Raw genomic sequence first — 144,179 nt, 5'->3', positions numbered from 1 at the left:
TTACAGATTAAGAACACTTAGAAGAGGACTTGGAGCAAACCCCTTTACAACTAGGAGGTTCTAAAGTCAACACCCACGGGAGCACCGGAAGCTGGAAGCAGAGGGGACAGAGTCTGAGTCACTAGCCAGTGACCAGGAAGGCGATGAACAGATGCCCACCGATGTCGGGTGATGTCAGGTGAAGAAGGTGAAGCTTGACTCTTCATCCACGAGGACCAGGAGGCGTCGAGGACAACCAGGAGCTGGATTCGAGCTGTACCACAAAGGATGTTGAGTGCTGCAGAATCGGTTTCCGGATTAGACCCAACAATCCTTGGCAACAGCAACCCATGCAGAAAGCAAAGATTGGCTTCGGTGCAGACCACCAAGGTCTGAAGGACTCAGCCGTTGGAGGGGAGTCAGGGACCATCTGAAGAAACCAGGGAAGCCAAAGAAACAGAAGAGCTACCTTCCTGGGGACCAACCAGTCGAAGGACCAGGGATCGCGAAGGGGCCTCAAGCAGAAATGCTAGAAGCAGGCTCGTGGAAGACTTGTGGAGTGTAGACCTACAATCTTTGGTGCAAATGGTGCCCGGGGCTAGTCCAAGCAGTCCAATGCACTGCTTCTGGAAATCTTGGGAAGTTGATGCACTTGCAAATATGCACCGGTCCAGGAGTTCCAGTCCCACGTCACTCTTGAGGCCAGTGGGTCCCAGCTTTGCTGGGATCTCGTGTCAGCCTCTGAGAAGTCTGGAAGTCTATGTCCTGAGTCGCAAATCCATCGGGTTCTGGCAGGAGCCTTGGAAATGCAGACTGGCAAGATGCTTCTTTGGTGCCTGTGTGAACAGGGGAGTCACTCCTTGACCCCAAGGGAGATTTTTCCATCTTTTAGTCGATGTAGAATGTCAAAGTTCCAGGATATATGTTGCAGAGTTTTGTCCTAAGGACTGGGATCCCATACTTATACTAAGTTAGGGAGTTGGACATACTCTAGGGACCCAGCTATGGGAGGTTCCAGGGAGGGGGGTGGTTACACCCCTTTCCCTTTGTCCAGTTTCATGCCAGAGCATGGGCTGAGTGCCCCTACAACTGGTTTGAACTGGGGTATGCACAGGGACACCAAGTGTGCCCCAGCACTGTCTGAAAAGCATTCTATGAAGGCACCCACCCAGCCCCAATACACTAAAGCCTGTCTGGGAGGTGGTTACACCTCCCTGTGACAGGAAACCTATTGTTCAGGCCTCCCCTGCCGGAGTTTCGTCCAGCAGCAGGAGGTCAGACTTATGTCTGTGGCTGCAGCATCCATTTTGTGATGCTGGGGCTCTTTTAAACTATTACCGGTTAGGTAAGAGTATACGTGTCTTTTCCCTCCACACGATAGCCTGTCTGGGAGGTTATAATGCACTTAAGAGTATATGGTCTGGCTGCATCACAGAACAGCCTCAGAGAATAGATTCCGAAAGTTGCAGAGGGGTCCTGCTCATGCATGGGCACCCTCTCACACAAAACCAAGCACTCTGCCTTCAGGAATGATAAGGCCTGCCATAGGAGTGACTTATAGGTTTATATGTGTCAGTGATTAAAGGTAGATATAGGTAACCTATATCTTAGTAAGGGGTGCATGCACCACCTTACCCAGGCTGTAGTAGCAGACCTATGGTGCCATTTTGGAAGACTTCCCAGGGGTGGCATAATACATGCTTCAGCCCCTGGTGGCCTCTGGGGTACCTATGCCCTTGGTACCTAAGATACCATATACTCGGGACTCACAAGGGTAACCCAGTAACCAATCTGCAGTGTACCTAATGTACATGCAATCACTTTAGAGAGGAAGCTGCTAGGCTGGGGTCCTGGTTAGCAGGGCCTCAGCCAGACTAAATTAAAAAAAACTGTGAAACACCAGCAAAAAGTGGGGGTAACCATAGTGAGCATATCCTACTCTCCTACACTGTGTTGTTTTTGCACTGGTGTAAGTTATCACAATACAGCCCTCGATAACCTAAACAAGAACGTTCCCGTAGTTTAAATGCCAACCTTACGTGTAATAGTGACATCATTCATAGTTCCTTCAGTGGTGTTTGTTGGGGTAAATAAAATAATAAACACTGTAGGATGTAAGGATCACTAGCCTTGTTCCCATATTTACACTCTCGCGCCTCACCTCTCTTCGACTGATGCTTGTCTGAGTTTGTCATTACTCTTTTCTATATTTAGTGTCATTTATTAGAGCTTTGGGCAATGGGCGGGAATACTCCTTTTGTGTAAAGATAATGTTGATTTAAGTGCCAGACTGAAGCCCAGGCCACGTGAAAGCTGCTGTCCGCATTCAAGGTAATACAATATTTAGTTAAACGTGAAATGTAAACAGAACTGTCCCTGAAACTGATTACCTCAGGGGCAACACTGAACCACAGTCCCTGCCGGCCCATAGCATACTGGAGAAGGCTCTGGACTACTCCGGAGCTGTTACCCTATGCAAATGAATTAAACCATGTAAGAGAAGCCACCACATCTTGTAAAATTACATGGCTACACAAAATCAAGGGTACATTGGTGGACATGGGGTTCAGCCACTTGTGGGAGGATCCAGGAGGCAGCACATTTCCATAAAAAAAACCTTTAAGGAGATCTATAGGAATGTGGCTAAATTAAAGTGTATGTTACCCGTACAGAATACTTCCCTCTCGCAAACATTCTTGAAGCATAAGCATAGCACTCAGTTCAAGGCCTACTGGAACTTTAGGGTTGGCTTGCTTGCAATAAAACCATTTACTACAAAATGTCAAAACACAACGGATATTATATGTCCTTCATGTCAAATGACTGTTGAGTCAATCCCTCATATCCTGTTCACATGTCCAGCATACAAATGCCCTAGAGACAAATGGCTTAAGCCGATCTGCCAAAACCTGGGCAGTAGATCCAGCATACATGCTTTTCGTATTCTCAAGACCAACACGCATGAACACATAGTAATAGCTACAGGCATGTTCCTGAGCTGGTCGTGGGGGACACAATCAAACAATTTGAAGAAACAAGGTGCAATCACACATAACAGAAATGTTTTATGCATACAACTTATACCATTTTATGGTTATCTGTTGATGTGTAATAGGGATGTGTTCTATTTATTTATATATTTATTTATGAGCTTATAAAGCGCACTTATGCCCAAAGGCGTCCTGGTGCTGCCTACTGACTCCGGAGCTATAACGGGGGGGACTATTCCATAAATAACCAGGTCTTAAGCCCCTTTCGGAATGAAAGTTGCTCTGAGGCATTTCTGAGATGTCCCAGCAAGTTGTTCCAGGCTTTTGCAGCACTGAGGAGGAAACTGTTTCCTCCCCATCTGGCCTTTTTTACACGTGGCACCGCAACCAATCTGCCGTCGGCTGATTGAAGCGCTCTGCCCGGCACATACCATTTTATACCACTGCTCAAAAACTCTAGGCCTGTGCCCTGCAACACTTTAAAGACTGTGCACAGAGCCTTGAACTGAGCACGCCTTGGTACCGGCAGCCAGTGTAGTTGCCTAAGCCCCTCACGTACTGAAACATATCTGGGGATCCAGAGCAGAAGTCTTGCTGCCGCATTTTGAACCAACTGCAATCTGTATTCATGCTTCTTTCTCAAATTAAGATACAGACTATTACAGTAGTCCAAACGCGACAGTGTAAGGGCAGTGACAGCCGTCCTGAATTCCTCCACTGGAAAGAAGCATTTTCTTTTCTTTAATATCCTAAGGATATGAAAACAGGATGGCACTACTCCACTAACCTGGTCTCCATAGTCCAAATTTTAGTCAATAATCACACCCAGATTTCTGGCCTTCCCAGTAGGGATAGGTGGACTTCCCAGTGCCTCCGGTCACATATCAGGGGTCCAAATGTTGGGATTGTTTCTGAACAAAATAACCTCAGTCTTCCCGGCATTTAAATTAAGACAGTTGGAAGCCATCCATTCCGCCACGCACTTTAGACTGTCATGGCATCTCGCTGTCATATCCACTCGAGACCCTCGTTGTAGTGATAACACAATTTGAGTATCGTCTGCATACGATGTAAGTTGCAGACCGAAAGATCTTATCAAGGCCGCCAGAGGGCTGACATAAATATTAAAGAGCGTGGGGCTCAGGGAGGACCCCTGCAGCACACCACAGGGAAGGGCAAAAGGCTTTGATTTATCCACCCCCAGGTCTACTGTCTGAGTTCTGTCGGTCAAAAAGGACTTAAGGAGACTCCAAGCCCTGCCCCGCCAACCGGTCCATCAACACTCCATGATGGACCGTGTCGAAGGCTGCCGACAAATCCAACAGAATCAGCACAGCAGCCCCTCCCTGGTCCAGTGCTGCTCTGACCTTTTCCGTGGCCTTGATAAGGGCTAGTTCCGTGCTGTGACCTGCACGAAACCCAAATTGCGTAGGGTCTAGGGCATTGGTCTTCTGAAAGAACAAGCTAAGTTGTTGATTGATGGCCTTCTCTAGTATCTTAACCGTAAATGGAAGACGGGATATTGGTCTATAACTATTGGGAGCCTTAGCATCCAGGCTGGTTTTTTTAAAAGGGGGAGTATCGAAGCGGATTTCCACTTCCTGGGGTACTCACTCAAGTCCATGATCATGTTGAGCATGGGTGTAAGAGTGGAGGTGATAACCTCGGGGCAGATTTTAAGAACTGCAGGTGGACAAGGATCATTGGGAGAGCCAGACCGAACTGTACACAGTAGGTTTAAAACCTCTGAGCATTGTAAAGGAGTAAACCGATCTAGACTATCCTGGAGCTCCCTAGTTTTTTGTCCAATACTGGTTGCTGCTACCACCGCCTCTCCGTGGGTTTTGGAAAAGGAGGAGAAAATCCCTTCAACCTTATTCCTGAAGGACGAGGCCAGAGACTCACACAGAGCTGCACTGCTATGCGTGCAGGCCTTAGTTGGAATTGTCAGTCTGGTAATGGTCCTGAAGAGTTCTCTAGAAGAGGAATTCGCCCTCTCATTTGCTCAACAAAATAGGCCTTTTTGCCTCCAGAATCTGTTGCTTATAGAGAATAAGACTTCCTTTGTATTTTTCTTTGTTGGTTGGACAATAACCCCTTCTCCAGATCCTCTCAAGCCTCTTACACTCTGTTTTATGTTTTTGCAGAAGGTCGGAATACCAAGGTGCCAATGGCTACGCTCTCCTGGGAGTAAAATATTTTATCGGCGCAAATTTATCACAGGCGTTCTCAATCCACCTTGTGTATAATTCCTCTGCCTTATCAACATTTGCTGAAAATTTGGGCACATTTGATGTCAAGAACTTCCCCATCTCCTCCCCATTTATATTTTTCCAGACCCTGACAGCAATCTTTTCCCTTGGTAAAACTGCAGCAGGATTCCCGGATCCTAGGCGGAGAGAGAAAAGAATGGCCGCATGATCAGACCATGAGAGGGGTAGCACTTCCAGCATATCCAAACCGGCATTGTTGGAAAAGATGCCGTCTTCTAGTTCACTCAATCATGGAAATGAGCATTTGGAAATGTGTATCACCCAGGTCACTCACAATATATCCCTGTGGAAAAGTCTGTGACACACAACCATAATTAAAACATGTTTAATCTATCCTTTGTTACTGGTTTTAATATTTTAGCAATTTATGAACTTTAAAAAAGTACTTTTTAGCACTTTGCAAATATATTATATGCATTTGTGTAGGTTTGCACTGTACTGATTTGTTGTGTCTTTAATGAATGAAAAAATCGAAATAAAGACTGATTTGATTTGATTTGCATAGAGGCTAGCTCCAACAGCTGAAAGGAGATCTTCTCGATTGTCAAAGAATTCACCACCGCCGTGGTCATAGCCCACACCATCACAACATCAAAGAAATACTGCAACAACCATTTGAACTTCTTCTTCAGCAAAATAGAAAAGATCTACAGCAACTTTGAACAACAATCAGACCTCAAAGATCTCATTGTCAACCGGAACACCACCAACTGAGACAAACACCTGAATGAATGGAAAACAATCACTGAAGAAGATACCACAGCGATCATAAAAAAAGTACACTTAGGTGCCCCAACGGACCCATACTCCCATCACATCTACAGCGTGGGAGGAACCCCAATCATCAACACCCTCACCCACATCATCAACACCTCCATCAAATTGCCACCTTCCCAGAAGACTGGAAACATTGGGCAGCCAAGCCCTCCTCAAAAAACCATTGGCCAACTATCTTGAACTCCACGACCTACTGGACCACACCCAATCAGCATTCTGTAGCAACCACAGCACAGGAATGCCACTCATCATGGCTACAGGCCAGATTTGCATCACACTGGACAATGGAGTGACCACAGCCCTCATCTTACTCAACCCATCTGCTGCCTTTGATACAGTGTCCCACCATACCTTCATCAGAAAACCGCACAATGGAGGCAAAAATGACCGGCCCCCAACTGGATAAGCTCTTTCCTCACAAGAAAAATATAGTGGGTCAGACTACCACTCTACACATCAGAATCCAAGAACCTGATCTGCACCATCAGGGCTCATCCCTTAGCCCAACCCTGTTGAAAATCTACATGACACCACTCTCCAACATCATCAGATCACAAGGCATCTCCCTCATATCCTACACTGATGACACCCAACTCATCCTTTCTCTGACAGAAAAGTCCATCAGAGCCAACATCTCCTACTGCGTGATCAACGTAGCACACTAGGTGGCATCCAACTGCCTGAAACTCAACTGCGACAAGACGGAAGTGCTGAACTACTGAAACAAAAACTCTCCTTGAGACTCCACCTGGTACCCATCATAGCTCAGACCTGCACCAACCTACCACACCAGAAACTTGGGAATGTATCTGTACAACAAGCTCAACATGACAGCACATGCCAACACAGTCAGCTCCTTCTTCCTTATTCTCCACATGCTCCACAAGATCTCCAAATGGCCCTGCATACCAAACACACCGTCACGCAAGCCCTCATGACAAGCAGATTAGACTACAGCAATGCACTCTACACCAGGCTCTCTAACAATCTCCTCCACTGACTCTAGACTATCTAGAACACTGCAACAAGACTCATTATTGACCTCCCACGACACATCCACATTTCACCACATCTTGGAGGGCTCCACTGGCTCTCCAGCCGCATATGCAGTAATTTCAAACTTCTCATGCACGCATACAAGGCACTGCACAACACTAGACTAACATACCTGAACAACCACATTTATTTCCACCAAAACACCAGACACATATGCTTAGCATCACTCTAACTCACACACATACCCCACATCAACAAAAGCAGAACAGGAGGCCGAGCATTTTACTATATCGCATTCAGGATCTCCCTTAAAACATTAGGAGCTCCTTGAATTACACATGAAGCCTGACTCATCAACAAATTCTGTGGGCCGAACACCCAACACCATTAGTCTAATGCCTACATGCCTGCTCAAGCACCTGGAGACCCTCATGAGTGATTAGTTGCACCATACAAATCCACATACCATAACAGATTTTGCATGCAAACCTCTAGAAAGCATCCAATTGTGCAACTTTGTGAAGTTTTCTATTGACTTTCAAACAAATTGTGTGTGGAAAAGAAATTCTAGATTCCAGTAGGTGGAACAGCAAGCAAGGATGTGGTACAAAGGACTGAGGTTGAGACAACCAAGTTGTGCTTGCCGGCACCTCCTGACACAGTGATAGAGTGGGTCTATCAGTGATGCTGTTGATGTAAAACAAGGTCCTCATGTGGCAACGTGGGCCTCGGTGGTGAGAAAGAGGCTGAAATATGCTAAGTCACACAAAGTCAGGGAAGAGCTTGCTGATGCACATAGCACATACTATGTTTAATGGTGCATGCTATTATGAAAAACGTAGACCTGGGATCTTTGATTCGGGTTTAACCCACTAATCAACAATCCACTATGCTGAAGTAAAATGCTTTTTGTTTGTGTGGCATCCCATCAAAGAACAAAGCAGGAGCTACACATAGAGACAGTTTATAAAGTGCATCTGCTGCTCTTAGCCTTACTTGCTAGGGTAGTCCCTGCTCCCTGGAAATATCCAGTTGGGTGGATATGGCTACTGGTACCATGACTGGGGGTGAGCAAAAATGTAGCCAATTTGTGAACATAAGTATTCCACTTGTTCAGTCTGCCTGCTCAGAGAAAACGGTTTGAAAAACTTCTAAACTCCCCCAAAGGTGTCATAAAAAATCAGAGGAGTTCTTGCATGAAACCAGACCAGATAAATACCTGTCCTCAAGAGACTTAAACTTTACATTGTCGCACAGTAACACATATGCGACACTTATTGACCTAGTAATCAAACCAGAAGATTGAGTCTTGCAAACCACTTTACATTTCAAAAATTCAGGAATGTCTTACTTTACTGTCTCTCTTTCCATCCTTGGGCACTTGCAAAAATCTACCAGTGGGCCAATTTCTGTGGAATAGGAGTAATTTAAGTTCCTTGGAGTATGACACTTAATCTAAAAATATAAGTGAAAAACTGATTGACAGGATCTACCTAAGTAATGTTGTCAACCTTGAATTAAGAAGGAACTCGACAACCTTGAGTAAAAGCTCTTTCAGATTGCCAGCCATCCCATCAGTAAATGAACCAGGTAATTCAAGGGACCACTTTGATATGTAACGGCCACAGAAACTACATCTTGCAATCAATGTTCCCTCTAACTTTTTTCCTCTGTGTGTGGCACTGTAAGGTCTCTGTGTGCTGCAGAAAAGGCTATGTGCACCAGTAACCCAGCCTTAGCGCTGCTGGTGCCCCGTGTGACAATGTTTGTTGGCGCCCCGAATGGCAACCCTGCCAGTGATTCCCTCACAATTACTCCTTAACAGTGTCCCTCAAGGTCTTCATTACCACTCTCTCTGAGATGTATTTAATTTGATTTATAGCGCCTCTCATACCAGTGTAGGGTGTACTTTACATTGCACACATATTGAACAGAGACAATGAATCATAGGTCTCCAAATCAGTGTATAATAAATGTTACATATGACTGAGGACTGCCAGGTATAGGAGTAACATGTCATTCATACTCATAGGCAGCATAGTTTAAGAGTGCTTTGTCTGGAGAAGCACAAGCCCAGAATTTAAAATGTAACATCATGGTTAGGATTTCTCTTTAATAAGAATTGCTTTATACCCAAATTAACCCTATTTCCAACATTAGGATAATGAATGGCTGGAGAAAAAAAATCATAGCGCTATAATCTATACCTTGCAGTGTGCATGAAGTTCTTTGATGACAGTTAATAGTTTACTGTTCTATATAAGGATTTTAATGTATAAACTGCAAGTAACAAAATTACCTCTCTGACAAAAGTAGTAACCCGCTAACCAATTTTCATTCTATGCACTTTGTGATCTGCATGGTACACATTCTATGCAGCAGGCATATTACCCTTTGCGCCACCTTCAAACTTCCACTAGAGAAAATTCAGATCCCTCTAATACAACAAGTAACATTACACCTACAACAAGCCAGGACGTTTGACTTTGTCAATGGTTCTTATTTGCATATGATAAATAAGCACCAACTACACCTTCGTTGTAGATAACATTGCAAATGCTTCAGTTCTGACATCGTGACACTGAAAAAACAATAATGAGTCTACTTTTTACGAGCGGTGCCCCCAGCCACGATACATTCATGGTTTAGAAGTCAGGAGGCAGCAAGGGCGGCGAAGTAAAGTGAGGCGGTGTGGAGGGCGGTGCCCACAATTCATGGTGAAAGGAGCAGCTTGGTGGTGTAATCCTCAGTAAGACCAGTGTTGCGGTGCGAGATGCGGCAGTGCCTTCTGTAGTGCTTTAAGGACACGGAGCCAGCGATGGAGTGAGTTGCTTTTCCCTTCTCTGTGTCAACTGGTACAGAAGCGGTACCCCAAGGTCGGTGAAGTCTTTGCAGTCCCTGAGACTTCAGAACAGAAGGCAAGCTCTACTTCAAGCCCTTGGAGATACTGAGCACAAGTAAAGAAAGTTCTGTCCAGTCCTTTCACTGCCCAAGGCAGAGGCAGCAACTGCAGGCCAACCCAACAAAGCAACAACACTGCAAAGAGGCAGTACTCCTCATGGCAGCTCTTCCAGCTCTTCTTCCTGGCAGGCTCCTTGATTCCAGTGAGTTCTAAAGTCTGGGCCCCAGTATTTGTACTCAAAATTCCTTTGCTCTCTCAGGCAGAGAGTATCTGGGCCTAGTCCAAACCAGTTTGGTCCTCTCTGGCCCAGCTTCCCATCAGGAGGCGTAGACAGCATTGTCTAAAGCAGACCAGGCCCACTGAGGTGCAAGGGAATCTCTTCCCACTACTTTAAAAGCAGCCCAGGTCTATTCAGCCCAGCCCAAACTCATCCAGGAAAGGCAGGACACCCCTTGACTCCCCAGTAGCTGTCTGAAGAGAATGCACATCCCCAGCCCCTGTCACTCCAAAGCCAGACAGTCAATCCACTAACCCAGCAGAGGCACATATGATGGCTAAGCAAGAAAATACTTACTTTCTAAAAGTGGTAGTTTCAAACACAGAACATACAAATCTTTACTAAAAGATGTGTTTTTACACTCTGAGTCCAGGCATACTAAACTCCATTTCCCTATCTTTTCTTAATGGCAAGTTATGCTTATAGGATGTTATAAGTAAAACTCCCATTCTTTCCTATGGGACAGATAGCCTTGCAGCGGGGAAAAACGAAACACACTGTAATCCACCACCAGGACATGTCACACACACCAGTACATGTCCTACCTTTAACATACACAGCACCCTGCTCACAGGGGTACCTTGGGCCTACCTTAGGGGTGACATACATGTATGAAAAGGGAAGATTAGGTCCTGGCAAGTTGGTGCACTTGCCATGTCAACATATCAGTTAAAAACAGCGTGCAGACAACTGAGTGGCAGGTCTGAGACCCCCTTTCAGGGCTGCTTCGGTGGGTGGCACAATCAGTGCTGCAGGCCCACTAGCAGCATTTGATTTACAGGCCTTGGTACTCTTAGTACACTTTACTACGGACATACTAGTGAACAAAATATGCCAATCATGGAAACACCAATATATAACACATTTTACAACAGGAGCAATTGCACTTTAACACTGAACAGAATGGAGAAAGTGCCCAGAGACATAAAACCAGCAAAAACAGAGTCAAAACCGGGAGGTCAGAAAGCAAAAACCCTGGGGAAACACGCCAAAAGATGCAAGGTCTAACACAGTGAATTTTTGGATCTCTAGTTACCACAGCATCCAACCACAGTACAATATAATTATTAACCTACAGTGCACGATGCAAACTGAAGAATAGACTATCGGCTGGTGTTCATGGGCCTGATGTCCTAGATTGGGCACCCTTGCATTCCACGCAGATCCTTATCAGAAAACTCCCTAATTACAGGACTGTAAGCAAGGTACCTGACATACTGGAACATGGAGATCTAAACCAGAATTCTAATTAGATGTCTCTTTCAGAAATGAACAGCATAAAGCAATCACTGAACACTCGGACCTCAACCTGGTCTCTGTACTGCAGATAACTACATTTTGGTAGGCCTTTAAAGTGTATGTTGTAGGTAAGTGCTTAGCAAAAGAAGCGAAGACATTGAAATTGCTGTGATAATGATTAACATGACTTAAAAATTATCATAGGTAGCTGGAAAAGATTAAACACAGGATCATAATTATGCCACACTTAACTGATTGAATGAACCATTAAGCAATTACATGGAGGTTGCAGAGCACGAAAGGAGATTCTTAGCAAGCAAGCTGAGGAATCGTGTATTAATAAATAATTGTGCAATATTAACAATCTGGATAATCTTAATCAGCACTCAAATTTACACATTTACACTGACCTGATGCTATTGCATTTGAAACGATTTGATATGACCTGTTAGAGTGTGGCATCCGGGCTAACTAGGCCTCAATTGATTTTCAATACTAGCTTGCATTTATTCACAATGGTTACTGTTGTTCCAGTACCTAGTTTGTTCTGACACCTCCGGATGACAATAGGCAGGGTTAGGGAGTATTCATTATTCACATAGTAGGTTAGTGCTTAGGTAGTCAGGCTGTACGATGTTTTTAAAGCCTGTATTCTGATTTGTTGAACGTGTATTGTCTTCCTCGCACCATGATTCAGCAGTTTTCATACTGTTCCATGAGGCGATTTCATACATAAATGCCCGATTTTGGGGGTGAGTCAGAAGTCTTTCCTATGCTACTAGTGATGCTGTCTGAGTTCTTACTGATTTTCCTGCATATTTGGAACTTGTTCTTTTATGTATTTTGCCTATTACTATGTATTGTTCTATTAAAGAGAGCCTTCACTGCAATGACGTTAGGCATATAAATGAGATTAGCTGCATTTGAAAAGCATTCCCAATCCACACAATCAGTGGGAGTGTTTTTGTAGTGTAAGGTTTTAGGATACAGCACACTCCCAAAACTCAGGGCAATAGACTGGAGAAAGGTAGAACACCCAGTTGAGTGCTGGCAAAGTGTGAAACTGCAGTGTGATGGATGAAAGGTCCAACACCTACACCTACACCTAAAAAATGGAAACAAGACTTAAGTTATTGAAGTGATTTGATGGTCCTCTTTAAGGACTGATCCACCCAGTGGCAAGATTGTGGGACTTCAAGGACTCACTGAGAACATAACCTTTTTTTGTTTTTACAAATTTCTTTATTGGTCTTAGCACAAGTAGAAAAAGAAACAAAAAACCATAATGGTGACAATTCCAAAGTGCCACTCACAAACGATATCACATCAAACAAAATTAACAAATGTAAACTGTGGAGTCACAATAGCCTAAAGCAAACATAAGGAGATGATAGACTGAGCGCTGAACCTTTTCAGACACTCACTCCCAGTCACAGATCTGGGTTGAATCTATCATCGTTCTTTAGCTAACTTCGCCACCCCAGTTCCTACCACAAAACCAGTCCCAGGATGCTTGCTTCCGGTCCTGTTCTTGGCAGTTTGGGCTGGACTGTTCCCAGGAGGAACAGGGTCAAGACTGATTTGCACATGCCTGGGTCTGAACTGAGGTGGGAAAATGAGCTAAAGAACGATGATGAATTCAACCCAGATCTGTGACTGGGAGTGAGTGTCTGAAAATGTTCCATGCTCATTAGTCATTTCCTTGTGTTTGTCATAATAGCCTAGACATGTCACACCTCCAATCTCAGGTGTGGTAGCATGTCATAATGAAGAAGGCCCCTGTATTGACATGGGTGGCAGTATGGTGTATCGTGGCAATAGTCCCTGGGGGTACAACATGATTTGGAAGGACACCCAGGAACGTGTACGCGCCAGTACAGGATAATCCACACATGGAGATATAATATCCTGCAGGCCAGTGCCAGTGGTCACTCCGAGCCAGGACAACAATTCTGGGGGGCCTGAGAACCACACCCACGGTTGTAAGGGGCAGTGTTGGTGTGGCTGTATTACCTATGCGGAGTCCTTATAGGGGCATGGTCCCGCTATCTCATGTGCTGGCATGGCTCATCGTATGAGTTGTAGGATGGGACAGAAGGACCTAGGGTAGTGGTCAGGGTTCAGGGTGGACGTGCGTACTTTTTTGCCTCTAAGTTTCTGATATAGGTATCCCAGCACCCATCTCTAGAATCCCCCCTCCATGTCTACGTGCCAATGTAAGGACATCCAGGTCAGCTTTTGCCCATTTGAGCAATGTGGAGAGCCAACAGGGTGTATCGGTGGCTGTATGAGCCTTCCAGGACATGATGATTTGCCGTTTGAAGAGTATTATGGCTAGGTCAAGGAATCAATGAAAGTACTTATCTCTCTTAGTCTTGGGTCTAAGATCTAGTAGGCATGATTCCAGGATCAGCAGGACCAAGTGCTCTAGCAAAGTGGAAGTAATTCTGTGACTTCTCTCCAGGGACGCTCCATCACCCGGTGCTCCCAGACCATGTGGTCAAAAACCTTCCTCATCTGCTCTACATCTAGGGCATGCAGAGGATGCTACAGGAAACAGGTGCTTGATGCGTTTCGGTGTGAGGTGTCCCTGATGCAAATAGTTAAATTGTGTGTAATAGAAGTGTGGATTACGTGAAACCCCCTTTACATGTTGTAACACCTGGGTCCAGAGACTGTCTGTGAATTGCATCTCGAGGTCCGCCATTCATCGGTCTTTAGCCCTGTCATACGACTCACAATGGGACGAGTGCAATGCAACATTAAGGGCCATAATATTTTTCTTTGGGACAGGATTCGGTGCAGTGTTGGTGTAGTGTAGTGATCGCATGCTGTCTGCCATGATATATCAGGAAATGGCCTGCCACAATGCCATACGTGTCCATAATCTCTAAAAGGGGATTAGTGCAGTCACAATGAAAAAGTCACCCATTTGGTCAATCTCTGCCTCTCTCCAAGGCGACATGTTGTGGTGTTGTTGGGTCACCTCCTGGAGTGCCAACAACTGTCAAAGTGGGATCAGTGGGGAGTATGGAGGATGGGACCCGTTGCCTTGCTCGTATGCATGCCAGCACACATGGCCTATCTTTATTTGATGCGTCTCATGTGGTGGGCGAGCACTGGGGTCCAACAGCCACATATATATGTGTCCAACTAAGGAGCCTGTAAATAGTTGCTCTCTCCGGTCAAGGGGCTGTGCCCAGCCAGCACATCGGCCACTGCAGCTGACCTGCTGCATAGTACAACTCATAATTTAAACCACCCTCATGAAGCAGGCACTAGAGTATGAAGAGCACCACCTGTCTCCTGCCTGAGCTCCATATCAGCTCCAGCAGGAGACCATGGAGGTCCTGAATGAAGCGCTTGGTGAGGGAAAGTGGTAACGCTGCAAAGAATACAGGAGTCATGATAAGATAAGTATTTTGACGATTACCCGCCAGCCCAGCGGGGACAGCTGCAAGGGCAACCATAAGGGAGGGATTTACAGATGTAGTTTGGGACCCTACCCATGTTAACGTTACCCTCCACAAGTCATTATCCAAATGGTAGATCTGTACACCTAAGTACTTCAGCATGTCAAGGTGCTATTCCAGCCCAAACCGTAGCAGGGCCTTCCTGTTATACTCATGAACTGGAGAGAGGCGGAACAGGCAAGACTTAGACCAATGCAATCTTAAGCCTGATACTATTCCAAATTCCTCCAGGGTCTCCATGAGGGCTGTAAGTGTGACAGTGGCATCATACAGATAGATAGGGTCATCATGTGCTTATAAAGAGATGAGATGGTGCTTGTCACGTACTTGGAGACCCCAAAGCTGCACTTGCAAGCTCTAGCAGCAGGCCTGGGGCTCCATGGTCAGGATACAAATCAATCAACAGGGATAGGTGGCAACCCTCACTGGTGCAGCTATGTATGTCAAAGCTGTCAGATATCAACTGTACTATCGGGTTCTTATAGAGGGTGCATATCTAATTAAGGTACACCGACCTGAAGCCGATTTCCTCCAGAGTTGCCAGAAGGTAATCCCACCCCAGTATGTCATACTCCTTATCTAAGTCAAGCGACACCACCAACTATTCCCCCGTCTCACTTAAGGCAGATTTCATCAGATGAAGTGGTCATCGTATGTTGAGAAAAGAATTGCATTCTGGAATAAACCCACATTGATCTACTTACGCTAGGGTGTTAGAAACAGCCAATTAGCAAGGCCCTTCCCTAATATCTTATAGTCTACATTTAATAGGGAGAACGGCCAATATCAGGGGACTTCGGGGGGGGATCCTGGACTGGTTTTGACACTTCTATCACCACCTTACGGAGCGAGTCTGGGAGCTGACCCTTCTTTCTAGCTTATTCAAAAACTTCAAAGAGAATCTGGGATAGGTGTGCACTGAAGGTGGCATAATATTCTAGCTTAACTCCATCCGTACATAGAGTTTTATTTCATGCAATTTGGGTTATAGCCACCCGTATCATATAAATCTGAAGGGGTTCATCCAGTTCAGCTCATTAGAATGGAATCAATCAGGGTAACAGTAGCCCATGAAGAAACCCTTTCATTCGGTTAACGAGGGCTGTCTACAGCTGCATACAGGGAGTGATAGTACTTTGCAAAAGCGGCAATAATGGCCACTTGTGTATTAACCACCATGCCACCCCCCCCCCAACTTGATTGCTCCTACTGATGGGTATGCCTGGCACTCTTAACAAGCCATGCCAATAGCCTGTCCGAACGCTCCCTTTCGCATGGAGAAGGGCAATAGTCATGTTTCCCCTACTGCGCATCTAGATCCCTGTGACTCTTTCTCAGCTGCTTGTGTCTTTCCGTTCTATCGGCCCACCATGACACCTTGGTCTCAAGTAGTGTCAACTCCCGCTCCATGTCCAGAAGCTTCGTGTGCAGGGCCTTACGTACCCCCTGACGTAGTGGCAATGCATTGCCTTCTGATGACCACCTTGTGGAAATCCCACTTCAGCACCCTGGAGGGGGTGGTGCCTGTGTTAAGTTCGAAATATTGTGTAATTAGTATTGAAAGGGCCTCCCTGAAGAGGGCTTCTGAAGTACCTTGGTCTGGAATACCCAGAGCTGTAATGTCATCAGCAGTGGGCAGTGATCTGAGAGGGTGCGCACCAAGGACTCCATCACAGTTATCTTCGTGCCCAATGGTTCGTTGCAGAGAAAAAGATCAACTTTAGTTTGGAGGTCATGGACCAGGCAATAAAACAAGCCACTGGTGTCCAGATGGTGCAAGCGCCACATATCGAACACGCTCTAGTTAACCATCGAGTCCTCAAAGTATTGTGGCACTCTGACACACATAGTGCCGCTCAGCGAAGGGGTGGAGCAGCCCTGGGCAACATCTGGAACACAATTAAAGTTGCTGCCTGATGTGTTTGGATTGTGTGGGTCCTGGAAAATAGCTGGGGTGAAGAGCCCTAAAAAAGTAGAGTGAATAGTGTTGGGGCATAAACAACCACCAGCATGAGGGGAGCACCATCCATTTGTCCTTCCACCACCTACTACCTATCCTCAGTGTCAACTCTGTGCATGTCTTTCACAATTGGTACCCCCGGGGCAATCTATCTCATGAACCCCTTTGCGTATGGGATGCCGTAGTGCTATACACCTGCCCCATCCATTTTGCATGGACTTTTTATAAGTCTGCCTGTGTCGAATGCATCTCCGGCAAAAAGCTATATGTGTGCAACACCGCTTAAAATATGTATGCACCCAGTACATCTCTGTGGTAGTGGCCATGCCCTTCAGATTCCAGTTCAGCAAGATATAGTGTGCGGTCATATGGCCTGTAGGTGTGCCCATCGGGTATGGTGGTAAGTAGTTCTGCATCGTATTGCATGATTCCCATTTCCCACAACTCCAGTGTGCGGGTCCCGACAAATGCCCCATCAACAATCAGGAGACCAGTACAGTACAGGGCCATACCACTGAATTATATATAGGAAACTTCATCTCTGTGTCAAAAGAAAACACAAGATTTGTAACCCCACCTCCCTGACCAGGACTCCTCTGAGTGACCAGCCATAAACATTGAACGAATTAACAACAACCACAGAGAAATGTGTAATAAAATACATGTCCTCTTTGGAGAGTTCAGGGCTCCTGGACACATGGGCCGTCTCCAATGAGCTGGCTGCCCAACCCTCTCTCATGAGGCCCAAGGTGTTTCCAATAGTCACCAGTAAGCAGTGAGGTCTCTGATGCACACAGTCTGATGGTTTCAATATCTAAGACCAGATTCACAAAAGTTGCATCAAAAGGGAACTCAAAACAGCCACCACCCCATGCTGTTAATTCACAATTGCAGGCAATTGCTAAAGAAAGACAAAGATTGGTTCCCTGAGCGGTAACACAATATATATATATCTGTATTATACAGTCAAATTCCTGATCGTAAGTCCATGAGAAATTGAAATATTGAAACATTGATGATATCAAGTGGTATTCCGCAGTCATTATTCTTGTATACTGTTGTTCTCAAGAAGACTTGTTAACACACAAATTGTCAGAGAACGGAATTTGTGTGTAAACAAGTCTTCTTGAGCATAACAGAATACGAGAATAAAGACTGCAACACTTGATGTCATCAATTTTTAAATTTCTCATGGACTTACGATCCAGAGATATATATATATTGTGTTACTGCTCTGGGGACCAATCTTAGTCACCAGTGAGCAGTCCACACCACTTATCACACTGCAAAGAACAAACCTCCACCCCACAGAGAAGAACAAGACCCTACCCCTCATAGCAGATCATCCACCAGCCATGGCGTCAACTCAGGCTCCTGGGAGCCCGCCCCAGCAGAGGCCCTGGAGCCACTAGTATCCGACTGTCAGAGACACGGTTTGACTGCAACCCCTCAAAAGAGTTCTGCGACCCTTGATCCTCTGGTAGGTAGCTCCCCTCCCACTGCAGCTCCGCCGTTGTCTCCTGTGACCTCTGCTCTTGCCTGCGCTTCTCCGCGGGATTGCCTAATTGCCTGCCTGCCTACTCGTGACCAGCCCCTCTTCTCTTCTATATCCCTGACTGCTGTGTGACTGCCTGACCGCCTGCGGCCTTTTCCCCTGCCGTTCTGCCAGCTCCGCTTCCCCGGTGCTCCACCTCTCCTTTCCCCGCTGTCCCCCTCCCTCCCCGGCCTCCAGGCTTCCCGCCGCTGCTCCCCTGCGGCCCCGCCCCCCTGCTCCTCATTCGTCGCCCCTTACCTCCTCCCCTGCCTCCCAGCTGAGCCTCCCTCCCCACTGCGCCATATATGGCGGCTGCGCGCAGCTGGCGCGCCGCTGACGTGCCGAAAGCGCGCCTAAGGCAAGCCCGTCTGTGCCGTCCGCGCCTGGACCGCGCCCAGCGCCACGACCCCTGGATCACCCTCCAGCTGCCACAAGGCCACTCCCAAGCGCACCCATGGCCCCTTCACCTGTCAGAACTGCAGCTTCTCCTGCATCGTAGACGCCGAGACGACCGCCACAACGGAACCCAACCAGCTCCGCTGCATCCTGCTTAAAACACACTCCACTCGCAAACACGCCGTCGAGTTCTAGGACCTGCTCGACTCCACATAACCTGACATCGCCTTCCTGACCGAGACCTGGATGAACGAAGCCTCTGCCCCAGACATCGCAGTGGCCATCCCCGATGGATACAAGATCACCCGCAGAGACTGTACCAACGGAGTTGGCGGAGGAATCGCCATCCTCCACAAGAACGCCATCAGGGTCTCCACCAACACCGCCGAAACCCTCAATGCCGCCGAACACATGCACTTCCAGATCCACACGGACCCCAAGACCACCCTGAGAGGCACCCTCATCTATAGACCACCAGGACCCCGCCCCTAATTCTGCAACTCCATCGGTGACTTCATCAGCACGCACGCCCTGACCTCCACCGACTACATCCTTCTCGGCGACCTGAACTACCACCTGGAAAACAACAGCGACAGGAACTCCTCCACCCTGATTGACAACCTCACCACCCTCGGACTGACACAGATCGTCACGACACCTACCCACACCGCCGGCCACACGCTCGATGCTATCTTCTCCTCCAGTCCCCACATTGTCTTCAGCCACGCCTCCGAACTCACCTGGACCAACCACCGCTGTGTCCACTTCACCTTCCAGAAACCCGTCGCACATCACCGCACCCTACAGATCGGTGGGCACCGCTGGGGCAAAATCACCAAGGAACTACTGCAAACACACCTCGCACTCAACCCCCGACCAACCCCACCGACCTCGAGGAGGGAGCCCGCACCCTCAGACTCTGGATGGAAGACTGCGCCAACACCTTAGCCCCTACAAGACAACACGCCCACAGAGATAACAGACAGAGAGCCAGCTGGTTCACCCCGGAGCTCCTAGACTCCAAACGCACCTGTCGGAGACTGGAAAAAACCTGGCAAAACAAGAAAACTCCCGACAACCACGCAGTTCTCAAAACCGCCATCCGCAACCACCACCATCTCATCAGGACCACCAAGAAGGCCGCCTTCATGAACCGCCTCGACAACAACGCACACAACAGCAAGGAGCTCTTCAACATCGTGAAGGACCTCTCCAACCCCAGCTCCTGCACCAACGACATCCCCCCATCACAAGCACTGTGCGTCGCCATCGCTGCCTTCTTCCACCGCAAGATTACCGACATTCACGACAGCTTCAACCCTCAGACAAACCCCGCCAACCCCACCACGGCCCCATCGATACCCACTGACCACCACCGCCTCACCGCTTGGACCAGCGTCACTACTGAGGACACGATCAAAACAATGAGTACCATCCACTCAGGCGCCCCGACCAACCCTCTTCCCCACCACATCATCAACAAGGCCGACAGCTCCATCGCATCCCACTTGTGCAACATCATCAACCTCTCATTCAAGACCGTGACCTTCCCTGAGAGCTGGAAACACGCCGAGATTAACTCCCTACTGAAGAAACCCAAGGCGGACCCGAGCGACCTAAAGAACTTCCGGCCCATCTTCCTGCGAAGGTCATCGAAAAGATCGCCAACACCCAGCTCACCCGATACCTAGAAGACAACAACATCCTCGACCCCTCCCAGTCAGGCTTCCGCAAACACCGCAGCACCGAGACCGCCCTCATCGCCGCCACAGATGACATTAGACTCCTACTTGACAAAGATGAGACAGCAGCCCTCATCCTCCTGGACCTCTCCGCCGCCTTCAACACCGTCTGCCATCACACACTACACACATGCCTCTACGACGCAGGGACCCGCGACAAGGCCCTGGACTGTATCACCTCCTTCCTCTCCGACAGAACCCAAAGAGTCTGCCTCACTCCGTTCCAATCCAAAGTCACCAGGACGATCTGCGGTGTCCCACAAGGATCATCCCTCAGCCCGACGCTCTTCAACATCTACATGGCTCCACTTGCACGCATCGCCAGACTCCATGACCTCAACATCATCTACTACACCGACGACACCCAGCTGATCCTCTCTCTCACCAACGACCCCCTCACTGCCAAAGCTAACCTCCACCACGGTATGAAGGCAGTCGCCGACTGGATGGAAGAAAGCCAGCTCAAACTCAACACGGACAAGACAAAGATCCACATCCTAGGACCCAACCCCTCAGCCTGGGACAACTCCTGGTGGCCCACTTCCCTGGGCACCGCCCCTACACCAACCAACCACGCACGCAACCTGGGAGTCATCCTCGACTCGAAGCTCACCATGACGAACCAGATCAACGCAGTCTCCTCAACCTGCTTCCACACCCTCCGCATGCTCCGCAAGATCTACAGATGGATCCCCACCGACACATAAAAAACCATCACCCACGCCCTCATCAGCAGCAGGCTCGACTACGGCAACGCCCTCTACGCCGGAGCCCCATCTAAACTCCTCAGCAGACTCCAAAGAATCCAGAATGCCTCTGCACGCCTGATCCTCGACGTCCCCCGCCGAGGCCACATCACCCCCTACCTGAGAAACCTGCATTGGCTCCCCATCGACAGAAGAATCACCTTCAAGCTCCTGACCCACACACACAAGGCACTTCACAACACAGGCCCAGTATACCTCAACAACCGACTGTCATTCTACGCACCAACCAGGACACTCCGTTCCGCCAATCTCTCTCTAGCCACCGTCCCCCGCATCCACAGAACCACCTCCGGAGGCAGGTCCTTCTCCTACCGTGCCGCCAAGACATGGAATTCCCTCGGTCTCCTCCTACGGCAGACAGAAGATCCTCAGACCTTCAGAAGACTACTCAAGACCTGGCTCTTTGACAACTAGCTGCAGCCCCCCCAGACCCTCGCGGGTATGTAGCGCGCTTTATAAATTGCCTGATTGATTGATTGATTGATTAGCCATATTGCAGCACCACTTCCCCTGCCTGTGCTCTCTCCCTGGCTGCCTATGCCATGAAGGGGCAGCTCTGGGTTCCCCGCTCCTCCTATGCATCAGCTGCAACGTCAGCTATTTACCAGAGTTCCGGTCATCGGTTGTAGGTTTCACAATTCCCTTAGCATGCAACCAGGTATATGCATATCCAGGAGTCAAGAAAGAATGGGCTCACTCATCATCGATCACCTTAAGTTTATCAGGATAAAGAAGAGCATACTTCAGGCCTAGCTCCCAGAAGTGTTGCATGACCATCATATGTGAGTTGCAAAGATGCTGCAACTCCACAGTAAAATCTGGGTAAGCAGTGATGAGGCTGCCCTTAAAGTGTCAGTTACCTTTCATCCAAAACATAGGCAGCATCAAGTCTCTGTCCCTCTACTTAAGTAGTTTCGCAATTACAAGACTTGGCTGGGTCCCTGGTGGCGGCGACCTCCCAGGTTGACAATGTGCTTTCTACACAGACAAGAACGTGGGTATATTGCCTGTCAGCACTTTGGTCATCCACCACTTTTCAAGGATGAGTTCCATACTCAGGCTCTCCAAGCACTCCAGAAATCCCAAGAAGTGGACATTAGTATGCCTCGAGCAGCCCTCTGTATCCTCCGATGTAGAAAGGCCACCTCAGCCCTCATGTCCTTTAGTTGGGTTTGCATCATGTTTAATGTTGACATATCCACATAGTCCACCAGTTTCCTGTGATCCATACAGAGCAGGTTCACATCCAAGGAGACTGCATCGACCTTGGTTTTCAGAGCAGCTTATGTGTTCAGAATTGCGTGCAATATCTATTCAAATTGGACAGAGTGACTGTGGAGAATGGCTCAGAGTGCCACCTCCATCATCAGGGGGCGGCGGAAAGGTCCGCTGCATCCTCAATGCCTGGGCTGGGGATATTAGCAGTTTTGGGCTTCACAATCATGGTAGCATTGGTATCAACCCCAAGTGAACCGTCACCCCAGACTCTCTACAAGGTTCGGGCTGCTGGTGTGTGCAGTGCAGTGCTGGAGTTGCATGTGGTGTCGCCGGGCCCCCTCAAAGGAAATGAATGTGAAAGCTTGTGTAATGTTATCAATATTTTATTTAATTCTATAAACTGCTGTAGGAAAGTAGGATCTGCTTTCATGGCCACTCCCCTTTTTGCTGGTGTTCAACTGTTTCCTGACTAGTCTGACTGTGATCCAGGTAATCAGGACCCCAATCACTGTGCTATCTCCCCAAAATGGTTATGGTAAGTACCTCGGTACATCCCTATTTGGCTATTGGGCCACCCTTGTAAGTTCCTAGTATATGGTACTAAGGTGTCTTGGGCATGGGTACCCCAAAGGTCCCCTATGGGCTGCAGCATCTATTATGCCACCCAGAGGGGACCCTCCAAACCACCACTACAGGCCGGCCATTGCAGTCTGTGTGAGCTGGTGCATGCCCCACTCACGAGAGATGTAAGTTTCGTTATATCTCTAGCTCATTGCACTTGAGACCCATAAGTCACCCCTCTAGCAGGCATTTCAGTCCTAAGGGCAGGGTGCTTGGTTCTAAGTGTGAGGGTGCCCCGCATGAGCAGGACACCCCGGCGCCATATGGAGTCCATTCTCCCAGGTTGTAATTGCATATAACATATAGAGGGGCATTGCGTCATTGCGCAATGACCTTCTCTAAACTGGCTGGAACGAACCTGCCATGTTTGGTATCAAACAGGTTGGAATCATAGCCCAACACGGTAGTGTTGGAGGTATGATTACATCCACAGTAGGGCCCCTCCGGTAGGCCCTCTATTCTCCCAGGACTGATCTAACAGAGCCCGACAGCAACCTAGGGCTGCTGCCGACCACAGACATGATTCTGCCCTCCTGCTGAGGGGACACGGGAAGGTAGGACAATAGGTTTCCTGTTGCAGGGAGGTGTGACCACCTCCCAGACAGGACTTTGTGTATTGGGCCGGAGCGGAAGCTCTTGCCAGCGTCACATAGTCTGCTAGAAGGCAACATTTGGGGCCCTCCTTGCATACTCCAGTTCAAACAAGATCAAGCAACAGTTGGCTACTCGCTCTGGCGCAAAACTGGACAAAGGACATGGGAGTATCCTCCCCACTGCCTGACCCCTTCTTGGGGAGGGACTCTGAAATCATCCTAACCCTCACCTTAGGGTACTTAAGGGCTTACCTGTGTGAGGGCACCTAGATTCGTTGTGGGATTCGATTCAGATTCAAATCCACTTCTTCTTTGACCGTCTGGACATCTTGGCCGAGTCGTGCTGACTGTTCCGAACTGATCGCATTGTCCTTCTGCTTCCGGACAAAGATTGCAACGGAGAAGACTCTGTCAACTTCTGGCCTCATCATCCTGCTTAATCGCTACACCATCAGTGTCCGTGCTCCATACAGGTGCTGTCCTGGGCCTGTGGACATCTAAAGAGATCCAAAGGAATTTCCGAGGCACTGCATCAAGAACGTGGGCTCCCATGGACTCCAAGAGGCTCTACAACACAGGCGGTGATTCTGCATTCCCTCGAGGCCTGAGCTGTACGATCCGTCGAGTTGACACCAGTATCCTTCGTAGAACTTCCCGGAACCAAACCCCTGTGCACAGTGTTTCTACATCGCTTCAATCACCGGGTACCCTAACTGACTTGTGCCAAACAGAGTCGTACACATTGAGAGGTCCTGTTGACGATCTGTCCCCGCTATAAGTAACCCATGCTGACGCAGTTGGTTGGACGCTGTGGCTCAGTCAGAGCTATCGCTTCAGTGTACACAAGCTTGAAGCCTCTTCATTCACCTTTTGCTTTCTTGAACTCGAGTGGCCTTCTTCCGTGCCTTTTGGATGTCCCGGTGTGGCCTAGACTCTGTCCCCTATGCTTTCAGGTACTCTTTGTTTCGAACTAACTTCTGAGTTCCAACAGACTCTTTCGTCCTTTTGTGGTAAGACTGCAACCGCGACGTACGCTGATCAGTATAGAGTGTATGGTCAAGTATTCCTTCTTACCTGACCGTTGGGGGGGTTCCTCAACTCTCACCTGGGGTGGTTCCTTGGGTCCCTGACTCTTCTACGTCTCTTGGGTCCAGTCTCACCTTAGGTCGTGGTTCACTTCCCATTAATTTGATATATGGTCTGTCACCCTTCTGGGGTCCACTGTGTGTTGGTGCTAACTGCTATTCTATGTCCAAAGTATTGTGTGCATTAAATTCTTTGGGTGGGAGATAGTGTAACCTGTTAGTGAGTGATTTAATAAATATCTATTTTTATAAGTACACAGTGTGGTTCTTTTTCATTTAGCCTATACTAAACTATTAGATACTGGTGAGCCAAGCTGTGTTGCACTCCTCCTAGATTAAGCCTGAAGGCTGCTCTCCACAGCTACCACTTAGAGAGCTTTATATGGTTATCTAAACCCCTAAAATCAACATAAGGGTCGCCCAGGTTAGTGCAGGGTGCTACACTTACATTAGTGAGCACCATGTATTGACCCGGCTTCTCACAACTTTAGTTATTCAATGGCTAAAGAGTAATGGGATACAATATATGATTGCCCATGCAAAAGCTGCAATATTTGAAATCCCCATACTAACAGATGTTACAAAATTCAAGAAAGGGTGCTAGTTGGCAGAAAAATCCTGTACTCAACAGGCCAACATAAAACCCATGCCCAATTGAATCCTTGTAATTTATAACCCTAAAAACCTAGGGGATAACAAATATTATAGTCCGTATGGGCCATTATATCTACTATCCCCAAAGGAACCGGATGTGAAAGTTTGTGGAATGAAATTAAAAATGTGAAAAGAGATTTCAATCTGTATCACCCAAAAGGCAACTCCAGTTGGTCAATGGCTAAAAGGTAAGCCTTGAATATTAGGGGATACAAGATATTACAGCAATGTAGGAGCTTTAATATGTTGTATCCCCATAGCAACAGGTAGTTAGAAAACTCAAGGAAGGGTGCCAGTTGGCTTGAAAAATCTCAGTTATTCAATAGATAAAGGGTAACCCATAAAAAGTAGGGCATACAAATATTACAGCCTTGCATAAGCCATGATATTCAGTATCCTCATAGTAAGAGATGTTGGAAAACTCAAAGAAAGATGTCAGTTAGCAGAAAAATGCTGTGCTCACACGGCCAATATAAGACCATGTCAAAATGAATCTTGATATGTTCTAACCAGAGAAACATAGGGAATACCAAGTACTATAGTCTGTATAGGCCATCATATTTGGTATCCGTAAAGGAAACACATTTGAAAGATTGTGAAATGAAATCATGATTGCAAAAAGTGACTGCAATCTGGTATCAAATAAAAGGCAACTCCAGTTGGTCAATGGCTAAAAGGTAACCCTTGTTGGGGATACAAGATAATACAGCAACGCATATGCCGTAATCTGTGTATCCCAGAAGTAAAAGGTGTTGGAAAACTCAAGGAAGGGTGCCAGTTGGAAGAACAATACTGTGCTCACACATCCAACATCAGATTATGTCAAATTGAATCCTGGTAATTTCTAACTCCAGAAACACAGGGAATACAAAATATTATAGGTGGTAGAGGACATTATATTTGGTACCTCCCAAGGCTACCGGATGTAAAATCTTGTGCAATGATTTAAAATGTGAAAACATACTGTAGTCTGCTATCAAATAAAAGGCACCTTCAAAGGGGTCCGTGGCTATAGGCTAACCCATGAAACATAGGGGATGAAAGATATTACAGCAGTGCATGAACCATAATATTTGGTACCCCCATAATAAACTATGTTGGAAAGCAATAAGAAGGGTGATAGTTGGCAGAAAAATACTGTACTCACCAAGCGAAAATAAATCCCATGCCCAATTGAATCCTGGTAAGTTATAACCCTAGAAACCTAGGGGATACCAAATATTATAGGCCATATAGGCTATTACATTTGGTATCCCCTAAGAGTACAAGATGCAAAATCTTGTGGAATGATCTACAAAATGTGAAAAGATAGTGTAGTCTGCAATCAAACAAAAGGCATTTCAACTGGTCAATGGGTAGAGGGTAAAGGGTAACAAATGAAACATAGGGGATACGAGATATTACAGCAATGCAAGAGCCATAATATTTGGTATCCCCATAGTAAATGATGTTGGAAAGTAAAAGAAAGGGTTCTATTTTGTATAGAAATACTGTGGTACCGCATCTAACATAAGGCAAAGTCAAAATGAATCTTTGTAACTTCTAAGCCGAGAAACATTGGGGATACCAATTATTATAGGCCGTATAGGGTATTATAGTTGGTATCCCCTAAAGATACGGATGCAAAACCTTATGGAATGATGTACCAAATGTGAAAAGATACTGTAGTCTGCTATCAAAGAAAAGGCAATTTCAACTATTCAATGGCTCATGGGCAACCCATGAAATATAGGGGATGCGAGATATTACGGCAGTAAATGATGTTGGAAACCAAAAAGAAGGGTGCCATTTGGTATAGAAATACTGTGCTCTGCCATCCAACATAAGGCGATGTGAAATTGAATCATGGTAACTTCTAACCCGAGAAACGCCTGGAATACCAAGTATTATTGGCTGTATAGGCTATTATAAGTGGTATCACCTCAGGGTACCGTAGGCAAAATCTTGTGGAATGATGTACATATTGGGAAAAGATACTGTAGTCTGCTATCAAACTAAAGGCAATTTCAGTTAGTCAATAACTAAAGGGTAACCCATGAAACATAGGGGATACAAGATATTACAGCAATGCGTGAGCTATAATATTTTGTATCCCCATGGGAAACGATGTTGGAAAGCAAAATTAAGGGTGCTATTTGGTATACAAATACTGTGCTCCTCCATCCAACATAATGCGATGTCAAATTGAATCCTGGTAACTTCTAACCCAAGAAACGCTGGGGATACCAAATATTATAGGCCATAATAGCTATTATAATTGGTATCCCCTAAGGGTACCAGAGGCAAAATCTTGAAGAATGATGTACAAAATGTGAAAAGATACTATAGTCCGCTATCAAATAAAAGGCAAAGTCAATTGGTCAATTGCTAAAGGGTAACCTATGAAACATAGGGGATACAAGATATTACGGCAATGCGTGAGACATAATATTTGGTATCCCCTTAGTAAATGATGTTGGAAATCAAAAGGAAGAGTGCTATTTGGTATATAAATACTGTGCTCCTGCATCCAACATAAGGCGAAGTAAAATTGAATCCTGGTAACTTCTAACCTGGGAAACACTGGGGATACCAACTATTATAGGCCACACAAACTATTATAGTTAGTATCCCCTAAGGGTACAGATGCAAAATCTTGTGGAATTATGTACAAAATGTGAAAAGATACTGTAGTCTACTATCAAACAAAAGGCAAATTCAACTAGTCAATGGCTAAAGGGTAACCCATGAAATATAGGGGATACGAGATATTACAGCAATGCGTGAGCCGTAATATTTGGTATCCCCTAGTAAATGATGTTGGAAAGCAAAAGGAAGGGTGCCCTTTGGTATAGAAATACCTTGCTCTCGCATCCAACATAAGGTGAAGTAAAAGTGAATCCTGGTAACTTCTAACCTGGTAAACACTGGGGATACCAACTATTATAGGCCATACAAACTATTATAGTTAGTATCCCCTAAGGGTACAGATGCAAAATCTTGTGGAATTATGTACAAAATATGAAAAGATACTGTAGTCTGCTATCAAACAAAAGGCAAATTCAACTAGTCAATGGCTAAAGGGTAACCCATGAAATATAGGGGATACGAGATATTAGAGCAATGCGTGAGCCGTAATATTTGGTATCCCCTAGTAAATGATCTTGGAAAGCAAAAGGAAGGCTGCCGTTTGGTATACAAATACCTTGCTCTCGCATCCAACATAAGGTGAAGTAAAAGTGAATCCTGGTAACTTCTAACCTGGGAAACACTGGGGATACCAACTATTATAGGCCATACAAACTATTATAGTTAGTATCCCTTAAGGGTACGGATGCAAAACCTTGTGGAATTATGTACAAAATGTGAAAAGATACTGTAGTCTGCTATCAAACAAAAGGAAAATTAAACTAGTCAATGGCTAAAGGGTAACCCATGAAATATAGGGGATACGAGATATTACAGCAATGCGTGAGCTGTAATATTTGGTATCCCCTAGTAAATGATGTTGGAAAGCAAAAGGAAGGGTGCCGTTTGGCATAGAAATACCTTGCTCCCGCATCCAACATAAGGTGAAGTCAAATTGAGTCCTGGTAACTTCTAACCTGAAAAACACTGGGGATACCAACTATTATAGGCCATATAAACTATTATAGTTGGTATCCTCTAAGGGTACGGATGCAAAATCTTGTGGACTGATGTACAAAATGTGATAAGATACTGTAGGCTGCTATCAAACAAAAGGCCATTTCAACTAGTCAATGGCTAAAGGGTAACCCATGAAATATAGGGGATACGAGATATTACGGCAATGTGAGAGCCATAACATTTGGTATCCCCTTAAATGATGTTGGAAAGCAAAAGGAAGGGTGCTATTTGCTTTGGAAATACTGTGCTCCTGCATCCAACATAAGGCAAAGTCAAATTGAATCCTGGTAACTTCTAACCCGAGAGACACTGGGGATACCAAATATTATAGGCCGTATAGGCTATTATAGTTGGTTTCCCCTATGGGTATGGATGCAAAATCTTGTGGAATGATGTACAAAATGGGAAAACCTACTGTAGTCTGCTATCAAACAAAAGGCACTTTCAACTATTCAATGGCTCAAGGGTAACCCATGAAACAAATGGGATACTAGATATTACAGCAATGCGTGAGCCATAATATTTGGTATCCCTATAGTAAATGGTGTTGGAAAGCAAAAGGAAGGGTGCTCCTTGGTATAGGAATACTGTGCTTCCCCATCCTACATACGGCAAAGTCAAATTCAATCCTGGTAAGTTCTAACCCGAGAAACACTGGGGATACCAAATATTATAGGCCGTATAGGCTATTATAGTTGGTTTCCCCTATGGGTATGGATGCAAAATCTTGTGGAATGATGTACAAAATGTGAAAACCTACTGTAGTCTGCTATCAAACAAAAGGCACTTTCAACTATTCAATGGCTCAAGGGTAACCCATGAAACAAATGGGATACTAGATATTACAGCAATGCGTGAGCCATAATATTTGGTATCCCTATAGTAAATGGTGTTGGAAAGCAAAAGGAAGGGTGCTCCTTGGTATCAGTACACTGTTATCCACCATCCAACAAAAGGCGAAGTCAAATTGAATCCTGGTAACTTCCAACTCGAGAAACACTGGGGATACCAAATATTATAGGCTGTATTTGCTATTACATTTGGTATCACCTAAAGGTACGGATGCAAAATCTTGTGGAATGATGTAAAAATATTAAAAGATACTGTAGTCTGCTATCAAATAAAATGCTAATTCAATTGGTCAATGGCTAAAGGGTAACCCATGAAACATATGGGATACAATATATTACACAGTGGGTGAGCCATAATATTTGGTATCCCCTTAGAAAATGATTTTGGAAAGCAAAAGGAAGGGTGTTATTTGGTATGAAAATACTGTGCTCCTCCATCCAACATAAGGCGAGGTCAAATTGAATCCTGGTAACTACTAACCCGAGAAACGATGGGGATACCAAATATTATAGGTCGTATAAGCTATTATAGTTGGTATCTCCTAAGGGTACGGATGCACAATCTTGTGAAATGATGTGCAAAATGTGAAAACATACTGTTGTCTGCTATCAAACAAAAGGTAATTTCAAATATTCAATGGCTCAAAACGTAACACATGAAACATCGAGGATACGACAGATTACAACAAAGGATGAGCCATAATATTTGGTATCCCTATAGTAAATGATGTTGGAAAGCATAAAAAAGGGTGCTATTAGGTCTAGAAATATTGTGCTCCTCCAGCCAACATAAGTCAATGGCAAATTGAATCATGGTAACTTCTAACCAGAGAAATTCTGGGGATACCAAATATTATAGGCCCCACAGTATATTATATTTGGTGTCCCTTAAGGGTATCAGATGCAAAATATTGTGGAATGATGTACAAATTGTGAAAAGATACTATAGTCTGCTATCAAATAAAAGGCTAATTCAATTGTTCAATGGCTTAAGGGTAACCCATGGCACATAGGGGGTCCAAAATATTATGGCAATATGTGACCCATAATATTTGGTATCCCCTTAGTAAATGATGTTGGAAAGCAAAAGGAAGGGTGCTATTTGGTATAGGAATACTGTACTTTCCATCCGAAATACGCCGAAGTCAAATTGAATCCTGGTAATTTCTAACCCGAGAAACACTGGGGATACCAAATATTATAGGCCGTATAGGCTATTATAGTTGGTTTTCCCCAAGGGTACGGATGCAAAATCTTGTGGAATGATGTACAAATTGTGAAAACATACTGTAGTCTGCTATCAAACAAAAGGCACTTTCAACTATTCAATGGCGCAAGGGTAACCCATGAAACAAATGGGTTACTAGATATTACAGCAATGCGTGAGCCGTAATATTTGGTATCCCCATAGTAAATGGTGTTGGAAAGCAAAAGAAAGGGTGCTCCTTGGTATCAGTACACTGTGCTCCCCCATCCAACAAAAGGCGAAGTCAAATTGAATCCTGGTAACTTCCAAGCCGAGAAACATTGGGGATACCAAATATTATAGGCTGTATATGCTATTAAATTTGGTATCACCTAAAGGTACGGGATGTACAAATATGAAAAGATCCTATAGTCTGCTATCAAATAAAAGGCTAATTCAATTGGTCAATGGCTAAAGGATAACCCATGAAACATTTGGGATACAATATATTACACAATGGGTGAGCCATAATATTTGGTATCCCCATAGAAAATGATTTTGGAAAGCAAAAGGAAGGGTGCTATTTGGTATGAAAACACTGTGCTCCTCCATCAAACACAAGGCGAGATCAAATTGAATCCTGGTAACTTCTAACCCGAGAAACGCTGGGGTTACCAAATATTACAGGTCTTACAGGCTATTATAGTTGGTATCCCCTAAGGGTATGGATGCAAAATCTTGTGGAATGATGTACAAAATTTTAAAAGATACTGTAGTCTGCTATCAAATAAAAGGAAAATTCAATTGGTCAATGGCTTAAGGGTAACCCATGACACATAGGGAATACAAGATATTATGGCAATATGTGACCCATAATATTTGGTATCCCCTTAGTAAATGATGTTGGAAAGCAAAAGGAAGGGTGCTATTTGGTATAGGAATACTGTGCTTCCCCATCCAACATACGGCAAAGTCAAATTGAATCCTGGTAAGTTCTAACCAGAGAAACGCTGGGGATACCAAATATTATAGGTCGTATAGGCTATTATAGCAGGTATCCCCTAAGGGTACGGATGCAAAACCTTGTGGAATGATGTACAAAATATGAAAACATACTGTAGTCTGCTATCAAACAAAAGGTAATTTCAAATATTCAATGGCTCAAAAGGTAACACATGAAACAGGGGATACGAGATATTAAAGCAATGAGTAAGCCATAATATTTGGTATCCTCATAGTAAACGATGTTGGAAAGCAAAAGGAAGGGTGCCATTTGGTATAGAAATACTGTGCTCCTCCACCCAACATAAGGGGATGTGAAATTGAATCCTGGTAACTTCTAACCCAAGAAACGCTGGGGATCCCTAATATTATAGGCTGTATAGGCCAGTCAGTCAAATTTGCTTTATTCGAGATAAAAACTCATAAAAGCACAACAGATTTGTTCTATGTACAATACATTTGCAAGCTACAATAGATATGGCTCAATTTAAAAGTAAAAAAAAGAGCAATTTTTCTAAAAATAGAGGTACAAAGCATTTTGAAAGACTATTAAAAAACAGCAATAAAACAAGCAAGACACATAAAATCGCAAAATGACTCTCATAAGAACAGAAATAAAATTGGTCACAGCTCAGGATACAAATTTCCTTCTAATTGCCCATGCCCACCCCAAGAATTTGGCAGCTGCCACTGAAATGACCGGCAAAGTGCTAGTGCAAATTAATCTTTGGGCCACCTTGCTGTCCCTAGTGCCTAGCAGTTTGCACATTGCTCTTAACCAAACTCTTTGTGGCATTGAGTAGGCCCTACAGACAAAAAGAAGATGGGCAATGGTCTCTGGACCATTTTTACACGTCGGACAAACATTGGAATTGGCTTCAGCCCATCTGCCTGTTAATGATCTAATTGGGAGTGACCCCACTCTGAGCTGGAAATAAAGTTTCTGATCCCCAGGCTTTGTAATGTCATCCCAGTAGGACTCCAAACTGGGAGAGACTTTCACTTCCAGGTAACGACCTTCCATAGAGGAAGGGTCAGCATCATTCCATTTCTGATAGGCTACCATTTCCCAGTACTTGGCTTTTAGAACCTCTTTGGATGGGAACTGGGATGTCTCGGGGTTCTCCCACAGCCCCTTCATGCCCATTATAACCAGTGTTTTGGACAATTCCTTCAACCAGCTGATCTTATGAAATGTGTCAGTTTTAATTACATCCACGAAACCCTGGGCATAGTGCTCAAGTTCGGGGGTGACCCAGATACGACGCCAGTATAATATAGGTCGTAATCTGGCCATGTCCGAAAGTGCTTTCCTACCTAATTCATAGTGCAAAGGCTTCATGGGTGTACTTTTGGGGAGACCGACAAGATTTCGCAGAAATTTATTTTCAACAAGTGTTAATGAGACTAAGTTGTCATAGCCCCAGATTTCAGCTCTGTAAACAGCTGAGCTGAGGGCTTTTGCCTCGTACACTTGGAGTGCTGGCTGTATTGGCTTTGTCAAAGATTTCCTATGCTCAACAGTTATAGCACCTGCATTTTGGCGGAATTTAAGAGCTGCCATTTCTATGTGCTTCCCCTAATTAACCACCTTTGCTATATGCATGCCCAAGTAGACAAAGTCCGACACCATTTCCACCTTTTGGCCATCCATAAAAAAGTTCCCTTTAAAGCTGGGATGGGGATTAAAGACCATGAGCGTTGTCTTTGTTACATTAACTTCAAGCCCGCGGTCATTACAAAAACCCTTGAAAATCTTCAGAGCACTCTGTAGGTCACTAGGGGTTTTGGAAACTATAAGCATATCGTCTGCAAATAATAGGATCGGGATCTTCACTCCAGCCAGGGTGGGGGCATCTACAGATCCTAACAGCATACGCTCCACAACCCCGTTGATATACAGAGAGAAGAGCGTGGGGGCCATGGCGCATCCCTGCCGGACTCCGCGCACAACTGGGAATTCGGTAGTGACCTGCCCATGCCCCCCCCCACTGGATTTTTGCGTGGTTTGACTCATGCAACCTCATCACTAATGATAAAATTTCCACCGGCATACCCATCTGGCTTAAGACTTCCCACAGCTGGGACCGAGGAACTAAGTCAAATGCTGCTCGTAAATCGATAAAAGCAGCATAGAGGCTACCTTTCCCTAGCAGGACCGTCTTCCAATGAAGTAAAGTGAAGCGAAATATCTGATCTGTGGTGCTAGTTAGCTTACGAAAGCCTGCTTGAAAAGGAGGCAGGATCTTTTCTTCTTCGACCCAGATCATTATTTTGTCTAGGGTCATTTTCCCTATCATCTTTTGTACCGTGTCTATTAGGCTAATAGGCCTATAGTTCCCAGGCAATGTTTTGTCGCCTTTCTTGTGCACAGGAATTATAACAGCCCCTTGCCACGACTTTGGTACAGGGGCCCCTAGCGCCACAGCATTAGGCTGTATAGGCTATTATAAGTGGTATCCCCTAAGGGCACGGATGCAAAATCTTGTGGAATCATGTACAAAATTTGAAAAGATACTGTAGTCTGCTATCCAATAGAAGGCAAATTCAATTGGTCAATGGCTTAAGGGTAACCCTTGACACATAGGGGATACAAGATATTATGGCAATGTGTGACCCATAATATTTAGTATCCCCTTAGTAAATGATGTTGGAAAGCAAAAGGAAGGATGTTATTTGGTATAGAAATGCTGTGCTCTCCCAGCCAACATAAGGCAATGTCAAACGGAATCCTGATAAATTCTAACACGAGAAACACTGGGGATACCATATATTATAGGCTGCATAGGCTATTATATTTGGTATACCCTAAGCATACTGGATGTCAATTCCTACGGAATGATGTACAAAATGGGAAAAGATACTGTAATCTGCTATCGAATAAAAGGCAACTTCAAGTGGTAAATGGCTAAAGGGTACCCCATGGAACGTAGGGGATGCGAGACATTACAGCATGGCTTGAGCCCAAATATTTGGTACCCCCTTAGTAAATGATGTTTTGAAGAAAAAGGAAGGGTGCTTATTGGCAAACGAATACTGTGCTAAGCCATTCAACATTAGACCACATCAAATTGAATCTTTGTAAGTTCTTACCCGAGAAACACAAGGAATACCAAATGTTATAGGCGGTAGAGTCCATTATATATGGTACCAGATATTACAGCAATGCCGAAGCTGTAATATGTGGCATCCCCATAGTACAATTATATGGAAAACAGAGGGAAGGATGGCATTTGGCAGGAGAAAACTTTGTTCACCCAGACAACAGAATGTCATGTCCAATTGAATTCTGGTAAGGTCTATCCCGAGAAACATAGGGGATACCAAATATTATATAACCCTTATGAGACATTATATTTGGTATCCTCCAAAGGAACCAGATGTGAAAGCTTGCACAATGAAATCAAAAATGTGAAAAGATGTAGCAGTCTGATAGCAAATAAAGAGCAACTTAAGTTAATATGTGGCTAACAGGTAATGGTTGAAAAGTTGGGGATTCTAGATATTACAGCACTGCAGAAGATGTAATATGCGGTATCCCCACGGTAAAATATTATGGAAAACACAGGGAATGGTGCTATTTGGCAGGAAAATACTTTGTCCACAGAATGCCATGTCAAATGCAATCCTGGTAAGCTCTACCCCAAGAAATATAAGGGATACCAAATATTATAGCCCAAACAAGGCATTATATTTGGTATTCCCGAAAGGAACCAGATGTGAAAGCTTGTGGAATCAAATGAAAAATGCAAAGAATTAGCGTAATCTACTATCATATAAAAGGTAATTTGAATTGGTCAGTGGCTAAAAGCTAACCTGTTGAAAAGTAGGGAATATCAGAAATTACAGCAATGCAGGAGCAGTAATATGTGATATCCACAGAGTAAAAGATGTTGGAAAACACAGTAAAGGGTGCTATTTGGCAGCAATATACTGTGTTCTTCTAGCCCAAAATATGCCATGTCAAATTGAGTCCTGGTAAGCTCTAACCCGAGAAACAGAGGGAACACCAAATATTACAGCCCTTGTAAAGCATTATATTTAATATCCCCAGAAGAACCCTGATGTGAAAGCTTACGGTATGAAAAGACAAATTATGAAAAGGTACTTCAGTCTGCTATCAAATAAAAGGCAACTTGAGTTGAAAAGTAGGGGAAATAAATTTTACAGAAATGCATGAGCTGTAATATGTGGTATCACTTCCGGAAAAGATATTGGAAAACTCAAGCAAAGATTCTATCTGGTAGAAAAAGTAATGTGTTCGTGGAGCCTACATAAGGCTATGTCAAATTGTATCCTGGCAAGTTCAATCTTCATAAAAATAGGGGCTACCAAATATTTTAGGCTGTACAGGCCATTATATTTGGTATAATCAAAATGAACCAGATGTGAAAGCTGTGAAATTATATCAAGACTGTAGGCATCTAACAAATAAAAGGTCACTGGTCAGTGTCTAAAAAGAAACCTTTGAAAAGTGGGGACAAAGATATACTAATGCATGAGCAATTTTGTTTGCTACCCCCATACAAAACGATATTGGAAAACACAAAGATTGGTACGCATTGTTAGAAAAAAATATTGTGTTCACTTAACCAATATGGAACTGTCTAGTTACTTACCCATTTCAAATGTTTTCTAAATGTGAAATACAAAATGCTATAGAGCAAAGGGAGAGTGTGCTGTAACCAGTAGCACCCAAGATTGGCTGCTAGTCACTAACCAGACTAAGTATAGGGAGTATCCACCACCTAAAACCAAATAACATATTAAGGCTAAGGATATTTTATAGCTTTCAGTTTTTTTTTTAATTTGCAATATTTCCCCTTCCCTTTGCACCTGAAGCAACACACTTATAAACTCTGACTGTAACTTTTATGTGTTAAACTGAAGCTTGCACTGCAGGTATTTGAACGTCTGGATTCTCTTTGGGTTGTTGACCATAACACTATTCATTGCCACAAAGCACTTTTAGTGTTCCCAAGCCAGTCAGTCTTCTCTTTTAAACTACAAAAGCACTTTGTATGCTGAAATTTTTCAGCCATACTGTCAATCTTAAAAGAGAAACTAAAAGTCCCAGAATGTCTATGTAGATTAAAAAGAGAAAATTGACATCTCTCATAATAAAGAGAGACTTGACACTGGGGCTGCACCTGAAACAAATATCATTTGGTTATGTTTACTATTCCGAAACAGTGTTTACACATTAATAGGTATTTGTGTAAAATGCCCTATATTTATTTGTAACAATTACGCTTCCTTTTAATAATCATTGTAGAAAATGACCATATTTTGTGTGGCGTCCCTCCAGATTTTCCCTATATCTGCTTTGCTGGCTTTACAACTCTGTGGAATTTACCCCTTCTAGTAGAGTGCCTGTGTCCCCTCTTAGATATGGTTAATTTGGCTTATTCCTCATTGGCTGTCCCTACTATATGATGTAGAAAGTGAACACAGGATCCAGAAATGTAATGGCATTAGAGGACTGCAGTGCCTATGGTGCCATCAACTACAGCGGCAGGGCAAATATGGCTTCAGGCCTACCCTGTGTATTCCTGACTGCTTCACTGTAAAAATCTACTGTGCATTCATTCAACAAAACGTTTTTTGTTAGGTAAAATCATTTTGTTTAAATATCAAAAAGTCACTCCTGTATAGGCCGTATAGCCCACAAGGCAGTGTGCATGGTCTATGAAAGTAGAACAGTAGAAATATACCTCCTAAATACAGTTTCTTTCTGCTTGCATTCTCCATCTGTTGTTGGGGAGAACTATTCTTTCTTATTCTTGCAGCGCAGCACGCCATGCTTTATCACTGTGCAACAAATGTAAAGCCCAGCTCGTATGTACAGACGCCCACCCCTGCATTTCTCTCATTCCCAGCCCACAACCCCCCATTTCTCTCAACAGTCAGTGGTGAGAATAAAATAGTGGAGGCTCACCTGGATGCTTTGAACTTAAGTGCATGAAGTCTGCCCTCTGTGTGAAAGTTCCTCTGCTAAGAGCTGTCTCGCTTCTTTCGCTAGTACTTGTTTTGTGTTGCTGCCGCTGCATTAGATTTGCAACCCCTCAACCATGATTACGCAGTTTGCGATCCCTTAATAAAGATGCTGCATCCTAACCTGATTATCTTCAGCTTTGATAGTATCTTAACTAATATGGCGCCCTTAGGGGGACAATGTTCGGGTGCTGCTCTGGTCAAAATAAGCCAGTTTTTGCCTTCCTTCTGTCTCCGGTGCTTGCTGAGCTGCTGAAGGCCCCTGAAGGCAGCAAAGAGCCCATGGGGTCCACGCTGCTGCAGCAGCAGCAGGTGAAACTGGGCCTGGCGAAGCTGGAGCAGGCAACGTGCATGGCCTTGGAGCTGCATTTGTTCAGGTAGGGCAGGGGTGGTGGGCTATCCGGGCAGGTACAGTATCACAAGTTTGGTAGGAGTGTTTTTTAATACAATACATGCTGAACACCTGAAACTGTTATCTGCATCTTTGCAAGGCACACAAAATGTTTCTGGAGCGTGCTTTGGGTATAGTTATACTTCTGATTTAAGAGGCTAGACTATTGTTTTTTCAGAGCGCAGTGCAGCCTTATTTCTTCTTCGTAGTGCTTCAGTGAATGTATGGGTCAGGCTTTTGATGAGAGAATAAGGACTTTCACCTAGCCCATCAACAATAGCAGTACATTAAACATTCTGGGACTGTACTACAGATGAGTGCGCCAGTGGTCACTGTGCGCCAGAGTATGTCTGTGCATTTGCGTCTGTGCGCTAATACAATATGCGCACAGACGCAAACACTTATAAACACAGAGTTCAAAGTCTTCAACAACATCATGGTGCATTATACACGGATCCTCTGTTTTTTTGTTTTTTTAAACACACTTCATTGCCATTTATTATCAGTCTGGTTATCCACATATCCTGATACAAAAATATTATGGCCATAGTTGTTGGCAATATATCCCCCACCCCATCCTGCATTCCACTGCAGTTTGTAATGGATGTGTCCTTGTCTACTCTCATTTTCTGTGGGAATAATGTTGCGGTGGCCCCGTGGTCCCCCCCACACCCAACCAATCAAACACAGTGAACTAGATGCCCCGCACTGCTGTCTCCCCATTGTATCCCTAGAGCTCTGAAGGTTACCTCTCTCGTGTCTGACCGTCTGTGGAAGCCCTTCGCGGGTGCCCCCTGTTCTGTATGTACCCTCCCCTGTGATGGAAATTTATATATCCCTCAATGTCTGGGATCCCCCTGTGCCCTCTCATCCTGCCTTGGTCACTAGGGATGCTCCTATTGTGGTGGTCTCTCAGGGGTAGAAGCGTCAGACTCCCGTCCGTCTCACTGCATGTCGCCCATCATCGTCTCCCAAGCCCTGGCTCTCTCCTCCTTGCCTATCCCTTGCCTCGCATTTCTCAAGAGGACCCTGCTCTCGCATCATGCCCACGTTACTAGATCCCGTTTCCAACCTTGCACACTGGGGCCTCTCGGGTCATTCCAGTTACAAGTGATTTCCCCCTGCACCAGGACAAAGGCGAGGCCTTGGAACCCGTCTGTGGTCCTAGTTTTGGCTGTGTGTGAAAACAAACTCAACAGTACATGTGTAGGTGTGCATGGGATTACCCTCTCCGTGATCCTAGCCGTATCCTGTGTCACTTCCTGCCAATAATGTGTTAAAGAAGTACAGCTCCACATCATGTGGATGTAGGTCGCTCCCACTGTAGTACATCTCGGGCATCGGGTGTCCTCCCTTGCAAAATATCTGTTAATACGTTCTGGGGTTAGATATTTATTTAGTTATTTATGAGACTTATAAAGCGCGCAAATACCCGTGAGTGTCTCGGTGCTGAGGACAGCAGCATCTACCAGAGCGGAGGGGATTATTGATTAAACAGCCAGGTTTTTGTCATTTTCCTGAATGCTAGTAAAGACTGTCATGATCTGATATTTAATGGAAGGAAGTTCCAGAGTTTTGCAGTGGCGACGATGAAGCGTTTGTCGCCCCATGAGGCAGTTTTGGTACGTGGCACCCTAAGCAGAAATGCATTAGAGGAGTGAAGGGCCCTATTAGGAATATAAGTAGCTAGCTTCTCAATTAAAAACTGAGGTCCAATGTTACGTATAGCCTTGTACGCAATGCACAAGGCCTTGAACTTTATGCGATTTTTCACAGGGAGCCAATGATACTTCTGAATGACTTGGGAGATGGGCTTATATTTGTGGGTTCCTGAGAGCATTCTGGCCGCTGCGTTCTGGACTGATTGTAGTTTGTGAATGACCTTGTTTTGGCCAGTCACAAGTAGCCCATTACAGTAATTGATGGTGGACATAACAAGTGTACTGACCAAAGTTTAACCCTCGGTAAAGGGTGAAAATTGTAGAATCTTTTTGATCATTCACAGTTTATGGAATGAGGCTGAGACCACCGAATTAGCATGAGGAGCAAATGTCAGCCTGTCATCAAATATGACGCCCAGATTCCTGACCTTGGTGACTTGAAGAGGAGGGGATCCTGTGAGGACGGCCACCAGGCAGAGGACCAGATGGGGAACAACTTGCCGAAAGTCATACCCTCTGTCTTATCAGAGTTCAACTTAAGGCAATTGCTGGACATCCAACTGCTAATGGCCAGCATGCCCTGTTGAAAGTTGGCTGCTACCTTACCTTACCACCATCATTGTATATAGACAGTACCAGTTGCGCATCATCAGCATACGATGTTAGGCCCATCCCGTGTGCCTTGATGACTCTGACTAAGTCAGACACATGTATGTTGAAAAATGTCAGGCTTAGGGATGATCCTTGCGGCACCCCACACGGGAGGGACAATTGGGCAGAGTAAAAAGTGCCAAGGTTTACCGACTGGGTGCGGTTGATGAGGAAAGAAGTCAGTCGGGCTCTTGCATTATGTTGGATGCCCATTTTGGTGACACGGTCGATCAGGATGGTGTGATAGACCGTGTCAATGCTGCTGAGAGGTCCAGTAGCATGAGAACGGCCGCACCTCCCTCATCAAGAGTGATTCTGATATCTTCAGACGCTTTGATAAGTGCAGTCTCGGTTCCGTGGTCCCTACGGAAACCGAATTGAGTGTCGTCTAGCAGATGATGATCTTCAATGTACTTAGAGAGTTGAGTATTCATCACCTTTTCAAAGATTTTGGCTGGGAAAGGCAGGCTGGCTATTGGCCTGTAATTCTTAGTGTCAGATGGATCTAGGTTTTTTTTTTTTAGCAACAGATTTATAATGATTTTCTTCTAGGTTGCGGGGTATATACCTGAAATAAACATAGCATTACAGATGCTAGATAGAACAGGTGCAACCTGTTCAATGTCTGGTAAAAGTACAGCTGGAGGACAAGGGTCGGTGAAGGAGCCCGATTTAACGGAGATAAGCATGGTGGAATGTATAAAAGCTAATCAGGTCATAGCGGGCATTTCTGGAGACTTTGGCTGCATGTTCGAGTAATTTCTCCCAATCCTTATCCAGTGGACTGGCGATGCACGACTCCCAATTGTCTTTGCCCACTGATTCTCGCTGCTCCACCTCACGTACGTATTTTGTTGACTCTCCCCATACCTGGAACAGTGTGGAGCAGGCCGATCAGTAAAGGCACCAGCGGGTACCCACTTCGGGTTTATATAGTCCTCTCCTGCGGCAAGGGCAGTCGAGTCCAAGCACGTGGGGTGTGGAGCCCAAATGCGATGCACGGGGGCAGCGCAGAAGCGATGCTGCAAGGAGTTCCCAAAAAGGGAACAATCTAACCCGGCACCTGTTCCCCACTCTCCACACAAATGGCATTCGATCAATGTGGCCGGAGGTCATGTGGCTGCTCAGTATGTCGGTACGGGCAAAGCCCCCAACCCCGGTCCCTGTCTCTCTTGGGCCTACTCCCCTCACTCAGCCCGCATCGGTGTGGGTGTTAGCTCGTCACCTGCTGCAGTCGTAGAGCACCTCCACCAGAAGTTCAAAGTCACAGTGTCCCGGCCCTCCTCGCCACTCCAATATCCTCTAGACCTCCCGCTGCCACCTCTCCTCACAGCTCCACGCGCAGCAGCCCCCTGCTCTCCATCTGTCAAGTCGCTTGAATGGTGGGGGTTGTGATCTCAGCTGAGGCGGTCCGACCCACCTCTCAGTCCCAGGCTTAGGAGGTGTGCTCCCTCTACTAGCGACACTGCCGGCTCCCAGATATGCAGCCAGTTCCACCAGCTCCACTGAGTATCCCGGGCACCTAGACCCTGGTAGGTGGGCCCCCGCTCTCAGTCGGCTGCCCCGCAGTACTCCACACACGGACCCTCAATGGCTCAGGGCACCTCTGCCTCCCCTCCTTGCTTCTTCACTGTCCGGAGCCCCCAGCACGTGCATTAGTTCCAGCGGCCCCCGCTCCAAACTGGCGCCGGTTATCCGTTCGGTACCTGGCTTCGCAACAGAGGTCACCCCCAGGTCCGCGGTGTCATTTTCTCTGGCCGCTTCTCCCTCTCCACCTAAGCCCAGCTCCCGCCTCTTCATTCTGGAGACCGCGAAGTCCTGCTCATCCAGCGCTCCACCAGCTCAGATCGCCCCTCGAATCTCCATGTGCGGGAGACGGTCACCCATTGCTCCCTCAGAGTTGTAGCTGGAAGTGCGAGCGCCAACTGGGCTATCCCGCGTCACCTCCTTTCAGCTCATTTCACAGTGAAGGTGAGCTGTTGTGCCCCGATTTTCGATTCCTGCCTGCTCCCCCGATCTTCACTTGTCCGGGGATGACTTTGTTAGGTGAAGGGCCCCTCTATATCGGGCAGGAAGGGCTGTGATGGGGGATCACTCGCAGGAGCTCAGGTTCAGGCTCCCCGCTCCATCGGCGTCCAGCCACACCCCCCACAGACTGATCCTCTGTAAGGCCGTTGGGAGCATAATCTGGCGCACAGTGACAATTAGTGCTGACGCAGTCATCTGTAATGCGGCCCCGGAATATGATATTTTTTGTTTGGTCTTACAATCGAGTAAGCAACAGAGATACTGGGAAGCTGCTGCTGTGAAGGCTCACTCGGAAATGTTGCAGTCCTCAGAACAAAAAGACTGTAATGCTGCCCCTGCTGTGCCAGTCATGCCATCCCTTCTTTGGCCTCACACGGGTACAAGTTGCAAGGCTCCGGAAACATGTAGCATGCCTTTTGTGTGTATGACATGCACCTGAGAGTTTACATATAGGCCTATATTTAGCATTCTCAATGCCACAGAGTGGCATAATTGTGTTCATCAACAGGGCATTGTCAATGTGTCCTTGCAACTTGCAGAACACCACATGCAAGTTCTATCAATGGGACCAGTCATCAGACTTTTACTTCATCAGTCATAACTAGTAACTGTCTCTTGTAAGGTTTGATGGAACACAGTATTTAAGATTTGAATGGGTTAAACCAGCGTCCAAATGTAATACTGTGTTGGAAGACTGCAGATTAAGCAGGCATCCAAGAAGCTGACAATGAAGCATAGTTTCGGCGTCACGGCACCAAACCACCACCAACTTCTGAATTGTAAATGGGATTTTATGTTTAATGAGATCTTGGCCACAATGTAGCCTGATATATCATACAGTCTTGACCAAAGGTCCAATAATGTACAAAACTTTCCTTTTTATAAATATTTTCTATATGTATCCATCTTTTTCTTTCCATACCAACCATCTTTAACTTTCCTACCCATGCATCACCTACCATCTTTTCATTCAACTGATCACCCAGACATCCATGCATGTACTCATACAGCTGTCCATCCATCCAAGCATTTATACAAATAGCCATCATTCCACCAACCCATCTATCCTAACTGCACCTCTGCTTTGTAAATGCTCACATTACCTGGATGGTAGCTACATAATTCCACTACAAACCACATACACTGACTTTACTCTATAACACATAAATATTTACATTTACAATGCCAATAGCTCTAACTCTCTTTTTCCAAGTGATCACTCCACTGCAAACAAAAACAAGCATTTGCAATGCCATAGGTCTCGCATTTGCGAGAGTTTAAGCTATCGGCATTGTAAATGAAAATGCCTTTTCTTTATCTGTTTTGTAATTAACACATAAATAAAAAATATTGTCATTTACAATGCTAATAGCTCAAACTCTTGTAAATACGAGACCTATTCCCTTGCAAAGAATCAGCCGCCATTGTCCCGGGCTGCTTGGAAAGTGAAAGCACCCATGGCGCGCTGAATGTTGCAGGAAAGCCTGTTCTGTCTGCGGTAGGAGAAACTCATTTGAAAATCAGCATTAGATTGTGCTGTGCAGCATGAGGCATAAGCGTGCACCAGGTTCCGTGCATGAAAAAAAGTCATGTGGGAAACCAGCATTAAGGTGTGCACAAGGACCTGTGCCTTAAAACAGCATTATGGAAAACCAACATTAGAGTGTGCTGTGCCGCATGAGACACGAGCGTGCACCAGGGTCCATGTATGAAAACTTTCATTAGTGTGTGCTTTGTAGCGTGAGGCATGAGAGTGCACAAGGATCCATGTGCGAAAACCAGCCATGTGGAAAACTAGCATTAGAGTGTGCTGTGCAGCGTGAGGCATGAGCGTGCACCAGGATCTGTGCACGAAAACCAGCTGTGTGGGAAACCAGCATTAGAGTGTGCTATGCAGCGTGAGGCATGAGCATGCGCCAGTCTCCGTATGCAAAACCCAGCCATGTGGGAAACTATTGTTAGAGTTTGCTGTGCAGCACGAGACATGAGCGTTCACCAGGACCCTTGCATTAAAACTGGCCGTGTGAAAAACCAGCATTAGTGTGTGCTGTGCAACGTGAGATACGAGCGTGCACCAGGATCCGTGCGCGAAAGCCAGCCATGTGAGAAACCTGCATTAGAATGTGCTGTGATGCGCGAGACACAAGCGTGCACCAGGATCCGTGTATGAAAGCCAGCATCAAAATATGTGCAGTGCTACATGAGACACGAGCATGCACCATGATAAGTGCATGCAAAAATACCCCTGTGGAAAACCAGCATTAGTGTGTACTGTGCAGCATGAGACATGAGCGTGCACCAGAATCTGTGCATAAAAACCAGACATGTGGAAAAGTAGCATTAGAGTGTGCTGTGCAGCATGCAACACAATCGCGCACATGGATTTGTGTAGGAAAACCTGCCGTGCTATGTGGAAAACCAGCATTAGAATGTGCTGTGCAGTGAGTGACATGAGCGTGAACCAGAATTCCTGTACAAAAACCTGCCACGTAGGTAGCTGGCACCAGAATTGATGCTGTGAGACCCCAGCATGCACCAGGATCCGTGTACAAACAAAGACAGTAGGGGAACTAGTCCCAGAATATGTGCTGTGTAGCCTGAGACACGAGCGTACGCCAGTATCTGGGTTAGAAAACCAGCAAGGTGAGAAACGAACATCAGAATGTGTGCCACCAGTGTGCACCAGGAACCATGTATGACAAGCATTTGCAATGCAGTAGGTGTCGCATGTGCCAGAGTTTAAGCTGAAGGCATTGTAAATGAAAATAACTTTTATCTATCTGTTTTGCTAATTAACACATAAATAAAAGGCATCGTCATTTACAATGCCAATAGTTCAAACTCTTGTAAATGCAAGACCTATTCAAAGAAGCGGCACCCATTATCCCTGGCTGCTCGGAAAGTGAAAACATGCATGGCGCACTGAATGTAGCAGGAAAGCGTGTTGTGCCTGACGTAGGGGAAACTCATTAAAGAAAATAGAGCTTCAATACTAAAAAAGACGTAGCGTGTAACAACTGAAGTAAAAGGGCCAGTCCTCATGGGAGTTTACAAATGAAGACAAGGCGGTGCTAAGGAGGGACTTACAAGCCTAATAACGAATCAGAAGCCACCATTTACGAAGGACAATGACACAAGCCAATACGAAGGACAATGACAAAAGCTAATGGCAAATACGAGAGGAGAGTGGGCGCGGCTTCTATTCCATGCTCCAATACATCATGCCACAGAGTAGCGCATGCGCTGCTGCTCAGGCTCATCCTAAAAAATAAGTAAAAAACATTGCCATTTACAATGCCATTAGCTCTAACTTTCACAAAAGTATGAGACCGATTGTGTTGCCAATGCTTGTTTAATTAGCATGGACACAAAAAGATAGAGCAGCTGGTAAAATGCCAACTATGTTGTATGAGTCAAACTAAACATGCACTGTTATTTAACTTATTGTGCACGTTATGTTTGTCATGAACACCTTCTGACATATTCATTATATGAAAATCAAAACACTTTTTTCAGAGCGCTTTACACAGCACAAGTTACCTTTTTTTTTTTACATGAGGACACACACTTTCATTTTTAGGCATGGGGAGATCAAGGGATTTGCCCAAAATCACAGGAGGTTTTGGCGTCTTAACTGAGACTCGAACCCAGATCCCCAGGTCCGAGGTCGAGCGCCTTAGCCGTTAGGCTAAACCGTTTTCTTTTCCATATTTCAATACTTTGCTTTTTTCATTGCCTTTTTTTTACCTTTACCCTTTAATCTTTCGCTCGTTTTGATATTATTTTTCCCCTTATTTGAACCTCTGCCAGTTTTTATTCTCTTCCTCTCATGTTATTTCGTTACAATTCGATGTGCTTCAGCAATAGTTTCTTTGCGTTCACATTTATTAACTTAATTGCCATTTCCATTACGGTTCATTCTATTTATTTCTGTCTGTCTCTCTTCGTGTAAAAGTTTCTGATTATTTATTGCCAGAGCCGAGTTTGGCTTCCTGTTGAATCGTGTATCCCTGCACTCAGCCCGAGCAGTGATCAACTGCTTCTGTCTGAACCTGCCCGGGCTGAGTTTCATTTCCGAAAAGTGCCGAAGAGCAGGGGATACAGGCTATCGTGGGGATACCACATATTACACAACACCGGGTCCCACATTTTCCTGCTCCTGAACAGGAACAGGCATACTCCTTCCCCTCCTGTATTCCAATCACAATGCTGCAATGGCAGCGTTGTGATTGGTGTGGACAGCGCCCAGCCGGGCACCTGTAGAGAAGCCCTTTTCTCTATGTAGGCTGCATGCAGCCTACATAGAGATAATGTATAGTGTGCATGACTGCTTTGGTAGGCCCCAGGGGGCCGACCAAACAGTCTGGTTAACTCAGAGTGGTGCAAGCCACTCCTCCCTGACCCGCCCGCCCCCAACCAGGCATACCCTCCCACTCACCCCAATCAGGCATGCCCCTGCCTTCTGCTTTCTCACAGCTCGAGATGCAGAAACATAAAATGGTATTTAAAATACCATTAAATGTTTCTGCTTCTCGCACTGCGAAAAAGCAGTGGGGCGGCGCTCCTCCACCCTAATGGAGCAGCCACCCCTGAACCAGGAACTCATTAAATGGCCTAAAGAAAAAAGCCAAGTAATTGACAAACAACTCAAACAATAAAACAAACCAGTAACAGTGACAAATTGTGACGCCACGTTAGAAGAGCACAAATATGAAAATTATTACAGGCCAAATTGAGCACATACTGCAAAATAGAACTATAGATTAAAAATAATAATTACACTAGCTCTCAGACAGGGACCCAAGCAACGTAATGTTTGTAAACATATTTTGTTGTTCACACTAGAGATCATCAAGCCATAACTTTAACAATCCCCACTCCCATAAAAGCTGGAACGAGTTAGCTTTTGGGAGTACACAATAATAGCTTTTGAAATTACTAATAGTTAGTGGTACATGCTAAGATGTTAACTTCTGTCCCAGGTAGGGAACTGATACATTTAGGTAATAGAATGGTGTAGTAGCCTACTGACTGAAAATTGAGCCAAAGTACCCTTGACACAAAGGGCTGTGATCTCCGTTGTTTTATTTAGTTATACATTTTTAAAGAATGCACTGCAGTAACAGATTGTTTGAGTCACTCTGGGCATGCATAATATTGATGTAAACGAAAAATTGACAATATTTATATTACAAAAATGAATAAAGAAATTATAAAAAATTAAAACAAATGTCCTGTAGTTATTGACTCTATTCCTCCATGGGATATACCGACAGTTCTGAAGGGTGTACAGATTTCTCCTTTTGAACGTTTGGCATCTACACCATGTGCTTGGGTAACATAACATTTCATTTTTACCATAACTGCTGCACGCTTACTGTAAGAGTTTGGATCCCTGATGATTACTTTTCGCTATCTCCTATTCTTTCCTAATAGTATGATATTTAAAACTAGCGTGGGTTTCATTCGAAAGTTCATTCAAAGTTTCATATTTCTCAAGGATTCATTTAGCGTGTTTCTAATGTTGAAAGTGATAAAGATTCAGGGTCTCTTCATTCTTTAGAGGATCACTTAGGGGCCGATTAGGATGGCGGACGGCTCGCCACCCCATCCGCCATCTGTCACCGTCCGCCAGCAATTTACCCCCGCCATATTACAATGGCGGGGGGACCGCGGCAGACGGAAAGACCGTCCGCCGCTTTTCCACCGCGGTCGCCTTGCGACCGCGGCGGAAAAGGTCTAATATGGTGGCGGTGTCTATCAGACACCGCCAGCCATATTAGGATGGGATTCGGCGTATGCCTTTCCGTGGCGGCATGGCATACGGTCTTTGCTTTGAGGGCCTGTTGCAGGCCCCCAGGGTGAAGGGGGGTTGGGGGGCGCACATGGGGGGTACCTACGGCACCCCCCAGCATTTCAATGTACAACATGACAGGCACCGCGTGGTGCCTGTCATGTTGTGCATTGAAATGTACAACGTGCATTTTTAGCATTGCGGAGGGCGGTGCTGTGGGCACCGCCCGCCACAATGTTAAAAATGCTGGATGGACCCGCCACTGTGGCGGGCGCATCATAATTGCTATGGCGGGACCGCCGCACACGTGGTCCCGTTTCCACCGGGATGGCGGACGGACAAAGTCCGTCCGCCACCCTAATGGACCCCTTAGTTAGGAATGCCAGGGAGGGTAAATTCAGCCAATGCCACTTTCACTAGATGGTTATGTGTTGCCACTTCTCAATCATAGACATTTATGGTTCATTCTGTTCCTGGAGGAATTCAGGGAGCATGCACCAGGGGAATGGCAGCTTCATGGGTAGAAGGGTGTGGGGTCTCTTAGGCTGAGAAATGTAGAGCAGCTTCATGGGCTAATTCACATACTTTTGATTTCACATTCTCATCCTGATGTTTCAGGATTTGATAGTGTTGTTTTCAATTTCTTTTTGTATTCTGTAATAAAATATTTTTCTCCATAATGTCGAGGTTCTGGTGTGTTTGTGGTGTGCTTCGTTATTCCCTCACATAGACAATAAATGCGACAAGGAAGATGGAAGCATGGGTAATATTTTGCAATCATTTAAATGATGAAGATGTAATAACTAAATATAAATACCTGAACACAGATTTACATTATCTCACAACAAATGTAGTTTTTAAAAACTATTCAGTACCATTACTCTGCACTTCCAAATTCTAGCTTATTTCATATTCAAATTGGCTATCCAATTCAAACTCGATTTGAGCCTCATTCAGAGCCAGTTTAAGTCATGCGCAAAGTGGGAAAATTGCCCAGGGCCCCCAGCCACCATGGAGCCCCTTTGCTACATAATGAGATATTCAGAAGTTACAATTTAAAGGTGTCCATAAAATCACTATTTTTTTATTACACCCTCGTGCTTTCAACCAATTGGTGGCAATTTAACCATCTTTTGGTCTCATGTCTCTCTCCATACTACACCTTTCTATTTTACCACTCTCTCTTTACCTCTTTCGCTGTACCTATCTGTGCATCTTGGTGTACCTACCTCCTTTCTCTCAACTCTCTCTGTCTTATTAATGTATATGTCTCCTCTATCTCCATACACCCTTCTCTTCTTCACAGCTCTCTGTCTCTTTCTTGCAAGCTTATCATTCTCTCTACTATTCCCTAAATACCTCTACAGCTCAGCCACCACTACTTCTCTCTACCTCAAGTCTATTATTAAATTATCCACCTCTCTGCACTAACTTCCCGATACCCATTTCACCTCTGTGTATTCCTACTCCACATACTTCATCTCTCTCAAACTCATTTCTCTCTTCACCTTCCCTTTCTATTCCTCTCTGCATCTGCCTACACCTCACCTCTCTCTTCTTCTCGCACATCCATGTATCTATCTGATCTTTTGCTACATCAGCTCCTGCGCTACCTCCTTCCACTCTCTACCTCACTTAAGTCCCACTACCTCATCTCTCTCTACACACCCCACTAGACTTCCCTCCCTAGCCAACCTTGCAAATGACCTCTCTATTCATTATTCCCTTTCCAACTCCCCTATTGTTGTTTCTGCCTCTGTTCTCTCTACCTCAACCCTCTCACTGCCTGACTACTTGTCATTACCTCGCACTATCTCTACCTCTTTTTCTCTATCATGACCTCCTCGCTTTTTTTCTTGCTAACCTCCCCCTACCCATCCTTCTCTATCTCAGCTCACAGTTTCCACATCATCTTTTGATCTATTATTTGAAAATGAGTAATAAATCAAAAGTTGTTGCAAATCCTAAAATTGTCATTGGCCTCGTAAAAAGACTTGTGTAAGGAGTCGATCTTCATGTCACAATAAATCAAGAGATAGATTGATTTATGAATAATCATGGAGGAAGAACGTGCACATAGATACGTGCCATGCTACTCTTCAACCAGTCATTATGAGTTTGTTAATTTCCTAATCTAAGCACAATTAAAAAAATATATATAATTTAAAAAAGACAGCTAAGGAGAGGGAATTCGCACAACATTGCAAGCTGCCAGGAACACTTTTATTTTCTCATTTCTTCTTGTTACTGAGGTGAATGGAAAGGATGTGACTGCTTGTTAGAAAAGAAGGCTGAAACTGGATTACAGATTAAGGAATGACACATAAATCATGTGAGCACATTGTTTCAAGCTCTCGTAAACTATTTTAATGCGTGGTTATTTCCACTTAACCTGTTGGAGAGAAGGTATTGGTAGGATAATACATTGCTTTTTTGCACGTGTGTGCTGTCTTCGCATTCAAATGTTCAGAACACTGAAAATGAACAAGATTGTGCCTTTTGGTATCCTGATATATGTTCTGTGATAGGTTCACACCAATTGTTCAATTTGTATCCAGGGCAGGTGGAAATAGGTTTCCAAGGATAATGTGATATAAAAATGTACACTAGAGCTAGTTTAAAAAAAATATTTTGTAATGTTAAGACTATCTAATGATTGATTGAAGTTGAGACCACCTGTGAAAAAAGCAGATTGAATGATTATTGGGGCTATTCACAAAGGTAACTTACATTTCTGAGTAAGTTACACTCTTTTACTTTTGTGTAACTTTACTTCTTTTGGCTATTCACCATTAATGACTGTAAAGTTACTAAAAGGTGTAGAAGTACCTGCCTACACCCGCTGAAATGGGGGGTGGAGTCTAATTTATGAGAGTAACTAAATAAATTGCTACTGCCAAATGTTGTGTACATATATATAATTCAGGGCCAGATGTAGGTGGCTAAATAGCGAGCGCTAATGCTATTTGGCTGCAAGCAACGTAGTTGAGTTTAAACCTACTAGCAAATTAAGGAATCGCAAAATTGCCATTCCTTATTTTGCTCTTGCATTTAAGGAATCTCAAATTGCGATTCCTTAAATGCAATGTAAGTAGCACAAAAGAAAGGGCACTTTAGCCTTACGGAATCCCTAGTTCAAGTTGGTGATTATTAGCGATTTCCTTTAAAAAAGCACTTTTTTGCTTTTTTTAAAGTGCCATGTGGCACACATTCATGCCCTTAGGTCATGTATGTGTGCCACATGTGCACACATGCACATTTCAGGGGTGCAACAGGGTGTCCTTTTGGCACCCTTGAATAGCGCCCGCTATTTGCAATTCTCTAATAGCTCATCACAAATCGTGACTATCTTCCCATTCATTCCTATGGGCCTCCTACCTCATAGGAATGAATGGGTAGATATTCCTTATTAGCGAATCTCAATTTACGATTCGTTATAAAGTCGTTATAAATTTTGCGAGTCCTTAATAGCGAATCGGTAAAATTCGCTATTAAGGATTCGCAAATTTGGTTTGACCTACATCTGGCCCATAGTTAAGAAATACACATAATTTTAAAAAATATATTTTATGAAAGAATAGCGTTTAATTTGCAAATCGATATAACAATTTTTCTTATTATGCTAAATTAATTCTATACATAATGTTTTGTAACATTTTACTCTAGAGAGATATTGATTTTTAATAAATCTTAACAATGATATCTAAAAAAGAAAAAATCTTAATCTACTATATTTAAATAAATTATTTAATTATTTCAAAATTAAGGCCCTCATGTAAAAGTGATTTAAAGGTTACAAACCCTCAGATTCTGTAAATCTGAGGATTTGCATCCAGTGAAACACTTTTCTAGAATTCACCAGACCCTTTGAATTATTTGGCAAATGGGTTTAAAAAACATTAAGGAATTGCAGTTTATAAGGGGCATTTTAAAGGCGCTCTTTCCAAATACAGATTCCTTATGGTATGAATTATTGTTTTGTGTCAGATATCTGGTTGGTTACCATTAACATTTTACCACTGACTCAAAAAATGTTGTATCCCATTCACATGAATGATGAAAAATGTTTTTTAAAGTTTCTAAACATTTTAATTTTCTTTTTTAAATGCATCCCGTTATCCTTGTAGGACAATGGGATGCTCTACTTAGAGCTCTTCAGAGAGGTATAGCTTTGTCCAGACACAAGGGAGCACCCAGTATAAGTCAAAACAATACCCTTTCTGGCATAGATTGATGCATAAATTATGCAAAAGAAATTATGCGCAGTGGAGCTGCGCTCATGAAGAGCTGGGCTCATCACGATTCCGCCCACTCCTTTAAAATTAGCCCCACGTGGGCCGTCCGCGGCAGTTATGACGAGTTCAGCTCGTCATGAATACAGCTCCACTGTGCCTCATGATGAACTGAGCTCATCATAAGCATGCATGGGGTTAATTGGACGGTGATGAGTAAATGTAAGTTAGAAGTATGACTTACAGTAATATGAAAGCGCTGTTTGAATGATGATTTCAACAGATACATATCAGTTATGAATTTCTTATGGTTGTGTGGTCTAAGGTGTGTTTGGTACAAATGAGAGAGAAATAAGTGCTTACTGTGTGCATAAATCAGACAATTAAGAGGTAACTAAACCTGTAGAGTTTCTAATGTTTGTGAAGCTTAATTTGGGTTTACATACCAAACCTAAATGATGATTTCCTAACTATAACTTACTTGTAACGTTTGGATTTTTTTGTGAATATATATATATATATATGTATACACACACATATATATTCACTGAAAAAAACACAGGTTTCAGGCACGTTATAGTTAGGAATTAGCATTTAAAAAACCTTAGAAATTCTCTAAAAAAAACATAGGTTTCAGGGACGTTATAGTTATTTGAACATGTGACTCGTATAAAACCAGAGAAATTAGCCTGTTATAGTTAGTTGAGCTTACTATAACTTGCACGCCCTCAAAGCACTGCTGATGAAGCCACATATTACATCACTCATGACATGGTCAGTGACATCACTAATGACATCAATGATGACATCTCAAAGACAAGTGCATATGGGAGCAAGCGATAATTAAAAATATTTTAAACAGTTATATATTTCTAACTGTAGTAAACTTATATTATAGTAGCCTTCCACCTGTGAAAGCCATACACCTAAAAGTTACATTACCGAAATTTTCTCCAATACTAGAGGTAATATGGTTGCATATGCTGTCCACAGCACAACATAAGATAGTACGGCCAAGAGACAGTATCATGCATAGATAATGAACACATGGACACTGATAGATAGTGAAAGTGGGTACGGGGATGTGCGCTCGACTCCTTTTTATTACCTGGGTGACATATCCAGTGACGTCTGTGCTGAATGCGTGTAGGGTGAGTGTAAACCAGCCTTCAGGGAATGGTTGCTGCTAGCATTAACTACAACAGTAATCATTGGATCACACACAGAGATTCAATATCAAAAGAATCAATAATTTATGCTGCAGCAAGGTAGGGACAGTAGATGTGAAATAATACAGAAATAATTATATCGTAAAAGAACCACAACTTGTGGTATACTGACACACAATCAATAGATCTGAAATAATATACAAAAAGATTATATCATAAACGCTCCATCAGTTCTAGTGCACTCACATAGCCACATCAAAAGTATTCAGCATGTGCACAGCCAGCGATAATGCGTGCTGTAGACAGGCCGTACTAGGAGCAATATCTGTTGCCATCAACACTGCATCATCTGCAATAGCGACTCAATCTGAATTGTGAACAGTGCTGCCTGCAGTGTAGGCCACAGAGAGCGGTCAGCAAGGACCCAAAGGCACGTAAGGTGACTTCACCTGCCCAGTTTGTCGTCAGCAAAGCAATAAAAAAGCGTGTGCGGAGCCTGCAATGATACATATGCTTGGTGCAGACAGTACGCACTGGAGCAATGTCTTTTCCTACAGGACTACCTCATCTACAATAGCTACTCAATCTCAATTGTGAACACTGCTGTCTGCAGTGTAGACCAGAGTGAGCGGTCAGCAAGGGCCCACAGCCACATGGCATCGACTTGAGCTCTACAGTTTGCAATACGCGAAGCAAGCAAACACGTGCAGAGCCTGCAATGATGCGTATGAGTGGTGCAGAGAGAGCACACTAGAGCAATGTCTTTTCCTACAGGACTGCATCATCTATAATACTGGCTCAATGTCAAATATGAACACTGCTGTCTGTAGTGTAGGACAGAGAGAGCGGTCAGCAAGAGCCCACAGCCACGTGGCATTGACTTGAGCTCTACAGTTTGTAATACGCAAAGCAAAACAAACGTGTGCAGAGCCTGCAATGATGCGTATGAGTGGTGCAGACAGAGCGCACTGGAGCAATGTCTTTTCCTAGAGGACGACCTCATCTACAATAGCGACTCGATCTCAATTGTGAACACTGCTGTCTGCAGTGTAGGCCAGAGAGAGCGGTCAGCAAGAGCCCACAGCCACGTGGCATTGACTTGAGCCCTACAGTTTGCAATATGCAAAGCAAAACAATGTGTACAGAGCCTGCAATTATACGTATGAGTGGTGCAGACAGAGCGTACTGGAGCAATGTATTTTCCTACAGGACTGCATCATCTACAATGCCGACTCAATGTCAAATGTGAAAACTAAAGTCTGCAGTATAGGGCAGAAAGAGCGTTCAGTAAGGGCCCACAGCCACGTGGCATTGACTTGAGCTCTACAGTTTGCAATACGCGAAGCAAAGAAAACGTGTGCGGAGCCTGCAATGATGAGTATGAGTGGTGCAGACAGAGCACACTACAGCAATCTCTTCTCTTACAGGACTGCATCATCTACAATAGCGACTCGATCTGAATTGTGAACACTACTGTCTGCATTGTTAATTGAAGGCAGTACTCACACACACAACCATCAATACTTTTTCTCACTCCCTCTTTACAAAATACATCATAAATTACAGAGAACTCTACAATAAATAAATCAAAACAATTCTAATTCGGATTTCATCTGTCCACAGTCTACACTATTCACCGATCCTTTGGACGTGCAAGATGAATTTGGTCATTTTACTAAACCTATAACTCAACTAAAAAACGTCTTCAAGCAAGTATGCGATAGCCTTATACCCCGCCGTAGCAGGCTTTACCAACTATTAAAGGCCCTCTCCAGCATTAAAGGCACAAGCCGAAGGCGATGGCCTTTAACAAGAGACAGGGACTTTAATAGCCAGTATAGCCTAGCTACGAAGGGCTATAAGGCTATTAGAACATTCTGCCACTAGAGGGTAGAATGTTCTAACAAATAAATCAAACCCTTAAGGGAGTGCGAGGGGATTGGAATCCCCTCAGGCTCCCTGAAGCCTTTGTTCACAGCCAGAGTAGTGAACAAAGAAACATTGGAATGTTGGAACTCCAGCCTTATACCAGCCATTATAAGACCAGAGCTACTCCATTGTTTTCAATGGACCTCCCAACATTCCAATGTTCTAATAAAACAATATTGTGTATGTTTCAATAGACTTTCTAATTACTTAACTACTGGATTCTGTAATTAAACAATCACCTCTCAATCTAAATTGTGAACCCTGTGAACCGCAGTCTAGACCAGATGCAGTGGTCATTAACACCTCACAGCCACATGCCGTTGGATTCGAAAGCACGGAGTTGGTTGCACCTGATCCGAGGGGGTACATAGAAATCATCACAGACTTTAACTTATGACATCCTCAATCATAGAATCAAGCCCCATTTCACTGTTCACACCTGCTGTACCACAGTATACTCCAACGACTAGTGTCAACCAAGCCCAATAATCATGTGCAGCAGTTAGCTATGGAAAAAACACAGTTGATGGACCCAGCCCACTCGGGGTGAAAATTGCAAAAAACACAGTTGATGGACAGAATGTAGAACAATGTCATACATTCACCCCAGTACAAGGATCTGGGCCTAAATCCATCATTTTTTTGCACTCCACACCACCCTGGGTTAGACACTGGCTATATGCAAATCAGCTCTGACCCTGTGCCTCATGGGAACAGTCCAGTCCGAACTACCAAGCCATGTCTTTCCCAGACCGGAATCAAGCATCCAAGGACCGGTTTCTGGCTATCAGCCTTCATTCAGCCTGGATAGCTTGACTCCAGTGGTGTGGAGAGCCTGGGACTCACGTTTGAGCATACCCAGCCCACTCGGGGTGAAAATTGCAAAAACAACACAGGCAAACGATGGATTTAGGCCCAGATCCTTGTACTGGGGTGAATGTATGACATTGTTCTACATTCTGTCCATCAACTGTGTTTTTTGCAGTTAGCTATGGAAGCACAGAGTGTGATGTACCTTAACACACGAACTTCTGAGAAAAGCAAGCAGCAGGCAATATCATCCATTGTGGGATCAAGACACCGTTCCACTGTTGGGTCCTAGAGTTGGTTTCACCTGATTGAAGAGAGTACCTTCATCTCCACTCTCAAATGCAGTTCTAACATCATCTATTGTTGAATCAACACTAAGCATGGGCGTAAAATCCGTTCCGCTCGCGGAATTTGCGGATTTTTGGCAAATTCGCAATCCGCAAAACTCTCGCGAATTTGTCGAAAATCCGTAAATTCGCACGCAGCGGATTTTTTTTTCTTGGTGATACAATTTTGCGGCGAGCGGCGTTCACTTACCGTCATTCAGCGTTGAGTTGTTTTTCTCGATATTTTGCGAGTGCTGCGCCATTTTGGATCTTGCTGTGGGATCCCGCGGGAGTTTGACGACCGCGATTACGTCATCGCGGCTTGCCACCTTGCACAGCAAGCATCGCGAGAGTTCGCAATTGCGAACACGTAGGTGCGGCGGGCAGCAACAATCTCGCACTCGCGAAATACAGATTTTGCAATCCTGCACAAGAAATCCACCAGCAAACAGCATAAACCTTCAGAAAATGATGATTTTTATCAGAATCACTCCTCAGGTTGACATTTGCCTGCACTTTTTTTAGCAAGGAGTCCATTTTGGGGGGGGGGAGGAAGGAAGTGCCCCACAGTCTCCAACTTCCTGTTCCTGTCCAGCAGGCTCCTCCCAGTGCTTTCTTCATGTGCTGGTCACTTTCATTTGGACCTTGACCTGGAAGGATTACTCTTTGTGGATGCTGCTGGATATTTGGATTTGAGGCCTTTTTGACTTTCTTTGGATCACTTTTGGATTAGAAATCAACTTTCACAAGTAAGTTTGTTTGGGGCATTACAGTTGCTGCAACTACAATTTTGGAACTTTTTCAGAACATTAAATAAAATATATTGTGGGTAGCCACAGTATCCAGTAGGACCAGGGTTAGTTATGGGTGCATGATACAACTGTTTTGTTGAATTTAAACATCATTGAGGCCATGGATGGGCTGGGATTGTGCTGAATTTTGTGTTTTTTGTCGATTTTTTTGGGGCTGCTGTTGTGGCCTTTTGCCCAGGGGTAGTGAGTGGTGCATGGACTGAGTCTGCCTGTGGGGTCTCTTTAATGTAAACATCCTGAATGGCATTGGATTGTGGTGATTTTTGTGTGTTTTTCGTTTTTTTGGGGTGTACTGTTGATGTGGACTGGCCATGTGGGTGGTGGTGGCCATTTTGAGTGCTTGTACAGGCAGGCCCTCCACATGTGCTTGGGGTGCAAGGGGCCATTTTGAAGACAGGCAGTGTCTGAGGCCTGCACCCATTTTGCCTAGCTTTCATCCATTATGCCCAGGGGTAGTGAGTGGTGCATGGGCCTAGTCTTTCTGTGGGGTGTCTTCTTGAATTTAAACATCATTGAGGCCATGGGTGGGCTGGGATTGTGCTGAATTTTGTGGTTTTTGTCAATTTTTTGGGGCTGCTGGTGGGGCCTTTTGCCCAGGGGTAGTACTAGTGAGTGGTGCATGGACTGAGTCTGCCTGTGGGCTCTCACTCTCTTTAATGTAAACATCCTGGATGGCATTGGATTGTGGTGATATTTGTGTGTTTTTCGTTTTTTTGGGGTGTACTGTTGATGTGGACTGGCCATGTGGGTGGTGGTGGCCATCTTGAGTGCTGGTACAGGCAACATGTGATTGGGGTGCACCCATTTTGCATAGCTTTCATCCATTATGCCCAGGGGTAGTGAGTGGTGCATGGGCCTAGTCTTTCTGTGGGGTGTCTTCTTGAATTTAAACATCATTGAGGCAATGGGTGGGCTGGGATTGTGCTGAATTTTGTGGTTTTTGTCGATTTTTTGGGGCTGCTGGTGGGGCCTTTTGCCCAGGGGTAGTACTAGTGAGTGGTGCATGGACTGAGTCTGCCTGTGGGCTCTCACTCTCTTTAATGTAAACATCCTGGATGGCATTGGATTGTGGTGATTTTTGTGTGTTTTTCGTTTTTTTGGGGTGTACTGTTGATGTGGACTGGCCATGTGGGTGGTGGTGGCCATCTTGAGTGCTGGTACAGGCAACATGTGATTGGGGTGCACCCATTTTGCATAGCTTTCATCCATTATGCCCAGGGGTAGTGAGTGGTGCATGGGCCTAGTCTTTCTGTGGGGTGTCTTCTTGAATTTAAACACCATTGAGGCCATGGATGGGCTGGATTGTGCTGAATTTTGTGGTTTTTGTCGATTTTTTGGGGCTGCTGTTGTGGCCTTTTGCCCAGGGGTAGTGAGTGGTGCATGGACTGAGTCTGCCTGTGGGGTCTCTTTAATGTAAACATCCTGGATGGCATTGGATTGTGGTGATTTTTGTGTGTTTTTCGTTTTTTTGGGGTGTACTGTTGATGTGGACTGGCCATGTGGGTGGTGGTGGCCATTTTGAGTGCTTGTAGAGGCAGGCCCTCCACATGTGCTTGAGGTGCAAGGGGCCATTTTGAAGACAGGCCGTGTCTGAGGCCTGCACCCATTCTGCCTAGCTTTCATCCATTATACCCAGGGGTAGTGAGTGGTGCATGGGCCTAGTCTTTCTGTGGGGTGTCTTCTTGAATTTAAACATCATTGAGGCCATGGGTGGGCTGGGATTGTGCAGAATTCTGTGGTTTTTGTCGATTTTTTGGGGCTGCTGGTAGGGCCTTTTGCCCAGGGGTAGTACTAGTGAGTGGTGCATGGACTGAGTCTGCCTGTGGGCTCTCACTCTCTTTAATGTAAACATCCTGGATGGCATTGGATTGTGGTGATTTGTGTGTGTTTTTCGTTTTTATGGGGTGTACTGTTGATGTGGACAGGCCATGTGGGTGGTGGTGGCCATCTTGAGTGCTTGTACAGGCAGGCCCTCCACATGTGCTTGGGGTGCAAGGGGCCATTTTGAAGACAGGCTGTGTCTGAGTCCTGCACCCATTCTGCCTAGCTTTCATCCATTATGCCCAGGGGTAGTGAGTGGTGCATGGGCCTAGTCTTTCTGTGGGGTGTCTTCTTGAATTTAAACATCATTGAGGCCATGGGTGGGCTGGGATTGTGCTGAATTGTGTGGTTTTTGTCAATTTTTTGGGGCTGCTGGTGGGGCCTTTTGCCCAGGGGTAGTGAGTGGTGCATGGACTGAGTCTGCCTGTGGGGTCTCTTTAATGTAAACATCCTGGATGGCATTGGATTGTGGTGATTTTTGTGTGTTTTTAGTTTTTTTGGGGTGTACTGTTGATGTGGACTGGCCATGTGGGTGGTGGTGGCCATCTTGAGTGCTTGTACAGGCAACATGTGCTTGGGGTGCACCCATTTTGCATAGCTTTCATCCATTATGCCCAGGGGTAGTGAGTGGTGCATGGGCCTAGTCTTTCTGTGGGGTGTCTTCTTGAATTTAAACATCATTGAGGCCATGGGTGGGCTGGGATTGTGCTGAATTTTGTGGTTTTTGTCAATTTTTTGGGGTGTATAACTGATGTTCCTCTGTCTTCCATTGCTTTTAGGTGCACAAGAGAACCACCAGTGCCAGGAAGAAGTCCTGCTGCGGTGTGTGCAGCACAACGTCACGTGTGGCCACAGACAACTCTGCAACTTGTGCAACTGCGGCCTGCTGTTCTGAGTGACATCTGAAGAAGATGGCCCCAAAAAAAGTTCCCCGTAGCTCCTCTAGCAAGAAAGTTGCCAGAAAGGAGCAGAAGAAGCAAGTTACCAAGCAGACTGGTGTGCCGCCCGCCACATTTTTTGGAAATAAAAAAAAAAGTACGCCTGCAGCAGCAGCGGGATCTGCTGGGGACCAAGCTGGGAGCAGCACCCCCGCTCCATTGGGCTCAGTGCCACCACCCCCACGCCAACTTAAGTCCAAGCCCTTGAGTGCTGCAGAGGCAGCCAGTCTACTTGTTCAATCACCATCGACCAGTGATGTTGGCTCATCGCAAGAAAGCAGCAGCAATGTCCCTCAATCAACACAGGTTGTTGTAACTCATCGGACGAGTGTTGAACAACCACAGCCGCAACAACAACCACATGTGCAAGTACAAGCCCAAGTACTTGTTGAAGGAGAGGCAGCGCAAGGAGATGCACAAGCAGAGGTGCATGGAGGGGCGCAACAAGTGCCCACAATAGTTGTTCCTCCAGAAGTAGGGGCACATCTGGAAATCGACTATCAAGCCGAGGTATCATTCGAGGAAGCCACTCCTCCTGACGATCATTCATTGTCTTCCACATCCCGAGCAAGGAAAAGATCAAGGGTGGTGGTGTCTACATCTTCTTCAAGCCCACCTCCTTCTGATGATATGGATCTTACTTGGGAACCAGCACCACTGCCGTCTGAGAGTGAGGCTGAGGCACACCATGATCTGACAAAGGTAGCTAAGCGTAAAAGGAAGGTCGTCGAAACTCTCATAGTTATGGAGTGTGATGACGCTCAACAAGAAGTGGCGTATACTCCTGCTGCTGAAGACTCTCACGACGACGACGCAGTCATCACAGGCTTGACTCCAGCCTCAGCGGGCATGCAGCAAACAGACATTTTGACCCTAGCCCGACAAGCTGCTGAGCGTGATGATGAAGTCGACGAGGAGGCAATGGGAACACCACAATCATTGAAGATAACTAGTACACCACCACCTACCGCTTCCATATTTCTTCCTCGCCAGAAGGGACCTCTATCCACCTCGACCTCAATTAGTGGTGGGCAAAGTGCACAACGTAGTAAAGTTCAGCAATACGCATCCTCCACTTCATCTGGCATTAGCAGCATGACCAGCACCAGTATCGCCTCCTCCGGCCCCCCCAGACATTTCAAGTCCGCAGTTTGGGACTTCTTTAGTATTTGCCCAAAAAAGGAAAACCTAGCCATTTGTAGCATTTGTAAGCTTGCAGTTAGTCGTGGTAAGCTTGGTACCAACTATGGGACTGGAGGCCAGAGAGGTCATCTTGAGAGACAGCATGCTGTCAAATGGTTTGCACACCTAAAGGAGATCAAGGAAGCCCGAATTGCAAGGCAAGAAAACGTTGATGTTCCATCTGATGATGACGAGGAGGAAGAAGCGTCACAGACTTCACTTACACCCAGTACCCCTGTCAGCACACCCCCTGTGCGCCACACTAAGAGTGTGGGACAGATTGAGACACCAATGCGAAAAAGTTAATCAGCGAGCGTAACTGGGTCAAAGAAGTCATCATCATCCCGTAAAATGGTCGAGGGCAACATTAGAACCATGTTGTTTTCAGACGCGCCATATGAACGCAACCACCCAACGGCGCGTCTGTATAACACAAAGCTGGCAAAAATGCTAGCGCTGGATCTTCTCCCTTTTTCTTTTGTAGAAGGGGTTGGTTTTCTAGAATTAGTGGCAGCGCTCTGCCCTAAATGGAAGGTTCCTAGCCGGTTCTATTTTGCCCGAGTTGCGGTTCCAGCACTACATGAAGATGTGCTGGAGGTGATTGGGGCAGCTTTGCAGAAGAGTGCTGTTCACACTATACATCTGACAACAGACATGTGGACCAGTGGCGCAGGTACTGATTACCTGTGCATCACTGCACACTGGGTCTCTTTTTCAGGGGTTATAGCAAAGCTAAACGCAGGTGTTGACCGGAAACATGCAACACTAGCCATGTTTGGCTTGGAGAAACGTCATACAGCAGAAAACATTTTGAATGAGTTTAACACAAAGGTCTTTCACTGGCTGTCCCCCAAAAAACGCGAGATTGGTTATGTTTCCACGGATAATGGCGCCAATGTAGTTAAGGCCATGGATCTGGGTCACTATTTCAGAGTGCCGTGTTTGGCGCACTGTATAAACCTGGTTGTTAAAAAATTCTTGGATAAAGACAGTCCAGCGTGCGAGTTAGTGGCCACCTGCCGAAAAATGTGCAACCATTTCAGCCATTCTTTTAAGGCCCGGAAGCATCTGAGGAGCCTGCTACATGAACGTCGAATGCCAGTGAAAGCACTCATCCAGGAGGTGCCAACACGTTGAAACTCAACCTTCTACATGCTTGAGCGTCTGTATGAGCAGTTTACGGTACTCGATCAGTATTTCTTAACACTGGGTACAGCTCAGAAGGACCTGAGGCTAGATGCGGCGGAATGGGAGCTAGTTTAAAGCCTGACAGACATGCTTCGTCCTTTTGAGGTCTTCACGCGTGCAGTCAGCAGGGAGGACTGTAATTTGGGAAAAGCTATCCCATTGTTGCGCATGCTGGAGCACAAACTGAAGGCGGTGTCTTCTAAGTTTAAAAAAGATGAAGAAAAGCAAGAAGCTTTTGTTTTGGCGGAGAAATTATTAGAGCGCCTACTTGGCGATGAACGTCTTCAAAAGATCCACTCAGAACAGCATTACATTTGTGCTACTATTCTGCATCCACGCTACAAAAAGGCGCTGGCAGGGAGTGCATTATTTCCTTTTGGTGATGAAGATGTTACAAAGTACAAACATTGGCTAGCCTTGTCAGCCATGAGGTTTGAAAGAGAACAGCAGCAAATTCAAGGAAAAGGCAGTACATCAGCATCAGCAGGCCATCCCAGTCAAAAGACTCCACTTCTGCACCTGTGGCTGTGGCAGAAGTGACCTCTCAGCCGTTAAAGACACCGGCAACCGGATCATCTGCACCAGACACAACAGAAATATCGGGTGATGATGGTGAAGAGGATTGGCTAGCTGAGCTTGGGTTTGGTTCTCAAAAGGTCAGAGCAAAAAGTAAGCAAAGTGGAGGAACCGTGGAGAACCTTGAGTCGATGGTGCAGGACTATCTGAATGACTCAACAGAGGTCTCTCTTCATGATGACCCATTGGCGTATTGGCATGGGAAAAAAGAATTGTGGCCAGAGATCACCAACCTGGCTATAAATTACTTGTCTTGCCCACTCGCAAGCGTTTCTTCTGAGCGTGTTTTCAGTGCTGCTGGTGGCATTGTAACTTGCAAACGGACCCGCCTCTCGCCCAAAAATGTGGAGAGGTTAACAATGATCAAGATGAATCAGCACCTCATACCACCAGATTACAAAGTACCAGATTACACGACGGAAGAAGACGAGGAGGACAGCAACTTAGATGAGGGAATTTCTTCTGTGTTAGGTGACACTGACCTACTCCTGCCTGAATTCGCAGAGTATGAGGACGAACTCTTCTTCCCTGACACCGAGCCCTGAAAATGAGCCAATGAATCAATAACTTTCTTTTTCGTACTTATTCACTTTTATTCCTGTGTGTCTGTCTTTCTTTGTTTTGCACAGTTAATATAATTAAAACTTTAATCACTTCTACTTTTGCTTTTTGGCTGTTTGGGGGTCTTCTACTTGTTTTCGCCTGGGTTGACGGGTCTGGGGACATTGCTGGGAAGCTCTAATACCGGATAAAACTGGTTTGGACAACATCTATGAGGAAAAAGTTTTTGCATTTTCTGACATTTCGCTCAATGTAGCATTTTCGGGGGCCTGTTTGGGGGGCTTCCTGGTGTTTGTGGGTAGGTTTCGGGGTCTGGGAGTAAGCATGGGCGTAAAATCCGCTCCGCTCGTGGATTTTTCGGATTTTCGGCAAATTCGCAATCCGCGAACTCTCGCGAATTTGTCAAAAATCCGTGAATCCGCTCGCGGCGGATTTTTTGCTTGGTTGCAGCGCGCGGCGTGGTGCACGGCGTTCACTTTCCGTCATTAAGCTTTTGCCGAGTTGTTTTTCTCGATCATATTTTGCGAGTGCCGCGCCATTTTGGATCTTGCTGCGTGATCCCGCGGGAGTTTGGCGCCCGCGAATACGTAATCGCGGCTTGCCACCTTGCACAGCACACCTCACGAGAGTTCGCAATTGCGAACACGTAGTTGCGGCGGAAAGGAACAATCTCGCACTCGCGAAATAGAGATTTTGCAATTCTGCACAAGAAATCCACCAGCAAACAGGATAAACCTTCAGAAAATGATGTTTTTTATCAGAATCACTCCTCAGGTTGACATTTGCATGGCCTTTTTTTTTGCAAGGAGTCCATTTTTTGGGGGGGGGAGGGAAGGAAGTGCCCCACAGTCTCCAACTTCCTGTTCCTGTCCAGCAGGCTCCTCCCAGTGCTTTGTCCATCTCCTGGTCACTTTCATTTGGATCTGGAGCTGGAAGGATTACTTTTTGTGGGTGCTGCTGGATATTTGGATTTGAGGCCTTTTTGACTTTCTTTGGATCACTTTTGGATTAGAAATCAACTTTCACAAGTAAGTTTGTTTGGGGCATTACAGTTGCTGCAACTACAATTTTTGAACTTTTTCAGAACATTAAATAAATTATATTGTGGGTAGCCACAGTATCCAGTAGGACCAGGGTTGGTTATGGGTGCATGATACAACTGTTTTGTTGAATTTAAACACCATTGAGGCCATGGATGGGCTGGGATTGTGCTGATTTTTGTTGTTTTTGTTGTTTTTTTGGGGCTGCTGGTGGGGCCCTTTGCCCAGGGGTGGTGAGTGTTGCATGGGCCTAGTCTTTCTGTGGGGTGTCTTCTTGAATTTAAACATCATTGAGGCCATGGATGGGCTGGGATTGTGCTTATTTTATTGTTTTTTGTCGTTTTTTGGGGGCTGCTGGTGTGGCCTTCTGCCCAGGGGTGGTGGTGCATGGACTGAGTGTGCCTGTGGTGTGGTCTCACTCTCTTTAATGTAAACATCATGGATGGCATTGGATTGTGGTGATTTCTGGCTGTTTTTCTGTTTTTTGGGGGTGTACTGTTGATGTGGACTGGCCATGTGGGTGGTGGTGGTGGCCATCTTGAGTGCTGGCTGGTACAAGCAACATGTGCTTGGGGTGCAAGGGGCCATTTTGAAGAGAGGCAGTGTCTGAGGCCTGCACTTATTTTGCCTACTTTTCATCCATTATGCCCAGGGATAGTGAGTGTTGCATGGGCCTAGTGTTTCTGAGGGGTGTCTTCTTGAATTTAAACACCATTGAGGCCATGGATGGGCTGGGATTGTGCTGATTTTATTGTTTTTTGTCGTTTTTTTGGGGCTGCTGGTGGGGCCCTTTGCCCAGGGGTGGTGAGTGTTGCATGGGCCTAGTCTTTCTGTGGGGTGTCCTCTTGAATTTAAACACCATTGAGGCCATGGATGGGCTGGGATTATGCTGTTTTTTGTTGTTTTTGTCTTTTTTTTGGGGCTGCTGGTGTGGCCTTTTGCCTAGGGGTAGTGGTGCATGGACTGAGTGTGCCTGTAGTGTGGTCTCACTCTCTTTAATGTAAACATCCTGGATGGCATTGGATTGTGGTGATTTTTGGATGTTTTTCTGTTTTTTTGGGGTGTACTGTTGATGTGGACTGGCTTGGGGTGTAAGGGGCCATTTTGGAGAGAGGCAGTGTCTGAGGCCTGCACTTATTTTGCCTACTTTTCATCCATTATGCCCAGGGGTAGTGAGTGTTGCATGGGCCTAGTCTTTCTGTGGGGTGTCTTCTTGAATTTAAACACCATTGAGGCCATGGATGGGCTGGGATTGTGCTGAATTTTGTCGTTTTTGTCGTTTTTTTGGGGCTGCTGGTGGGGCCCTTTGACCAGGGGTGGTGAGTGTTGCATGGGCCTAGTCTTTCTGTGGGGTGTCCTCTTGAAGTTAAACACCATTGAGGCCATGGATGGGCTGGGATTGTGCTGTTTTTTGTCGTTTTTCTGTTTTTTTGGGGTGTACTGTTGATGTGGACTGGCTTGGGGTGTAAGGGGCCATTTTGAAGAGAGGCAGTGTCTGAGGCCTGCACTTATTTTGCCTACTTTTCATCCATTATGCCCAGGGGTAGTGAGTGTTGCATACTTGCATGGCCCTAGTCTTTCTGTGGGGTGTCTTCAATGTAAACATCATGGATGGCATGGGATTGTGCTGATTTTTCTGTGTTTTGTCAATTTTTTGGGGTGTATAACTGAACTGATGTTCCTCTGTCTTCCATTGCTTTTAGGTGCACAAGACTCAAGAGAACCACCAGTGCCAGGAAGAAGTCCTGCAGCGGTGTGTGTGTGCAGCATAACGTCACGCGACGTCACGTCTGGACACAGACAACTCTGCAACTCGTGCAACTGCTGCCTGCTGTTCTGACCTGCTCTGAAGAAGATGGCCCCAAAAAAAGTTACCCGTAGCTCCTCTAGCAAGAAAGGTGCCAGTAAGGAGCAGAAGAAGCAAGTTACCAAGGAGACTGGTGTGCCGGCCGGCCCTTTTTTTGGGAGTAAAAAAAAAAGTATGCCTGCAGCAGCAGCGGGATCTGCTGGGGACCAAGCTGGGAGCAGCACCCCCGCTCCATTGGGCTCAGTGCCACCACCACCACCACGCCAACTTAAGTCCATGCCCTTGAGTGCTGCAGAGGCAGCCAGTATAGTTGTTCAATCACCATCGACCAGTGATGTTGGCTCATCGCAAGAAAGCAGCAGCAATGTCCCTCAATCAACACAGGTTGTTGTAGCTCATCTGACGAGTGTTGAACAACCACAGCCGCAACAACTATCACATGTGCAAGTACAAGCCCAAGTACATGTGGAAGGAGAGGCAGCGCAAGGAGATGCGCAAGCAGAGGTGCATGGAGGGTCACAAGTGCCCACAATAGTTGTTCCTCCCGAAGTAGGGGCACATCAGGAAATCGACAATCAAGGCGAGGTATCATTTGAGGAAGACACTCCTCCTGATGATCATTCATTGTCTTCCACACCCCTAGCAAGGAAGAGATCAAGGGTGGTGTCTACATCTTCTTCAAGCACACCTCCTTCTGATGATACGGATCAAAATTGGGAACCAGCACCACTGCCGTCTGAGAGTGAGGCACACCATGATCTGACAAAGGTAGTTAAGCGTAAAAGGAATCTCGTCCAAAGTCTCAGAGTTATGGAGTGTGATGATGAGGCTCAGCAAGAAGTGGCGGATACTGCTGCTGATGAAGACTCTGACAACGACTACCCAGTCATCATAAAGGTAACTGCAGCCCCAGCGGGCATGCAGCAAACAGACATTTTGACCCTAGCCTGAAAAGCTGCTGAGCGTGATGATGATGATGTTGTCGACGAGGAGGCAGTGGAAACACCACCACAATCATTGGAGTTAAGTAGTACACCAACTCGTACCGCTTCCATATTTCTTTCTGGCAAGAAGGGACCTCCATCCACCTCGACCTTAATTAGTGGCGGTGAAAGTGCACAACGTACAAAAGTTGGGCAATCCAGATCCTCCACTTCATCTGGCATTAGCAGCATGACCACCACCACCAGTATCGCCACCTCCTCCAGGCCCCACAGACACTTCAAGTCACCAGTTTGGGACTTCTTTACTGTTTGCCCAAAAAGGGAAAAGTTCGCCATTTGTACCCTTTGTAAGGTTGCAGTTAGTCGTGGTAAGTCAGGTACCAACTATGGTACCGGAGGCCAGAGAGGTCATCTTAAGAGACAGCACACTGTCCAATGGTTTGCGCACCTAAAGGCGATCAAGGAAGCCCGAATTGGAAGTCAAGAAAACGTTGATGTTTCATCTGATGATGACGAGGAGGAAGAAGACGTGTCAAACACTTCACTTACACCCAGTACCCCTGTCAGCAGCACACCCCATGAGAGGCACACTAAGAGTGTTGGAGCGAGTGAGACACCAACACTCAAAAGTTCATCAGCGAGCATAATTGCGTCAACGAAGTCATTATCATCCCGTAAATGCTTGGTCCAGGGCAACATTAGAACCATGTTTTCTTCAGACGCGCCATATGAACGCAACCACCCACTGACGCGTCTGTATAACACTAGGCTGGCTAAAATGCTAGCTGTGGACCTTCTCCCTTTTTCTTTTGTAGAAGCGGTAGGTTTTCTAGAATTAGTGGCAAGGCTCTGCCCTAAATGGAAGGTTCCTAGCCGGTTCTATTTTGCCAGAGTTGCGGTTCAAGCACTACATGAAGATGTGCTGGAGGCGATTGGGGCAGCTTTGCAGAAGAGTGCTGTTCACACTATACATCTGACAACAGACATGTGGACCAGTGGCGCAGGCGCTGATTACATGTGCATCACTGCACACTGGGTCTCTTTTTCAGGTGTTAAAGCAAAGCTAAACGCAGGTGTTGACCCGGACCAAGTTTTTAAAGCTGCTCGGAAACATGCAACACTAGCCATGTTTGGCTTGGAGAAAAGTCACACAGCACAAAACATTTTGGACGAGTTTAACAAAAAGGTCTTTCACTGGCTGTCCCCAAAAAAACGCCGGATTGGTTATGTTTCCACGGATAATGGCGCCAATGTAGTTAAGGCCATGGTGCTGGGTGACTATTTCAGAGTGCCGTGTTTGGCGCACTGTATCAACCTGGTAGTTCAAAAATTCTTGAGTGATAGAGACAGTACAGCGTTCGAGGTAATGGCCACCTGCCGCAAAATGTGCAACCATTTCAGCCATTCTTTTAAGGCCCGGAAGCATCTGAGGAGGCTGCTACTTGAACGTCGAATGCCAGTGAAAGCACTCATCCAGGAGGTGGCAACACGTTGGGACTCAACCTTCTACATGCTTGAGCGTCTGTATGAGCAGTATACGGTACTCGATCACTATTTCTTAACAGAGGGTACAGCTCAGATGGACCTGCGGATGGGTGCGGCGCAATGGGACATAGTTAAAAGCCTGACAGACATGCTTCGTCCTTTTGAGTTCTTCACGCGTGCAGTCAGCCAGGAGGACTGTAATTTGGGAAAAGCTATCCCATTGTTGTGCATGCTGGAGCACCAACTGAAGGCGGTGTCTTCTGAGTTTGAAAAAGATGCCAAAAAAAAGACCCTTTTATTTTGTCGGAGAAATTATTAGAGCGCCTACGTGGTGATGAACGTCTTAAAAAGATCAACTCAGAACAGCATTACATTTGTGCTACTATTCTGGATCCACGCTACAAAAAGGCGCTGGCAGGCCAAGCATTCTTTCCTTTTGCTGATGAAGATGTTAAAAAGTACAAACGTTGGCTAGCCTGGTCAGCCAAGAGGTTTGAAAAAGAACGGCAGGATATTGAAGGAGAAGAAGGCAGTACATCAATATCAGCAGGCCATCCCCAGTCAAAAAAATCCACTTCTGCACCTGTGGCTGTGACACAAGTGACCTCTCAGCCGTTAAAGACACCGGCAACCGGATCATCTGCACCAGACACAACAGTAACAGTGGCTGCTGTAGAGGATTGGCTAACTTTGCTTGGGTATGGTTCTCGAAAAAATGTCACAGGCACAGCAAAAAGTAAGCAAAGTGGAGGAACCGCTGAGGACCTTGAGTCGATGGTGCAGGACTATCTGAATGACTCAACAGAGGTCTTTCTTAATGATGAGCCATTGCAGTATTGGCATGGGAAAAAACAATTGTGGCCACAGCTCTCCAACCTGGCTATAAACTATTTGTCTTGCCCACTCGCAAGTGTGTCTTCTGAACGGGTTTTCAGTGCTGCTGGTGGCATTGTAACTCCCAAACGGAGCCGCCTCTCGCCCAAAAATGTGGAGCGGCTGACAATGATCAAGATGAATCAGCACCTCATACCACCAGATTACAAAGTACGAGAAAGCACGCCGCATGAAGACCAGGAGGACGGCAACGTAGATGAGGGGATTTGTTCTCTGTTCGGTCACACTGACCTCATCCTGCCTGAATTCGCAGAGTATGATGACGAAATCTTCTTCTTATTCCCTGACACCGAGCCCTGAAAATGAGACAATGAATCAATAACTTTCTTTTTCGTCCTTATTCACTTTTATTCCTGTGTGTCTGTCTTTCTTTGTTTTGCACAGTTAATTTAATTCAAACTTTAATCACCTAATCCCAAAAACAAGCCCATCAGCAGAACTGTCTTCACTTGTTTGCTTATTGATTTGAAGGTGCCGCAGTCTACATTCCTCAGGTTCACAAGTTCTGAAGAACATGCTCCTCTATCCTCCTCCTCCAGACTCCTATTTCCCTCAAAGCAGAGGGCTGGATTACGCCCAATGAAGAAAGACTCAGCACTTTTGGAGGTGTTTTACTTCTTTGCGGGTGAGTTGACGGCTCTGGGCCCATTGCTGTGAAGCTCTAATAACGGATAAAAGTGTTTTGGACCAAATATGACGCGGAAATTTCTTGCCGTTTTTGCTGACTTGCTTGCCTTTGAGGTGCTCTTTGGCGGGGTTCCGGGTGTTTGTGGGTGAGTTTTGGGGTCTGGGAGCACTGCTGCGACAGTCTAATCTTGATTGCATTTGCTTTTCAGAAAATCCGTGGTGGAAAACAGGAGTTATGATGATGACCTAGCTGCACAGCGCGTTTGGACCAAAGGCCGAGAGATATTGTAAGTATGAGATTTTGCTTTTTGGCTGTTTGGGGGTGTTGTCGTGTGCTTTTTGGCGGGTGGGTTGGCGGGTCTCTTGGGGCATTCCTGTGAAGGTCTAATAACGGATAGAAGTGTCTAGGACAAAATCCATGCAGATTTTTTTTTTGCTATTTCTTCTGACATCTTGCTCAATGTAGCGTTTCCGGGGACCTGTTTGAGGGGCTTCCTGGTGTTTGTTGGTGGGTTTTGGTGTCTCTGTCGGAGCACTGCTGCGACAGTCTAAACTTGATTGCATTTGCTTTTCAGGAAATCCATGGTGGAAAACAGGAGTTATGATGATGACCTAGCTGCACAGCGCGTTTGGACCGAAGGCCGAGAGATATTGTAAGTATGAGATTTTGCTTTTTGGCTGTTTGGGGGTGTTATCGTGTGCTTTTTGGCGGGTGGGTTGGCGGGTCTCTTGGGGCATTCCTGTGAAGGTCTAATAACGGATAGTAGTGTTTAGTACAAAATCCATAAGGAAAAACCTTTTTGGCACTTTTTGTAACTTAGGGTTCGTTAGGGTTAGCTAACTATTATTTTGGCCATACTTATTTATCCTTAAAAAGGTGACTCAGACAGAGTACGCAATTTCAACAAAATTGTACTGTCTTAGGGAAATCAAAGTGTGACTTTTTGCACCACACAGCGTACATACCTTATATTTATTTATCAGTGGTATTGTAATAGCACTTCCTGTTTTACGTTCAATAATTACAGGCCGGGTTTCAGTCAACATCCGCCAGGCAGGCAGTGGACAGGGTGTCTTCTGTCAGTGGTCACCAACATCGATGGACGAAGCATCAGCTGGAGTGGAGGAGTGCCGCTAATAAGAGGAATTGTTTGCTGCATGCAACTTACTTACCAAATTCAACAGGATAACTCCAACAACATACAGAATACAGATGCAGTATCCATTGTTTTCTTCTATGAGTGTGACTGCATGTGGTTAGCTTTAGTTTGTACCCAAAGATTTCTTTATCTTCAATTATTGTTTGTCCATGCTGTGCTTTTTTTTCTTCTCTCAACAAAACCTACCCAAAAAGAAACCCCCATTCCCATCCATTTTCCAAACCCTAACCCTCTTCCCCCGGGCTGTGTGGTTTTGCTTGATGACTGACTAAATGACATCAATAATTCCACACACTTGCTGGGGAGGATAAGGTCATAGCAACAGGCTGGTGAAGGAATACGAGGATATATTCTAGCCTTACTCAGCTTCAGTACTATTTCTTGTAGTAGTAGGAGCCAATGTCAAATAAATTCATCGCAAGTACTAGTTATACTTGCAATACTTTACCATTTGTTAGGCTACATTGTGGCACTGTTCTAGTGTACTGTCACCTGCTATATTCTCGATCGTGCCGTAACCGTTGTAATGCTACAGTAAGGACAAACCAGGTTTCGTTTTATTTTTTTCCATAGGCATGCAACTGCCACTGTGTCACACCACTAGTACCACCGCAATGAGGAAATTTCATCCGCCCAGGATTGCCAACCTTAATCCCCATTTCACGTGGAGCCAGCCCTGGGCCTAGCCCTAATTTCTAACACAAATTACAGGTAAGATAAGCGTTTGGTGGGAGGTAGTATAATGGAGTATTAGGACTAGACGAGAGATTGACGGTAGTACTACTAAAGTCCTAGGACTCTTCAGGAAAACAAACTTACTGTTACACCCCCACCCACCAGACTGAAAAGCAGTAAAAAACAGGTATGGTCAGATAAAGTTTAAAAAAGTATATTTATGTAGCCCTAACAAAATAATCTCCCTCAAGACCCTCCCTAACCCCAACGATTGTCTTTGAAAAGTCCCAAAAAGCAGCCAACTCCCAAATCCCACCCCCCAAAAGTCTCTAAAAAAAGGGCAAGGGACACTCCACTACTGGAGGGTGCTGGTGAATTTTGCGGCCAGGGCATCATACTCCTTGCGGAGGGTGGCATGCTCGAAGCGGAGGCCCTCCACCAAGTTCTTGTACCTATGGACCTCCTGCTCCAGGTAGGACATTCTCACTCCTAGGCGGCGCTGGCGTGCCTTGCAGCTCCTGTGGGGGGCAGCTGGTCTTTTTGCTGCTTGGCGGTGGCGGTTGGCTTTGTTAGCCCGGCTCCGTACCGCTGGAGCACTGCGCTGGCTGGCAGCCCGTGGTTTCACGGAGGAGGATGCAGCTGTCCCAGTCGAGGATGTTGTGGTTGCACCGGTCGACTGCGTGTCCTCCGACTCCTCCAGGGCCACCAGCCGCCGATATTCCGCGACAGTGGCATCCAGCCTCCGTTGCCGGGCCATTCGAGCCTGCTCCCTCCGTGATGTTGATTTGGAAGGAGCAACTATATGAAGAAAGAAAGACATAGTCTGTAACCATTGCTCCTTAACATTAATAACACAAAGTGATTGAGCCGAAAGTTGTGTCACAGTACAAGTAGCAAATTGAAAGCACAGTACATAACTATTGAGGACAGTATCTATCTAACCTCCCACTTCTGCATCCTTGCTCTAACATTAGTGGTAGTTTAATGAACAAATTCTACGACCACTATGGACTTCCATTACAGTCGACTATGACAGTACACCAGTTTTATTCTTCTTCTTCTCTCTTGTTTCGGAAAATTGGTACGTTATCTTATGCAAGCCGGCAGAATGCCAGCGCAGTGAACTTGCACCCGAGAAAAACAGATGCACACCATGATGAGTGAGACAGACTTGCGTTACTGTACCGGTCCAGTACATGCAGGTGGTGAAGCTATTACTTTTCTATTATGGGTGGCACTGAGAATACTCTGTTACAAGGGCTACTGCTTAATTAATTTACCTTTCACCCTACAGTGCAAATAAGTACTAGAAAAGGAAAATGAAGAAGCTAAATAATTAGATTATCTATCACTTCACATGGGATGTATTTGATGACATATGGGATGACTTTAGATGCTTTGCTTATTATTGAGTGAACAGTGATACACCCACACATGAATGACGTACTACTACTAAACTAAAGTTATTAAGAGAGGTACGGAGTGTCCACCGTAATAACCGGATATATGCTGTGCTTGCAGTTGCAATACAAACTATTGCTACTATTCATGGTAGTATTGGACAAATTTACAATTTCTTTTCCTTGCCTTCCCTACACTGGAACGGACGTGCGGGTGCGGTGTTACATGCTCTTCAAGGTAACACTTAGTTCATCCAGTGACCATCTACTCTCTCTAGATACACACGTGCTATCTAAGAGTCAGATAATACCATGCTCCAGGCATCCATCCATTCAAAGTATATGCACACATACAGTTTATGTTTCACCCACCCAGGCTGTTGTCCTTCCACCCATCCTTGCTTCATCATTGACCCAGCCATGCACCATACCATATTCTTTCCTTCCCAGCCACCTCGGGGGCCAAGCAAACACATATCATCCTTCTTTGCCAGCCATCATAAAATTTCTCGTCCTTCCACACTTACTTACACCCTTCTTTCGCTTTTCGAATATATAGCTTACCTGTGCCCGCCACCAGCGTGTCAACCCTCACAGGCACATTGGTGTTGTCCAGCACTCGCACCGCCTCCTCCCCAGAAGAGTTGTCCTCATCCACCACCTCCGCGCTGGCCCCGCCACCAGATGTTCCACCTACAAAGTAAATTTTTAGAATGTTAGAATACACCACTCACTACTGTATAATATTTGGTTGAGGAGGAATAAAGAAAGTTAAAAAAAACGAAATACAATGTAATAATTTGTAACTGTATACTCTACAGTAAAAATTTCCCTTTTTTCAGGGAAGGCTGTTGTCTTGCTGCACTTTTTGTCACAACTGATGAATGCTTGCTTTTTATTTTTAACACACAACACTTTTTCTCCTAACAGAAGCTTGACTTCTAAGAACACGATCAGGGTCAAGCTCAAGTTCAAACCAGGTGAGAGCTCAGCTCAACCACAAGAAATGTGTCCAATTAATCGTTAGCACTAAGCACTTTTCCATTTTCAGTTAAACGTTTACTTTTATGACAAAGTTGATTTTAATAAATGTGTTTAGTTTTAATAAAGCTTTTAAACTTAAGTAGACTCTGTGGTTTTTGGTCCTCCAGACTAGAGTGGATGAGCTAAAGGTTTTGGAATTTTTGCAAGCATGAGTGCCTCTGACACTTCTTGACTGTGACTCCGTACTCTTGCCCTGCGTAGGATAATCTAATGATCATTGGGGATCAATTATCGGTGACTTAGGGAGCTAAATGACTCTGCCACACTATCTAGTCAGTAAGGAGATTGGGGGTTCTTCAAAGTCTGATATCACTGAGGTATGTGGAAAGAAAGTCTACCTGCGCCTATTCTAATTGATAAACAATGCACTATTTAGTGTTCATAGTTCGGTTTGTGCAGATTTGTCCCTGTAACAGTGGTAGAATGGATTGTCCTTCTATCCAAAACAAAAGTAAAGTAGTATCTTATTCTTTCTTGGTGGTCATTCACCTTTTTATTGTTGGCAATTGTCAAAGCATAAACATTTAGAAGACTTGAAAAGACATTATGGACAATCCCAGAGGACTGCACTCAGTGCATAGAGCTATTGCTGACTAGAATGGGAGTCCAATGGAATTGCCAAATGTGCAATCTTAGTTAGCTACACAGACAGACTAATAAGAATAATCTAGTAATACCACAGGGAGTCATAGTCGAGGCAGGATAAGAATTTAGATCCAGTCTACAAGAAGATCAAAGACGATTTAGAAAAAATCGAATGAGGAACGCTAGGAAAAAATAGGTACTCTTTATTAAAATTAAAACTTACTGGGGCCAGCAAAGGAGCCCTCGCCTGCCCGATCCTGGCCTGCATCCTCCTGAACAGCACCCTCCTCCTGTGTCCTCTTGCCCTTGGGGGGAGCTGATGTACAACATGAAAGAAAGAAAGACCAGAACACATGGGTGAGATTTGTCAACCAAATCAAACATTTCAAAAGAACTATAACAAAATATTTTGGAGAAATAGCAAATAGATAGGTCAATATATCCCGTGGAATAGTTGTCTATCTCATGTGGTATACTATGTTATTCGTATTGCCTGATTTGCGGACCGTTGACTTTCAAAGTTCCTATGTAACTCAATAAACAGACTACTAAAAAGGTTTGCCTAGGCCTGGCAGGCAGAAGTCCGCAGCACGCAAAGTGACAGACAAAGTCCATCCTGCTTGCAAACTCAAACTATCAATCCACCGACCACCACCACTATTTCTTCTTATAGCCATGTGTCTAAAGGAAGGACTGGACTTCAGTCTGTTGGGGCTGATTTAGAAGTCCCTTGCGGCTCATTTTCCTCCATTGTTGCGTGACTTTTGTGACGCAGCGGCAGAACAAAAGAGTCGCCATGGTGCGACGTATATATTTTTAAAAAAACGCATATGGGACATGCATCACGTTGTAAAGCCCAGCACCATCAGGGGGCGTTCCGGCGCAAGGGAGGGCGTTCCTGCGCAGGAACGAATCCTAAAAGTGGCTGAGGGAAATCTACAAGATGTCAATCAGTCAATTTTAGGACAATGATGCGTGACTCAAACCCTGCGCCTGCTTGAAGCCGACGTACGGCGTGATGCAGCATTGGGGAGATAGGGCACCCCAGAGCATTGCTGGAGCTGCGCCATCGTTGGCACGCAACTCCAGCAATGCGCCGCCTTTACGCCACAGATGTGTAAGGCTTCTGTGACGTTTTGGGCCAATGGGTGGTGGTGGCATGGCGCACAATTACTGCCGCATCCCTGCTACTTTGCAGGGATGCGCCGGTAATTGAAAATATGACCCTTAGTGTCTAGCATTACGCAGTTCTTTACACTACACTCATACATAATTTCTCAGGCCAATGAAATGAACACAAAATACAAAACAAATAGGCATAGTAGCAAGCAAGGCTACTGAGAAGGAGAGCAGTGCACCTGAAATGCATAGAAGATTTTGAAATATAATTTACCTAATGTAATCGGCAGCATTATTGCTCTTGGTAAAGAACAAAGATTTGCAAATAACAGAGCCGGATAAAACAGATTAGTGATGAAATAGCTAGAAATGGCTAGGCTACTACTACTCACCAAGCCCGGGGACCTCTACGCCGAGCGTGTCCAGCAAGTCCCGTTCCCGGTCCATGACATCCGTCCAGCGGTGGGTGGCCTGGTTATAGGTGCGCCGGACCCCAGAGAGCTTAAACATGGCCCGGCACACCTTCTCCCACCGCTTCCGGCGCTCCCGGATGCCATAGCCGGTTGCGATCTTGCCACCTCCCAGGATCGTCTTGGGGAGGCGGCGCTGGACGTGGAAGATGAGTGCGGCCACCTCCTCCGCGCTAAAGATCTCCCGTGGCATCACTTGCTCCCCCCTCAAACGCCCGCACGGGAGCCGGGCACGGGGTGCGGGACCCTTCCCCTTCTCAGGGTGCTTCCCGGCTCCCTTTACCATGGTCTGGGCAGAAATGAGTGAAATAATAAAGAAGAAATAGAATAGGGAAGAAGAAAAGAACGGAGTTTAAAAAAGTAGTTTAAAATTAACAAAAAGTAGCAGAAAACACAAAAATATAGAGCTAGAAAAATAGAGGGATAGATAATAAGTAAAATAGATCAAATAAACTTCAAAAAAGCAAAGGATGGCAGAGATTCAGAGAGGATACAGAAAGCATGCCCAGAACCATAGCAATGAATGAGAAATAAGATGGCCGCGCCCATTCACGACCGCGTGGGTAAGTTCGCGCGAGATTTTCCTCGCGATCACGAGCGAAATTGTACTAGCGAGCAGCACACTTTGCGAGATTACACATAGCGGCCGGAAACGGAATTACGTCACGCAAACAAGATGGCCGCGCCCGTGTCCGACCGCTAGGGTAACTTCGCAAACGTATAGCTACAAGCGCCTTGCGAACATGCAAAAAATCACGCGAACATACACGCCGCAAAAAAAAATTGTATTCGCACGGATTCGCGCCCCGCAAATCGCGCGAAATTGCAGAAAAATGATTTTTGCTAAACTGAAAGCAATCAGCAGGTGCAAAAGTTCAAACTTAACATTAGTAACCATTCACTCTAGTGCTTCCTGAGGGGCCCCTCCAGAGTTCAGTTGCCTATTTGCAACTATTCCATGACCCTGCTATGACCCAAACAGCAGGCTCATAGAATAGCTACAAGTAGACCATAAAGGTCCTGTGACAAAAAAATTGCACTGCAACAGAAAGCAAATTACAGATAAGGAAGGAAGCAGGTGCCAGCCAGACTGGAAGTTTCAAAATTACTGACACATTAATCACCCCCAAATTAATTCATGGCAGTTGAAGAAGGGCAGGTGTGCTTGCTTTCACTGCAACAGAAAGCAAATTACAGATAAGGAAGGAAGCAGGTGCCAGCCAGACTGGAAGTTTAAAAATCACTGACACATTAATCAACCCCAAATTAATTCATGGCAGTTGAAGCAGGGCAGGTGTGCTTGCTGTTTTTCACCCCCATAATCTACAGTGATAAACAAACCTAATGGGTGGCAGTGAGGATGTACCAGAGGGTGGCATGGGTGTACCAGAGGGTGGCAGTGGTGAAACAGAGGGTGCTGTGAACCTGTGATCATAAACCAGACGTAGAAACAACATAGTCGCGGCCGTTGCGAGCCGAAAAGTAAGTTCGCAATTGCGAAATGGTCCTCAAATCCTCGCGAACGCTCGCCAACACAAAAAACGTAAAAATCCGCAAATCCGCAAGAGTTCGCGTATTTTTGCGGATTGCGAATCCGTAAATTCGCAAATTCGCGTACGCGAGTCCGCTAGATCCGCCCATACTTATCTGGGAGCACTGCTGGGTATGGATAGTTTTGATAGCAAGAGGTTTGAAGGAAATCCATGAAGGCAGAGGGGAGTTGGGGCCTAGCTGCAGAGCGCGCGCTGAGTGATTTTGGAAATTTTCACAAAAGTGACAAAGTCCCCATTTTTGTACTTTTGCTTTTTGGCTGTTTGGGCGTCTTCTACTTGTTTTCACCTGGGTTGACGGCTCTGGGGCCATTGCTGGGAAGGTCTAATACCGGATAAAACTGGTTTGGACAAAATCCATGAGGGAAAAGTTTTTGCATTTTCTGACATTTCGCTCAATGTAGTGTTTTCGGGGGCCTGTTTGGGGGGCTTCCTGGTGTTTGTGGGTGGGTTTCGGGGTCTGGGAGCACTGCTGGGTATGGATAGTTTTGATAGCAAGAGGTTTGAAGGAAATCCATGGAGGCAGAGGGGAGTTAGGGCCTAGCTGCAGAGCGCGCGCTGAGTGATTTTGGAAATTTTCACAAAAGTGACAAAGTCCCAATTTTTGTACTTTTGCTTTTTGGCTGTTTGGGGGTCTTCTACTTCTTTTCGCCTGGGTTGACGGCTCTGGGGCCATTGCTGGGAAGGTCTAATACCGGATAAAACTGGTTTGGACAAAATCCATGCGGAAAAGCCTTTTGGCACTTTTTGTAACTTAGGGTTCGTTAGGGTTAGCCCTAGCAGCAGGATTGCATGTGTTTCGGGGTGTTCTTGATTTTTGCAACTGAGTTCTGGGGTCTTAGAGCACTCGTGGGAATGTGTAATTTTGGTTGCAAGTGATTTGAAGAAAATCCATGGTGGGAAAGGGGGGATCACTTACTCTGTGAGAGGCACTTAGTGTTGAAAACATTTAGCCATTTACACTTAAAGGAAGAAAATGACACAGACTTAAGTTTCAGGAAAACAAACTTACTGGTAAACCCCCACCCACCAGACTCAAAAGCAGTAAAAAACAGGTATGCTCAGATAAAGTTTCAAAAAGTATATTTGTGTAGCCCTAACAAAATAATCTCCCGCAAGACCCTCCCTAACCCCAACGATTGTCCTTCAAAAGTCCCAAAAACAACCCAACTCCCAATTCCCACCCCCCAAAAGTCTCTAAAAAAGGGGCAAGGGACACTACGGCAGGATGCTGTTCACTTTAGCGGCCAGGGCATCGTACTCCTTGCGGAGGGTGGCATGGTCGGAGTGGAGGCCCTCCACCAAGTTCTTATATGTTAAGACCTCCTGCTCCAGGTAGGACACTCTGAGGCATAAGCAGCGCTGGCGTGCCTTGCAACTCCTGTGGAGGCAGCTGCTGTCTTTGCTGCTCGGCGGTGGCGGTTGGCTTTGCTAGCCCGGCTCCGTACCGCTGGAGCACTGCGCTGGCTGGCAGCCCGTGTGGGCCCGGAGGAGGATGCAGCTGTCGCAGTGGATGTACCTGTAGACTGCGTGTCCTCCTCCTCCAGGGCCAGCAGCCGCCGATATTCTGCGACAGTGGCATCCAGCCTCCGTTGCCGGGCCATTCGAGCCTGCTCCTTCCTTGTTGGTTTTTTTTATTTGGAAGGAGCAACTATATGAAGAAAGAAAGACATAGTCAGTAACCAATGCTCCTTAAGATTAACACAAAATGATTGAGCAGAAAGTTGTGTCACAGTACAACTAGCAACTTGAAAGCACAGTACATAACTATTGAGGCCAGTATCTATCTAACCTCCCACTTCTTCATCCTTGCTCTAACATTAGTGGGAGTTTAAGGAACAAATTCTACGAGCACTATGGACTTCCATTACAGTCGACTATGACAGTACACCAGTCTTATTCTTCTTCTTCTCTCTTGTTTAGGAAAATTGGTACGTTATCTTCTGCAAGCCGGCATAATGCCAGCGCAGTGAACTTGCACCCGAGAAAAACAGACGCACACCATGATGAGTGAGACAGACTTGCGTTACTGTACCGGTCCAGTACATGCAGGTGGTGAAGCTCTTACTTTTCTATTACGGGTGGCATTGAGAATACTCTGTTAAAAGGGCTACTGCTTAATTAATTTAACTTTCACTCTACAGTGCAAATGAGTACTAGAAAGGGAAAATGAAGAAGCTAAATAATCTGATTAACTATCACTTCACATGGGTTGTATTTGATTACATATGGGATGACTTTAGGTGCTTTGCTTTTTATTGAGTGAACAGTGATACACCCACACATGAATGACGTACTACTACTAAACTAAACTTATTAAAAGAGGTAGGGAGTGTCCACCGTAATGACCGGATATATGCTGTGCTTGCAGTTGCAATACAAACTACTGCTACTATTCATGGTAGTATTTGGACAAAATTACAACTTCTTTTCCTTGCCTTTCCTACACTGGAACGGACGTGCGGGTGCGGTGTTACATGCTCTTCAAAGTAACACTTAGTTCATCCAGTGACCGTGTACTCTCTCTAGATACACATATGCTATCTAAGAGTCAGATAGTACCATGATCCAGGCATCCATCCATTCAAAGTATATGCACACATACAGTTTATGTTTCACCCACCCAGGCTGTTCTCCTTCCACCCATCCTTGCTTCATCATTCACCCAGCCATGCACCATACCATATTCTTTCCTTCCCAGCCACCTCGGGGGCCAAGCAAACACATATCATTCTTCTTTGCCAGTCATCATTAAATTTCTCGTCCTTCCACACTTACTTACACCCTTCTTTCGCTTTTCGTTCATCCCATCCATCAAGTTCATCTCAGATCTGATTGGGATTCTTCTCGCCAAAAACTTCACAGCTAAGTCGAAGTACATTTAGAGGAGGCTACTACCTGGTTGATTTATAATACACACGTGCAGAAAGCACACTCTGCAGTCTTCAATCTCAATAAGAAAGGAATATATAGCTTACCTCTGCCCACCACCACCGTGTGAACCCTCACAGGCACATTGGTGTCATCCGGCACTTGCACCGCCTTCTCCCCAGAAGTGTTCTCCTCATCCAGCACCACCACCTCCGCGCTGGCCCCGCCACCAGATGTTCCACCTACAAAGTACATTTAAGAATGTTAGAATACACCACTCACTACTATATAATATTTGGTCTAGGAATAAAGAAATGTGAAAAAAACAGAAAACAATGTAATAATTTGTGACTGTCTAATCTAAAGTAAAAATGTCCCTTTTACCAGGGAAGGCTCAGTGCATAGAGCTATTGCTGACTAGAATGGGAGTCCAATGGAATTGCCAAATGTGCAATCTTAGTTAGCTACACAGACAGACTAATAAGAATAATCTAGTAATACCACAGGGAGTCATAGTCGAGGCAGGATAAGAATTTAGATACAGTCTACAAGAAGATCAAAGACGATTTAGAAAAAATCGAATGAGGAACGCTAGGAAAAAATAGGTACCCTATATTAAAATTAAAACTTACCGGGGCCAGCAAAGGAGCCCTCGCCTGACCGATCCTGTTCAGCAGCAGCCTCCTCCAATGACCTCTTGCCCCTGGGGGGAGCTGATGTACAACATGAAAGAAAGAAAGACCAGAAAACATGGATGATATTTGTCAACCAAATCAAACATTTCAAAAGAACAATAACAAAATATTTTGGCAAAATAGCAAATACACAACTATTCCACGGGATATATTGACCGATCTCATGTGGTCTACTACGTTATAAGTATTGCTTGATTTGCGGACCGTCGACTTGGAAAGTTCTTATGTAACTCACTAAACAAACTACTAAAAAGGTTCGCCTAGGACTGGCAGGCAGCAGTCCGCAGCACGCAAAGTGACAGACAAAGTCCATTGTGATTGCAGATCAGCGATAACACTAAAAGGTTTCCTACTACATTAACCAGTCATTAAAATACTCAAACTATCAATCCACCACCACTATTTCTTCTTATCGCCATCTGTACAAAGGAAGGACTGGACTTGAGTCTGTAGGGGCTGATTTAGAAGCCCCTTGCGGCTCTTTTGCTCCATTGTTGTGTGACTTTTGTGACGCAGCGGCAGAACAAAAGAGGCGCCATGGTGCGGCGTATATTAACAACGTGACGCATATGGGAGATGCATTACGTTGTAAAGCCCTGCGCCATCAGGGGGCGTTCCGGCGCAAGGGAGGGCGTTCCTGCGCAGGAACGCATCCTAAAAGTGGCTGAGGGACATCTACAAGATTTTAATCGGTCACTTTGAGGACAATGATGCGTGACTTAAACCCTGCGCCTGCTTGAAGCAGACGTATGGCTTGACGCAGCATTGGGGAGATAGGGCACCCCAGAGCATTGCTGGAGCTGCACCATCATTGCGACGCAACTCCAGAAATGCGCCGCCTTTACGGCACAGAAGCGTAACGCTTCGGTGACGTTTTGGGCACATGGTGCGCCGCATTGTAAATACGGCGCACCATGGGTGGTGGTGGCGTGGCGCACAATTACTGGCGCATCCCTGCTACTTTGCAGGGATGTGCCGGTAATTAAAAATCTGACCCTTAGTGTCTAGCATTACGCAGTTCTTTAAACTACACTCATGCATAATTTCACAGGCCAATGAAATGAACACAAAATCGAAAACAAATAAGCATAGTAGCAGCGCTACTGAGAAGGAGAGAAGTGCACCTGAAATGCACAGAAGATTTTGAAATATAATTTACCTACAATGTAATCAGCAGCATTATTGCTCTTGGTAAAAAACAAAAATTTGCAAGATAATAACACACAGAGCAGGAGAAAACAGAGTAGTAAAGAAATAGCTACTACTACTCACCAAGCCCGGGGATCTCAAGGCCGAGCAGGTCCAGCAGATCGCGTTCCCGGTCCAGGATATCCGTCCAACGGTGGGTGACTTGGTTGTAGGTGCGCCGGACCCGAGATTGTTGGTACATGGCCAGGCACACCTTCTCCCACCGCTTCCGGCGCTCCCGGATCCCGTACCCGCTAGCGATCTTGCCGCCTGCCATGATGGTCCTGGGGAGGCGGCGCTGAACATAAAAAACTAGGGCGCCCACCTCCTCCGCGCTGAAGATCTCCCGGGCTTGGACATTCTCCCCCCTCAAACGCCCGCACGGGAGCCGGGCACGGGGTGCGGGACCCTTCCCCTTCTCAGGATGCTTCCGGGCTCCCTTTACCATGGTCTGGGCAGAAAGGAAGCTAAATAATAAAGAAGAAATAGAATAGGGAAGAAGAAAAGAAAAGAGTTTAAACAAGTAGTTTAAAATTAACAAAAAGTAGCAGAAAACACAAAAATATAGAGCTAGAAAAATAGAGGGATAGATAATAAGTAAAATAGATAAAAAAAAACTTCAAACAAGCAAAGGATGGCAGAGATTCAGAGAGGATACAGAAAGCATGCCCAGAACCATAGCAATGAATGAGAAACAAGATGGCCGCGCCTGTTAACGACCGTGTGGGTAAGTTCGCGCGAGATTTTCCTCGCGATCACACGCGAAATTGTACTAGCGAGCCGCACACTTTGCGAGATTACACATAGCGCCCGGAAACGGAATTACGTCACGCAAACAAGATGGCCGCGCCCATGTACGACCGCTAGGGTAACTTCGCAAACGTTGCGCTACAAGCGGCTTGCGAACACGCAAAAATCACGCGAACAAACACGCCGCAAAAAAAACCAAATCGGGTATTCGCACGAATTCGCGGCTTCCGAAATCGATCTCGCACGAATTCACGCCCCGCGAATCGCGCGAAATTGCAGAAAAAAGATTTTTGCAAAACTGAAAGCACCCAGCAGGTGCAAAAGTTCAATCTTATCATTAGTAACCATTCCCTCTAGTGCTTCCTGAGGGGCCCCTCCAGAGTTCAGTTGCCTACTTGCAACTATTCTATGACCCTGCTCTGACCCTCACAGCAGGCTCATAGAATAGCTACAAGTAGGCCACAAAGGTCCTGTGAAAAAAAATTACACTGCAACAGAAAGCAAATTACAGATAAGGAAGCAGGTGCCAGCCAGACTGGAAATTTACATTCAGTGACACATTAATCAAACCCAAATTAATTCATGTCAGTTGAAGCAGGGCAGGTGTGCTTGCTTTTTTTCACCCCCATAATCTACAGTGATAAACCAACCACAGGGTGACAGTGATGTACCAGAGGGTGACATGGGTGTACCAGAGGGTGGCAGTGGTGAAACAGAGGGTGCTGTGAACCTGTGATGATGAACCAGACGTAGAAACAACATAGTCGCGGCCGTTGCGAGCCGACAAGTAAGTTCGCAATTGCGAACTGGTACACAAACCTCGCGAACTGGCAGAAACCCTTGCGAACACCAAAAAAATCCGCAAATTCGCGAGAGTTCGCGGATGCTGCGGATTGCGAATCCGTAAATACGCACATTCGCGAACGCCAGATTCGCAAAATCCGCCCATGCTTAATCAACACACCATTCCACTGTTGGGACCTAGAGTTGGTTGCAGCTGGTCGAAGGGAGTACCTCCATCTCCACTCTCAGATACAGTTCTAACATTGTCCATTGTGGGATCAAGACACCATTCCACTGGGACCTAGAGTTTCTTGCATCTCATCAGAGGGGGTACACAGAAATCATCACAAACTTTAACTTCTGATATCGTCAATCATAGAATTAAGATCCCGTTTCACTGTTTGGACCTGCTGTACCGCGGTGTATTCCAGCGATAGCAGTCAACTAAGCCCAATAACCATGTGTAGCAGTTACCTACAGAAGCACTGAGTCTGATGCACCTCAACAGAGGGACTTCTGTGAAAAACCAGCAACAGGTAATATCGGACATCGTCCATTGTGTGATCAAGACACCGTTCCACTGTTGGGACCTAGAGTTTCTTACACCTAGTCGAAGAGAGTACCTTCATCTCCACTCTCAGATCCAGTTCTAACATCGTCCATTGAGGGATCAAGACACCGTTCCACTGTTGGTACCTAGAGTTGGTTGCGCCTCATCAGAAGGTGTACACAAAAAATCATCACACACTTTAACTTCTGACATCCTCAATCATAGAATTAAGACCTCGTTTCACTGTTCGGACCTGCTGTACCGCTGTGTACTCCAGCAACTGCAGTAAACCATGCCTAATAATCATGTGCAGCAGTTAACTACGGAAGCACAGAGTCTAATGTACCTCAACTGAAGGAGTTCTGAAAGAAGCAAGCAGAATGTAATATCAGACATCTTCCATTGTGGAATCAAGACACCGTTCCACTGTTGGAACCTAGAGTTGGTTTCACCTGGTCAAAGGAAGTACCTTCATCTCCACTCTCAGATGCAGTTCTAAAATCGTCCACTGTGGGATCAATACACCGTTCCACTATTGGGACCTAGAGTTGGTTGCACCTGGTCAAAGGGAGTACCTTCATCTACACTCTCAGATGCAGTTCTAACATCGTCCATTGTGGGATCAAGACACAGTTCCACTGTTGGGACCTACAGCTGGTTGCACCTGATCGGAGGGGGTACACACAAATCATCCCAGACTTTAACTTCTGATATCCTCATTCATATAATTAAGACCCAGTTTCACTTTTCGGACCTGCTGTACCGCGGTGTAGTCCAGCGACTGCAGTCAACCAAGCCAAAATAACCATATGCAACAGTTAACTACGCAATCGCAGAGTCTAATGCACCTCAACGGAGGGAATTCTGTGAAAAGCAAGCAACAGATAATATCGGACATCGTCCATTGTGGGATCAAGACACCGTTTCACTGTTGGGACCTAGAGTTGGTTGCAACTGGTCGAAGGGAGTACCTTCAGCTCCACTCTCAGATGCCATTCTAACACCGTCCATTGTGGGATCAAGACACCATTCCACTGTTGGGACCTAAAGTTGGTTGCACCTGGTCGTAAAGAGTACCTTCATCTCCACTCTCAAATGCAGTTCTAGCATCGCCAACTATGATATCAAAAACACCGTTACACTGTTGGTACCTGTCAGACTACTGGGTTAGTAGTATACAGAGCACTCCACGGTGCTGGGTCTCAAACTAGGAGCTGTGTGCCTGTGTCGCGGTAGCCAGCGTTAATCTCAGGAGCCTTCTGAGCTCACAGACCTCAGCCCAGGAGCTTCCGCCGGCATGTGGTGGGCCCTCTTTCACATATGGCAGTGTTGAAAGGTGCACTGTGGAGCATATATGCGATGGCGCGGCCATGACGCTTTCTAGATACCAGCATGCTGAAAGCATCATTCACGCAGCCACCTTCGCTCACAGCGTCTGCCTCGTGGCGGTGTAAGCTGCACAGACCTGGCAGACACATTTGCCAATCCGGAAGAGAACCACACCCAGAGAAAAGTGCCTCTTCTTCAAACCCCTACGCTAGACTTGCGTACGCTGAGCCAGCCCACTACCCTAAACATTTAGGGGGGGAGGCACGTACGCGCTACCATTCCGTAATCTAACCCTACTGACTGTACTATCATGGTTGCGTCCACTGTCCACTTCACTCAATAGACCATCATTGTATGTTGATATGTACATGTCTGTGCTCTGCATACTCAACTCTGTCCGGCACATCCCCTCAAGACTTTGCATTATAAACTTTTAGAATCGATAATTACTTGCCACCTTCGCACATACTTGGCTCCCATCTCTCCCAGCATTCTGCATTGTGATGCAGAGGTGCCATGCCATGTTTACTTTGTGTACATGGCTAGCCAGGTTTCCCACAGTATGCAGTGTTGTTGTGTCTGCTAGGTGCACATGTTGTTTGTCACGTTGAATGTGATTATATAAGGTAGCAGGTTTATTCATGAGCAATGGTTTCTCCCATTTATATATCGCTGTCTTAAAGAGCATACAGAAGTTTTTCTCACAGGTGAATAGTGCGACCACAATGGCAGTTATTCATTACTTTCCAAGAATGTCTAACTACACGGTGCTTCTAAACTTACAGCCCCCAATCTTACATCCTTTTTTAAAAGGACGCCAACTCCCATAATCAGACCATCACTCACACAGCTTTCTAACAGCAGTTATCTGCTTCTCAATAACATGCACTCCTATGGAATGTGAGCTGGCACACCGCATGTACTTACTGTTTCAAACACAGTAACTTCCAGTGGCAATGTTTATTTCCACCGACATAAACTAACTCCCAAATTTCAACTTGGCCTTCAATTCCTAGTTTGAAAACAGATTTCAAGAAACAAACCAAACTAAAAGCCGTTTTGTTCAGAACAGAACTCTCCCTCACTTCTGCAAAAGAAATTTATCGACTGCAGATACCACAAACTTCAAATAAAATACACTCCCTTTTAAATACAAACCACCAATTACACTTCGCTCATCTCTGGAATAACCGGAACAGTGCCCATAATTCTCGCCCTCTTTGCAGCCTTCCTACTACTAATTCTACTCCTAGAAATGGCTACGGTCTCAGTGGTACCAACTATGTCCGATAGAATACGGCTCTACGCCAAGCTACATCAATACTGTAAAAAAAGAGAAAAACTTTTCGGCTACCTGCCTCTATCTATTATCGGAGCTAGCTACAACATAACATTTATCTACACTTATGCAATATACGTACAACCATCGTTTGATTGCAAAACTTGCCCATTTAACTGGCGAATGGATGTATGCCTTGCCAACATCCCAACAATCGCTCCCGATATCCAGCAGGCAATGCATTATCTTGAAAACCATGAACTTGATTGTTCTGGCAGTGGAGCAGTGGCGAATGCAATGCAAAAAGGACTCGCAGCGGAATGGGATTTCTGCACGAAAGATGTTCTGCAACGTGCAACCTTTCACAACATCGCAGATTGCCTGCCAATTCAAATTGCTGCTCCAACATTTGAGGAACGATACTGTCCGTTCGAGGATATGAATTGGATCGCTTTGCTTTTCTCAGATGATGGCAACAATAGCCTCTTGGTACATTACGCATCTCAAGCCGCTGAAGAACTTCTGGACTGGAATCTCCAAGACTTGTAAGAAATTCACGTTATTCTTTTTCCTTTAAATCTTTTATAATACACTTCAATCCTTCTTTGATATAATAACTTTCTAAGTATACTCAGACATTTGAACTCTATCTTCATTATTGCCCCTTACGAACCAGGGATCGGTGATGTATGGCCTATGCAAATATGCTATTTACTTCCTAAATTAGCCTAAACCCGACACCCATTTAGAAACCACATCTATTCTTTCTGCACACGCCTCTCTGCCTGCCTGTTATTCACAAAGCCCTTTCATATAGATTTACTCAAAGTCAACCTCTGCTCACAACCTCAGGATAAAAATGAAAAAAGATGACTTTGTTTAGGAACTGGTTGGCACAGTGTGGTAAACATAAACTACCTTTATTTTCATTATACAATTTATTCATTCATGTCTAATAGCTACTGCGTAGGTCACATAGAACTGTAACATATAATGTGCAATTCACTGATGCAGGAGCTTCGATTTGACTACAGCAGAAGCGGTTGGAGTTTGTCTCAGCTCTCTACACAAGAATTTTTTTCAAACAGTTGAAGACAATAATGTATGGTTTGACTACAAAGGTACCGAATGTGCTTCTCAGAAGCGCAATATTTGTATTCATCCTTAAAGTTTCAATGTGGGTAGAACTAGTACCAATTCTGACACGTACCACATTGAATCTACTGTACAACAGATTGCTAACTATTCTAATGTTGATAATTTTCTGTTACAAAAAAGCACTGCCAAGGTACCTAAAAAGTTTGATGATTACATTTTGCAATTTCTTTTTTATTTCTTTCTTTTCCTAAAGGATACATGTGGTAATCATATCCTACCTTTATTTTCCTTATAGAATGTAGAGTCATTCAAGTGTAATAGCTATTGTTTGTGTCACATGCAACTGTAACATGTAATGTGCAATTCACTGATGCAGGAGCTTACGTTTCAATACAGCAGAAGTGGTTCAACTTTGCATCAGCTGGACACCCAAGCTCTTGCACCAGTGGGTCCAAGTATGGCACTTAAATAAAGACACTTTCTATATAATTTTCAAACTCCATCCCTTTATTATACACAGCCACTTTCTTAGACACGCCTCATTTTACCATTTTCCTTCTGTGGCATTGCAACATTCTGCATTATATTCTTCATGGTTATTTCTTTATTCCTGCTTCCTAAAACGCTTCATTCAAGTCATCAGACCGGTAGGGGTGAGTAGTTCGTGTCCCACTCCCTGTGTAGTATAAACGCACACTAACACTACTTACGCAGGTATGCTACAGCGGCCCGTATCCTACAGCACCCACAGCACATCACTTTACAGCAATAAACTCACGACTTACACTCACAGTTTCATCCCAGAGTCTTCAGAACGGTACCAGTGAGTAGTTTGCTTCCCAATACCGCTATACTTTAAACGCATACTAACACAACCTGCACACAAATGCTACAACACCCTGTATGCTACACCACCAGAGCACATCAGTTTACAGCACTCAGCTCACAGTTTAGGTGCACAGTTTCATCCCTGAGTTTAGCAGTACCTCACCTCTGCACCATCTCACTTTAGACAAAACAGTACTTTCACACCGCTCGCAGGCAGGTCGCTCCCCATGCTGCTGCACGGCTCTGCTTGCATTGTTTTTGCCTAATCTTGTATTTTTCCCCTGTGCCTAACTTGCTTTCTTGCTCAAACTTGTTTTTATTCCTCTGTGCCTGTACTTGCTTTCTTGCCCAGACTTGTTTTTATTCTTCTGTGCCTGTACTTATTTTCTTACCTAAACTTGTTTTTCCTTCCTGCCCCCAATTCTCCCGCGGCCCCCGCCTGTTTTTCCTGCCGCTGCGTCCCTGCGGCCCCATCCCCCTGCAATCCCATTCGCCGCCCGCTCCCGCCTGCTCTTTCCTCCCACATCCTCTCATATGGAGGCTGAGCCGTGGCCACGCCGCTTGCTCGCCGAAGGAGCGCCTAAGGCAAGCCCATCTGCACCCGTCCGCGCCTGGACCGTGCCCGAAAAAGGAGGAACAGATCTACACTGTTTTTTCAAATAAGAGACAATCAATTCTCCTATTTCTTGACCTAGCTCCAATGCTAAATTAATCAAACGTTCTGGACATCAACACTCACACAAGGGGGCATGATTACACATTTTATTTTTTGTAATCAACACAAGTTATTTCTATCTCATTTCTTATTCTCTTTTTTTCTTCAAACGAACGAAAAGTTTTACAGGCACTTTATGCACCATACACAAATATTTACACACCTACATACACACCTATATACAATGTATACAAACAATCAACAACTTAAACACTTTTGACAAAAATCAAAACAATGGCAAAAAACAAGAAACTTTTTCTTTTTCCACCCGAAAGAATTATTGCAGCAAAAGGCTGAGTGCCCTCCTATTCCCTCTAGGGGGTGCACTAGGAGGTAGTCGGACACCACTGGTTTAATGCACAAACTTACAGAACCTAAATCAAAAAATGTGTCACAAAGCATTAATTTCCAAAATCAATTCAAAAACAAGGACTCCTCCATATGGAAAGTGTTGACGCTGTCGCGTTTCGGCCTTCCTGTAAATCTGGCCTCTTCAGGACAGGGCGATAAAGAACCTATAGGTACATGTAATACAATATAAAAATCTAGATTTAGAAATCCAGTCGTATACTCTGTGCCCTCTTTCCCCCTTCACTCACGATCCATCTCCGGCACCCACCGTGCAACAAAGGTAACATAGGTTCGTGATGTATCCGAAACAAGACAGGGGGAAGAAAAGGGACGTGAAACCAGACTTTTCCTAACCACACCCGAAACGACTCACAAGACAAAATCAGAAAGTAACCAAATCACCAATTCTACATGCATATAGTGGAAGACCAAAACCACCCATACGGTGATGGAAAATCTAAACTAGTGAAACTCACTACCAAAGCCAATACATGCAAGACACATGCACCAATGGACCCTAGGTCATGCCACTTACACAAAAAACTCAATTCGGCAGCAGCAGGTAACCGGTCACTCAAGGGACACCAACTACTTCTGTAAGGCAATGTGCACACGCTTGGGAAAATATGCACGAACATCTAGCTATCCTATTGTAAACCACATCTCGCTAGGGTCCCCACCATACAGTCTCATACTAATCCATCCGGGTCTCCTATCTTATATGAAGCTGGCTTTGGTGCGTTTCATTCGCATCTCAATCTCATTCCAAAAAGGTCCACACGGTCAATAGAAAAAAATCGCCACCGTAAGACCATATCTAGTATTTCTAACGTGGATACTTTGCAACTTTCAAGGGCCTAACACACTTCTGACAGCGCCATCGCACTTCCTACCTCGAACCAGCGTGTATCTCCTCTTCTAACAAACACACGGGCCGCAATCATGGTCGGAATCACATAGACGGACACACACAACTACTTCCTCTATAGGGAGTGGTGTACGTCGCGCCCCACGTGACCGGGAGGTTCCGTCATAGACATCGAGAAGGGACTAAACCCGCGTACATACTCCTTGCTTCACTTGCCGGAAAAATGACTATCACCGAAGGTAACCACTTTAAAGGTAACCCCCTTACGTTCCCTCTACATCAATCTCTATGGCAAGAAACGCGAACCGGACCTCGAGCGGAACACCACAAAAATTGGGGTCCATATTCAAAAACGCAAAATAATAACAAAGGATTATAAAGAAAATATTTTAAAAATTACCACATCTTCGTGCACTATAACACTCAATGAATCCCAAGGCTGTAGAACAAAATATATGTCTACGACTCCTATTGGTATACTGATTAATCTCATATAGCAAACAACACCTCACCTATATGTGCAGCAACGGGTGACACGGAAGATGGATCTGAGGACATAAATGCACAGGGGACACAGATAGACAACAAATCTAAAAATTATAACAGACATGTATATACATACAATAAATGTTACAAAGCACATTATATGTCCATAGATATAAAAATATGTAAACAAGTGGGGAGCGTGAAAATGGCTCTCCGCACCCAGATGCACTGCGATTTAAGGATACTAGATCCAATTCATTTTTAATCCATTTGTCCTTATTTATATCCATCCAATGATTATCCCAAAGTTTTTCATCTTTTTCTTCTTTTTCTTTGGCTGTAATCCACATATTCGACATGTTGCGTTCTAGGGAACTTAACGTATTAACTCGTGCCCATCCAGGCCTCTTTGTACATACGGACCCAACGCAAGAAGTAGTTCAGAGCAGTGTTTCTTTATTCATGACCCAATGCATTTCGGGCAATTCTCTTGCCCTTTGTCAGGGGTAACTGTGAATCAACAATTATAAACATTCAATTAGTAATCACTAAAACCTAATCTCGCTTTACACAAATCATATATATTGTGAACTTATTAAACTTACATTACGTGAATTAATTACGTAAATGCATTTCTATTCTATTGTGACTTCCCCCTCTTTTGCAAATCACTCTCTATTATTAAATACGAACCAATTTTACGAGCACAATTCTACTCCGACCTAACATCCGTGCAACATTCGTCCCTAAATCATATCAATCTGCCTCAGAAGACCCTAGTACGTTTACAAGACTTACTCGCGCTTTCCAACTTCCCACTTTAACTACCTCCCGCGTTCAGTCTACTTTCTCGTTAGATGCCAATAGCTTATTTTAAAAAAATATTGTGATTCCGAGTGGTATCTAGATAACAAGTTCTATCTAGTAAACACGTTCTATCTAATGAACACGCTTGACCTAGCCATCACGCATACCTGCTCACATGTTTCTTCTCTCCATAGCCCCGAGTTCGTCTGAAACTATTGATTTATTCATTAAGATGTTTCCCGCGTTCTCTGCCTATTTTAAACTCATTTAACTCCACCTTCTCACGTGTGCTTACTGAAAAAACCTTAACTGCCACGTTAGTATCGCCAAAGAAAACTACTTTTCCCATAATGCCATTCAAAGGAAAATGTGCGAACAATACATAAACGAATCAGATATTTCTGTGAAAAAACATTTGTGTGAAAAAACATCGACTCCTGGCTTATATATCCATGACTTAAAACGTGTGTCTCATTTTCACGTTGCCTCCGTAGTCACACATTCTTCTGAACTCGCTGTTAAGTGGTATGAGGAATCTGCCATATTACGAAACTTCATTTCAAAACTCTTTTGTCATCGGGTGCAACACCAACAAAGGGCAGTAAATTTCAACAATGAATGGGGTGGTGTGCACTCCGTCATCTTTCATTAGAATCCATCATTTTTCAAGCTATTCAATTGCGTGCAAACTGGGTTACGCACGTTTTACGTTTTTTTAGGCAGAGAACGCGGGAAACATCTTAATGAATAAATCAATAGTTTCAGACGAACTCGGGGCTATGGAGAGAAGAAACATGTGAGCAGGTATGCGTGATGGCTAGGTCAAGCGTGTTCATTAGATAGAACGTGTTTACTAGATAGAACTTGTTATCTAGATACCACTCGGAATCACAATATTTTTTCAAAATAAGCTATTGGTATCTAACGAGAAAGTAGACTGAACGCGGGAGGTAATTAAAGTGGGAAGTTGGAAAGCGCGAGTAAGTCTTGTATACGTACTAGGGTCCTCTGAGGCAGATTGATATGATTTAGGGACGAATGTTGCACGGATGTTAGGTCGGAGTAGAATTGTGCTCCTAAAATTGGTTCGTATTTAAAAATAGAGAGTGATTTGCAAAAGAGGGGGAAGTCACAATAGACTAGAAATGTATTTACGTAATTAATTCACGTAATGTAAGTTTAATAAGTTCACAATATATATGATTTGTGTAAAGCGAGATTAGGTTTTAGTGATTACTAATTGAATGTTTATAATTGTTGATTCACAGTTACCCCTGACGAAGGGCAAGAGAATTGCCCGAAATGCATTGGGTCATGAATAAAGAAACACTGCTCTGAACTACTTCTTGCGTTGGGTCCGTATGTACAAAGAGGCCTGGATGGGCACGAGTTAATACGTTAAGTTCTCTAGAACGCAACATGTCGAATATGTGGATTACAGCCAAAGAAAAAGAAGAAAAAGATGACAAACTTTGGGATAATCATTGGATGGATATAAATAAGGACAAATGGATTAAAAATGAGTTGGATCTAGTATCCTTAAATCGCAGTGCATCTGGGTGCGGAGCGCGATTTTCACGCTCCCCACTTGTTTACATATGTTTATGGTGCATGAGGGCAATGCGTAACCCAGTTTGCACGTAATTGAATAGCTTGAAAAATGATGGATTCTAATGAAAGATGACGGAGTGCACACCACCCCATTCATCATAGATATAAAAAAAGCACACAATATCGATCATCAATATACATACTAAACACATTATCTATACAACACATTACAATATATATACAAAATCACATCTCCTTAATAAAGGATTTATCACAGGTTCAGCAAGTAATTATAAATGACAAGAAAGTCAAGAATGTCAAAAAAGTCACATCACAGTCACTTTAAAACTTTATTAGTGCCCACATCTCATCACGGTCATTCAGACCTCCTCTCGCAGTCGCGTATTTCTCAATCATCCTGGCTTCCAATCTATTGAGAGTTGCTTGCACATCATCATACTCTGTGCTCTTACTACCATTAAGACGGACCAACTGATATCATTTTCATTGTGGCCTTCCTCGAGGTAATGCTGTACCAAAGGAGCTCCCAAATTACGGCATCTGATTCTAGATTGGTGCTGAACCACTCTAATTTTTACATTTTGAGTAGTTTGCCCTATGTATGTTTTACCACACGGGCAAGAGATGCAATACACCACGTTTTTGTTTCTACAATTTGAGAAGCTCAATTGTGTGTGGTTTCGGTTATTGATTATCACATGTTTGGTATTGGTGGTAAATGGACAAACAACACAACCGTTACATTTATGGTGTCCAACTACCGGAGGGAGGTTCAACATACTTCTTAGGTTTCCCTTTTCTGGTGAAGTTCTAGTTGCCTTAACTAAATGTTGGCGAATATTTTTGGCCTTACGAAATGCAAATAATGGTTTCGGGATGACCGCGCCCAGCGGCAGGACCCCTGGACCCCGCGAACGCCACGATGCCCTAGACCGCTACGATGCCAGAACCCTCCGCGCACTCAACACCGGACGATCACACACCTGCTTCCTGGCCGCTCCGAAGCGCACCCATGGAGCTTTCACCTGCCAGAACTGCAGCTTCACAAGCATCCGCCCCACCATGTTGCTGACCAGGAAAGAACCCAACTACCTCAGATGCATCCTTCTCAACACCCGCTCCACCCGCAAACACGCCGTTGAACTCTGGGACCTACTCGACTCAACCTCCCCAGACTTCGCCTTCCTGAGGAGACCTGGCTGAACCCCGCCTCGGCACCCGACATAGCCATAGCTGTTCCGGAAGGCTACAAGATCACCCGCAGGGATGGCACCAACGGAGCAGGAGGAGGAATCGCGATCGTCCACAGGAACACTCTCAGAGTCTCGACCAACACCGACAACACCCTCAGCACCGCCAAACACCTACACTTCCAGATCCACACCGACCCCAACATCAGCCTCAGAGGAACCCCCATCTACAGACCCCCGGACCACAGTTCAGTGACTCCATCGCCCACTTCGTCAGCACTCGACTCCATGGACTACATGCTCCTTGGGGACCTGAACTTCCATCTCGAGGACAACAACGACACCAACTCCACCACCCTGATTGACAACCTAGCCAACCTCCGACTCAGACAACTCATCACAACACCCACCCACTCCGCCGGTCACACGCTTGACCCCATCTTCTCCGAAAGCCCCCGCTGCATCCACGACACCTTCAAAAAACCCACCATGCACCACTGCACCCAACAGATGCCTCGCCACTGCTGGAGCAAAGTCACCGAAGACCAGCTAACCACCACCCTCGCCCAGAGCCCACCTGCTTAGTGCTTACCCCACTGACCCCGACACCGCCGACCGCAACCTCAGACAGTAGACCAACGACTGCGCCAACACCCTCGCCCCAATCAAGAAACCCTCCAACAGTCACACCAACAAGAAAGCTAGCTGGTTCACTGAAGACCTCCGGGCCTCCAAGCAAACCTGTCGAAAGCTAGAGAATATCTGGCTCCGTGAACGAACACCAGACCGCCACACAACCAACAAGAACGCCACCCGCAGACACCATCACCTCATCAGATCCACCAAAAGGGCCTCCTTCAAAGACCGCCTAGACAACAACACACACAACTGCAAAGAGCTCTTCAACATCATGAAGGAACTCTCAAACCCCAGCTCCAACACCAATGACGTCCCACCCTCGCAAGACCTGTGCGACTCACTGGCCACATTCTTCCACTGCAAGATCGCAGACATCCAAAACAGCTTCAACGCCACGACCGCCCCGACAACCACTGAGACCTCCGCCCCCATGACCACCATCCGCACCGACCGCCTGCTCTCCTGGACCAACTTCAACGACGATGACACCATCAAGATCATGAACACCATCCACTCCGGATCTCCGTCAGACCCATGCCCACACCACATCTTCAACAAAGCCAGCACAGCCATCGCACCCCATCTCCGGAAAGTCATCAACACCTCCTTCGAGACAGAAACCTTCCCGGAGAACTGGAAGCACACCGAGATCAAAGCCTTACTCAAGACACCCAAGGCGGACCCCAAGGACCTCAAGTACTTTCGGCCCATCTCCCTGCTCCCGTTCCCAGCAAAGGTCATTGAGAAGACTGTCAACGAACAACTGACCCTCTACCTCGAGGAGAACAACATTCTGGACCCTTCCCAGTCCGGGTTCCGCAGCAACCACAGCACCGAGACTGCCCTCATCGCCGCCACCGATGACATCAAGTCCCTGCTGGACAATGGAGAAACGGCGGCCCTCATCCTCCTGGACCTGTCAGTCGCCTTCGACACGGTCTGCCACCACACACTACGAATACGCCTCCACAACGCCGGGATTCAAGAGAAGGCCCTGGACTGGACCACCTCCTTCCTCTCTGGAAGAACACAAAGCGTCCGCATTCCCCCCTTCTGCTCCGAAGCCACCTATATCCTCTGCGGCATACCACAGGACTCATCCCTCAGCCCAACTCTGTTTAACATCTACATGGCACCGCTCGCCCATGTCACCGTCGGCACGACCTCAACATCATCTCCTACACCGATGACACCCAGCTGATCCTCTCCCTCACCAAGGACCCCCCCCACCGCCAAAACCAACCTTCACGAAGGAATGAAGGCCGTCACTGAATGGATAAGGAACAGCCAACTGAAGTTTAAGTCAAACAAGACAGAGGTCCTCATCCTTGGATCCACCTCTTTGGCCTGGGATGACTCCTGGTGGCCGACCACACTGGGAACCGCCCCAACATCCACCAACCACGCACGCAACCTAGGGGTCATCCTCGACTCCACCATCTCTATGACTAAACAGGTCAACACCGTCTCCTCCACCTGCTTCAACACCCTCCACATGCTCCACAGGATCCACAAGTGGATCCCCACTGAAACGAGAAGAACGGTGACCCAGGCCCTCGTCAGCAGCAATTTGGACTACGGAAACGCCCTCTATGCAGGAGCCTCGGCTAAACTACTGAGACGGCTCCAACGCATCCAGAACACCTCTACACTCCTGATCCTCTACATCCCTCGCCGCAGCCACATCACACCCCACCTGAGAGACTTGCACTGGCTCCCAGTCCACAAGAGGATAACCTTCAAGCTCCTCACCCATGCACACAAGGCACCCCACAACACCGGACCAACGTACCTCAACTGACGACTCAGCTTCTACACCTCCACCCGCCAGCTCTGCTCTGCCGACCTCACCCTCGCCACAGTCACCCGCTTAGGAAGAGCGACCTCCGGGAGCAGATCGTTCTCCCACCTCATGGCCAAGACCTGGAACACCCTCCCCATCCACCTACGGCAGACCCAAGACCTGCTGACCTTCAGAAAAATCCTCAAGACCTGGCTTTTCGAGCAGTAGCAGCATTCTCCACCCCAGCGCCTTGATACCCTCATGGGTGAGTAGTGCGCTTTACAAATGATATGATTGATTGATTGATTGATAAATACTTCGCTTCTGCCAGTATACTACAGAGCACTCAGCTCACAGTTTAGGCATACACTTTCATCCCCGAGTGTACCAGCACCTCATCTCCACACCATCTCACAGTGGGCAAAACAGCACTTTCACACAGGTAGGGGTAAATACTTCACTTCGGCCATAATGCTACGCCGCCCAGAGCACATCAGTTTACAGCACTCAGCTCACAGTTCAGGTGCACGGTTTCATCCCCGAGCTTAGCGGTACCTCACCTCTGCACCATCTCACTCTAGACAAAATAGCACTTTCATACCGGTAAGGGTAAATACTTCGGTTCTGCCAGTATGCTACATGCCACTCAGCTCACAGTTTAGGCATATGCTACATCTCCAAGTATACCGGCACCTCACCTCACCACCATCTCACAGTGGCCAAAACAGCGCTTTCACACCGGTAGGAGTAAATACTTTGCTTCGGCCCGTATGCTATAGACCACTCAGCTCACAGTTTAGGCATACGCTTTCATCCCCGACTTAACCGATATCTCATCTCAACACCATCTCACTCTAGGCAAAACAGCGCTTTCACACCGGTAGGAGTAAATACTTTGCTTCGGCCCGTATGCTATAGACCACTCAGCTCACAGTTTAGGCATACGCTTTCATCCCCGACTTAACCGATATCTCATCTCAACACCATCTCACTCTAGGCAAAACAGCACTTTTACACGGGTAAGGGTAAATACTGCACTTCTGCCAGGATGCTACAAAGCACTCAGCTCACAGTTTAGGCACAGGCTTTCATCCCGACTTTACCGATACCTCACCTCAACACCATCTCACTCTAGGCAAAACAGCACTTTCACACTGGTAAGGGTAAATACTTCGCTTCTGCCAGGATGCTACAAAGCACTTAGCTCACAGTGTAGGCACACGCTTTCATTGCCGAGTTCACCGGCCCCTCACCTTCGCACCATCTCTCAGTGGACAAAACATCACTTTCACACCGGTAGGGGTAAATACTTTGCTTTGGCCAGTATGCTACAGCGCCCAGAGCACATCAGTTTACAGCACTCAGCTCACGGTATACACGCTTTCATCCCGGAGTGTACCGGCACCTCACCTCAGCACCGTCTCACAGTGGGCAAAACAGCACTTTCACACCGGTGGGGGTAAATACTTTGCTTCACACTCCCTCCATAGCACAACCTAACCACCCTACAGACCTCACAGCGCTCCTACCCTCCTCTTTCCAACTTTTTTCTCCCTTTTTTCCCCTTACTCGCTTCAATGGAATCACAAAATGGCGACCAACACTTCCTAGTTGCAACCGCTCGCACCGCTTGCAGCCAATCAGCAGCAAGCTTGTGCTCTTAATCAGATCAATCAGATGGCAGAATTCCCAAATATTGATATCTGTAAATTTCGATATGTCTCAAAAACTACTGAACGGATTTACACCACATAAACAAGAGCGTGCTTTCTAGACCAGACCAAGACCCATCTCCCTGCCAAATTTGGGGTAATTCCATTCACACGTTCGACCTGTAGCCTTGTCTAAAGTTACCTATGGAAATTAACATGGAGAAAACACATTTTGGGACCCCCTTTTTGCTCGGCCCTCCCTTGATGAATCACCCCCTCACTTTCAACAAAGGAGCTAATATCAACAAAGAATTCGTTTTTAAAATTACGCGAAGATTCGTCAATCGGCGCCAAAGTTATTGAGAATAGAATGTTGCGATATTCCTATGGTAACTAGGTCCTAACTATAACTACCTTCTGGCGACCGCCAGTAGGTAATATATATATATACATATACACATCACCAATTAACCCCGCAGGGGGTATTTCGCTCGCACTCGCGAATGAAGGCAGTTCCAGACTTTGTTGCAGTTACAGCTTAATATTTATTCAGCATACCAGTAAATCTCTAAGCGTTCCATTCTCAGCAGAGACCTTGTTCACGAGAAAATATAACTGCACCACTTCTCAGTAGAAAGGGAGCTGTTATGCTTTCTCCAATTTGTGCAACTTAGCACAACGAGATTCCGCAAGGCTACAAGATCACCCGCAGGGATGGCACCAACGGAGCAGGAGGAGGAATCGCGATCGTCCACAGGAACACTCTCAGAGTCTCGACCAACACCGACAACACCCTCAGCACCGCCAAACACCTACACTTCCAGATCCACACCGACCCCAACATCAGCCTCAGAGGAACCCCCATCTACAGACCCCCGGACCACAGTTCAGCGACTCCATCGCCCACTTCGTCAGCACTCGACTCCATGGACTACATGCTCCTTGGGGACCTGAACTTCCATCTCGAGGACAACAACGACACCAACTCCACCACCCTGATTGACAACCTAGCCAACCTCCGACTCAGACAACTCATCACAACACCCACCCACTCCGCCGGTCACACGCGTGACCCCATCTTCTCCGAAAGCCCCCGCTGCATCCACTACACCTTCAAGAAACCCACCATGCACCACTGCACCCAACAGATGCCTCGCCATTGCTGGAGCAAAGTCACCGAAGACCAGCTAACCACCACCCTCGCCCAGAGCCCACCCGCTTACCCCACTGACCCCAACACCGCCGACCGCAACCTCAGACAGTGGACCAACGACTGTGCCAACACCCTCGCCCCGATCAAGAAACCCTCCAACAGTCACACCAACAAGAAAGCTAGCTGGTTCACTGAAGACCTCCGAGCCTCGAAGCAAACCTGTCGAAAGCTAGAGAATATCTGGCTCCGTGAACGAACACCAGACAGCCACACAACCAACAAGAACGCCACCCGCAGACACCATCACCTCATCAGATCCACCAAAAGGGCCTCCTTCAAAGACCGCCTAGACAACAACGCACACAACAGCAAAGAGTTCTTCAACATCATGAAGGAACTCTCAAACCCCAGCTCCAACACGAATGACGTCCCATCCTCGCAAGACCTGTGCGACTCACTGGCCACATTCTTCCACTGGAAGATCGCAGACATCCAAAACAGCTTCAACGCCCCGACCGCCCCGACAACCACTGAGACCTCCGCCCCCACGACCACCATCCGCACCGACCGCCTGCTCTCCTGGACCAACTTCAACGACAATGACACCATCAAGATCATGAACACCATCCACTCCAGATCTCTGTCAGACCCATGCCCACACCACATCTTCAACAAAGCCAGCACAGCCATCGCACCCCATCTCCGGAAAGTCATCAACACCTCCTTCGTGACAGACACCTTCCCGGAGAACTGGAAGCACACCGAGATCAAAGCCTTACTCAAGACACCCAAGGCGGACCCCAAGGACCTCAAGTACTTTCGGCCCATCTCCCTGCTCCCGTTCCCGGCAAAGGTCATTGAGAAGACTGTCAACGAACAACTGACCCTCTACCTCGAGGAGAACAACATTCTGGACCCTTCCCAGTCCGGGTTCCGCAGCAACCACAGCACCGAGACTGCCCTCATCGCCGCCACCGATGACATCAAGTCCCTGCTGGACAATGGAGAAACGGCGGCCCTCATCCTCCTGGACCTGTCAGTCGCCTTCGACACGGTCTGCCACCACACACTACGAATACGCCTCCACAACGCCGGGATTCAAGAGAAGGCCCTGGACTGGACCACCTCCTTCCTCTCTGGAAGAACACAAAGCGTCCGCATTCCCCCCTTTTGCTCCGAAGCCACCCATATCCTCTGCGGCATACCACAGGACTCATCCCTCAGCCCAACTCTGTTTAACATCTACATGGCACCGCTCGCCCATGTCACCGTCGGCACGACCTCAACATCATCTCCTACACCGATGACACCCAGCTGATCCTCTCCCTCACCAAGGACCCCCACACCGCCAAAACCAACCTTCACGAAGGAATGAAGGCCGTCACTGAATGGATAAGGAACAGCCAACTGAAGTTTAAGTCAAACAAGACAGAGGTCCTCATCCTTGGATCCACCTCTTTGGCCTGGGATGACTCCTGGTGGCCGACCACACTGGGAACCGCCCCAACATCCACCAACCACGCACGCAACCTAGGGGTCATCCTCGACTCCACCATCTCTATGACTAAACAGGTCAACACCGTCTCCTCCACCTGCTTCAACACCCTCCACATGCTCCACAGGATCTACAAGTGGATCCCCACTGAAACAAGAAGAGCGGTGACCCAGGCCCTTGTCAGCAGCAATTTGGACTACGGAAACGCCCTCTATGCAGGAGCCTCGGCCAAACTACTGAGACGGCTCCAACACATCCAGAACACCTCTGCACTCCTGATCCTCTACATCCCTCGCCGCAGCCACATCACACCCCACCTGAGAGACTTGCACTGGCTCCCAGTCCACAAGAGGATAACCTTCAAGCTCCTCACCCATGCACACAAGGCACCCCACAGCACCGGACCAACGTACCTCAACAGACGACTCAGCTTCTACACCTCCACCCGCCAGCTCTGCTCTGCCGACCTCACCCTCGCCACAGTCCCCCGCTTAGGAAGAGCGACCTCCGGGGGCAGATCGTTCTCCCACCTCCTGGCCAAGACCTGGAACACCCTCCCCATCCACCTACGGCAGACCCAAGACCTGCTGACCTTCAGAAAAATCCTCAAGACCTGGCTTTTCGAGCAGTAGCAGCATTCTCCACCCCAGCGCCTTGATACCCTCATGGGTGAGTAGTGCGCTTTACAAATGATATGATTGATTGATTGATTGATAAATACTTCGCTTCTGCCAGTATACTACAGAGCACTCAGCTCACAGTTTAGGCATACACTTTCATCCCCGAGTGTACCAGCACCTCACCTCCACACCATCTCACAGTGGGCAAAACAGCACTTTCACACAGGTAGGGGTAAATACTTCACTTCGGCCATAATGCTACACCGCCCATAGCACATCAGTTTACAGCACTCAGCTCACAGTTTAGGTGCACGGTTTCATCCCCGAGCTTAGCGGTACCTCACCTCTGCACCATCTCACTCTAGACAAAACAGCACTTTCATACGGGTAAGGGTAAATACTTCGGTTCTGCCAGTATGCTACATGCCACTCAGCTCACAGTTTAGGCATATGCTACATCTCCAAGTATACCGGCACCTCACCTCACCACCATCTCACAGTGGCCAAAACAGCGCTTTCACACCGGTAGGAGTAAATACTTTGCTTCGGCCCGTATGCTATAGACCACTCAGCTCATAGCTTTCATCCCCGACTTAACCGATATCTCATCTCAACACCATCTCACTCTAGGCAAAACAGCACTTTTACACCGGTAAGGGTAAATACTGCACTTCTGCCAGGATGCTACAAAGCACTCAGCTCACAGTTTAGGCACAGGCTTTCATCCCGACTTTACCGATACCTCACCTCAACACCATCTCACTCTAGGCAAAACAGCACTTTCACACTGGTAAGGGTAAATACTTCGCTTCTGCCAGGATGCTACAAAGCACTTAGCTCACAGTGTAGGCACACGCTTTCATCGCCGAGTTCACCGGCCCCTCACCTTCGCACCATCTCTCAGTGGGCAAAACATCACTTTCACACCGGTAGGGGTAAATACTTTGCTTCGGCCAGTATGCCACAGCGCCCAGAGCACATCAGTTTACAGCACTCAGCTCACGGTTTACACGCTTTCATCCCGGAGTGTACCGGCACCTCACCTCAGCACCGTCTCACAGTGGGCAAAACAGCACTTTCACACCGGTGGGGGTAAATACTTTGCTTCACACTCCCTCCATAGCACAACCTAACCACCCTACAGACCTCACAGCGCTCCTACCCTCCTCTTTCCAACTTTTTTCTCCCTTTTTTCCCCTTACTCGCTTCAATGGAATCACAAAATGGCGACCAACACTTCCTAGTTGCAACCGCTCGCACCGCTTGCAGCCAATCAGCAGCAAGCTTGTGCTCGTAATCAGATCAATCAGATGGCAGAATTCCCAAATATTGATATCTGTAAATTTCGATATGTCTCAAAAACTACTGAACGGATTTACACCACATAAACAAGAGCGTGCTTTCTAGACCAGACCAAGACCCATCTCCCTGCCAAATTTGGGGTAATTCCATTCACACGTTCTACCTGTAGCCTTGTCTAAAGTTACCTATGGAAATTAACATGGAGAAAACACATTTTGGGACCCCCTTTTTGCTCGGCCCTCCCTTGATGAATCACCCCCTCACTTTCAACAAAGGAGCTAATATCAACAAAGAATTAGTTTTTAAAGTTACGCGAACATTCGTCAATCGGCGCCAAAGTTATTGAGAATAGAATGTTGCGATATTCCTATGGTAACTAGGTCCTAACTATAACTACCTACTGGCGACCGCCAGTAGGTAATATATATATATATACATATACACATCACCAATTAACCCCGCAGGGGGTATTTCGCTCCGACTCGCGAATGAAGGCAGTTCCAGACTTTGTTGCAGTTACAGCTTAATATTTATTCAGCATGCCAGTAAATCTCTAAGCGTTCCATTCTCAGCAGAGAACTTGTTCATGAGAAAATATAACTGCACCACTTCTCAGTAGAAAGGGAGCAGTTATGCTTTCTCCAATTTGTGCAACTTAGCACAACGAGATTCCGCAAATGGGACTATCAGTGGTGGGCTGCGGCACTGGGCCCCCCTCCCCAACCGAAAAGCGCAGTCAAGAATCTGGGGGTCTTGATGGACAACTCCCTCTCTTTTGAGCTTTATGCCAAAAAAGTGGCAGGTACATGCTTTGGCCACCTACGTGGTCTGAAACCCATTCTGGGATTTTTTTTACGCTTCCACCTGGCAAGTGATTATTAAATCGGTGGTTCTGTCACGTCTCGACTATTGTAACGGGCTGCTACTGGTCGTAAATAAAACTGTCACAAAGAGACTCCCGCATTCTTTTTGCCCTCCCTATGCACTGCCACACCTCCCCTCTCCTGTACGTCTACATTGGCTGCCTATCGAACAGAGAATTCCGTTCAAAACTCTCTGCACCACCCATAAAATCCTACACGGCCAGGGCCCCCAGATACTGCAGGGGCTCTGTACATTTTTTGTCACCACGCGAGCACTGCGCTCCACAGACCTGCATCTGGCCTGCACTCCTAGGGTACGCAGGAGCAGAGCGAGGGGGCACTCTTTTAGGTCTCTGGCCCCTGCCCTATAGAACTCTATTCCACTCACGGCGAGCAGCACACAATATCACTGGGCATTTCGAAGACAGATCAAAACCTGGCTGTTTTCATCCCTCTAGCACACGTGTGTGTGCCTGCTGCGCTCTTGTTCCCTCAGCTTTTAGAAACAGACTATACCTGACTGTCTTTCCATCTCGCAAGCATCACTTCCCTGGTCATCCGTCCGTGGGCGCTGAGATGCCCTGATGTTGGGGCAGCCATGCGCTATACAAGCACTTCTAACATAACATAACAACAAGTACACATGCTTCATTGATTTCTTTGTAAATCTGGCCAGTAGTATTTCCAATATAGATTCTATCTGCCCTGATGAAAGCCTGAGCCCTTACATGGTTTGTTTTAAGGCTAAAACATGTTCGCACCTGATAGTAAGGTAAGCGGTAAGGGTGATAGTGGCAGCGTCACCTCGACCCGCTCGCTCGCCTGAGCTTTCTGACACATTATCTATGCTGTGCTGAGTGCGCTCTTGAAACTGATGCAATTTTAATAATTACTGATTGAAAAGTTCGAAAATTTTAAAATATTATATTGACATATTACTTTGCACACACTTGCTCCTGCATTCACTGCTGGTGGTTCATTTGCTCATTGTAGCCACAATTTAGCCCATTACCTGCACTTCCTCCTGAGCCCTGACTTTGAAAGGGTGGGAGGACACCACTTCCTGTTTGGACACCGCTTAGCGGTTAGCGCTCTAGCGGTTCACTTGCTCGGGGCTATTTAGGCGGAGCCTGACATCGGCGCGATGCGGTAAGGGTGATAGTGGCAGCGTCACCTCGACCCGCTCGCTCGCCTGAGCTTTCTGACACATTATCTATGCTGTGCTGAGTACGCTCTTGAAACTGATGCAATTTTAATAATTACTGATTGAAAAGTTCGAAAATTTTAAAATATTATATTGACATATTACTTTGCACACACTTGCTCCTGCATTCACTGCTGGTGGTTCATTTGCTCATTGTAGCCACAATTTAGCCCATTACCTGCGCTTCCTCCTGAGCCCTGACTTTGAAAGGGTGGGAGGACACCACTTCCTGTTTGGACACCGCTTAGCGGTTAGCGCTCTAGCGGTTCACTTGCTCGGGGCTATTTAGGCGGAGCCTGACATCGGCGCGATGCGGTAAGGGTGATAGTGGCAGCGTCACCTCGACCCGCTCGCTCGCCTGAGCTTTCTGACACATTATCTATGCTGTGCTGAGTACGCTCTTGAAACTGATGCAATTTTAATAATTACTGATTGAAAAGTTCGAAAATTTTAAAATATTATATTGACATATTACTTTGCACACACTTGCTCCTGCATTCACTGCTGGTGGTTCATTTGCTCATTGTAGCCACAATTTAGCCCGTTACCTGCGCTTCCTCCTGAGCCCTGACTTTGAAAGGGTGGGAGGACACCACTTCCTGTTTGGACACCGCTTAGCGGTTAGCGCTCTAGTGGTTCACTTGCTCGGAGCTATTTAGCCCTCGCCTCTCTCCGTACGCGTAGCGGGAGCGCGCAGCGGGGCCGTAGCTGAGCCGAAGAGTAGCCAAAGAGTGGCCCGTCTGCGCCCGTCCGCGACAGGACGGGGCCAGGGGCCACTTACTTTGCCCATTTTAATCATGGAGCCTTTGAAAGCCTCACGACTCAGGTACACCTCCCAAGCTCTATTAGACCTACAGCCCCAGGGGGTGGAGAGATGTGTTAGTGGCTGTTGGCCAAGTCCTGAAGGACCCTTTTCATGTGCTGTATGTAGGTTTCAGGCTACACAAACATCCATTATTGTGGGACATGTCAGGGAGAATACATCTATGATGAAAGGCTGGAAAAGCTTTCTTCTTAATGTTCGCTCCTTACCGCAACACCATTTACAAATATGGGATCTTATCCATACTCTTCAACCTGAGGTCAGCTTCCTTACGGAAACATGGCTAAAACCGCATACCACCCCTTCTATCACTCTGGGGATCCCTACGGGGTATAAAATCCTAAGACAGGATCGCCCTGATAAAATTGGCGGTGGCATTGCCATAATATATAAAGAACACCTTAAAGTATCCGTTATAGAACAGATCAACCAACTTTCTATGGAAGTTATGATCTTTAAAATTATGATAGGACCTAAGGAGCACTGGAAGGGTGCCTTAGTTTATCGCCCCCCTGGACCCAATGCTGGCTTTACTTTAGCCCTGACTGAAATATTAGCACAGCATATGAAAGCTAAAGAAAAGTTTATTCTATTAGGTGATTTTAACTTTCATGCGGACAATTTAGACCACCCAGAAACAAAGACCTTAATGTCTGATCTTGCCTTACTGGGATTTGCTCTACAGAATAGTGGACCCACTCATAGAGGTGGCCATACACTGGATTTAATTTTTGCAAACTGCGCTACTATATATTGTCATCCCCCCAAAGTAGTTAATTGGTCAGACCATAGTATGCTTGAATTTACCGTCATGGGCTTAAATAAATCAAATAAACCTACTGCCCCGACTATCAAGCGAAGGTCCTGGCATAAGATCACCTTAGAAACAGTGGAAGAAGTCTGGAAGGAGCCGGTAATATTGAATTCTGATGACGCTGAGTCAGCCCTGTCCAAATTTAACACCACTCTATTAGACATGATCAATCATCTGGCCCCTCAAAAAACAATTAAACAACCCTCTGTGGCCAAGAGAGAGGTATGGTATACAGAATCCTTAAAATTAGAAAAACAAGGGTGTAGGAAGCTGGAAAAACTCTGGAGGAAAACCCATACTAGTGAAAATAAGACCAACTACCAAAAAGCCATGTCTGGTTATTATAAAAATTTTAAGCAAGCAAGAAAGAACAGTATTATTGCACAGCTAGCCGAAGCCGGCAACTCCACCAGAGAGCTGTATAAAATCCTGCAGACTTTCACCAAACCAATTGCATGTGAAAGTCCAGATGAATTTTCACAAACCCTGTGCAATAACATCTCTCATTTCTTTGAGGATAAAATTGAGATAATCTATACAAAAATCACTATTGCTCAATGTCACAGGGACCTGGAGCCTTCCAGTATGACCCACTCTGACACACAAAGAGACACCCTACTCACCTTTCCAGAAGCCAGTAATAGTGATATTTGGGCACTAATAAATAGTATGAAAACAGGTTCCCCCTTGATCTGTTACCAGCTAAGTTAAGTGTTACCTTGAATAACATACTTTACCCCACTATTCACAAGATCTTAAACCTCTCCTTTAAAGAGGGGCATCTCCCTCGACAGTGGAAGGAGGCAGTTGTGAACCCAATACGGAAGAACACGGCCCTACCATGGACAGAACTCTCCAACCTCCGCCCCATCTCTCTATTGCCTTTTTTGAGCAAACTGGCCGAGAAGCATGTAAATACCCATGTCTCCAGGTTCATAGAGGCGACAGGGGGCCTGGACCCTTCACAATCTGGGTTCAGGCCCAACTACAGCACCGAATCGGCACTCCTCTCCGTGACCGACAATATCAAGATGTCACAGGATAGAGGAGGCTCGATGATTCTGGTGCTGTTAGACCTGTCGGCCGCTTTTGATACTGTGTCTCATGACATTCTTCTCGGCCGTTTGCAGAGAGTGGGTATTGGAGGAGTGGCACTGTCCTGGTTAGAGAGTTTTCTCTCCGGCCGCTCACAAGCTGTCAGCGTGGGACCCTATCGTTCCATCTCTAGGGTGCTCACCAAGGGGGTGCCACAGGGCTCATGCCTAAGCCCCACATTATTTAATGTGTATGTGGCCCCCCTGGCTGACATTGTGAGAAGGTTTGGGTTCACCCCAGTGTCACACGCTGATGACACCCAACTGCTCTTTCCCTTCCACTCCCTCACATCTGATGTGAAGAACAATTTTGCCGAGGGCATGAGAGCAGTGTCCAACTGGATGGCTACCAACTGCCTCCAGTGTAATGTCGGGAAGACAGAGGTAATGCTTTTTGGGAAAGCTAGCATGCTCTGGTCTCCCGACTGGTGGCCCTTAGATCTTGGACCTGTCCCATGCCCAAAGCCAACTGTTAAGAACTTGGGAGTGAAGCTCGATCAAAATCTGAGCTTAAAGGAGCATGCCAATTTTGTCACAGGAGCTTGTTTTAGAACAATCGGCCTGTTAAGGCGAGTCTTTCCTCTTCTGCCTGACACCTATAGAAAGACTCTTGTACAAGCCCTGGTGATAAGCCGATTATTGCAACGGTCTCCTTATATCAGCAAATGAGGAGGCGCTTAACCGTTTGCAGGTGGTCCAAAATACGGCGGCCAGATTAATCTTAAATGCTCCTGCAAGAACTCCGTCTAAACCCTTATTAAATAACCTTCACTGGCTGCCCATACGGCAACGCGTTAAATTCAAAATCTGCTGTTCAGTGCACAAATGTCTTTATGGACAAGGCCCCAGATACTTGGCCCAAAAATTTCAGATATATAAACCTGAACGTCTTCTACGCTCCAGCAACCAGTGTTTACTGGAAACTCCAACCATCAAAAAGGTCAGGCAAGGTGGTCGTGCCTTATCATTTGTGGGACCGACCCTGTGGAATAAACTTCCAACCGACCTAAGACACAATACCAACCATCTGTGCTTTAGGAAAGCCCTAAAAACGCACTTGTTTCAGGAAGTATAACTCACCCTGTGGTATCCTACAGAGGCATCGCATTTCTGTATTTAAGGCGAGCAAAGCACGGAGATACCCCATGGGTCGATTCTGGCGCGATACAAGCAATTAAATAAATAAATTAAATAAATAAATAGGATGACTGAGGGATAAACTCTCAATTCTCCTCCCCTCTTTGATTTTTAATCAACCCTGTTTAGCCTTGGATATGAAAAATTCCTTTTAGCTATACACAGAGGCAGTTTTACCAGTACTCTGAATCACTTGCTTATCCAAATACACTCATCTTGAACTCCCTCTCATCCTGGTTGAGGCCAGCCTGATAGAATCACCTTATCATGGTGGTTTGATTCAGTCTAAGATGAAGTATGCCACAGAAGTGTGGGTGAGGCTTTCGTGTTCATTATAAATAATAATGATCGTGTAAGCACACTACCTTTCTTCCAAAAAAGGTTTCTTTATCAGTTAAATGATCACATTCTTTGTGTGATTTATGAATGTAAGGAGGACTTGTGATAGTGATAAATAAAACCTCAGTTCTCTCTAATTGTGGCACACTGGACGTCGTTCTAAGTCAACTACGCCATTGTTGACACTAGCTAAAGTAATTTGTTTTGTGCCAAAAGCTCAGAGAGGAACAAAACTGGCTTTTGTAGTTGCCGAGGTTACTTTGCTGGTGACGTAGAATTATCACCTCATCACAGATCAATGTTTTTCTTTCAGATGTAGTCACTTTTTTCTCGAAATCCACTAGCAGGGCAAGACTGGGAGCTGTAGTCTGACAACCCTTCAGATGGTCTGAAACCTTTATTCTGATGCATTTCCAGTATGATAAAATGACGCAAGCGGAACAAACCTAATTCTTTTTTACATCACTCCCTGGTGCAGCTTCAGTACCGTGCCAAGGGTCTCCAGAAGAGCAAAATAAATGTCTAGGTCCACTTTTCTCCAAATACTGGAAAAGCTGATCCTGGTCATTTCTACAGCCTTCACGTCAAAAGGACATGCTTTAGGCACCAGACCTCTCTCCAACAAGGGTCCCTGCAGGGTCCAGTCCTCACTTGACAACTAGGCCCTCCTTTTAGTTGGGATTCCTTCTGCTTTTTGTGTTCCTGTAGCAGGTAGCAGATGGCTAACCACTTGACCCTTTAAGGATAGTTCCAGTCCCTGAGACCCAGCAGAAGTCCTTGAATCCTCTTCCTCCAGCAATAAAGTGGGGACTTTCTTCTACAAGATGTTTCATTCCCAGGTCAAGAAATGTTTTAAGGAGGTGGTGTCGAGGTGATAATCTTATCCTGTACACTAACCTGTGATTGGAGAAATCACTACACCGATGTCAGCAGTACGCAAGTGCCTTCCAGATTCTGGTCTATTTTAGTAATAAGGTAAAGGAGAACTGTGAGGTGCATTCCTGCTAGTATGTGGAGGACCGAGCAGTGGCTGCTGGGATTTTTGACAGCTAGACAAAACATAAGTCAGTGGGTGCAACTTCTAGGGCATTATAGGCAACAGTATTAATTGAGACCTGATGTTTCCTTCTGAAGGTGCATGGCAACAGACAACAATGCATTGGGCTTACCTCTTGCCAGATCAGCTCATTTACCATTGCTTTGTCTTTCATTATTTGTGTTTTCTTACTTGACAGTTTCGTTGGTTACTAACTCTTTAGTTTGGACCTTCATCACGATTACAGAGTCTGTGTTGGCTTCCCTCCTGGGCTAAAATAATTGAATGAACTGCCTTCTTCTTCTATAGTGACTTAGATTACCATCACCCTGCAATCTTAAAGCTAGTAAGCAAATGCTTTTGTTATTTCAGATGAATTACTTACACGCAAATGCTTGGTAATGGTAGAACTATATGGCTGTGTTCCATCTACGTTATTGTGCGTGGTCCGATTGCTGAGAACGCCTACTCAGAGAAACCTCTCCCTGAAGAGGCTGTAAAGTCCTGGCTCTCTCTTTTTCTACTTCACGCCCAGTCTTCCTTCCCTCCAATATTTCGTTCTACTCTTAGGCCCTAATTACAAGTGCAGGGCTAAATTCCAATCCCTATTCAATTGTGTGTTTGTACAGGGATCAGAATATCGATGTGTGTGATATTTATCACATCCTCTCTGTTTTCTCCTGATAGATGCCAGCAGGTCAAATCTGAAGAAATTTATCAGAGGAATAGGCCCGTAAAAAGGGCAAAACATGCAGAATTGGTGTGCTAAATAACAATTCTGCAATGTATGCCTCATTTACAATTTAAAAATTCGGAATACCTCACCCCGGGGTAATAGTATTGACTCCATGTGATACAAATCTCACACTATTCCGCCTAGCTTGTAATGATTGCCATTGTATTTTTCCACATACTAGCAGAACCACATTCTGGGGAGCATGGTGGATTGTGCACAGACTGGATACCATTTATGAATCCTGACAACCCAATTCAGGCTTGTTTCTTGCAGCATTCCTTCCTCCTTTATCAGCACTGCTTATCTAAGTTTACTGCAAACTTTCTCAAAGTCCCGCAGCCAAAATGACCCATGTTTTAATCCACCTGAAGGAACTTTGGCCTTCCTCCCAGGTACTCCCCTATGGAGGCGAAGTGGCCTCCCTTTTCTCTGTGTTAGAACCAGTGGTTTCAGTTCTTCACAGCCTCATATGACTTTTCCAAATCATAAGAAGAGCTATGCAAGTTGCCATTTGTTCTGCCATCTAGTCCATTTCCCCTATCTGATGGTTATTCCTTGTTAAACGATCCCTTGTTGTCATCGCACTTATATTCCTGCTACCAGAATGCAAGCCAAACTCTTAGGAGGAGAACTATTAGCAAGTCAGCCAAGGGTGTGTTTTCAGTCTCTAGAGTAAGGCTCAGAAGCAAACAATTTCAAAACCAGTTTCCCACTAGGCTGAACAAAGTACAATTTCCTAAGGTTAATTTTCAACTAAAGTTATTCAGAATCTACTTCACCCAGTGCATTAGAGTTTGACACCTAAGTGGAAAGGTACTGCCAAAGACCATTCCATTATTTTCCCATGCTAAAATATGAAAGGGGAGTTTTATGTATGCCTGTTTCCGGAATCCGGGGGTCGATTCCGATCCGGTAAAAAGCGCTCCGAATTGCCGTTCGGAGCGTTTTTCCCTGTACGATTCGTACCCGTAAGCGTCCCCGTACGAACGACGAAGTACGATCCGTACCAGGAGCCGTACTCCATACGAGTCATACAAGACACCGTACGACTCTAATCTCCGTACGACTCTCCCTCGGCACCCGCTGTACGCGACATCTGTACGGTTCGCGGCTGATTTTTCCAACCCGGCAAGTACGATTCGTGTTGGGTACGCACCGTACGACCCTTTTCCTACGGAGCTGAAAACAGCCGTAAGAGCAGAGTTCGCCCCGAAACAGGTACGGAACGCCCCCCCCCGGGTACGGCGCGTACACCCCATGATCGCAGGGGTACGCGCCGTACCCCTGCTATCATGGGGGGTACGTGCCGTACACCCAGCATACATGGGGTACGCACCGTACCCCATGTATGCTGGGTGTATGGTGCGTACCCCATGTACGCTGGATGTACGGCACGTACCCCCCATGATCGCAGGGGTACGGCGCGTACCCCTGCAATCATGGGGTGTACACGCTGTACGGTGTGTATGTGATTGTGCGCTTTTCTGTACGAATCGCCCTTACCTGACGTGGACCGTACGACTCGCATCCTGGTACCCCGGTCGGGATCGTACTCGTCGGGTCGTACGGCGTCTGTACGAGTCGTACGGAAACGGCTCCGGATGCGAGTCGTACGGACGGTGATTTTACCGGATCGGAATCGGCCCCCATGGTGTAAACAGATTTTAGTAAAAGTTGACAGTGAGAGAATTATTTTTCCAATGTCTAGTATGCCCTATTTTTTTATACTAAAGAAACATCATAACCGTGGTCACTTCAGATTTATACAGAAAAAAATTATTCATGCATTCAAATGCAGGGGAGGGAAATATCAACCTCACTAGACAATTATGAGTTCAACAACATTATTATTCTCACATCTTTTCACGCCACGGACCCAGAACTACGGACCTTTGCTGTTCTTCCCTGTTGGCCGCTGCTGCTCGCCGGACCCGCTGCGCGGGTCCCGCTTCGCGGTCTGCAGCGTGTGGGATATTGCTTGGGGCTGTTGTGACACCGGCAGGGCTGCGAGGGTAGAGCGGGTGGACTCTGTGTTCCAGGAGTCCCCGCGCGCCCCTGTCAGCTGGGCTCCTCTCCCTGCCGGCCGCGCCCTCAACCACACCGGTATTTAATTACCATCAGCGTTCTTACCAGCGGGAGCGTCTCACATCTTTTCACGCCACGGACCCAGAACTACGGACCTTTGCTGTTCTTCCCTGTTGGCCGCTGCTGCTCGCCGGACCCGCTGCGCGGGTCCCGCTTCGCGGTCTGCAGCGTGTGGGATATTGCTTGGGGCTGTTGTGACACCGGCAGGGCTGCGAGGGTAGAGCGGGTGGACTCTGTGTTCCAGGAGTCCCCGCGCGCCCCTGTCAGCTGGGCTCCTCTCCCTGCCGGCCGCGCCCTCAACCACACCGGTATTTAATTACCATCAGCGTTCTTACCAGCGGGAGCGTCTCACATCTTTTCACGCCACGGACCCAGAACTACAGACCTTTGCTGTGCTTCCCTGTTGGCCGCTGCTGCTCGCCGGACCCGCTGCGCGGGTCCCGCTTCGCGGTCTGCAGCGTGTGGGATATTGCTTGGGGCTGTTGTGACACCGGCAGGGCTGCGAGGGTAGAGCGGGTGGACTCTGTGTTCCAGGAGTCCCCGCGCGCCCCTGTCAGCTGGGCTCCTCTCCCTGCCAGCCACACCCCCTAGTCTACCTTAAAAAGAAGTAGCCGTTCCCGCAGCGCGGGAGGGCGCCGGGAGAAGCCCGGGACAAGGGCGGGACCGTCTGTGGCCGTCCGGGGCCGCAGGAGGCCGGGCTGGGCCTGCTCTCTTTCGTTGCAGTCCGGAGAACATTCTTCACCATATAATGGATAAGGCAACAGAAGAAGAAACCCCGGGGAAAAAATCTAGGTTACGCAATGGATCCCTGGAGAACTATTTTCCTAAGAGGAGCGAGGGGGAAAAAGATTCCATCCTAGCGGAGCGCAGGGCAGAGCGGCGACGTTCTGTTGAAAATATGAAACACAGGCCCATCACTGATAGCCTACTCGAACTAAATTGTGAGGGTGATATGACTGGCCTAAATGAAGATAATGTAAGTCAAGATGGAGTCCCACTATTGTTTCGTGACTTTGTAGCTACTCCTTGTCTGCCTGTAGATAATAATAATGTTATAATTGTTTCACCCACCCCTAGTGGTAGTCGTATGGCCGATAAAGCCAAAGTTAGGAAGCAGAAAGTTAATACCTACCCTCCAGCCCAGATTCACCGCCCGCCCCCTAGTAAAAAAAGAAGGAAACAAAGGGTGGTATCAGGTAAAACAAAAATTCCTCACACTGATTTTGGTAAAGGGATAACAACCCCGATTACAACTGAGATTCCTATAGTAACAGGCCAGGAAAATACCCCACAGGTAGTTGATTCACCGGGTCATAGTCTACCCTCAGTAACTACACAAGTTGAGGCTCTAGATAAAAATACTAGAGGCGCCTCACCTATTACTTCACCTGCTCTTCCTTCTTCAGTATCAGGGAATCTGGAATTCTTGTTAAGATCTCTCCTCCTACCCATTAATGAGTCAATTAAAAAGGTGGAAATTAGACTAACTATATTGGAAGCCGCCATAACTAGTATGTCTACTCATACCAAAAACAAAGGAAGTGTGGTGGTAAATCCCAAACCCCCTTCTACTGGTCCTGAAAGTAAATCTAGATTGCCTCCCGTTCTTACCTCGGCTAAGCAAAACTGCCAGCCCCCGGGGGGAGCTGTGCCATCAACGCATAATACATCACAGACTAAACAACCTAAAGCCCCAGTTACAGGGTTGAGAGTGGACCCTCCCAACCCACCTCTAAAGGCTCCGACGAGTTGCAATCTGAGTGCACAGGGAGACGATGGGAAAAGTAGAATGCCTCAGAAAAGGGTTCCACCAATAGAGATCCCCCTGAAGCGGTGCCCTATGTGGTGATCCTAACAGGGGTCCCGCAACTAACTGAAAATAAGAAGGAGGGTTTTGCCGATCTTAAAAATAAAATTATCCATTGGTTGCGGTTGCACAGGCCGATAGCACCAAACATAGATGGGGATATAGCTCATGTTAGAAGGACCAATTGGCTGGGGAGTAGAAACAAAGATATTGAGGGGGACTTAGTGGTGGTCAATTTTAGAGACCCTCGGGCAGTTGATTATATCCTAAACTGGCCACCTGGGAGAGGGGAAACCTGTGTTATCCCACGGGCTTTAACATACTTTTATCCCAGGGCAAAAAATACCAACTCTAAATATTTAAACAGACCACAACTTTATATGCCTCCCTTTATCCCGCCCTATATTAATAACCAACCTCAGTATGGTCATCAGCTGACTAGGGTGCCCGATCCACACTCCGCCTGGTCCATAGTCCCTCATGGACATAGGCAGAACCAAGGTCCCAGCATGAACCATTTGATGCCCTTTACCCCATTGGACACCTATAATCGGTTTTCTCAGCTGTCGGGGCTGGAAGATTGCGATTGAAGGTGGGGCTATGGGGGGGGGGTAACCGACAACAAATCTCTAGGGGGGGAGGGTCTTCGTCCAATCCGGGGTAGTATTGTTATTGAGGAAGCTATTCTACCTATAGACCACATGGTGACCACTATTGACATTAATGAGGATTTTAGGCCAGTTGGGCCCGTGATGAGTACGGTTGATTGTTCGGCAGCCGTGACTTCATTGGCCCAGGAGGAGGAGTGCCCTCTGATCTGGGATGTTAATGAGAGGTTGCCAATGGAGGACTATACTTCCATGCCCAGAGGAAGGAGGGTAATAAACCTCCTCTCTTGGAATATCGCTGGGCTAAAGAGGAAGTTGGATATACCAGAGTGGCATGTACAAATTGAGCAGTTTGATGTCTGCCTGTTCCAGGAGACATGGAGTTTAGTTCCATTACATAAATCAGGGTATACCACCCACTGTGTGCCCGCAGTAAGCATGGGCAAGGGCAGACCAGCGGGCGGGCTCATTATCTGGATAAAAATAGATCTGAATTGGGTGGTCACAAGACATATCGTGGAGTGTAATGACATACTCCACCTCTCGGCAAAAGGTGGGGAGGTTGCTGATAGGCTTGACCTTTTTAATGTTTATGCAAGAGGGACACAGGGTGACTCCCCCTCTTTGACTCTAACATCCTTGGACTTGGCCTTAGCCAATTGCCCCAGCTTAGCAAAAATTCTGGTGGGGGGTGATTTTAATTGTACCTTTGAACCCCTTCTCGGAGATGACCCCTTAGGTATCGAAGAGGAGGACTCGAAATGGTCTATCCCAGCTCTTTCCTTGTCCCCTGTTAGGAAGTGGTCGTCTAGGGCCATACAAATTAATGCACTGACAAGGGACCACAGACTAAGGGCCCTCAATGGCAGGACCTTGTCAGACCAGGCAGGGGCATGGACCTTTAATAGACTTTCCGGTCCGTCCCGAATCGATTACATCCTAATGGATGTTGGATTCTGGCCGGACCTAATTGATATGGAGGTCGTCCCTAGCCAGGATAGTGACCACAACCCCCTGTGTTGTAAATTCTATTGGGGCATTCGGAATGACAGGTGCGCAATGGTCACCCTAAAAACAACTAAAGAAGTTATCCCATTTAATAACAATCGTAGATTAAAATGGGATAAGGCTAAGCTTAATGAGGGCGACATCGGAAGTATCAAAGAAATGGTTGAGGGTTTGTCTTCCACCTTAGAAATATGGGCTGGTGAAAATAGGAGTGTCAGTCCCCAATACCCCTCCCTTGACTCTGCCTATAAATCCACAATAGACCAAGTTGGGAAATTTTTTATCTCGAAGGGGAAAAGTAAAAGGGCTCATGCTATACCCTCTACTCTTAGCAAAGCTTGGTATAATGAACCTTGTAAAAGCAAAAGGAAAAAATTGACAGAAGCCTTACTTTCAGGTGACCCTCCACTGGTTAGAGCGGCCAGGAAGGATTACCTGAAAGAACAGTCATTGGCCAAACGGGAGTGGGAGGAACAGCACTGGCAGGATCTCTCCAATGCAGTGAGTGGTAGGAATCCAAACCTCTTTTGGGAACTAGTTAATAGATCAAGGCAGAGAAAATCGCAACCATTGTCTGATCATATAACTTGCCAGCAATGGTTTACACACTTCTCATCCCTATATGGAGACTCGGAAGAAATAACAAGACCTGGGGTGATTAGCCTGGGTGAAGGGGCCCCCATGGATGATACCGAGCTTCTGTTTTCAACGGGAGAGGTAGTATTGGCGATTAGACACCTAACCCCCAAAAAAGCCGCTGGGCAGGACGGGATCCCAGGGGATCTATTGTTGGTGGAGCCTGAGTCCTGGGCTAAACTAATCGCGATTATAATGAACCTGATTATGAGGGGACACCAGGTTCCAGACTCCTGGAAAGGGGCTGAGGTAGTTACCGTGTACAAGAAGGGGGCTAGAGATGACCCTGCAAATTACAGACCTATAAGTCTGATAGACATAATCCAGAAAGTGGTCGGCAGGGTCATCATTTCAAGAGTAGGCGATTGGATAGAGGAGGCTAGTATCCTCTCCCATTTACAAGCGGGGTTCAGAAGGAAGGTAGGTACGATGGACCAGGTCTTTCGATTTTTTGCCATCTATTGGAAGGCGGTTACTATCATGAAGGGCAGTTTGTATATGGCCTTCATTGATCTTAAAACCGCCTTCGACCTGGTCCCTCGTACTAAACTTTGGGGAATTCTAGGAGAGATGGGTATTCCCAGTGGTCTTCTGAGCCTAATCGTCAAGCTACACGAAGGGAACTATGCGAGGGTGCGATGGGGATCCCAGGGTCAACTTACAGATAGGATCCCTGTGCGAAGAGGAGTGCGTCAGGGCTGTGTCATGGCTCCGACCCTCTTCTCCCTATTTGTAAATGGTGTGGTTGACCATCTGATGGGGGAGGAGTCGGACGCCCCATCCCTGGCGGGGGAGAAAATCCCCACACTTCTCTTCGCTGACGACACCCTATTAATTTCTAAATCCCCGGTGGGCTTGCAGAAACTCTTGAATCGGTTTAGCTCCTTCTGTACTAATCGAGGCCTAACTATCAATACATTAAAAACCAAACTGATGGCTTTTGCACCCTCAAGAAGATTTAGAAATAATTTTGTGCTTAATAGCGCCCCCCTTGAGCTGGTTGAGTCTTTTGACTATCTTGGTGTCCGAATTAACAGTCATATGTCTTGGAAGGATCATCTGTCTAAGATGCTACTAAACCATCACAGAGTATCCGGGGTGGTGTTGAAGGAGATTCGGGAGTCAACTAGCAAACCGGTCTCCCCAGCTATGACCATCTACGAGGGCCAGATCCTTCCTGCAGCACTCTATGGCTCTGAAATGTGGGGATTTGAAGGGGTTTCGGCCTTGATGAGAGCGGAAAATAATTTCTTTAGGAATGTGGTAGCTCTACCCACTTCCACCCCTATGATCCCTCTTAGATTAGATCTGGGCAGGAAAACAGTAAAGGACTTAGTGAGGCTTCGCCCATTGTTATTCTGGTCCCGGCTAAGAAGAACTGAGGAGCTCGCAAAGTACGCAGAAGGGCTGGATGAACTGTTACTATTGGACACCTGTAAAAAAATAAGATGGTTAAACAAATTAAAAAAATTGGTTTTTAGCTTGGGTCTTAGAGAGGCATGGGAGTCGCAGTCACCACCACCAAAAGATGTTTTAAAAAAACTGTATTGGGATTGGGTACAGAATAATACCATGAGGTCTATGAATTTGGGTTCACTCACTGACCAGTTTTTGTCTATTAAATCTGTGCGTAAACTGGAACCCTTTTTAGACTTAATAACCAAACCATTGGACCGAGCACTGTACCTTAAATTGCGGTATGGGACGCTCCCGGTGAATGAATTTACAGGGAGATGGCTGAACACAGATGTCTGCTCCCGTGGTTGCCCGGGCTGTGCGGCCCCCAAGGAATCGGTGGCTCACTTGTTCTTTGCCTGCCCTGCTTATAAAGGGGCACGGAAATTTTGGTTAAAACCTGTTTGCAGGGAGATGGGGCTGAGGTGCCACAGCCAGGCACTACGTGTTCTTTCTACAGATTCTTCATCTGCCAGTATGATCTGTGGGGTGGCTAAGTTTTTAGGAAGTGCGTGGTTGACACGTTCCCGGTTACTTAAACTACAAACTGTAGATACTATTAGCTGAGGACGATTTGTCCATGTTTTTATTGTATTTTATATCTTTTATTGGGATGTAATGTTTATGTATATGCATTCTTTTATGGTGAAAATTGCCGAATAAAGATATTCAAACAAACATATTCACAATGAAGTCGACAATTCAGTCTCTTTTGCAACTAGATTATAGAGTCGCTAGAGGTAGCATAAAAAGTACACACACCAAACATTAAGGTCAGAGTTTTCTCTTTTTAAAAAAAGCATGGGCAATTCAATTCAACACATTTCATATAACTGAGAGGTGCAACATCTGGCCACAATGAAATGCTACAGTACTCTCATAAATAAAAATGTGCAACACAAGTGAAATAAACAAAATAAATCTCAAAAGAAAAGCAGTGTCTGTTAATGTATGAATAGAAACCTCTAGAACAGAAGGTGGTAATTCGACATTTGCCCCAGTAAGGCCTTTTGACCCCTGATGAGAGTATGTGAGCAGGGTCATCATCTGGATTTCCCAGCAACAATTGTTGTGTCACACTTTGACTTCACTCAGTTATTTTGGGCAGCCCTATCTTGTTTGTGTTACGTTTTCTTTAATATTATGCCACTAGCCATGCGACACACTTCAAGGAGTGACATACTTGATATGTAGAAATAGATTTTTCTACATGATAAAGGTGCTTTTCTTTGACATGAGTCACTACAGTGTTGTTAAACAACAGCCCAACCAGAGGACACTAGTGCTTTCTTGAGCTATACATTTATATTATAGATGTGGGTGGCGTAAAATGTAAACGGCAGTCTGCATATGACATTTAACTTCCTCAGCACTGGTTCATTTCTTGTCCACAGTAGTTTTAGATACAGAGCTCTTAGGGCCTCATTTATGAAAACTGTTGCATTGCTGCAACAAAACAACAATGCAGCAGGTTTCACTGCACCCTGCTTGCGTCACAACAGATGCACTGTATTTAATGTACGGAGACGTATCTGTTGGCGCAAAAGTCACCCATTGCTGGAGTTGTGTCGCAAGCATGACGCAACTCCAGCAATGCATGAGGCAGGCCTTTACACCTAGCAAAGCTTCACCCTTAGGCCTGCTAGAGGAAGGCGTAAGATGTAGACGCTGTTGCGTCCTAGAAGTGGTGCAGTAAAATCTGATTGATTTTACTGCACCACTACTATGAAGCTTTGTTGCGTGGGAACGCCCACCCTGCATACATTATACCTGATGCAGGTATAATGTGGCGCAGGGCTTTAGAAGGTGAAGCATCTGCCTAGATGCGTCACCTTGAAAATATGGCGCAGCGTGGCTCATTGTTTACGTCGCTGCTGTGTCAAGAAAAGTGATGCAACGGTGGCGCAAAAGTGACGCCAGGCCTTCATAAACAATGCCCTTAATCTTTGGAACTGAATGGCAGTGTTGTGCTCAGGTTGTGCCCTAATCTGTCCGTGTTAGGCTTTTGGCTCGCAGCCATTTTGTTGTTTGTTGGTTGTTGTTGAACCCCCAGCCCAGTTCCCCACCACGCTCCCGCCTCCCAGCTGCCCCGCCCTCGCCCCTCCTCTCTCCTCCATCCACTTATGACAGATGCCCTTGCGCGCAGCGTTCACGCGCAGCGGTCGCGCCGAAGGTGCGCCAAAGGTAAGCCCGTCTGCGCCCGTCCGCGCCTGGACCGCGCCCAGCGCCAGACCCCCTGGTCCCCGCCGCTCCCAACCCTCTAGAGTCACATATGATGCCGCTACTCTCCTCGCCCTCAACCCCGGACGCACCCCACGATGCTGCGAAGCCTCCCCAGGACGTACCCACGGCCCATTCGCCTGCCTCGCCTGCAAGTTCAACTGCTTCAGGACCCTCACCAAACCCACTTCCTCCACACACAGCTCCGAACCCAACAGCCTGAAATGCATCCTACTGAACACCCGCTCAGTCCACAGACATGCAACAGAACTCTGGGACCTAATCGATACTGCGTCTCCTGACGTCGCCTTCCTTACTGAAACATGGATGAACGCATCCTCTGCTCCCGACATCGCCATAGCCATACCGGACACTTACAAGATCATTCGTAAAGACCGCACCAATAAAAAAACTGGAGGAGGCATCGCCATCGTCCATAGAAACACCATCAAAATCACAACCAGCTCTGACGACAATCTTGCAACCGCCGAACATCTCCACTTTCAGATCCACACCGACCCCAGGACCACCCTTAGAGGCACCCTCATTTACAGGCCTCCAGGCACCCGATCTCAATTCAGCGACGACATCACAGACTTCGTCAGCCCGCACGCCCTCGCCTCCGAGAACTACATTCTTCTAGGAGACCTCAACTACCACCTTGACAACATTCTCGATAACAACACCACCACCCTTCTGGACAACCTGTCCAATCTCGGACTCAAACAACTTGTTGACACCCCCACTCACACAGCCGGACACACGCTCGACCCAATCTTCACCTCCAGCAAACACATCTCCTTCGATCGCACTACAGCTCTCCACTGGACGGATCACAGCTGTGTTCACTTCAGCTACAAAACCACCCTGACACACAACCGTCCACAACTCATTCCCCGAAGAACATGGAACAAAATCACCACCGACCAACTCCTCACATCACTCAACCAAAACCCTCCCACCCTAGCATCGGACCCAAACCAAGCGGCCACCAACCTCAGGCAATGGATTACCCACAGTGCGGACGAACTAGCACCCCTGAAAAAACACCAGTCGATATCATCCAGCAAAAAGGCTCCCTGGTTCAATGATGACCTTAAAAAATCCAAAAAGACATGCCGCACCCTGGAGAAGAATTGGAGAATAGAACCAACCCCAGACAACATGGCCTCCCTCAAGACAGCCACCCGCAAACACCACCAACTGATTCGATCCGTCAAGAAATCAGCATTCAAGGACCGCCTCGACAACAATTCTCATAACAGCAAGGAACTCTTCAATATCGTCAAAGAATTCACCAACCCTTCCGCAGCATCCAACGATATCACTAACTCCCAAGACCTCTGCAATGCGCTATCCTCCTTCTTCTACAACAAAATTGCCGACATCCACAACAGCTTCAAGAATACTCCCAGTGACCAACCCGCCCCACCCCCTTCAGATCCCACCCCTCCAACTAACAACCTCAGCTCCTGGAACCCAATTACCATTGAAGACACCATTCGCCTCATGAACTCAATACACTCCGGATCGCCCTCTGACCCCTGTCCCCACTACATCTTCAACAAAGCTGACTCCATCATCGCACCCCATCTCCGTGATGTCATCAACTGCTCTTTCAACTCTGCCACCTTTCCTGAAATCTGGAAACACGCCGAACTCAGCGCCCTTCTGAAAAAACCCACAGCAGACCCCTCAGAACTGAAAAACTACCGACCCATATCCCTCCTCCCTTTCCCGGCCAAAGTCATCGAGAAAGCCGTCAACAGCCAACTCGCCGCCTTCCTTGAATCCAACAACTCCCTGGATCCCTCACAGAACGGCTTTCGAGCCAAACACAGCACCGAAACAGCCCTCATTGCGGCGACCGACGACATCCGAGCACTCCTAGACAACGGAGAAACAGTGGCCCTCATTCTACTCGACCTCTCCGCCGCCTTCGACACTGTCTGTCACAGCACCCTCATACAACGCCTCAACAACATCGGCATACAAGGAAAAGCCTTGGACTGGATCATCTCTTTCCTAGCTGGGAGAACCCAGAGAGTCCGACTCCCCCCATTCTACTCAGAGCCCACCGAAGTCATCTGCGGCGTTCCTCAAGGTTCCTCACTCAGTCCTACCCTTTTCAACGTCTACATGAGTCCTCTCGCCTCCATCGCACGTCAACACAACCTCAACATCATCTCCTACGCCGACGACACCCAGCTAATCCTCTCACTCACCAAAGATCCCAACACTGCCAAAGCCAATCTTCACGAAGGCATGAAAGAAGTAGCCGAATGGATGAAACAGAGCCGCCTAAAACTCAACTCAGACAAAACGGAGGTGCTCATCCTAGGATCCTCCCCCTCAGCTTGGGACGACTCATGGTGGCCTTCCGCTTTGGGATCAGCACCCACACCCACAGACCATGCACGTAACCTTGGCTTCATTCTAGACTCCTCTCTCTCAATGTCCAGACAAGTCAACGCCGTATCGTCCTCCTGCTTCAACGTCCTCCGCATTCTCAAAAAGATCTTCCGCTGGATCCCCCTCGAGACAAGAAAGACTGTCACCCATGCACTGGTCACGAGCCGACTAGACTATGGCAACACACTTTACGCCGGAATTACAACTAAATTGCAGAAAAAGCTCCAGCGTATCCAAAACGCGTCAGCGAGACTCATATTAGACATCCCGCGCCAAGAGCACATCACCGGACACCTAAAAAATCTCCACTGGCTTCCCGTCAACAAGAGAATTACTTTCCGCCTTCTTACCCACGCACACAAGGCCCTTTATAATCTGGGACCCGAATGCCTCAACACCCGACTGTCCTTCTACATTCCCACCCGCCAACTAAGATCATCCATTCAAGCCCACGCCGCAGTCCCGCGCATCCAAAAAACCACCATGGGTGGCAGATCATTCTCCTTCCTGGCTGCCAAAACCTGGAACTCACTCCCCACCCACCTCCGCCTTACCCAGAACCACATCTCCTTCAGAAAAGAACTGAAAACCTGGCTATTCAACAAATAGTGAACCCCTCCCTCCAGCGCCTTGAGACCCTCTGGGTGAGTAGTGCGCTATATAAATGCCCGAACTTGAACTTGAACTAGTGTCACACTACACAGCTCATAATATGAGCAAAAGTAAGTTCCATGAAAAGGCAACAATCTGAGATGACCTCACGCAAAAGAACTAATTTTCAACAGGGGTGGAATCAGATTGTGAGAAATTCTTAACAAACATGAACGAACTAGGAATATTGCTTGCTAAAGGGGTGGGCTTGACCTTTGTGGCTTTTGACTTTAAAGAGTACTTTTTACAGAAGCGAATAGTCACCTGTCTGATTTGTCAGCCTTGTACGCTATATTTTCTTAAGCTAGAGTCCAGTGTTTGTGTTGTTTAGTCAAATCCGACCCCCAGTGATGTGGTAAACAAGAGGGACTCTGATGTCCTAACACACTGCAAAAAGTCTAGCTGTTGCTGAATAAAATGATGTGCATTTTTAATAATTTATTATCACTTCAGCCTTTTGCTTTTTCACGTTGAATAACGAAATTTAGAAGAACACGTCCATGAAATATTGTGTCTGGTTCTCCTGGAATTGAAATTAGGCAATTATGTAGTCGTGCATTTAGAAGAATTAATAAATTATTCAATTCTACTGTATTAAAGGTAACTTTTTGATGGATGTAAAACTAGAGAATAAAATATGGTGTACATAAGTAATGGCAATCTGTACCCGGCAGACTAATTTTTCTTACAGAAATGTTGACACTAATAGCGAAAGAAATTCAGCAGCAGCGCTTTCATTATTGACTCCAAATGAAGCAACGCTGGCGGAAACCTCTCGGCGTTGATGGATCAAGGTAACAATTTCCATGTAATATCATAAGCATGAAAATCAATACTACATATTTAGTTTCTCTAATGCATAGCCAAATAAAATGTCACGAAAAGAAGACAAGCTCCTTTGTGCAATATTTTATTGAATATACTGCGTAGAAGTTCTTATTTTTTAGACATATTCAAGAAATGTCGTGACAACTGACCTCTCAACCTGAAGACTGCGGGAACGCTAAGGAGACACAGGAAATCTTTGATTGGATAATGATTAACGGCCATTGGCATGGAAGAGAGACTTTGTCATTCTGTTAGGTAGGACTTTTAACAGTCAAAGGAAGAAGTAGGTAAAGCTCGAGCATCCAACGTGAAAGACTGACATCAGCCAATAAAAGACTGATGGGGCGTTTTATCGAGGGTGTAATCGCTGCCTTTTCGGCACATAGAGCCGAAAAAGAGGCAATTTTTTTATCACCTCCTCAACAAGGACACGCTAACAAGCGTTAGCGCGTGTTTCCTTGCTACTTTGCATGTCAGCGATCAATATCCGTCCATAACTCAATTACAATTCACCCTGACCCAGCTTTGCGCTATTAACAACCCTGCAGCAGACCCGCAAAGCGATTTAAAAAAACGCGCTAACGCTATTTCTCATTTTCGTTCCCTATCGCTGGAATGACATCACCTGTTAGCAAAGCGTTGATAATACGCTGCTAACACGGCGATGTAATCCTGTGATAGACAGCAATAAACAAAAACGCGCTAAGTGCGCTTAGCGATGTTTACCGCTATTCTTTGATAATATGCCCCTGATATTCTACCAGACCTTCTCTGTATTTTCCTATCCAATTTAGGGAGAGTGATCTCGTAGCCAACCTGATGGAACAGCCTCCGTAATTTTGATCATAGTTTATGGATAGTAGAACTATAATAAAGAGGACCTGTCACTCAATTGATGGTGTTAGGTTTGCCCACATTTTCAGTAGGTACAAAAGGGGGTGGTGATGGACGGAGCATCTGAACCAATCAAACACTCACACCCAGTCAAAAGATCTGGGTTTGATCCATCACCATTCTTTAGCCCACTCTGCCACCCCAGTTCAGACATGGCTATATGCAAATCAGTCTGACCCTGAGCCTCATGGGAACAGTCCAGCCGGAACTGCCAAGCCATGCCTTCCCTGGACCGGAAACAAGCTTCTGAGGACCGGTTTCTGGCATTCCAGCCGTCTTCAGCCCGGCTTGCTTGAATCCAGTGGCAAAGTGAGCAAGGGACTCCCGTCTGAGCATACCCCGCCACACTTATTGCGGCCAAAGCGGTACAAAAGGGGGTGGTGATGGACGGAGCATCAGAACCAATCAATTAATAAAAATTAATTACCAATACATTAATTGAAATACTAATAAATACAAATTTATAATTACTGTATTCAAATAAATTACTTCCCACCCTATTCCCCTATAAACTCTCACCACATTCCTAAAATAAATTAACACAATTAATATAATTATCAATTAATTAATTAATTAAAATTAATTACCAATTAATAATTAACAATAAATTAATTATATATACCACAAAAAGAATTATTACTTTATTATAATTAAATTACTTCCCACCATATTCCCCTATAAACCCATAACCCGCTACAGTACTAAAACGCAAAAATGACTTACAAAAAATCAGTGACTTCTAAAGATTTAATACATATATTTAAAAACAAAATACAATACTTAACAAACAATATAGAACACATACATATAAAATACATACCACTAAAATAAACATTGATATTATTTACAACAATATTTTTGCAAATAATATGACTGATAGATATTAACAAAAACGATATTTCTTACCTTCAGGTCGATATTCTGGTCACCAATATTCTTGATGTCGATATTCTGTCCCTTCGATATTTCCAACTCGATATTTCTGCAGATCCAAATAAAAAACTTGATATTTAGACTGTGCACAATATCGTACATCTAGGGAGGATGTCTGAGTCCCAGCTGACAGTGGTCGCTAATACCAGCTCTCCTCCTTTAAATAAAACAGTTCAAAGAAAATTTCATTAAAAAGCAGTCCAACCCTTAACCTCAGAATCACCAAGTACCACAAATGGAAACAAACTTCAGCATTCTGGGCACCTGCTTCCACAGTCAGGTTAAAATCCTCAGCTCAGATTCACTGCCTGCTTCTCCAGCATATCTGATGCTCTGCCATCCCCCTGTTTTCTGTAAAGGCCATGGTAGGGTCGGATCTGTAAAATAATACCTTTGTCATTGATAATTATTTTTAGTCTCTTTTTAAAAAAAATTGTTTTTTTTATTTAAGCATAAATCACTGAAGAAAGAGGAGGATAATACATAGAGTAGAGTTACATTTTCCCCCGCAGGAATAAACCAAACATTTTCATTTAAAAACAACAAATAGTAAAGGTAAATTCCTTTCATAAACAGGGTTACAGATCTTTCCCTCAGAGTAGCCAGCAACTTCTCACCAAAAGACGCGAAATTGTTCAGGATAAAAATAACAACTCTTCCCCCCCCGCTCAGAAATGAACCAGATAAAAATGTGTGTTGTATAATTTCCTTCAAACATATATACTCGAAGTAAGAGTTAATTAAGACGTAGCAAATAGTAAAGACAAAATAATTTCATTTACACAGGATTTCAAGTCCTTCCCTCAAATTGAGTAAAAAACACCTTATCAACAAAAGATAACCAAGTTATCTGGTTAAAAATAGCGACTTCCCTAACCTCTTCCTTAGTTAATTCATTAATGGGCTCCTAACACTCCACAATGTCCCTAGAGGTAAATATATAGGACCCGTTCATCAAATTCTACATCCCCCTGAATTCCCCATCCCAGATTCTCTGAAACCTCGATGCTGCCCCAATTCGGAAGGAATAGAGTTCCCCGTGAAATGAATCGTGTTTTAATGTCACATATATTTTGATTAAATGTATCCTCCTGGCTACAGTTTCTACGAATCCGTAGCATCTCACCATACGGGATTGCGTTGATCTGGCCCCTGGGGTGTGCACTCCCTGCATGCAACACTGAGTTGCATGAGGTTGGTTTGCGATGCATTCTGCTGTGGATTTTCTCACCTTCTACGTACAGTTCAACATCCAAGAAAACCAACTCATGCTAACTCTTAGTCATTGTGAAACTCATATTATCTAGATTATCGTTCAAATATTTAAAGAAGGCATCTAATCTATTGCAGAGCCAGTCCAGATCATCACACAGTTGTCAATAAAACGACCCAAGTAGTGGATGTCTCCCACCCACTGCTGGCCACGTGGGCCCCAGATATGCACCGCCTCAAACCAACCCATAAATAGGTTGGTAAAAGACGCGCAAATCTGGAACCCATCGCGGTACCACACAGCTGTTTGTACCAGCTGTTATTGAATAAAAAGGCATTGTTATTCAGTATTAAGCTAGACATCTCTATAAGCATGGCAGTGTGACACATGTATTCCACTGGTCGTCTATCCAAAAAGTATTCAATAGCACATAGTCCCTTTTCGTGTTCGATATTAGTCTAGAGCGCTACTACATCAAAAGATACCAGGATCATACCCTGTTCTCACTTCACATCAGCTAACATGTTCAAGAGGTGTTTTGTATCACGAATATATGATGGTAGATTTGAGACATATGGACATAAAAAGACATCAACAAATTGTGAGAGCTTCTCTGTGGGCCCCCCTATACCCTATATTATTGGTCTTCCAAGGGGAAAAGGCAATTGCTTTTGCACTTTTGGCAATGTGTACAGACATGGAAACCTGGGTCTGTCCACTAATAGAAACTTGAATTCATTCTCATTAATCAGTTCTGGCTCACGACATTGCTTCAAATGGTCATTTATATTTCATGTAATCTCAAATATCGGGTTACTAGACAGTTCCACATAACACTTCCTATCACTTAATTGTACCAAGGTTTCATTATCATAATCCTAACGATTCATCACAATCATACATCCACCTTCATCCGCTTCCCGGATGATATTATTTCGATCTTGTGCTAAATCATCCAGAGCCTCCCTCGCTTGCTTCGTTAGATTGTCTCTAAAATGATAAGGACTATGATCCCTTCTAATTGTTTTCCATTGTTCTATATCTTTTAAAACAGCCTTGTAGAAGATATGTATATTATTATCATTAGACAAATGGGGGGTCCACCGTGATTTTGTCTTAAGGCCACTGTCTTCACTGTATTCGTATTGTAAATCTAAATCCTGCAATAGTTTGTGTATTGTCATAGGATCTTCCTCATTTTCAGTGATTGATAGTAGCATAACTGTATTCTTTAACCCTGGGCGAAGGACTTCGCTACGCCCATGGAGTGGGCGTAGTGTTGCCTACTTCGCCCTTTGCAAAGTAGGCGTAGCAGGTAACAGTACGCCCACCCAGTGGGCGTAGCGAAGTTGCCTGCCACCCGCCTCCCTCCCGCCCTCCCCTACATACCTAATTTTTGTAAATGTTGAAAAAAAAAGTAAATAAAAAGGCACTTACCTTGTCCGCTGCGTCCCGGGCTCCCTCTGCTCGTTCGCGCCGCCGTCACCGCCGTATTGGATACCAATGTGCATGCGCGGCCTTCGTGTAGCCCCACTACGCATACTACGCCCATGCGGATATACTACAGGAGAGTTCTGGGTTCTCATACACATGACCCAGACTGGAGTTTTCAGTGTTTGCAAAATATTTTTTAAATTTTAACTGCCTAACAAACCGATACAAGTCGATCTTAGTATCAACAACATCATATAATTTCACTGGGCAAAATCTCATACCTCTACTTAATACTTTCTCCATTTCTTCTGATAACACCTTATCAGATAGATTAATGACCTTCATCTCAAAATCTGTCGCTCTATCTACTTCTGTTTGCTCCAGGATCTGGTTTGCATACCTCTTTTCTCCCCTGGTGCGCTTCCCCCCTCTGCACACTCTCCTGGTTTTGTGACCTCTCCACCTTTTGGCTTTAAGTTTTGTTCTTTGTTTCCCATTCTTATACGCCAAACTTCTTTTTAAAAAAAAGTTCCCTCCCCAGATCCTCATTCTCACTTAGTTATGTTATGTTAATTTTATTTTTATAGCGCGCTGCTGCCCCAGCAAAGGGGCGTCCAGGCGCTCAGACAGGTACTATAACATAACACGCAGAAAATAAGAGGGAGCGGCTACTCAGAGGCAGAAAACAAAAAAGTTTTAATAGCACGCCTGAAAATGGACAGATCATTCAGAGCTCGGATGTGCACTGGGAGCGAATTCCACAGTTCCGCGGCCAGCACCCGGTAAGATCGACCACCCATTCTACTAAGTTTGAAACGGGGGCAGACCGCCAAATGCAAAGCCTCTGACCTTAGGGATCTCGGAGGGATATAGGGAGTGAGCAAGTTAACAAGAGCCGGCGGCGAGGAGAGTTTCATGATTTTAAAAGCCAGACAGAGCGCTTTAAACTTAATCCTCTGTCTGACCGGTAACCAGTGAAGGGCAGAGATAGTACCAGAAACAGAGCAATGTCTGGGAAGACCAACAATTGCCCGCGCTGCGGCATTTTGTACCCTCTGAAGCCTGGATGCCTCAGCCTGATTAACCCCCAACATCAGCGCACTTCCGTAGTCCAACTGAGATAGAATCGAGGCTTGGACCACGAGCTGTCGAGTGGGAGGATCGAAATATTTAAGAACCGGCCTTATGCCTCGCAGGATACCGTAGCATGTGGCTGCAACCTTCTTCGTATGCCCTGTGAAGGTGAGCGCAGGATCCAGCCAAATCCCTAAGTTTTTCACTTCGGATGCTGGAATGGGAGTGACGCCCAGCTCTGGAGGCCACCACTGGTCTCCCCATAGCTCAGCATGTTTCCCTAAAACCAGCACTTCAGTTTTAGTGGCATTCAGTTGTAAACAGTTGGTACGTAGCCAACTATCTACTGCCACAAGTCCAACTCGGAATCTGGGGGCCTCCACTTCCGGGTCTCCACTCAGTGTCACCGCTAGCTGCGTGTCGTCAGCATATGAGGTCATCGTCAAACCCCACTGTTTGACGACTGCCGCTAGCGGTTTCACATATAGGTTGAACAGAGTGGGACTCAACGAGGAGCCCTGTGGGACCCCCAGATCCAAGGGATAGATGGTGGATTGGCAGGAAGGAATAGCCACTTTAAAGGTTCGATCTGAGAGGAAAGATCGAAACCACTGAAGAGCGGTTCCAGCTACTCCGGCTTCCTCAAGGCGCTGAATCAGTATACGGTGGGACACAGTATCGAAAGCAGCGCTCAGATCTAATAATAGGAGCGCTGCTGTACGTCCGGAGTCAAGCACCAGGCGTAAATGCTCGATAATATGGAGCAAAGCAGTCTCGGTACTGTGCCCAGGTCTAAAGCCATTTTGGCTAGAGTCCAGTATCTGATTACGGGCAAGGTGATCAGATAAGATAGAGTTAACGTGGGCCTCGGTGACTTTAGCAGTCCAAGGTAAAAGAGATATAGGGCGGTAGTTCTCAGGCAAGAGAGGGTCTAAATTTGCCTTTTTCAAGACTGGGGTAACTACCGCCTGCTTCCATAAGGAAGGGACCGTCCCAGTTGACAGCGACAAGTTGATAAGAGTGAGTATCGGAACTTGACACAACGGGGAAAGCGTAAAGATGAGGGCTGGCTTCAGCGGGTCCAGAGGAGAGCCTGATTCAACGCTGAGGCTAAGTTTGTTAACCCCTTCCACACTCATGACGAGCTGGGCTCGTCATGAAGTAGCCTCCTCACACGCTCATGACGAGCCCAGCTCGTCATCTTGTGTGGGATTTCAGATTTCTCAGCACAGCAGGGGAATATGCTGAGCAGCCATGGGGTTAAAAGCCTCCGTAGACAGGTCAGGTAGAAAGGTCAGAGTCTCGTAACCCAAAAAATTAGGGTCAACTAACTCTGGGTCCAGCCGACACAGGTCAAACCCTCGGTATATATTCTGCACTTTCTCCAGGAAAAAAACTGCCAAGTTCTCGCAGTGGGAGTCGGTGCAGATCTCTACCGAAGTGGCTCTCTTATTCATAAGGTCTATTAAGACCTTGAATATTAATTTGGAGGGATTGGTGCTGGCTTGAAACTCCTGAGCATAAAATGCGGCCCGAGTTCTGCATATTGCTCTATGATAGATCTTAAGTTTGGCAAAATACAAGGTTTTCAAAACAGGATCATAGGATCTTCTCCAGTCCCTCTCCACTTTCCGGCAAGTTTTTTTAAGCTCGGCAAGGGAATCATTATACCACGGGCTCGGTACCTTAGAATGACCTTTCGACCAGCGCATGGGTATAAGGGAATCAAGAGCGTCTGAAATCCATGTATAAAACAGTTGGTAGCCATGATCCACATTCAAAAAAGGGCTCAGGGGATTCTGCTCCAGCAACCTATAAAACTCCTCCAATTTAAGTTTATGCCAGTGTCTTTTAAAAATCAGTCTATCCACAGGTTTAAATGGCTTATCGTGAGTAAGACAAAAGACTTCCACCAGCAAATGATCAGTCCATCCCACCGACAGCGGATCAGACACCTTCACCCTCTCAAGCGTGGGAGAAAAAGGATCAAGAATATGTCCTCCAGTGTGGGTAGGAAGTGTCACTAGCTAGACAAGTTGAAGTGCTTCCAGATCCGCGAGTAAGGTGTTAATGACTATGGATGACCTGTTGTCAAAATGAATGTTAAGGTCACCCATGATGTTAAAATTCGCACACCCGGGCGCTAAAGAGCTTACCGTGTCGGCGAGAGTAAAGCTTTAAATAGGCGATCCAAGCCCAGCGCAAGCGCGAGGACGCTCCAAGATGGCGCCCGTCGATGGAATTAGGAGCCCAAAGCAAGATGGCGCCTACACAGGACCACCCCCGGGACACGGACTCGCCAAAACGGCGATGTTTTAGCCTTTTATGTGAGGTAAGAGGAAGGGGAACGAAGCCCAGCCTAGTCCCACTTAAAAACAAGGGAAAATGAAATAATAAAAGAAAAAGAAATACAAAATCAGGGCGAGTTAAAATATACAAGCGCCGGCAGCAGCGCGAGCACAGCAGTGCCAGTACCTGTCAAGTGAGATACTACTGGTTGATGTTGCACTTTTACCACTAACGGATGAAGCTCTACTGGCACTTGACATATTATCCTGCTTCACAAAATAATCAAACCGCTTGGCGAACGTAAAAACTCTTCCTCCTAAATAATCCGCCTCATCTCTCTTTAGTTTACGAGCTTTACGTTGTTTTATGTCCTCCTCATGTTTATTGAGGATTACCTCTAGAATCTCATAGTTCTTTTTAGTAGCATCATCAAGTTTGAGTTCAATTATTTCTTTCTCCAATATATCAATTTCTTCTGCTATTTTACCATACCTTCCTACTGGCATTCTCCATGAGAATGTTCATTAGGTCATTAGAATTGCTATTCAATTCTTTCTCCCACTGTATCTGGAGATCAGGTTCCAGATCATCGCATGTTGGAATCACTTGTGAACAGAGACCACAAGGTACCCTCTCCAGTCTTTGGTATTGTCTCAGAGTGGCCCCGTCCCACCATTTTGATGCCTCATTCTTCTTAAGCCTTTCCAACCTTATACATTTCTGCTTAAACCCTTCTTTAACCTTAATATTTCCTTGTGTGACAGCTTTATCAATTGCCACGCCTGCACTCAAGTCTTTGAACAGATCTTCCGCTATCTTATCCCTGTCTCGCCTGATACTCATTCTGGCGATCTGATCCTATTTTTATGTAGTTCTTCACTGGGATTTCTTGTGCAGCACGCTTTAAATTCAATAGAAGAACAGAAAAAGTGGCAAAGCTTTTCTTGCGCACAAGATACAATTTATACTCCCCAAATCAATGTTGAATAACTATAACAGTGTGCTTCCAAGGACGGGGACAGCCACTAGTACCCCCAGATAAGAACCAGTAAACCAGTCCAAATTCAATGTTAGAACAAGAATGTCCTGAGCACAACTTCACCACAAGTATAAAGAAGTCCAGTCAATCTTCTCTTATGATGATTTTGTTCTTCCAATTCTGATAAAATCGTCTTGATAGTCACATATGGAGATCTTCAAATCATCCAAAATCAAATCATCCCAAGCCAAAACCAACACGTGTTTCGTCAGTAACGATGCCTCTGCATCTCTGACTTCTTCAGGGCTACAATTAAAAGATCATGCTATGTCGCACATGTATATATATCAAAACCACCACCACATCACCTATGTGAAAAACAGATAATCACACAGTGACTCATGGGTAAAGTAATCAGTTCTAGTGACAGATCAAAGTACATTCATGTACTGGAATTAAATTGTGTAGTGAAGGATCTAGATTGCTTATGCTAATTACAACTGAAATTTACAAATACACAGTGCAACACCTTTATCTACAAAAGTCATAATTCAAAATTCCTCCAGTGAAAGGCCCCATGCCGATGTTCCAAAGTCAGCTCACCTATCAGGATATTTATCCAAATCCAATATTCCCAGCTACTGCACAGTACAGGTGGAAGTCTCGCTATATCCAACTTGTATTCAGCTCTGCCAAAAATAGTAACCTGGTGTTACTAGCTATATCGGATGCACATCCCTTAACATGAAATAAAATAGTTTGTACAAATCTTACCGGTCAGTATTCAATATAACGTCCAAGTTAGAATTATGACATTCACACGATCTGATTTCAAATGTCCTGTGAATCATAAATATATTGCGTAAGGCTTTTATTCTCTCATGTACTTTAGTGCCACCAATATTTATGGAGCTAGCCACGTTGTTTCACTAGTTCCACCATGTGTGAATATCATGAGAACCAACCACCTGCATTATCCATTGATTCTCAAACTTGCATATTTAACCTTTCCCTAAGTTACGATCTCGTACAGTACGTCTGCCCAATTAATAACTCGCCGTGGAAAAGCATAATAACTCACACCCCCTGTACCTAAGCACCCTGCATCTATCAAGAAGATTTTATCCGATTGGAAGAATAAAAACATCATAAGAGAAGATTGACTGGACTTCTTTATACTCATGGTGAAGTTGTGCTCAGGACATTCTTTTTCTAACTTCGGTCACACTGTTTCTGAATTTACCTGCTTGAAATCTTGCTTCAGCTTTTTTTAACTATTTACCTCAGATTTATTGCCTTTTGTTGTCTTTGTTTCTTTTTTGGTGATTACTTTGTTCCCCTTTTTTGAATAACACAATTATTCTTGCAATTCATTTTTTTTAAAATTATAAGTAGATTAGTAGTTGATATTTTCTGAATTTGGGATTAACCCGTTTGTTGCTTCGAACATTCTGTGCCAGTGCTGAACGTTCGAAGAAACGGGTACGGCCGCGTCGGCCAACGGACGTGCGCAGCACTGGCAAGGTAGTGCTCGTGACGACCGTTGGCCGACGGCAGCACTAAAGGGGTTAAAACCTGTCATGTATATTTTTTTACACAAAAATCTTCTGATTTTTGTGGAAATGGGTTTCCCTTGTTTTATCATTTCCCGAAAATTGAGTTTTGACAGCCTGGATTTTCCAGACTGGCATTCTCCATAATGGGAAATTGCCAGAATGAGGCAAGTCAAATGTCTTTTATTAATTTTCTTCCTAACCACCTACCCCATCTCAACATTTTCCAGGCAGGGTATTTCTGTTTGCTGCAGCCCTTTAAAAGCTGTCCCTGCTACAACTGACTGGCAGTACTACCACTGCTAGAACTACTTCAGACTGCACCAATAAAATGCACATACGGAAGGCTTCTATGCGCTGCAATATAATTTCGGAGTCACTTTCATTACTCCTTCACTTTCATCCCAGATCCGTTTCATCCTTTCCCTCTCTGGTCCTTAGTTTGATGTTTAGGCTTATTCTGTGATAGTGGCTCCTTCTGAGAATTGGCTATGTTATCACTCATTGCCCACTTAAATTCCAAATGTTGTTTCCATGTAACTATTTCCTTGACTCTACTTTCCTTGACTAATTTCTGTTATTTCTATTATGTGTGGATGGATGCATATATAAGACACATTGGGCCAGATGTAGGTTGCCCAATAACGGTTGGTAACGGCCGAAATTACCGAATTTCGGCTGTTACTGACCGGTATTTGGCTTTTGAGATGTAGGTGGCATGATTCCTGGATTCGGTATTTTACCAAATCGATAATTTAAGGAATCGGTAAATTACCGAATTCTTAACATACCGATTCATTAAATTACCGAATCCGTAATGTAGGGTGCACTCAAGTTAGTGCATTCCTGAGTTAAGGATTCGTTATTTACCACAAACTACAAGTTCGTGGTAAATATCGAAAACCTTTGAAAAATCAATTATTTTGCTTTTACAACAGTGCGATGTGGCAGACATACATGCCCTTAGGGCATGTATGTGTGCCACATGTGCACCCATGCACTATTCAGGGGTGCAACAGGGTGTCAATGTGACACCCTGCCACCCTTGCAAATGTTCCCCCTATTACCAATTCGGTATTTACCAAATCGGTAATACGGAATGGCTTCCCATTCATTCCTATGGGCCTCCAGGCCCATAGGAATGAATGGGAATTACTGAATCGGTAAATACCGATTCTTAATTACCGAATCCTACCGATTCGGTAATATTTACCGAATAATTATCTACATCCCATTTACCTATTCTTAAATACAGAATCGGTAAAATTCGGTATTTAAGAATAGGTACATTGAGATTACCTACATATATGGCCCTAAATGTTTCGATTCTTTAGGTACATTTTCTTAAAAAACATGCAGAAACTCGTTCTACTCATTGATAATAAAATATCAGACCTTGTCTATTTTTGCTAATGGTTTTCTTTTTTCTTTTGCTCTAAGTTATGTTTTACTATTCTTTTTTCTGAATACAATTGTTACTAGCTGTTTATATTTATAAGTGGAATTTGTTTAGTAGGTGTCTGTCTAATTCTGGTTTTCGCCTTTCAATTGTGACACTCGCAAAATCCTTTTGATGGCAACATTGTATTCATAAGTTCAGCTTCTCCTTGACCTATTGCTTTGCACTTCAATGTGTCCCTACCCGTTACTGCAAATGTCTGGCCCTGCAAAGTTCATTCAACCCCATTTATCTGGGTCTCTTGACTGTGCCTAAACTGGCTTTATGTTGCTTGATTTTACATGTCCATCCTGGACCTTAGAGCCAAACCGACTTTTGAGAGGAGTGACTATAAAAGCAACTTTTGATTATATACTGATTGATGTGAGGATATGATATGTAATGGCTGGCATGATGGTCAGTGATCACCAGGAAAGCGACCACCATCCACTTACACTTGAACAAAAGGGTCCCAATTCAGGAATACAACATGCCCTGAGATACTAATATCCAATCTAACAGTCTTGACAAATAATAGACGTAATGTCAGATGGGTGGATTTATCCAACAGTGAGAATGTCTTAAAAGAGATTTATAGGTCTGTAAGTGCATCGCTGACAGCACTCAGGGAACATAACCGTACATCGTCTCAGATCATGGTTGTTCATGAGGAGTTGCTTTCCAGTTTGAAAGAAGTCTTTGCGAACGATGTCAAAAGATCATAACAATTTTCTCAAAATACACGAATGATGTAATCACCTATGTAGAGTGGCCAAAACTGATCTTGTCAAAGCCTTAAAAAGCAAGTTGACATCCAACACCATTAGCTGCAGACAAAAATATGCTAAAGTGAACAAAGCCAGCAAGTCCCAGTTGGAAGCTAAGCTATGTGAAGCAGCAAAGGGAAAGGATAGCAGAGGGTTTTGGCATCTGATCACACTCGATGGCCGTGGGGATCACGCTCAGCCACAATGCCACATTTCCACTGGGGAGTGTGTTAAGCAATATACAGCTCTTTATGCAGATTTAAAAGTCATGGAGGCAAAAAATAGCTCCATGCCCCCTCTTGTCATCACGAGTGTAGAAGGATAGCCAGTTGGTCCCCACCGGTTTACTGTATTTGATCTAGCAACTATACACAGATAACTTTGCTATAGTCAGGTGGAGACCAGGTGGGGAAACCACAGAGGACATCCCTATTAGAAGAGGTGTTCACCAGAGCTGTGTCCTGGCACTCATAGTTTTCTTATTATTCATCAATGGCTGTATTACTTACCTCTTTGATTTCAAGAATGACTCAACCGAAATGGTTGAATTACAAGCTCCAGGTTTATTATTTGCAGACGACACACTTCTCCTGTCAAAAACTATAAGTGGCTTATGTACCCTTCTGGAAAAGTTTAGTCTCTTCAGCAAAGATCATGACCTGGAAATGAATGGTAGTAAAACCAAATATATGGTGTTCAATCCCCAGAAAAAAGCTACGGGGAATGTAGTCCTAGAAGGCACCATTTTGGGAAGGGTCTCAACGACTCCCATAGATGGACTGTGTAGATTGAGAATAGCTCATTGACCCTAAAGCATAGAGAAAGGACTAATATTAGGATTGCTAATCGCGCCTCGTCTCAACCTATCTCACCTGCCCTGCAGATTTGCATGTGAGGCAGCTTTGTACGGAGCGGAATTGTGGGGCTTATGAAAAGCGTGACTCACTTGATAGGACTGAAAATAATTTAATAAATCTTTTTGAGACTTCCCACCAATGCCCCACTACTTCCGGTAAAGATTGACTTAAACCTCAAACCAAAATCTAATATAGCTTGCATAAAACCTATTTTATATTGGAGTAGGTTGTCGATAACAGAGGAACTGGCACCTTACAAAGATTGTCTCAGGGAGATATTCGCTAACCACTTGTCGCACACAATTCCTTGGCTATCCCATATAAAGCCTGGTTGACTAACTTAGGACTGTGTCAATACTGCTTGCATCCTACTGCAATATCAAATTGTGCCTGAGAAACTGTAAAATCTTGTGCTTCAAGTGCTAGAATATCTGCTGTATCTTTGGACAGTCTTATGGACAGCTTCTTGTCTTTTAAGTGTGCCACGCATTTTAGGGGATTTATCGATTATGTTAATTTCCCATCCACAAGAGCCTTATTAATTAAATTCAAGCTAGAGATTTTGCCCAGAACATCTTTTACCTGTTCATGGAACACAAGCGATAACCTCACTAAGCTATGCCCTATCATTATGCTGCTGAGAATGAAGATCCCTTATTATTTTTCTGTTGCGCCTATGCGAAGCAGAGTGCTCGCTAGATTGTTTCTCTTTGCCGAATTCTCTGGCTTGAAAACGGACACAATGCCCTTAGAATTTTAAGACAGACAACAGGAGTAACATTATCTCTTCGATTTCCAAATACTTGCAGTCAATTTGACATAATAGATCCCGGCTTGCTGTCAAAAAATAAAAAGCCACAGGGGTGTGGTTTAGCGTGTTCTAATGCACTGTGCACTTTAATTATTGAGAAGTCAGACAAGTGTCCTAAGCTTTTCCTTATTTTACTGATCCTTAACAGTACCCTTCTGTATAGCATAGCAGACCCTTTTTGAGTTAATTTCTAGGACTCTTCTAGTGGTATTTATGGATCTGGTAATTCTCTTAGCACGGAAGCTCAGTATATAGCATTCCCTTTCCCTTTTTAATGACTGTATTTGAGCTCCAAGTTACTTATATATGGCTAGTACTGTAATGAACTTTGTATTTTCAAGCTTTTCTGTGAACCGAAATTAAGTTGATTGATATATGAGGCTAACCCTAACAACAACATTCCCTTCACTAGACTCATCGCTTTTCTCTTGCATTTCAGTAAGATAGGAAAATGACAACCACATCTGGATCATGCTACAGTGACACAAAGCCTCACAATAGCCCTGCCTATATCCTTCCAGAGTTCAGTCCTCAACTCTGACTTGGAAATGAGGCCAAATGGGGTAAATGAGATAAAGAAGAATGATAATGTATTCTTGTTTTTTCAGGACATTGGGATTACTTGTTGGTCTCCTTGCATAGCCTTATATCTACACTCATCCTTAAATGTGATGTGGACCCATATGTACAACTACATTCATGGATTCCAAATCAAAAGAGTTAGCTTTGATCATGCCTAACAGACTGCCTCCTTTTATTAAAGAATGGAATATACAAGGAACCTCCAGGGACCTTTAATATTTATAGAGAGCTATCACTGCTCATACAAAAATATAATACAGTTAGAATTAGAATTTGATACCTTCCACAATTTCTCTTTTAAATGCTTGCATACGGACGACACTCAATATGTCCCTGCTTAAAAATTTCACTTCTGGTTGATTGTTTTCAAATTGTACTGGCTTATACGTGGACGTAAGATAACTTTCTTTTGCTTCCAGTGATGATTATATGTCTGTGTGCCACTGTTTTATAATCAGAAAATAGCACTGCATTGTCTCTGACAATGTTTTGGTGGGCATGCTCTGAGTACACTTTCTCTTGTGTTTTGTCCCCAAGTGGCCATGCATGGAGAAATACCCAAGTTCACTTGGCCACAATAGCGGGTCAACCCTCGGGAGTCTGTGCAATTGCACTAAGTCTAGAAGGCGGTCAAATAATCTGTCATGAAACTGGCCCTAATTATGTACTGCTGACTACTGTGGTTCTATAGGGGCAGTTGAAAAAGGGACTCCATTGGGGAACTGCTCAAAAACATTTTCCCACTAATGTTTGTGAATGTCTGATCATGATCCTTAACATTTGATATAATTCCAGAGAACTATTTTCGTTTTTTCATATATTTATTTCCAATTTCATCAAAGAGATAATGATGGAAGTATGCAATCCATTCAAGTAACCAACTTTTATTTATATTTTTTAAAGAATTATTATTTAAAAATTCTTAATTATTATTAAATAATTCTTAACATTCACAATTCTTTTTCAGTGAAATACAGTATCACCAAGTACACTGGATTCCAATGTCCGTGATCCAGTGTTTGAGCCTCCACCTCTTATTTTAGAGTAGGAGTAGCTAAAGCTAATCTGAAAGTGCATAAAGGAACTAGGCAGATATATTGTGGCTATTGTGGCTAACAGCTCGCATTCCTTTTCTCAACATGCAGATGAATTACCTGTGGGGATAATGCCAGCTTCAGTAAAGCAAATGTCTGTGTAGCTTCACATGTGAAGCAGTGTCCGGATTTCACAAAGATGCTTCATACACTGATATCCGTGCTAAGTTTGTAAAAAAAATGGGGAGCCCAATGATTTTCTCAGGAGCCTTTGCTTCAAGCTGTTAAAAGCCAGGTTTGCTGCTCTCCTGGCAATTTCGAGAAATCACTTTAGGTCCAATTATCTTTATGTAGACTACAATTAATGGGAAAAAATCAGTACACCATCGTAATAAGAGAATTTCGTCTTCCTGGAATGAATTTCTGCAAAGCAACTCAACGTTAATTGAAAACACTATGGCAGAATCTGTGCCACTTAAAGGGGATAATCAAACCTTTGGCATTCCTTAACCCATTGCATCTTCCAGTATGATCACTACTTCTCACAAAGAGATATTGAGTGATGATAATAAAAGACTCAGGAATATGCCCACATCTGCCACCAAAACACCTTCTCTGCTTACTCTGGAAACTTTTATGGAAGGAATAAGTCATTTGTTATGGAAACTGATAGCACCCTTCAAAGAACTGAAGGAAAATGGCCACAAGTATCCATGGGTAAACAATGGATCAGTGATGCTCATGATATCATGGCAAAAGTTGATTCAATGGCTAGAGAGATTACCCTCCGAAAAAAGCAAACTGTAGATTTTGTAAAACATAATAGAAGAAATAATGTAAGAATTTTTGGCATACCAGACACGGTTAAAGATCCAGACACGGTTTCTTTCCTAAAAACAAATATCCCTAAGGTGGTCAGGTTTCAGATAGTTCTTAACATTGAAATGGCTCATCTAATTAGCGCAAAGATCTCAACAATGCATAACCCATCTAAACCCAGAGCCATTATAGTTCTCTTTTTGCAGCATACCAACCTAATCAAGGCTGTAAAGCAGCAAATGAACATTCTTTGGTCTACTTAAAAAATATATCTCTCACAGGATCTCTCAAGAGTTACAGCAAACAGAAGAGAGGAGTGTCTGGATAGCCTCTCTCATCTGAGATCGATGAATGCTAGACTCGGTTTTTATCAAACCTTGCTACTACAAGGTCATCTATAAAGACTACTACTTTTTGAGATTCCTGATCAACTGCAAGAATGGACTCATCTTCATAAAGAAAAGGATATGTACATTGTCAGACTTAATTTTCAAGAGTCACTCTTGTCCATTATATGATACCTGCCCATCTAATTTATTTATTATATTTTCTATGTATGAGTTTTGTTCTATGTGTTTATGTCACAGTTAGGGACTTATTGAGTTCATTTTCAGGGACAATGTTTATTGTGAAACCTTGAATGATTTTATTCTGAATGTACATCTTTGTCATGTCATTATTTGTTGCTGTCCACTCAGAGGCATCCCCTTTCCGCCCTTACTTTGTTGAGCTAAGTG

This window comes from Lissotriton helveticus, chromosome 6 (genome assembly GCF_964261635.1).
Source record: "Lissotriton helveticus chromosome 6, aLisHel1.1, whole genome shotgun sequence".
NCBI lineage: Eukaryota > Metazoa > Chordata > Amphibia > Caudata > Salamandridae > Lissotriton > Lissotriton helveticus.
The sequence above is the reverse complement of the archived record's forward strand: the minus strand, read 5'-3'. Positions refer to the sequence as shown.